The following is a 121,896-nucleotide window of genomic DNA, read 5'->3' as shown; positions in this document are numbered from 1 at the left end:
GCCTTCCCCCGTGTGTTTGCAAGATGGAACAATGTCCCAGTGATACTGGCTGACAGTGTCTTGAGCTGTTTGGACAGGGCTGAGCAAGGGCTGTCCCATCTAAGGAAATAGGGACCCAAAAAACAAAAACACCCAAGGATGAGGGGTTTACTTGTTTGTCTAGCAGATATTAACCACCTTCACCCTGGTTTAACTCGAGCAATCAGTCACAATGCTGAGTAGCAGCGCAGATGCATAGCCATGAAATAACACAACCAACCACTTCGGTTTCTACCAGCCGATCCTTATCCGCAGACCACCACCCAGGCACCTCACTTGAATTCATCTACTTTTTAACATTACAGCTTCACCGTAATTCCCCAAAGACATTCCTTCTCACAGCAACAAAGGGTGGCCCATATCCCATGCATTTATTTGGAAATGTCTATCCAATTGACCACACAGGCAACTGTCACTCTAGGAACTTCACCAGTGGCATCTGAGCCCTACCTAGCTCTACATCCTTCTTTTCCTACCACGTACAGAAACGCCAGGAGTGTATTAAAGCCAGCCACAAGAAGCAGAAGGCAGGGCTGGCTCACCAAAAGTCCTGCCATACCTGCAGTCTAATACACTTTCAAGTGTCCTTAAAAAACCCAGAGACATTCTGCAATCAAACAGCTTTTATTGAACTCTTTATATTGTACATTTGTGAACATTTGTGCAATAAATACAGCACATTGTATTGATTTTTCCCAGATCGTTAAAGCACAAGAAGTCTTCCCTTTGTCATGGTAGTGTGCTGAGACTACCCAGTAAGAAAGGCTGTTGGAAGGCAGTGGCAACGCTAGGCAACTCCTGACAGCATGCATGTTGTGTGAAATTCGTAACAGCAAGTAGTTTTCAGAAACCATTGGTGATGAGCTTGGTGGGCAGAGGAGACTGGTCTGGCTGCTTAGAGGAAGCTCAGCTAGACAAGAGTTCTGGAGTCAGCCACAGCTTGTGCAAGAAGTTGGAAATAATATTGCATGCAACAACTTCAAAATGATCTTTAAGTTATTGCCTGATAACTGCTTGCAAAATAGTATAAAGATTTTACTGGATAATTGCCTTCAGGTACAAAAATACAAGTATTTTTGCAGAGCCAACATTAAAGCAAAAGGACTGATATTCTCTTACAATAACAAACAAACAGCAGTTGATATAAATATCCATGTGCAAAATAGTTTTCAGGCTTAGTCAGCACTTGTATAAACAGTGCAGGTGAATAGAAAAGGCAGGCACCCATTTCAGGAAAAACACAGTCCTGTTCAAGTTCTGGACTTAAACTTCAGGCTAAAAGACCAAACAAACCGCAGTATCATTCTTGGTCCTCACGGTATTTGAAACAGAGAGACAAGTTGAACATTAATACAGCCCTACCTGTACTAACCATTCTCACACACACAAAAAAGCTCACAAGCTTTTTCATCAGAGGAACTCCAACCCTGCAGGATTCCCTGTCCTCTTCTTTTTACCTTCATCCCTACTGGAGGAGAGAGCTCTGCAAAGTCATTCAGCAACTCCATCCATTTCCCCATTCCTCTGGTCAAACAAGGTTGCTATTATGAATAAGAGTGGTTGGTGGCCACCTTTTCCTCCTTGTGCCAGAACAGAACAGGAAACAGCTCCTACTCTTAAACCACACAGGCAGAGTGGCACAGGAGGATTTCTCTAGATCCTTTAGCTTCCACTTGGATTGCTTTAGACACACAGCCCCTCCTCCCTGCCAGCTCTAACCATTCCTTTCTTAGTTGGCAATACTACTTGTTTTCATGATGCTACAAACATATGGATAGTAAACTTAAAAAAAAACCCACATTAAAATCTTCACACTTTTCTCTGTGTCACAGGTAAAGTTAACCGTTAATCTGCTGCTGCCCCAACTCTTTGTACTGCTGCTGTGAAAAGCAATTTTGTGAGCCTGCCTCTACCCTCTGCAAATTTCTTGCCAAAATTAGTTAGGCTGGGGCATGAAGGTTTTACAGGCATGAAAAGGGGAAAAACCCAACTACTTAAGCACCCTCCACCCTGCTGCTGCCAGCAAAGGGCAGAGGGAAAATGGGGGGAAAAAAAAAATTACCAAAGCAAAGTAAATTTTCAAGAGCAATAGTAATATCAAAATATAGCAGCAGCAACAGCTATGATTGCAGAAAACACCTCCATTTGTAGCATCTAGTGAAGTACATAGGTTTTTACACGTGTGGGAATCAAAGGATGCAGTGAAAACATAAGTAATCAAAGAAATAAGTCTTACAGCCTTCCCTATGAATTAAAAATAGACATGAAAATACATCAGACTTCAGTATTTGAAATACTGGGAAAGGAGTTTAGAAGCTTGGCTGAAATATTAATGTCTCAAGGAGTACGACTGACCATTCACAGACTCCCTCTACACTAAGAAACTTTTTACTTAGTAAAAAGTACTAAGAAAGAGACTGCACCTCTAACTGTGCAAAGCTACTTATGACCCCAAGAAAGTAGCTCAAAAATACAGTTTGAAAGATGAGTTATTAGGCTTTGCCAAGCAGCAGGGATGAGACAAAGCTATTCAGCCTATGAAAGCTAATACAGATTTGAAAGCAGTGCCTTTAACACACAGGTACGCATATTTGACACTCGCACTAGCTCAGCTTTCCACTAGTCAGTAGCTCGGATTGCTACTACAGTGAGAGGCAGCAGCAAGAAATGAATCGTTGCAAGGCATAAGGGTGAAAACAACTTAAAAAATCAACCATCCTTTAGAACCAATCATTATTGAAGTTGTACATATTTAGACTCTATCACAGTTTATTCAAAATCCTTGGAAAAAAGCAGTCTTAAATCTTAAAGAAGGGTATGAATTTAATGGTTAAAGCACAGTTTAAGGGAAGTACAGGTCAAGTTGCTTCAGTTATAGACCTAATCTGAAGGGATAGCCAATGTCTAAGGAAATAAACTGAGCAAGGACAGAATAAACTTAGCATTCCTCAGCACATCATTGAAGTTATGAGAAATCAGTCTGAGTTTACTTGTTATTGCAACAAAGTTATTAACATTCACAAACTTATGGGCAGAGAGAAGCAGCTAGAAAACAAACCTGGCAGTCACACTGCTGACAGGTAGACACTATCACTGGTGTCAGCTCTTTGGCTTTGAGCTCTTGCCTCCTCCCTCCAGGCCACCATCACCCACCACACAACTGCAAAGGTTCTGTTTGATGCTCTTTGCTCAGCCCCGACATGGGACAGGTCGGCTTCCACCATATTCCTCCTCAGAGCACACACTTCCAAAACATACATCAAATTCCACTGCCACAGGGAAGCCAGTAAGGTCTATATATAGGAGGTAGTAATCACGATTTTTAAATAACCCCTTTGTTTTCTTAGGTGACTCAAATCTCTTTCTAAAAAAAAAAAAACAAACAACACAACAAACAACTTTGCTATCCTACCAGCCATAAACTGGGGTTGTTCAGCCTGGAGAAGAGAAGGCTGAGGGGAGACCTTATTGCTCTCTACAACTACCTGAAAGGAGGTTGTGGAGAGGAGGGAGCTGGCCTCTTCTCCCAAGTGACAGGGGACAAGACAAGGGGGAATGGCCTCAAGCTCCACCAGGGGAGGTTCAGGCTGGATGTCAGGAAAAAATTTTTCACAGAAAGGTTCATTGGGCACTGGAACAGGCTGCCCAGGGAGGTGGTTGAGTCACCTTCCCTGGAGGTGTTTAAAGGACGTGTGGACGAGGTGCTGAGGGGCATGGTTTAGGGAGTGTTAGGAATGGTTGGATTCGATGACCCAGTGGGTCCCTTCCAACCTAGTGATTCTATGATTCTAAACAGTATTTTTTTTACTTCAGAGGAGAGACAAGCTAAAAAAAGTGTCACTCTTGCTGATCAAAAACTTTATTCTTGGCACAAGCCAGTCAGAAGACTATTAGAGCAGTCTTTCTGCAGAACAGCTACTTTTCTCCTGTAACAACAGGGTGTTTCCACTAATTACCACTAAGAGCCGTGGATAGCCTAAGCACAGCAGCATAGGGGCGGGGCTTCTAGTGCCCAGCTGTGCCACAGTCACACAAGCCAAACATTACAGAACAATCCAGATTTACAGAAGCAGTGAAACAGCATAGCTGCACATACCAAGTGCCCATTGTACCCAACAGTACCAGCCCAGACTGTGTTTGCCGATTACTCCCAAGGCTTGGCTATAGTCAATTCAATTAATAGTGGAGTTTTTTCTTCTGGAATAAGGCAATACAGCAGAGCAGCACTTGAACAGGGCTTGAAAGAGGTTACAGCTCTTGACAGATAACCCTTAGCTCTTCTAAAACAGGCATAAAAAGGAGCACTTTAAGATAAAAAACAACATAAGGAAGCGAGGGGAAGGTACCAGACAAAACAGCGTGATTTTCAAAAACCTTCAGGCAAGAGGCTTGATTTTACCTTTTTTCCTTCTTTTTCACCTTTTTTTTTTTTTACTCTTTTCACTTGTGCTTAGTTATCAGGGTACAATCAGAAAAAAAGAAAGGTCTGTCTCCACAGTAAAAGCTAGTGTACCATAGTCACCAGTTTCTTACTTCACTGTCAGGCTTCCACTCAAGTAAGGTTTTCCTCAGAGACGAAACAAGCCTTAACTCCAGCCCTCAGGATTTCCTCTTGTTTTGCACTGTCACCAAAAGGGAAAACCCCTTTTCTTCCCTCCACGCTCCAGTCCCATTTTTGTTTCCACACAGGTATTACCTAACCACTCTTGCACAAAAAAAAAAAAAAAAATCCAAAACTTCCCAGAGCTCTTGGGCCTCTGCTTCAGTAACTCTTTATTTCAGCACATTTTATGAATCTGAGACAATGTTTTGTAAGGCTAGACTTTAGACATTACAAGTAAGGAATATACCAGTTAATTTAGGCAATATTTTTACATATATATATATAGGTAAAAAAATAAAATGGTCTTGATAAGAAAAATTGTGTAGACTGATTAAGAAACAATTCCCCAGAAGCTGTGCAACAGAGCAAAATGCACCGGCTGAATAACTGACACTAGGATAGCTAACTGCTTATTCTGAGAATTTGAAAAAAAAACCAAACAACAAACACCCCAAGAACAGATCATTCTGTATAAGAAATAAACCTGATTCTTTGTTGGAGATTGCAAAATGTTTTTGAAGAGGCTCCGCATCACTACGGTACTTCAGTTGGACTTTCTTTCCCTTTCTCTTGCAGTCACAAAGTTAAGGAGGTCAATGGCCGTAACGATGCCAAACACCATTTGCCGCTTGCTGGAGGAACCGTCAGAATGATCTACACAGAAATAAAGAAGGCATTCTGTCTTTAGGAAGCACAAAAATCATACCATCCCACTTGGTTTTAATGGCACGGTTTGCAAAGGCAAGTGCCAAACCAGCCCAGCTCCACGTGTCAGGGCCCATTAGTGGAGCTGGTTATCACGGATGACCCCTGTACATTGAGGAGGAACCCAAATAGCATCTTGACTAACAGTCATGCAGGAAGAGGCAAGGATTTTCATTTTCTCAACAAAAGGGATATAAGAACTGAAACATTATGGAAGGAAGGATAAAAGTACTTCAGAGGTTTTCTTGACATGAAAATTCAGACCAAATCCTCAGTTATATAGCGTTTTCCTCGTACATTATTTTCTGTGGCTCTACCTGAAACCACTACAAAGTGATATTATCCTGTTTGAACCAGGGGCCACTAGAGGAGGAGATGCAACAATACCATTGTCCTACATCCCTGCCAAATACAGAATTAGTACAAAAATCACAATACAACATTTTCCCATTTATATCGAAAAAAAACCCTTAGCCACCATCTAATGATTGCTGCATTGAGAGCACAAGTTCAGGTGATTTTTCATTGTAAGCATAAGCCTTTGACCTGGGAACCAAGTGGCCAAGTGACCTATAGCCCTCTATCTATGGGCTTATTCCTAAAGTCTGCCTCTATTGAGATGTTTAGGCTATTTATATATTCAGTTTGTTCAGCCAGCTGGATTGTCCTGGACTTCTGATTTACTCAATCTTTGTTCCACTGCAAGCTTCCAGTGAGATTCTAGGTTTATAAACAGTCAGCACTGAGTCAAGAGCACATCCTTATGGTGATTATCAGGAATCAGCCCAAATTTGATGACCATTCTTCATTTACAGTTATAATTGAGAGAGATGTCAGATAAATTTATCTGGTGAGTCTTAATATTATTTTTAGCTTAATTTCTCAGTGTTTGTAATTTTGTGAGTAACATGCTATAAGGAATATATATGTAAGTTCATAAAAAAAGGCAGTGTAAAGAGTTTTGAGAAGACAAAGAGCAGTAGTTTGGAGGAAAAACATCAAGTGAAGGGAAGTAAGCTAGTTTAAACAAAACAAACAGTAGAAAGAAATATTAAGCTGTCTTGAGACAGTGATGCCAGTGTTGACATCTCCATCTTACTGATCTTTATGAAGTTGCAATAAAGGTTTGCTTTAGAAAGGCAAAAAAGTGCAGTAACATGGAATGCTCACTGCGATGGAACTGCAAGAAGTTGTATAACAGAAGTAGGAAGAAGCCCATGATCACTTGCACTGCTGGGGCTTATTCACTGGCTCAGTGCTACTAACAAAGCCACTGCACCGTGGCCTAGGCTCAGGCTCTTAGTTCTGAGCAGTAACTTGCTCCAAAAGGAGATACTTTACAGTATGTGAAGTTATTAATGGATTTAACATTGACTCCACAAGAATTAGTGCCAGTGTCCAAGTGTTAGTAGCATATAGTTACAGGCACAGAAAGAGGATACAGCTTCTTCAGAACTTGTTTACACACTCACACTTGTATTTGCTTCTTGTTACCACTCAAAGATTACACCTTACAAGGCACATCATACTCACACTGAATTTGTTCGTGAACCACTAGAGCAAAGTGGTCTATTTCCAGGATATGAGAGAGTTTCCCCAAGTTGTCTTTCAGGTTAATCTGAGGAGAGAGTTACAAAACTTAAAATGCGTAGTGATTGATAATCCCCATATACTTTGTGCAGTATCAAAAACAACACATCAGCATTCATATACTGCTCCCATGTGAAGTATTGTAAAATGCTAACAATCAAGGCCAACTTAAAAGATCAGTTTTGTTTCCAATTTCCAAGAAAACAGAACAAAAAATTGAAGCACGACATGAAGTTATCCATTCTGATTCTGAAAACATAATGTATATATGGAACATAATGAGTATTTGAAAAACATTAAAGATGGAAGAAGGTCAAGTGTTCCACGTGTCTAACAGAAGAAGTTATCATAAAACTTATCATACTGGTGATTTTACTCTAGCAAGACTGGGAAGAAGTGAATAAATCAGGCTGCAAATCATTCCGGAAGTGAAGACAATCTACAAATGCAGTAGGGGAAGAACAAAGCCCAAACAAGCCAAAAACAAAACCAAGGGTGAAGATTGCTCAGCTAATGCTGTATTCCGGTGCAAATCAAGGAACTGAGAATTAAGAATTCATTTTAGTGAAGTTCACCTTTGCTAGGACTAAACAAGAAAGCACTCTGTTGACTCTGCAGAAATATAGATACTTCTGAAGCACCTAACTAATAACCAACTAGAATCATTGGCAAGAATGCATGAAACTGTTCTTCCTAAACCCATTTAAAAAAATTGAGCAGCAGCAACAGGTCTGTTATCCAGGTGACTCTCCTTGGGTAACAGCAGCAGCCATCATCTGACATACTTTCATTAAAGGGAATTAAAGGAATTCACAGCAAAGTAAAGTCTCGCACTGCAGATTTAAAAAGCCTTTATCCTGCAGCGAGCTCAGCTTGTGACGGAAGAACAAATGCCACAGCATGAACAGTTGGGCTGCACTGGAACGCAGAGCTCTGGTCTCCATGCTGTGAGTTTGAAGACATCAAAAGGATTCCCAGCAGCCCTTGTTTAAGGGACCAGCAGGCTATCGTGGCTACTGAAGCATCAATTCTCAAGCTTGTGGGTCAAGCAACAGGCAGGAGAAATCTGGCCCTACTGCCACATAGTCAACTATCAGTCAGCACACCAGTGACAAGCACTTCTGTGCAAATGTGTGTCCAAAAACTCACTTTTGAACTTAAGCTTCAGTGAGCTTTGTAGGGTAGAGCCTCTTGCCAACTTTCAGGGACCGGCTGGGCTAAAGATAACCAGGACAAGCAGTCCATAGGCAGCACTAGGAGAACCATGAAGACATAAACGTGTTCTGGAATGCTTAATGGGAATGTAACAGAATTATAGTTTTCACCTGTCTCACTACTCTCATTCAAGTTTCCTAAAAATTTTGCCCATTAGTTTTCCTGCATTTAGGCATTTTTTTTTTAAACCTACTAATTCTTTAAGGCAATTAGCCTACGCACATACTATGACACTACAGCACTGGGACTGCTTGTTTGGCTCTAAACACAAGTGACACAGCACTGCTCTTGGCCTTACAACTCAATTCTCTCCTTCCCCAGAAGTAGGCTCTGGTCCACTGGGGATGCTGGGGACACCAGGCCTTGCGTTGTTTAGCAAAGTGCTAAATAGTTTAGGACACTAACTAAAAATTACACCAGGGAAGAGGCTAAACAACAGTAGGAATAGTAACAGGAAAGTGCCAGAGACCAGACCATGCCCCACCTCTATTTTCTAGGAAAGGCAGACAAGAGTTCTGCTAAATGCATGTCTGCACTATGCCTAACAGATTATAGCGGTTGATGCAAAGATCTTTGGGGAAAAAAGGGGGAAAAGGGATCCCAAACCACTGGATCTAGCATTTGACTCCACCAGAATGGTCCTCCTCTCCACTAACACGCAGCGCTTGTTTGGATTGGCAAGTTGTCCTGTGACTACTGTTTCAAAGCCCTAGAGTGCTATCCTACTCGCAACTTATAAAAAAGCTATAACCATTACTCTTTCATTCCAAGAGATCACCACAAAATAATTGTTATGATCATATCAAAGAAAGATTCCTGCGTTGCCAAAAAAAAGCTTTGCCTTGGTAGTCACAGGCTGCCGTTTATTGATGCATGCTGTGGTACGCACCTTAACTGTAGAATATTCTAAGTCATTTCAGTGACACAGATGATTTATTTTCCCAATTTCACCAGTAAACTAACTAAATAAGCTTGACTAAAGTGGCAAGAAATCAAAATCCACAATAGTTCTGAGGTTATGTGCATTTAACCATGTTTCTCCATCAATTAAAATGTAAAATAATCAATGAATGATGCTTTTAGTAAGTGTGCTAGCAATACCACCACTTGTCTTGCTCCCCTTCTATCCTTCACCATGAAGAAAGTCAGAACTAAAGAGAAAAGAAACGGTCAAGCTGTTCCTCATTGAAGAAGCACAAGAAACTCCAAGCTGCCCATGGAAAAAAGCCACAACCTCAGAAGCACAGAGAATTCACTACTACAGCTAACACCAGTGTAGCTACAGAAATGATTGCACACCACCAGCCCCAGAAACTCTTAAGGTGTTCAAGTGAGGGAAAACATGAACCAAGTAGTTTTTTTACGCACCACACCTCCACCTGATGCTTGATTATCTGTCTGGGAAGGAAAAAATATATTTACATTTGTCTATAAAAAATTAGCATCCTTTCTCAACCTCAAGGACTTGGTAGTCTATAGGTTGCATGGAAGCATTACACATACTTCTGGAATACGGCACCTCATCTCCCACGAGACAGTGCTGAAATTAACAGAATGATGAAAGCTAAGTCAAGTATTCTACGTTAAAAACAAAATACTTCTTCTGCAAGTGAAGCAAAGCAACAGCAACAACTCATTTTAGAAGAGCACCCATACAGCTGGGAAGATGTGGTACCTTGGCACACCACATCGGATGGACAGGTGAAACTGGCCAACGTTAAAATTCACCTATCTTGGCAATATCAGCTTTCAGCAACTATCTCCCTGTTTCAGGAAGGCATCTGATACAAAAGGCAAACAGTTGCTTGTTTCCAGCCAAGGCAGAAATTTAGAAGAGCTGTTTCAACATCTCCTCTCTTCCCTGGAGAGCCACAGTGCTCAAGTTTGTGCTTGGGTTTTGGAGAAGGATAAAAAGAAAAAATGGTAGAAAAAAGCTTGTTGAAGTAATGGAACAGCACAATACAGAGCTACAAAACAAACCTGGGTGCTACTGAGTGACCCAAGACAGAATTTAGGGGAAGCCGTATGAGGAGCAGCTAATGTCACTTCAGCCTGAAGGAGACTGAAGGGAGACCTCATAGTCTACAGCTTCCTTGCAACAGGAGCAGAAGGAGCAGGCACTGATCTCTTCTCTCTGGTAAGGAATGATACGACTTGAGGGAACAGCAGGAAGATGTGCCAGGGGAGGTTTAGGTTGGGTATTAGAAAAAGGTTCTTCCCCGAGAGGGTGGTGGAGCACTGGAACAGCTCCCTAGGGAAGCAGTCAGTGCCAAACCTGCCAATATTCCAGAAGCATTTGGACAACACCCTCAGACACACAGCATCCTACGCAGGGACAGAAGTTGGACTCAATGATCCTTGTGGAGCTCTTCCAGCTCATGACATTCTACGATTCTATGTTCCCTGTTCAACAGCTGCTGCTCTTCATGGTCCCAGGTAAACCTCACCCAGCCTGATGCCATGCAGCGTTAGGATACCTACGGTAGTACTTTAAACCAGAAAATTAGGAATTGTAGATTATACCTGCTTACCTGTTTAAATTGTTTGTAGATTACTTTCCTGACCTCATCAGAAGGCTGAACTTTTCCAGCAAGCAGTGAAGAAAGCATGTTACCCAGGGTAACCATTCCCAAAATCACCCTGGGGAAGAAAGGAGAGAAGATAGGACTAAACAACACAGAACCCTCAGACGTTCTTTTAGACAAAGGCAGCCACTCTCAGCCAGCGGTTCAACTGCTTCATGGAATAAAGCATCATTGATGGTATACTTGGATTCTCTATCTCTGCAAGAACCCAGTCCTCAAATTCTGTAGACTCACACAGAATCAGCAGGTGCTGTGAGTGCCTGGCCCTTTTGAGCATCATGCTCTTGGTATCTCTAGTTCTTGCAACTGGAGAACTTCTCTGAATCTCAGTGAGCTTTTAAAAAGCACACCTGCATTAGTTTTTGCCCTCATCTCTCCTTCCGAAAGATGTGACGGGGCCAGAGACATGCTTGCCTCACTCCTCTTCTCCCTGCAAGGATGTTGCAAGGACCTGCAACAATTGATCCCTTGAGTCAACAATAACTGGAGAGTAACTGAACAACTCTCCAGCCTGTCCTACAGGAGACCTACAAGGACATATCACATACCAGCTTGTTGCTGACACCCTAGTTTATAGAGGTCACTACAACATTGCACTACAACGCAGTATTCTGAAAAAAGTGGGTGAAAGCAATGGCAGAGATGGTTAGGTTTGGGGTTTTTTATTTTAAATTTTTGCTTTAAGTTAAATAGCCATTATTAAAAAAAATATTCAGCAGAGACACAGAATAATCATTAGAAGCTTGTTATGCAAAGGGCAGGGCAGTCCTGGCATAACAACAGATTAAGTCAAGCATGGCTGTGTTTAAGATAACATTCCTGAACTGTGTTACTATAATGGAAGAATGATGAGCAAGAAGATATTATACTTCTAAAAAGCATTTAAAAGACATCCCTTGAGATCTGGTGAAGGCAGTGATACATTTGGATGAATAGTGATATATGTGGACATACCCAGATTCATCAACAACTGGTACCTGGTCGAATCCCTTCTCCCGGAGAATTTCAACAGTCTTTGCACAGGTAACAGATGGAAGCACAGTCAGAGGGGCAGAGAGGCTTAGTTCCTGAACACTGATGTTCCACCACCTAGGGATGAAAAAAAACCAAGTCCATGCAGGTTTCACAGAAAGAATGAAAACAGTTGCTAATGTACAATGGCCTTCAACACTATGGGAATAACAAAAGGCTGCAGGATGAGTCAGGATTCAGTCCAGAATCAGTAAAGCTCCAAGGCTTTCAAGTTCTCTCCCCAACAGCAGAAAGTCACTGAAGTGTGAGAAGGCTTTAAGAATGAAACCCTATTCCTCATTTACTTTCCAGGATCACAGACGGTTAGTGAAGACTACTCATCTCCCTAGTTTTATTATTTATATCTTAGAGAACTTTGTGCTCCAACTCAAAGAGCCAGCCATTAAAGGCAGCAATTTAAGGAAGAGTCCCCTCCACTTATGCAGACATGCAGTGCTTTGCACTTAAGAACTGATTTCAGAAGAATTCTCTGTATACTACTTTTTAATTTCATAATCCTTCTAATTTAAAAAAAAAAAAAAAAAAAAGTCGTAGAATCATAGAATCACCATGTTGGAAAAGACCTCTTGGATGACAGAGTCCAACCATTCGTATCTGCCACTAAACCATGTCCCTGAGCACGTCTACCCGTCTTTTAAATACCTCCAGGGATGGTGACTCCACTACCATCCCTCATTACCAAGCTTTCTTCTGCTGCTATTCCACTCAAAGGAAGTTAACTCATGTAATCAAATTTGATTTATAACTGCAGCTATTAATCACCACAATAGCATGAAAGATTAGCTAAATCAAAGGAAGCAATGTAAATTGAAGTGACCTTTAAATTAACAACTGCCATAAAGTCAATTGAATAGTCTCGTGAAAATCCAAATGGATCTGACATGCTTACCAAGGTTTTTTGACAAGGTATTCTTCTTTCATGAACCCTTTCTGAATCATCCATTTGTCACTCAAGAACTTGGACCTGGAAAGCATCAGGAAGTGGTAACCTCATTAGCAGGCTGAACATCTGACTGCAAGCCTAACAGCACATAGAAGCAACTGTTTCCAGCTTACTACCACTAACAACTAAAGTTTAATTGAAAATACACTCCCATTTGCCACCCAAGCTTACCAGCCACAGACACTGAGAAGAAAAATAAACATCATAGGAAACAATTTTAATTACATCAGTACCGTGCAACACAATAGAGACAGTCTGGAATGGAGAAATGCCAACTTGTACTCAGACAAGTTCTGTCTGCAGTTTCTAGTCGTCCTGTAGTGTGTTGAATGCAACAGAAGTCAGGAAACACGGCTAAAATCATCATGTTTTGGGATATATTTCAATGCGGTACAAGACAAACTTCTCAGCACAGCCCAAAGCCCTCACAATTCTATCTGTAAGCTCACCTGAACACTGGCTGCTGTTACAGTAGTGCTGTGTTCTGCTGTGGACCCTTCCAGGAATGGGATAATACCAATGGTTCCAAATAAATAAATCAATGAAAGCAAGTCTTTTGCTGTGAAAGATGCTAACTAGCAACGGTTATACACTGAAGTCAGACACAGGAGGCGCTCAGCTTTCAAAAGGCTAAGTTCCTTCCTACTCCGTGTCAGACCCTTTCTAGATACCTCTGAAGTTGTGCCCCAAACACATTCCTTGCTTTGATAAGTGAGTGCTATAAGAAACACCTATTCAACTTGCCACTGCTGTAAGGAGGTCTGAGGGACTGCCTCACCCATCTCCCTGAAAGCAAACAAGCAGGTTCTTACATGTAGTTCCTGACAGAGTCAGGGAGGATAACAACACAGCGCTGACCTTCCTTCAGCTCTTTGGCTGCCTTCACAGCTACAGACATGGCACTGCCAGAGCTGCCACCTGCCGAAACACAGGTAAGAGGCAAAACTGTCAAACTAAGTGAAATGAGAGAGAGCAAAAGGGAAGAAACAGTAGAGAAGGCGAGGGTGAGGAAAATAGTTTCGGAAGTGGAAGGAGGTCTTCCTGACCTGCACAGGGCTTCAGCCTCCCATATGCTATTCAGAGAAAGCCAAAGGATTTGTACATGCTCTTACCACACAGCAGTCCTTCCTCTCGGATCAGCATACGTGCTAAAGCAAATGAGTCCTCATCATTGCTCTTGTACCACTGGTCCACTGTCTGGGAAGGGGCAGGAAGACAGAAACAAGGGTGTATTTAAATGAGGAGGGCTAGGAGAGCTACACAACTAGTGTGAATTCAACCCGTGCTTAGAGGTAACAGATGCCCTACTGAGCTGTGTGCCTGTGTTTACACCCTCCAAATGCCAAGTGCGTGGGTTTTTTTGGTTAAAGCAAGACCATCATATTAGCACAACAGGCTTGTTATTGAAACCTCAGTGTAACAACCGCCTGTTGTGAGACAGCCACAGAGAGCACACGGTTCCCTCGCCTCTTGGAGGGCTTTGCAGTGAGACACGGGCTCTGCTCAGGACACAGCCTGGGCTGGGGTTTCGTGGTTTTTTCTTTTTATTTGCTGCTTGGTGGTTTGGTTTTTTTTTTAATTAAATAAAAAAGCAAGTGTCGTGTTTTAGTAAAATGTTATCTGTTCACACCATTCCACCTAGCTTTGTAAAAGCTGCCCAGGGAGGTGGTCGAGTTGCCTTCCCTGGAGGTGTTTAAGGAACGGGTGGATGAAGTGCTTAGGGACAAGGTTTAAGGGAGTGTTAGGAATGGTTGGACTCGATGATTCAGTGGGTCCTTTCCAACCTGGTGATTCTGTGTGGTCAGTGCAGAAGCCTTCCAAGGACTGCTTCTGCTGGTGCAAAGAACAAGAATAGTCCTGTCTGCTAGCCCCCCCCTTTTAGCTCAAATAAATATTCCCACAAGTTTTTTTCCTCCACCTTTCACCTCATTTCTGTATCCCAACAGAGGGCAAAGGGCAGTAAACCAAGAAGCATGACTTACAGATCTATCCAACACTGTGGGGACAAAATCATAACCAATTCCTTCCACTTCATACATTGTCTTTTCAGTCTTGTTTAGTTCTTCTGGTGTAGCAAGGATGGAGCCTTCAGGATCAACGCCTATAATCTGGAAAAGCAGTTTCCACTTTGACTACCATGACACATTGCTTTTGAGAACACAGCTTTTACTCACGAGCGTGAGTAAAATGAGTGGCCTCATTACTGCTGTTGGTGTCAGACCAACTAACTAACAGCCCAGTCTCCTAGTCATTTCTTCCTGGCAACATTCGTCTCGCCTGTGAGCAAAATGTTTTACTACTTCTAGCCCCTTGGTAATGGATCCTGTCTCCTCAGTCTGTGGACACTAAGTAAAGGGGTACCACTTGTTCTACATGGGTTTTGTTTGCTTTAAATAGATGACAGGGTTTCCCCAAGACAAGCTTGTCCTCGTTCACATGTCAGGCATCAATATAGCCAATATCTGCTTACACTTGGCACAAAATGTAAGTTACTGTTTACCACTCCCCACATATATAGGAAAATATTCAGTATTCAAACACGATACCAACTTCCATGAGGAAGTTAACACAGCACACAGGCAGACACACAAGTTAGTGTGCGCAGAGAAAACTTCACATAGTTAAACCTCAGTAGCTCCAAATAAGTTAGTGAAGGCACACTCGGAGAGGAAACAGAAGGCTGCAGTACAGAGAAGGAAGTTTCTCAAACATCCGATGAATGGAATATAGGGCCAGTTTTCATCTCCTGAGCCAAACTAGAACTCTGGTTACCAGTGAGACCAGAGCACAATGATTTCATATCATCTGAACACTTTTTTTGCTGCTCAGAACTACCTTCTAACTGAGAGTATCCCAGCACTTTCCATAAAGACCCAGGGCAGACTTGCAAGGAATGGGATATACCATGTGGAGCAGTTTGAGGTTCACTCCACTAAGGAGAAATGCTTTAGACTTGCCACTTACTTTGCAGCCTGGACACTTCTCCTTTAGCTTTCTGGAGATGCCAGTGATAGTACCTCCTGTGCCAGCCGTAGCCACCAGCATGTCTATTTTTCCTGTTTAAAGGTGAGAGAGAGAAGGCAGTTGTGAACTCTCCACCAGAATGATGGATTAAAAACACATTTAAGTACGAAATTTCTTTAATAAAATGTCAGCAAGATAAGGCTCTTTGTTTCTCAAGAGCTGTGTTACAAGACCTACCTTGAGACTACCTTGCTCAACCCCCATTTGCTTCAACAACGGTTTTGAAATGTCCATCCAGTGGCCTGGCAAGGAACCAGTTTGTGATACTTTGGACAGAGCTGGAGGTGGCCCATGCAGCTGACACCTGTAGTTCTCCTGTTACTGTATTTGCTGATGTAGATAATACATTCTTTAACTTCGAATGAGCTGCCCGTTAATTTGCTGAATGAGTGCTAAAAGCATAGGCTAGATACCCACTGAGACAACTGTCAACACAAGTACTCTTATTTTCATATGAAAAATACTATTTTGGTCATAAGCACTCAGTGAGGGCAGATACAATAGATCATCCCTCTGCCGCTCCCTACAGTTTCCATGGTGCATCCGATAGCTTTGTTAATAAATAATACACACACCACAATGTGTAATGACACAAAACCCAAATGCTTACCATCATAAGATTAATAACCTGCCAAGCAGGGGTATATGCTCAGTAATAACTGAACAGTGACTGGACTAGGAGGAAAAGTTAATACAAAACAAAGTCTAAAGCTAGAACTCATCTAGAGTCAGTTTCTAGGATGGCAGTTGGCTAAAGTATACTCATTTTAACTCAAAGCTTGTGACAGAAAGACAAGCCAAATCCTCTGAACAGCTAGAGTTGCTTTAGAGAGATGGGGAGGAAGAACCTCCCACATAGTCCTCACTTTAGGAAGAAGAAATTTAATAGCCAATTTTCTTAAAGCATCCCACCAGAAATTGTACTGTTTTATCAGGCAGATCAGTAGCAAGCTGTAAGACTCCAAGTGCCTATATAGTCAGCTGCAGCATCACACTGAACGCCTCCAACAGCTCTCAAACCAATTCCTCCACTGGGCAAGTTAGCTCTGCTAAAGCTCTCTGCTACCACAGCTCAGTTACTTCTGGCACTCAAATGTGGCTGCCTAGGGCTAGCACAAGAGCAACCCCTGCAGAGTAAACAGGTCATAGTGGTGACAACAGCAATACAGAGCACTTTGTACTCCTGAGGACTCTTAAGTGAAGAAGCTTTCAGTGTAATGGAGTATTTGGTCTGAGCATGTAAAAGATATTTAAGTGTCAGGTCTTGCACCTGGGTCACAACAACCCCATGCAATGCCACAGGCTTGGGGAAGAGTGGCTGAAAAGTTGCCTGTTGAAAAAGGGCCTGGACATGCTGGTAAACAGCCAGCTGAACATCAGCCAGCAGCGCAGCCCAGGTGGCCAAGAAGGCCAACAGCGTCCTGGTTTGTGTCAGAAACAGTGCGGCCAGCAGGAACAGGGAAGACTGTCCCCCTGTACTCTATGATGGTGAGGCCACACTTCAAATACTGCATTCTGTTTTGGGCCCCTCACTAAAAGACAGACATTGAGCTATTGGAGCATGTCCAGAGAAGAGCAACAAAGCTGGTGAAGAGTCTAAAGACCAAGTGTAAGGAGAATCAACTGAGGGAACTGGGGTTAAGCGTGGAGAAAAGGAGGCTGAGGGGAGACCTTACCTCTCTCAACAACTACTTGAAAGGAGGTTATAGAGAGGTGAGTGTTGGTAACTTACTTACTCCCAAGTAAGAAGTGATAGGATGAAAGAAAATAACCCCAAGCTGCATCAGGGGAGGTTTAAGCTAAGTATTAGGAAAAATTACTTCACTGAAATGGTTGTCCAGCACTGGCACAGGCTGCCCAGGGAAACAGTAAGTCATCATCCCCCCGAGGCATTTAAAAACATGCATAGAGAAGGTGCTAAGTGACATGGCCTAGCGGAACTTGGCAGTATTAGGTTTGCAGTCAGACTCTATGATCTTAAAGATCTTTTCCAACATAAATGACATTGTGATTATAGGATTCTGTATTTGTAAGAAAGCAACTCTGTTCTTTCATGCCACTCTAGCTATGCCTTTTCTAAAAAAAGAAAGATAACTTAAGCACCAGTGCTTTCTCCACCTGGTCACAAGCAGAAAAATCTAAAAACTAAAGCACCCTCTTTAATGAGGAAAAAAAAATACTACTATGACTATTGAAATAAAGTAATTCTCTAATAATGCACAACATATGGGATTTGCTATAACAAAACTCCATGCATTTCTCAACCATCTCAGTTTCCATTCTTCAAGTACATAACAATAAGAGAATATTAAGGATTCACTGAAGAGGTGGTTAATAGGAAAGCATACATACCATCACACTGCTGCAGGATCTCTTCAGCTGTGGTGTCATAGTGTGTTAGGGGGTTGCTGGCATTGCGGTACTGTATTGAAAGACAGAAAAGCCATTAAGTAGGCTAGAAAGACAACAAAATTCACACTGTGAGACATTTAAAGAACATAAGAAACATTCTCCCAAGCTCCACAACAGCTACATGTACTCTTTCTAGCTGTTTCCTTATATCTGTACCTAGGCAGAATGCCTAAGGGAAGGCAGAATCTTCCTAAATGACCTAATTTAAGAGTAGTTCTATGGTGACAGCACCCCCCAGTGTCCAGATCTGTCCTGTTCGTGGAACAGTTTCTTTTAAGATCACGACCCTTGCACCTATTCTTCTATCCAGGGCTGACAATTTCAGTGGAAAGCCACCCACTTTTTGCAGTTTCTGCAAATATATGGTCGTTGCTGCCCTCTAGTGACTATAAAAGCTTGCTATCGTACAGGGTGGTGACAGTTTAGCCACAGGTCCAGACCCGGGACATCTTTTCCTCCAGAGACACAACAGCCTAGGCTGTTGAACAGTCAACCAAGGAAACTAAGGACAAAAGCTGCAATACCTCCTCCCACACTATGTCTGCACCTCTGACACTTTGTTACTTACCTGGTCTAATATATGCGCATTGGGGATTTCATTTTTCAGTCTCCACGCCACTCCCACATGAGATTCAGGAGAATCAAATCTGGCAGTAGTTGGGGTCCTCACAATCTCAGCACCCAGAGCTCTCAGAACATCCACCTGTAACAAATAAAGGTGATCGAAAAGCCCAAACCCACTCTCCCAGCACAAAGACTTGCAGGGGAAAGAATTTACTTGGTCTGCAATAGCTTCCTTACGAGTTCTCCTACACCCCAGCTGCACAGCATCACTAAGCCACAGGTCCATATTCTCAATGTAATCTGGTCTCAACCAAGACTCACTTGGAGAGCTAGATGTCAATCAAATTCCTGTCTCTACTCCAGGCCTTCAGCACTTTAGGGACTATTGCAACATGGAGAAGCTCATTCAGGCAAAACAGCATCTTCTCTCATGCCAGTCACATATACTCCACACTCCTAGTGCTACAGTCCAGTATTTTATGTTAAAGTGCAAATTATGTATATTTTCCTCCTTCTTGGACGCAGGCAGCAAAGGAGATTCTCCAGGGCCCTATGTACCACTCTACTATGAGGACAAGAAAGTTTGACACTGCCTTAAAGCCAAACCTGGCTTCAGAGGGGAGGCCCTTGGTGCTGCACGGCACATGGCAAAGGCCATATCATACCTGTTCTTCCAGAGCAGCTAAGAGCAAGTAATGTGTATAGGCCCTGAGGGGACTTTGTTATTTGTGCCACTGTTTTTCAGCTGGAATGCCAGAATTGCTGCCTCAACTGTGAGACACAGAGCATCTCTTTTCTCTTGGCTGCAGGTGCAGCACAGCCCTAGTGGAACACAGGGCAAGGTTTGCTCTGTAAGTTGGACATTTCATGCTTTCCACAGTGAATGTAAAGGGACATTACTCAATTGACTTTTCCTTCCCCTAGATGCTTGTCAGCACCTGCCAGTGTAACCTGAGGAGTTCAGCAGGCTCCCTCATGGCCTTGCTCAGCTTAGCGCAGAACAGAATATTCAAAGCTTCAGTATTGCCTTACTTCATCCTCCCTTACTCAGTGAGGAACAGTGAACTCAGGGGCAGGTAGTTATTTCAATATGCTAGATAAATCTCAAGTTCCCTTGATGTTTGTATTTAAAACAGTTATTACAGTTTTTTGAAGTGACAATGCTGTGGGGAAAACACGGTTCTGCCCAGGCTACCCAGCCTGCATTTCTCTTGGCACCGGAAACTGGCTCCTAGCATCGTTCTGCCTGGTCAATGACTTGGCGGTCAAGAGCCTACACCTTCATTGCTAAAGGCACAACACCCATCTGCATCAGGAACTCTGCAAGTGCAAACGTGCTTATTTTTTGATCCTTGAAAATAAAAGGAGATCCAACCTTCTCCATACTCATTTTCTCAGGCATCACAATGATACAGCGGTAACCCTTCACTGCTGCAGCCAAGGCCAGCCCAATTCCTGGAAACAAGCAAAGACACGCAGAGCGTACAGTGAGGAGTAACAAAGAACAAAGCCCTCAATGCTAGCTTTAGCATGCCCTGGTTTTAATCAGATTTTCACTGCAGTCTTGACTACAGTATTTCTGGAGGGCAAAGGGAACATCTCCGGCCACTGGGGAGAACTGGATTTACAGATGCTGCCAGTTCTTTGAGAATCACAGCCAACAGAAAGTTGAGCCAAGGGTGGAAAAACTTGACATGTGCAAAGTGCTAGCTTTACCACATGCACATCACCTTTCTCCTGCCTCACCCACTTCATTTTTACAGAGGTAATTTGGGAAAGGAATGAGCTTTAAGCCAAAGACTCCAGCAATTATTTTGATACTGTCAGAGGAGCATTAGAGCATCTGACTATCTTCTGCACTAGATCCTTAGTTTGCAATGTGTTGAAACTAAGTCCTTTCTAAAAAGACATGATTAAAAGCTGTTTGCTACTGAGGTTCTAATGCACTATTGTCAGCTTGCTACAGCAGCGAAGTACCTTGACTGTTAGAGACAGACACATCATTTCTACTTCAAAAACCTGCATCTTCACCTGATCTGTCTTCCAGCTTGTCATCGTCTGCCTATTTGAAGAGCTAAGCTCTTCCCTGTAGAAAAGAAGCTCACATCTGTTATCAAATTACCTCTCTGTTGGATAAGCTAAACAGATCAAGTTAGTTGATGTGTGTTTAAGGTCAGGCTTTGCAGCACCTCTCTTGCTGTTTTGGGTACCAAGCACAGTACCAACACAAGCCCACTACAATGTCTCACAGGCAGTTTAATCTACATAGACTTGCTTGTTCAAAGCTGGCTCTGTTTCAACATTGTGCTGCAGTGAGTATGGGTGGAAAAAAAAAATCTTTAATTGTTCCTGTAAGAGAAGCATAACTCACACCTCAGGTAATTCAAATAATGTTTAAGTGTTTGGCCAGGGGCAGAAACTATTCCCAGTATATTACAAATATGGATGCCCAAGCAAAAAAAGTAGTAAGACAGCTAATGTCTCACTAAGGCCAAAGACTGAAGAGAAGCCATCCAGTGTTCTCCTTTGTGGTCTGTGACGAAGAATGCATTTTGAGATCTGAACTCTACTATTTGTACTTTCTGCTAATGACCTGGAAATGCAGCAGAAAAGAGGATTTTGGCCAAGGGAGCAATGAGATACAGAGAGGACAAAAACAACACACATTAGCTCTCGCATTTAACATACTCAGTAGCTCTAAGCAGTATCCTAGAGCAAAAGCCAAATCACTCAAGTTACTGTCTGCCCAATCTTTGCTTTTACATGAAAAGAGACAGCTTTCTAAAGTAACTGTCCTGCATCTCCTTCAGTTCTGCCTTCTATCTTTTGGATTCTGTGGCAAGGAGAATCATTTATCAAGTACTGACCCACAAAGCAGGATGTTGTAGTATGACCTCAGATAGCAAAGAAATGCAATACATATGGATATTTTCCACTACCTGCCAAGCACTATAGGCAAGAGGTATAGCCACAGTTGCAAGAGCTTCAGTTCTTCAGTTGCACTGCACTTCCCACAGAGCAGCTGCTAAGCAAAGAGCAACAGATATCATTTCCCAGTTTTCTGGTAAAGGCAGGGGAACTGTTCACAGATCAGCTTATCATCCCAGTTCCTCCATTAACAAAGGCTGGACTGGATCAAAAGAACAAAAGAAAGATCTGCCTGGTCTGTGTCTGTAAGAAGACGACTGTGGGTGCCCAGGAAAAAGTTTAAGAATGGGACAAGACACCTTCCAGAACACATCAGGCAGAAGAGTATCTTGTATCTCAGCTCAGGAACCTCCTTAGTGGAGGCAGTACATTTTATATTTAACTAGCTCACAGGGGAGCATTCCAGGCACATTTACTCCACACCAGTAGAGTGGCTTAACAAAAGTACACCAGCACTGACGCAGGAGCCCAGAGTTAACTCCAGTTTGCCCTGATCATCAGATGCCCTGCCCTAGCCCAAGAAGTAGGAGTGTCCCTTCCTCCAGCCCTCCAACGAACAGATGCTGACTCAAGTGGAATCTGTTGAAAATCGAGATATGAAAGGACTATGTCAGCAGACAGTGGTGTGGAGATGCAGGTCATCCCTCATCTAAACTGCACCCAAATAGAAATGGCTGTATCACAAACCAGGTCCACCTCACCCAACAGGGAGATCATGGGACTCATGAGAAGATCCAGATTCATACCAGCATTTTAGTGCCTTTTTTTCCCCCCGTAATTTCAGTTAGACTAATAGCTGAATAGGATCTAAAGACCCTATGGAATCTCCCCTAAGACCTTTACCTTTTAAAGCAAATGGCCTCTGCAAATTTTACAGACCTCCTTCCCGTCTGTTACAGTCAGCATGGGATGTACAGAATTGTTCCTTGTGTGAGATGGAAAAGGCAATAGTTCCTACACCATGCAGGTAGAAAAGCATTCCCTTTCTTCCTTGCATATGCAGCCTCCATGCTCTGATCTCACGTCTATCTCTTCCAGGAAAACCACCACAGCATCTGTCCATCACCTACCTGTGTTTCCAGAGGTTGGCTCTATGATTGTGTCCCCAGGCTTCAAAATCCCAGCTTTTTCAGCATCTTCTACCATCCTCAGGCTGATGCGGTCCTTCACACTGCCCCCAGCATTGAAGAACTCGCATTTTGCCACTGAAAACAAAGAAACCAGAGTTCTTAAACAGCAGTCATTTGCTAAACAGGCTGTTGATCCCCAACACACCTGCAAGAGCAGTGTTGTTAACAGTGCTGCCCAACAGACCTCCCTACTTTACAACATCAGAGATGGTGATTCAGTTCACAGCATCTCTGCTGTTATGGGTCACAACAAAGCAAGTTTGGTACTTGATGCCAGCCACAGAAGCCATGAATCCACACCCTGTCACTCTCACTCAAAATATGACCTCTTTCACCTTTCCCCTTTACTACAGCCCAGACATTAGGATGAAACCCCCAGGGCTCTTCCACTGCAATTGCACAGAACTCTATAAACATGCCTTGTATCTTCCCTGCTACATTGTCCAGCCACGAATTTTTGGTCAAACTGGAAGTTTCTCCCTTTGTTCAGCCTACATTTTCACTTCACTAGTACCAGCATTAACCCCTTCAATGGCATTAAACACCACCTTTCAAGTCTCTGATCAGAGCCTCTGGATATCTCTGGTATGGCTGGGGTAATAAAAAAAAAAAAAAAACAAACCCAAACCCAAGAACAATCGCATCCACTTTACAATTTTCAACTATCTTTAACAGTAATTGCAAATCTGCATTTTACACATATTGATGAATACTCTAAATATGAGAAGCAGTCAAAAACTTTCAACTTTTTCAAACTGAAAACATTATTTTCTACAAAAACGTTTTACTTTTTCTACAAAAATGGAAGAGCTGCAAGAAATATCCTCATGAAGTACAAATTAAAAGATGGTTTCAATGACCAAATCCTAACAACCTGCTAAAGGAAGACAGGAATTTCTCTGACCATTTTCCTCTGCAGGTTACCTGTACTCCTCCTATGCTCAGGTTGCACAATACTATTAACCAGAACTACCCAAGTTTCTGAAACAGTGTTTCTTATATTGATTTTCTGCCTGTAGCAGTACTCACAGAGTTCACACTTGAGCCCATACTGCTTCCCAATCTTGTTGATCCGCACCAAGGGTGTATTGCCAACTTTATTCAGGATGCTTGGCAGGATTTTCAGAGGCTCTGGCCTGGTATACATACAAACAAGAGTCAGTGTATTCACAGGCAGAGCCACAGGTCGGTCACACAAAAGCAACACAGCATTTCCAATGCTTTTTATTTCAACCACCTTTCTCCCTCCCCTTTACCAGGCTAGTTATTTTAGACATTTTTGTATCCAGTGGATATCCTTTTAAACTAATTCACAGAAGGTCGAGTCCTGGATCCAAAACAAGGATTAGTCAGACACCAAGCCAAGAGCTGAGGCAACAATGAAGCACTCTGCGCTTCCTCCTGGCATGAAGTAGCTTACCACTGCTCGGAGTCAGCTATTTTACAAGCAAAAGACATTAAAAGTGCAATCTTTCATCTAGCCAGGGTACTGCTTGCCAGATTACTTAAAATAAGTTAGTTCCAGCCCATGTAGTTTCTCATCTTTAGTGCAAGGCCCCTTGTACGCTTTAATCTGGGTTGTTAGCTTTGCTTACGCATGGAAATTAAAAAAGCACCAGCACATCTACATGCTAAACGTCATCAATTTAAATCAGTCATCTTATGTTAAATCCACACGGCTCTGAGGGGATCTGGATTAGTGCTATACTGAAAATTGGCAAATGAAAGTAAAACTTACAGAGTGGTATGACGATGAGGGGAGGCAGAGATGGGTTTCCCAAGCTTCCATGTGCATTTACTAGGTGTATCAGGGCGGATCCATTCCCTTTCCTTCTCATTAGGCTTGCAGTTCTCATTGTCCATCCCACCAGGGAGAAAGTATTTGCCAGATGCATGAGGGCATGAATTCATATTTGGCTTCTCCTGGGAAGGAAGTGTAGGCATTTCATCCTTTGGGCAGAGAGAAGAAAAAAAAAAAAAGGAAAATAAAGGAGGAAAAAAAAAAAAGAAATGAGAGTAATTCATATGTTCTGCTGTAACAAAGTCAGAGTGCCTTTTGAATTAAAGTCCTGCATCATGGGAAACTACCCACTCATCATTGCCCCCCCCCAAAATAGCTAAAAATGATATTACTAATAAGCCCTTATTCTTGCCCCTGCTCCTTCACCAACACGTGTATTTCCAGTTTAGTGTTTCAGCATGCAGATTTTCCAAGGGAAGCCTGAAAAGGAGCTACCCAGGCAGCAATTTTCGGAAAGCAGTATTGCCTATACGCTAAAAGGGGCAAAGGCAACAAGTAGCTCTTAACATCCAAGAACAGGTTCTGCCATTGACTAACGAGAGATCCTGTCATAGTACCTAAGACCAGGTACTAGGGAAGAAAGTATGAATAATACATCATATCTAAATGAATCCCATCCTAAAGTGTCCCAGTATTGCTTTTCCCCCATATATAAAAAAGGCCACAACAAATAGGTACTTTAATAGTTAATTGGTGTTTCCATAGTACTGTGAAGATGGATATGCATTTCAGTATAATTTTGATTTGCCCAATCCTTATGACCATAACAAGAACCTTGCACTGCAACGCTGAGTGCAGAAGCTCAATATAGTTAAGTGAAGATAAAACACGTTGACGCATGTGCTTGCTGTAACTAGACTCCATAAATATAAAGAAAACAGGCTTAATCTCATGGGAGGTAACCCTCCTACACCAAAAAATAGCTCTCTGAAATAAAACCTTTCCATTCCAAGCAGTGAGGACAAGAGTAAGACCTCTTGGTGACCAATTAGAAAATGGTGCCAAATGAATCCACATTGCTGCTTGTGGTCACGAAAGAGAACTCTCCCAGAAAGGCCACTTGTTTCAATACACTTATTGCCACAGCATTCCAGAAAAACAACTAGATATGCCTCAGATCAGGCTTCCCCAGATTCTGATGACATAAAGACAGGCAAACAGTATCCCCCAAAGACCAATGAGTACCTTAGACAAAGAAACACGCTCTTCCGATACCAACTTCTCCATTTTCTTTGGTGGAGGTGATGGCACAGTACACTGGACTTCCTTCAGGATACCAAGTACTGTGGGTCACGTGACTGGAATCCTCTTAAAAGCTGCAGAGCATGCAAGTTAGGAAAAAAGGTATCAGGAAAAAGTCTCTCTTAGGTACTAGACATGCCTCGGGCTCATAAGGGGAAAGAAAAAGCTGCAAAACAAAGCAAAGATGACTTGTCTAAATGAGATAAAATAAATTATGCAGCAGAGATATTCTGCAATACCAACTGAGGGTCTCTTAATCCTGTTCTTCCCACAAAATTAGTTAAATTTCTTTAATTAATTACTTAATTTTTCCTCTGCCCTGGCCTCCACAGCTCAGACCCAGTAAAGTAAGCTGGAAACATCTCCACTGGACTTCCCACAATTCCGTAAGCCTGACAGCCATACAAGAGTAATAGGAAATACTCCAGCTGACAGGATATATACACTTCTAGAGACTCCAAGGGTGAAAGGGCTTCTTCATGGGGCCACCACCAAAAACCCTCTTCTATAACAGAACCCTTGCAGAAGCCTCTCTGCCCTTGAAAGCACATAAATCTCACTAGTTCCTCCCCAGACTGAATTGATGTTAAACGAACTACAGCAATGCTGGATATAATACATAAAAATACTTCAACCACAAGCCTTCCAGCAGGCTTTTTGTTTCAGAAATTAGTAAACAAACAGGAGTAGCAAGTTAATTTCTTCTACTTCAGCCAGTTGTTCAGAACCTGCCTGCTCCTACAGCTGGCTTCCTTTTTTTCCATTGAAGGCAAAAATCTAGCTGAAGTATTGGAAAACACAAGGTTCTTTCCTAATATTTGCTTTTCTCAACACCATCTGGCAGCAGGATTCATGGCTCTTTCCATTACTGAATTATGGTAGGCCTGGAATCCCTTCCAGGCCTCCTCCTGACAAATACACACAAAACAGATACAGCTTGGATCAGGCAGAGCTGATGATCTGGTGGCATATTGGAAAATAATCTGAATCACAAGATCAGTGAACTTTAGCATTTGATCCTGCAACTCAACATGCACCTCTAACCACTACTGTCTTATGCACATAAACTCCTTTCTTGCATACTGATTTGAAGAAAATGACTAAGGTATTTAAACTGCACTTTAAGGCAAAAAGCCTCTGAAAGTGCCAGCTTTCCAGATTAAGGCTTGAAATAATTCTCCTTCTGGATGTAAAGGCTTCCATGACACCAAAGTGATGCCATTATCTTTTATTAAGGTTAATTCATGCCCAAGGGCCAAGATGGGAGGCATCCTGCCCTAGACTACCAACTAGGACTATAATGAAACACACCGGTCCAAGAAAGCCAATATCCCATACATATACACAATCTAACAAAAAGCTTACTTCTAGTTCCACAGCGAAACTCAGCCTTCATCTATATTTCTAGAAGGTGCCCGGTTCACAGTACAGAATACTGACACTTTCTTTAATAAAGAAAACTTTAATAAAGGATAACTTTCAAGTCTTTGAGTCATATTCACATGCTCCTTCAGACAGTTGGCAAGCAGTACTGGAAACAGACTAACACAAACAATATTGATAAAGTCCACCTAATAAGGGTACCTTGCTGCCAAAGGATCAAGCCATTGCAACATGCAGGAATAAAGCAGCAAGTTATTATAGACAAGAAACAGCAGGTTTTGCTCATGTCCTAAGTTTTAACAAACTAGAAGTCCAAAACTTTTAAAAAAAAACTTTTAAACTTTTTTCAAACTTTTAAAAAAGTTTTAAATCTACCCTTAGTGTCCTTCAAGAGGGTCTAAAAATTGAGGAGAAAGGGAGAGAAAGCTGTTGCAGATATTCAAGAAGTAAGTATTCTTCCTATTGATGGCAGGAAGGAAAGGAATGTGGCTATCCAAGAACTCCCTCTTGGAGCATTCCCTCAGAACTGGGCAAGACAAGTTCTTGATTCCCCAAGAACTGGGCATCTCATTTCCTCTACTGTAAGACAAAAAATCCACAACCCACTAACACCAACAGCCATTGCCTCTTGAATTAGAAACAGTAGAAACTCAGGAAAAGCTGTATTTACTGCCTTCAATCAAGCTCTGGTATTCTCTCACATGTTTAGAGGAATCACAATGCTTTGATAATCAAACCTTCAATAATGAGGCTAGAACTTTGAACAAAGATGAGGAGAGAGAGATAAAGCTAACCACAAGCAATAGCAACAAAAAGCCTGTCAAATACTAAGCTTAAGCAACATCATTCATTGGAAGGAACACAAGCTCCTGCTCAATAAATCCTTTCCAATCATTTTATTTAGCATTATTTTAAGTAACTCTGCACCCACCCAGCCCAAAGTAGTCAGGTATGCATACACACAGTTATAAAGTGGAATTCTATCCATGCCGGTAGAGAATCAGTCCTGGCTATATTCATCTAATACCTTATGGTTTTGAAGAAGTACAAAGTCCCAGGACACACTTGGTTGTTCTACAAGAGGAATTCTTATTATAGCACTCAGTGGAGATGTAAAAGCATTTGCAATGGCTTACAGTTATACCTAAGAAACAGATCAAGAGCCCACAAGTGTCTTGTCATGTTCAGAATCAATAGAAAGACCTCAGAACCTCGAGCTCATTCAGTGGTACTGATGAGCTTCCTGACACACCACTAGAAACATCCAACTGGAGCTCTCAGCCCTAGATGATGCCACTTCAGCAAAATAAGAGCAGAGGTGGTCAGTCTGGGACACTCAAATTCCCCCCAAAATCCCAACCACAGGATCAAATCAGGCTGGATCATCTTTCTGCTGGGGAAATCTTCAGGGAAACAAAGAAGAGGGAGTGATCAGAAATCACCAAAACCGAGGATGACAGCAACTCCTTCACTAGCCTGACCCTCTTCTCAGTGGTTCTTCTGGGAATCCAGACTGAAGAGATCAGACAGGAAAACAGCAATTTGGCTTCTCTACCTGCAACTGAACACTGTTCAGGAGAGTCCAATGCAATAAGCTGCAGGAAGAGTTACCCATCTTCAGGAAAGAGATTCCATGAGCCTACATTTAACTTTGCTGTAAAAGGAAACATTCCCATAACTGGCTGGGGATGTGGGCAGTCTAACTAGAAAAGCATCTATCTGCACAGTACAAGGCAGAAAAATCAAAAGACAATTTAAAAATTCACTTAAACCTAAGTCACAAAAAGGATTGGGACATAAAGGTATGAGACCCAGAAAGCCACACGGACAATGCTCACACCTCTGGATCCATTTCCACCAGGAACCCAAGACCTAAACTATTCCTCAAGTCCTACAGAACAAGATTTAAGGCCAGCAAATGAAATTCATCCTCAGACAGCTGCACTCACTTCATAGATATGTTAGGAGCTACAGTTTCTAAGGCTGTTTACAGTATATGATGTCAGCACTAATGCAGACATTTAAAGGGTATCATGTATGTGAGAACCTAATTAACTTGAGTCTTGTCTGAAGCAGAAATTAATCTGCCCAAAAGGCAGGTGTGAGAGATAGATCAGAGAGAGATGCCTCAGGGGCTAACTACTTCAGCAAGAGAAGAGATACAGGATTCCATTATGCTGTGGCCAGAGACTGGGAAACTTGAGACGTTAAGTAGGTACTTTACCTTGTGAACAAGTAAACCACTACAAACCTTTTGTTCTGCTCACCGAGTATTACAGGTTCTTAGAGAGCTTTAGAATCGTTACAGGTTAACAGATGTAGCAGTACCTATCCAGCCTTTGGAAGCTGTTCAAAAACACCACAGCTATAAGTGATACAGGAGATAGTCAGCCATCTGTTTTTCTGTTCCTCTAATTGTTGGGTTAGGTATTTTCTCCTCCACTGCTCTGCCACTTCTTCAGGAGCAGGCAGCCATTTCTTCTGTGTCAGGAGACAAAGTGACCTGAAGCAACTGGGATATGAATTAACAACACTGTGGCTCTACGAGGAACTACTTTGATTATCAAATCTTATCTGTCTTCCTCTACAGGGAGCACATGAGCACACGTGTCCTTTCAATGATCATTTTTCCTTTCAGGGCTGGACTGGCATACACATAAGCCTCTGGATATGAAATGAGTTCTCCAGTGCCTCTGCTAACATTGCAAAGATTTTAAACTTCAGCAGTAAAGCAACTTCCATTGCTACAACAATTGTTATGCTAGAGATCAGCCAGTGAAAACACAGAAGTGTTCAGTCTGCTTTCCCCACACAGAAGGGAAGCTGTGCATGCAACTGTAATGCAGGTATCTTCTAAAAGCCATATCCTGAGTTTACTCCAATCTTGTCTGGACTCGCCTGACAGGCTTTCTGAATGAAGACTGATGTCTTAAGGAGCACAACAACGTTAGAGAAAAGACTAGAGAATGCCTTATCTGCATTTTTATCCTGGTGCAAACAGAAACTTTTATTTCTTTCCCTGCTTCTAGTTCTCTCTCCCAAGTCAGCACACAGAGACAAAAGAACACTATAGCCTGAGCTCTGCCCTTGATCTGCCATACTCACCAGGTACAAGGAGGGAAGCATTATAGGCAGGGTAAGAGGTACAGAGACTAAGCAAGCTGCCCAACATGACAAAACAGGGAGTTGGAGCTTTGCTCTCAATTTCTGACCAGGTCTATAAAACAAGTGGAAACATAGTTCCCCTTCCCCCGTATTACCGAGCGCTGCCCCAAGGCACCACATCTTTTGTTAGCACAGAGACCTCTGATAAAGGCTGGCACCACTGGTCACCACTGCTTGGGCTAGAAGCCAGCTTTTTGGTCGATGCATGTTTTGTGGGAAAGACCAGCTGCCACCCACGCTGGCTACTTCTGTAGAGCTTTCGGCAGGCAACCACAGTGGAATCATGAAAACGGCACACACTGCTGCCTGCCTAGATCCTATGGATCTCACATGCAGACAGCAGGCACCTGCCAACAGCCAGCAGCCAGCCCATCCCAGCTATCCTGGCAGTCTGCTATGCTGCCAGCGCCAGATGAGTGACGTACCTGAGCCAGTATTCATGCTCCAGGACAGGGGCCTCCCATGACCTTGGCTATCAATCACAATTTTCAGAACTGCAGCAGCTTCAGGAAAGCAGGCTGGTTAACTGACATGCAGAGAGTCATGACAGGATACTAAAGAGCCCCCAACTAATATAAAAAAGAATGACCTGCACAAATGCCTCAAGTACCCCATATTTTCCCTATCTCTATGCCCTGTGATTTCCCTCCTTTCTGCAGCACAACTTTTGCAGAATGTGGAGCTCCCATGCCTCAACTCAGCAGAGACTTGTTTAAACCCTAAACACTCTGAGCAACTTCGCTGAAATTGGGCCCAGCACTCCAAAGCCTCTCTAGCCAAAGGCTTTGGAATTAAAAAACAACTGCACTGAAGACTAGATATTTAAACAGGAATAGGAGCTAAAGCTCTTGTCTTCGAAGTAATGCTTGGTTTGGTAATATGGTAGCAGCACGCTGCTATTGGAGGAGGTCTCAGCCAAGTTTAGGCCCTTTCTAAGAGGGAAAGGGCAATGCATAAGTAAAGTTCAACTGAAGAACCTTCTTAGTCTATCGTATTACTCAAAAAACATCGACCCTGTACCCACAAGAACAACGGATGAGAGCAGCTCAAGAGCCGATACCCTCGCCAGAGAGGAAAAAAGCAGCATGTCATCTTGCAAGCCTGCATACGAAGCACAAAGGAGGAGCTGGGAGGGTATGGATGCAGAAGGATGGGGGGGTTAAGGATGATGGGGGATGGGGAGGGTTAAGGACGTAGAGGGGTGGGGAGGGGTTAAGGATGGAGGGGAGCGGAGGGGGTTAAGGATGCAGGGGGTGGGAGGGGGGGCTAAGGATGCGGCGGGGCGGAGGGGGGGCTAAGGATGCGGGGGGGCGGAGGGGGGGTAAGGATGCGGAGGGGCGGGGGGGGTAAGGATGCGGAGGGGCGGAGGGGGGGGGTAAGGATGCGGAGGGGCGGAGGGAGGGGTAAGGATGCGGAGGGGCGGAGGGGGGGGGGTAAGGATGCGGAGGGGCGGAGGGGGGGGGTAAGGATGCGGAGGGGCGGAGGGGGGGGGTAAGGATGCGGAGGGGCGGGGGGGGGGTAAGGATGCGGAGGGGCGGGGGGGGGGGTAAGGATGCGGAGGGGCGGGGGGGGGGGGGTAAGGATGCAGCAGCAGCAGCAGCCGTCGCCACCACCTCACCCAGGCGCTCGCCAGGACTCCGCCACGGCACACGAGGCGAGGAGGAGGCGGAGGCGGAGGAGATGGGGGTGGACCCAGCGCAAGGCGAAAGCTGAGCGGTCAAAACTCACCCGCAAGCGCCGCGGCCCCGCCCCTGCCTGACCCCGCCCACCGAGGGGAGGGGGCTGCGTCGCACTCGGCGATTGGCCGAGGCGGGGGCGGGGCCGGAGCGGCAGCCAATGGGGGCGCGGGGGGCGCCTGCAGCCGCGGGGGGGGAGGCGGGGCGGAATGGCGGGGTCTCTGGAGGACCCGGTGTTGTGCCCAAGCCCCGGGCAGCGAAGGAGGCGTTTGGTCATAGAATTAGTCATAGAGTAGGTTGGGAAAAAGCTTTGGGGTCATCGAGCCCAAGCGTACTTGTCCCCTGCTAATCCACATCCCTGAGCACCTCATCTCCCCGGCCTTTAAACACCTCCAGGGATGGGGACTGCACTGCCCCCCGGGGAGCTGTGCCAGCGACTGAGAACGGTTTCCGTGAAGGCATTTTTCCTGTTCAATCTAACCCTCTCCCACCGCAGCTTGGGGCTATTCCCTCTTGTCCTATCACCTGTGAGAAGAGACCAGCACCCACCTCTCTGCAACCTCCTTTCAGGCAGTTGTAGAGAGCAATAAGGTCTCCCCTCAGCCTCCTTAAGGCTAAACAACCCCAGTTCCCTCAGCCACTCCCTGTAAGACTTGTTCTCCAGCCCCTTCACCGGCTTCGTTGCTCTTCTCTGGGCATGCTTCAGGACCTCAATGTCTTTCTCATAGCAAGGGGCCCAGAACTGAAAACAATGTTCAAGATGTGGTCTCGCCAGTGCTAGGTACAGGGATCACCTCCCTGGACCTGCTGGTCACGTCATTTCTGATACAAGCCAAGATGCCCTTGGCCTTCTTGGCCACCTGGGCATACTGCTGGCTCACATTCAGCTGCTGCCAACCAACACCCCCAGGTCCTTCACCATGCAGCCTTCCAGCCACTCTTCCCCAAGCCTGTAGCACTGCATGGGATTGTTGTGTCCCAAGTGCAGGACCCGGCATTTGGCTTTGTTAAACCTCTTTTTCATGGTCTCAGCCCACCAATCCAGCCTGTTCAAATCCCTTTGTAGAACCTCCCTGCCCTCAAGCAGATCTGCACTTCATAGAATCATAGAATGCTTTGGATTGGAAGGGACCTTAAAGATCATCCAGTTCCAAACCCCTGCAGCAGGCAGGGACACCTCCCACTAGACCAGGTTGCCCAAGGCCCCATCCAGCCTGGCCTTGAACGCCTCCACATGGGGCATCCACACCTTCCCTGGGCAACCTGTGCCAGTGCCTCACTTTCTCCCAGTTTAGTGTTAGCTGTGAACTTCCTAAGAGTACCCTCAATCCCTTCATCCAGACAGTTGGTAAAGATATCGAACAGAACTGGACCCAGCACTGAGCCCCGGGGGAACACCAACTGCAGGCACTGGCTGTAGGATGACACAGATGCAGGGGCTGCTTGTAACTCCCAGCATGGCCCAGTTACTGGCTGCTTGGCTGGTTTGGAAAATAAAATACCCAGCTGCATCAGAGGGAGCTGCTGCAAGGGAACTTTTACAGCTGTGCCCGCAGCTGGATGCTCCCCCTGCCACCTGAACCCCTGAAAGGTCTCCAGCCTCAGGGAACCTGGTCCCCATCTCAGCTTGCCCGGATACGGCATCATGGGAGAGAGGGGGTCCAGGCATCTCTGGGTCTCATGTCAAAGTCTGGAAATACCAAGCCCAAGGCAGGGAGGAGCTGGTGAAACACTCAGCCTGGGGGGAGGGAAGGAAATGGTGCTGCAGAAAGTTAAGTGTGAATGTCTCACTGAAATCTCAGCACAAGAAGGACATAGAGCAGCTGGAGCATGTCCAGGGGAGACAGACAAAAATGATCTGAGGGCTGGAGCACCTCTCATATGAGGAGAGGGTGAGACAGGTGGTTCAGCCTGGAGAAGAATTCGAGGGGGCTACAGGAGAGCTGGGGAGGGACTTCTTAGCAAGGCCTGTTGTGACAGGACAAAGAGTAATAGTTTTAGGCTCAGGGAGGCCAGATTTAGGCTGGATATAAGGAAGAAAATATTCACAATGAGGATGGTGAAACAGTGGCACAGTTGCCCTGGGTGGCAGTGGAGGCCCCATCCCTGGAGGCATTCAAGGTCAGGTTGGATGAGGCTCTAAGCAACCTGATATGATTAAAGATGTCCCTGCTCCTGCAGGGGAGTTAGACTAGATGACCTGTGAAAGTCCCTTCTAACCCAAAGCATTCCATGATTCTAAATAAACCCACAGTGGTTGTTTCACTAACAGTAGTTGTGCCACACACCACATATAATCCAGGAAACGGATTTATCCCAAAAGCTGCCAAGCCCTAAGTGAGACTGGAATCAAACACTTGAATGCTTCCTGTGTTTGAAGCTGCCGTGTTACCTATAATTTGGCACCTGGTTGCTGGTGTGCTTGCTGGTACAGAGACAAGCTGCATGCTGTCCAGGAAGAAGGAGAGGCCACCTTGATCCTTGTGGGCGGCTGTGTCCTGGCTGCGTTGGCTTCTTCTCCCTCTCTTCATCAGTCCTTGTGGTCCCGATGCAATGGATAGTTATTATGCTCTGATGTAACCATTACAGTTCTGGTGGTTTCTGAGAATGCGATAATGAGGTATTGACCAGGAAAGCTGCTCAGGGTCACAGTGGCTGCATCCACATTGTCATAAACAGAGCTTTACAGTGTTGATATAACCTGGGGTGCCAGTGAATTTAAGCCACTAGGTGCAAATTGTCTCCAAGTACTTCTTGACAACCACAAGGTGCTCTAGATTATGCAGGAAGTTAAAAAATCAGACCAGATATCCTTGCATGAATGCATGAGATACTAAAAAAGCCTACCAGAGTGAAACATCTTAAGAACATAACTTGTTGATATAGGAAGTCCAAGCAACATTTTCTGCTGTATCTATAAAAAAACACCTATAACAAGAAAAGCAATTCAAGGTAGCTTTATTTTAGAGCACAATTCATCCTGAAGTGTTCCACGTGTTTTAGGTAATTGAGGGAGTGGATTCAACTATATGTCTCCATCTGTACATATAGATACTACATGGGATAACTATTTGGAGAGTATTGCATGCAATAAGGAAATAGATGTTGTAATCAAGTGGTAAAAGTGACAGAAGAGATTTTACAACAGGATGCAACTGATACAAAGCCGAATGACCAGTCTTCAGGTTACAAAGTTGAGGATCTGTGGTAAGAAAATGGTCTGTGACTAGAATGTGGGGTGACATTTGTGAAAAAAAAAAAAAAAAAAAAAAAAAGACAGGAACAACACTGAGCAATTAAAAACAACTCAAGAGAAAAGCCAGGTATTTTATATCAGCCACCAAGGCAGCAACTCTAAGACAGCTGTTCCATTGCATGTACTAAAAATCCACACTCAAATTACACAGAAAAATCCATGTTAGTGACAAATTACATTCCTTTTTCTCTGCCCCTTTCTGGATCAAATTAGATGTAAACCTACTTTGCATTCCATGTTGTTATTCTCATTTTCCTGAAGAAAGATTTACTAAAATATACTGCTCCTGAAAAGGATAATTATTTACATCAAATCACGGTTTGCTTGGCTAATTATGTCTGAAATATGCATATAAAATGTGGCTCGCAGAAGTAACGATTAGCCTCACTGGAAAAGCATGTGGGAGTAGATTCTGGCTTGCATTTGGTACAGCTAAATTACAGAATAACACGAGATGGTGGTTATGAATGCCTGGCCCTCAAAAGAGGTGTCAGACAACCCAGGAATTTACAGACACCAGGGCACATGTGAGGCCCAGACACAAGGTGCATGCAAGAAAAAATCCATGAATATTTGGAAGAGAATGGGCACAGGTGTTAGAAAACTGCAGTCATACCTGCAAGAGGGTAGCAAGGCGGGGATAACCATGCCTTTTACACCATTTAGGAGGGACTGAGGGAAGAGACACCGAGTCAGCTGTTCTGTCTGAATAAGTGCCAGCCTCATAGCAACTGCTGCAAATTCAAGCGGACAGGTGTCAAGATACAAAACCGGCAGCACAGATGGATTTGCCAGATCCTGTAAGATGTAGAACAGGTACCTCCAAGGAGACTTGTGAACTTGGGCTTGTTTACACAACACCAGGTCTGCTGGCGACACATAGGGTACTCCCGTCTCAAAGAGGAAAAAGAATCGTTGCACAGGACTTAGCAGGGTTCATTGAAAGAGCTTTAAAGCAGATTTGAAGGTGGAAGGGAATAAAACCAGTCTCACTAGAAACAAGCCTGAGTGTGGCACATCAATATTGTAGGGCTGGTGTGCTAGTGAGGTCCTTCAGCCTGCCGTCTCAGTGGAGGTAGGGAAAGGAAATCCGTACAGCAGCAAAGACACAAAGGTTGTTCTTGGGTTAGAAATCACAGAAGCACAACAGAATGGTAACATAGGGTTCCCCTCCTCTCTGAAAAGGTGGCAGGATCAACAGCCTAACTGATACCAGTGCATGCAGCATGGGCAACAAATAGGAGAAGTCGGAAGCCATTGTACAGCTGGAAAACTATGATGTGGTTGCTATCATGGAGAAACATGGTGAGATGGTTGGCACAACCGGAATGCTGCAATGGGTATAAGCACTTCAGAGGGGATAGGCAAGGAAAAAGAGTCAGTGGGGTAGCTTTGTATGGTAGAGGGTGTTTGAATTGTCTGGAGCTTGACAATGGTGATAAAAGGTTTAGTGATTATGTCTAAGAATCAGGGAGAAGGTCAACAAGGCAGATATCCTGCTGGAAGTCTGTTATAGACCACCCAACCTGGATGAAGAGATAGATGAAATATTCTATAAGCAGCTGGGAGAATTCTCACGATTGCTAGCCCTAGTTCTCTTGGTGGACTTCAACTTACCAGATGTCTGCTGGAAATATAATACAGCAGAAAGGAAACAATCTAGGAAGTTCCTGGAGTGTGTGGCAGATAACTTCCTTTCACAGCTGGTGAGTGAGCCAACTGGGGAAGGCATTCGACTGGACCTGTTGTTTGCAAACAGAGAGGACTTGTGGGTGATGTGATGACTGCAGGCCATCTTGGGCACAGTGATCATGAAATGATAGAGTTTTTAATTCTCAGAGAAGTAAGGAGAGAGGTTACCAGAACTGCCATCTTGGACTTCCGGATGGCAGACTTTGGGCTGTTTAGGAGCCTTGTCGACAGAGTCCCTTGGGAGGCAGTCCTGAAGGGCCAAAGTGTCCAGGAAGGCTGGACATTCTTCAGGAAGGAAATCTTAAAGGTGCAGGAGCAGGCCATCTCCATGTGTGGAAAGACAAGCTGGCAGGGAAGAAGACTGGCCTGTCTGAATGGAAAGCTCTGGGTGGAATTCAAGATGAAAAGAAGAGCTAATGACCTCTAGAAGAAGAGGCACGCAACTCAGGAGGACTACAATGATGTTGTGAGGTTATACAGAGAGAAAATTAGAAGGGGCAAAGCCCAACTAGAACTTAATCTGACTACTGCCATAAAGGGCAATAAAGATGTTTCTATAAATACATAAGCAGCAAAAGGAGGGCTATGGAGAATCTCCATCCTTTATTGGGTGGGAAGGGAAACTTAGTGACCAAGGATAAAGAAAAGGCCCAGGTACTTAATGCCGCCTTTACCTCTACCTTTAATAGTAAGACCACTTGTTCTTGAGATACCCAGCTCCCTAAGCTGGAAGACAGGAATGGGGAGCAGAATGAAGCCCCCAGAATCCAAGGGTATATGGTTAGCAACCTGCTACACCACGTAGACACACAGAAGTCTATGGGGCTGGGTGGGATCCAGCCAAGGATACTTAGAGAGCTCGTGGAAGCACTCACCAAGCCACTTTCCATCACTTATCATCAGTCCTGGCTAACTGGGGGGGTACAAGTTGATTGGAGGTCAGCGAGTGTGATGCCCATCTGTGAGAAGGGCCAGAAGAGGGATCCAGGGAACTACAGGCCTGCCAGCCTGACCTCAGTGCAGGGGAAGGTTATTGAGCAGATCATCTTGAGCGCTATCAAGCAGCACATACAGAACAACCAAGTCCAGTCAGCATGAATTTAGGAAAGGCAGGTCATACTTGACCAACCCGATCTCCTTCTATGACAGGGTGACCCACATAGTGGATGAGGGAAAGGCTGTGGAAATTATTTACCTGAATTTAAGTAAAGCCTTTGACACCGTTTCCCACAGCATTCTCCTTGAGAAACTGGCTGTTCATGGCTAAGGACAGGTTTACTCTTTGCTAGGTAAAAAACTGACTGGATGGCCAAGCCCAGAGAGTTGTGGTGGCTGGAGTTAAATCCAGTTGGCAGCTGGTCACAAGTGCCATTCCGTAGGGCTCAGTGTTGGGGCTGGTTCTGTTTAATATCTTTATCAATGATAAAGGGATTGAGTACACCCTCAGTAAGTTTGCACTCAGCACCAAGTTGGGTTAGTGTTGATCTTCCTGAGGGAAGGAAGGCTTTACAGAGGGATATGGACAGGCTGGATTGATGAGGCAAGGCCAGCTGTGTGGGGTTCAACAAGGCTAAGTGATGGGTCCTGCACCTGGGCTGCCACAACAACCCCATGCTACAGGCTTGGGGATAAATGGCTGGAAAGCTGCCTGGTGGTGAAGGACCTGGGGGTGCAGGTCAACAGCCAACAGTGTGCCCAGGTGGCGAGGACTGTGGAAGTGATTGTCCTCTTGTGCTTGGCACTGGTGAGACTGCACCTCGAATACTGTGTTCAGTTTTGGGCCTCTCACTACAAGTAAGACATTGAGCTGCTGGAGTGTGGCCAGAGAAAGGCAACAAAGCTGGTGAAGGGGCTGGAGCACAAGTCTTATAAGGAGCAGCAGAGACATCTGGGGTTGTTTAATCTGGAGAAAAGGAGGTTGAGGGAACATCTTATTGCTCTCTACAACTGCCTGAAAGGAGCTTCTAGTGAGGTGGGGTTCACCTCTTCTCCCAGGTAAGAAGTAATAGGATGAGAGGGAATGGCCTCAAGTTGCATCAGGGGAGGTTTAGATTGGATATTAGGAAAAGTTCTTGACTGAAAGAGTCATCAAGCATTAGAACAGGTTGCCCAGGAAAGTGGTTCAGTCACCGTCCCTAGAGGTATTTAGAAGATGTGTAGATGTGGTGCTTAGGGACATGGTTTAGTGGTGAACTTTGTGCTAGGTTAATAGTCAGACTTGATGTTAAAGGTTATTTCCAACTTAAATGATTCTGTGCTTCTATGATTCTGTAAAGTAAGCTTTTTTAGGAACAGTGAGCAGAGAATGTTGTTTCTTGTATCTTGTCTTGAGCAGACATGCTGAAGACTGAAAGATTAGGGAGAGACATCCCTTGGATAAGTGAAATCGATCAATGATAGGAGGGGGAAAAAGGTGAATGCTGCTGTAGTAGGAATACTGAAGGAAGAAGATCAGGTGAAGCAGTCTTTTTGTGAGTGACTAATAAAGTCACCCAAAAAACCAATAGTGCGTGGGTGGTACCCAGAGCCCTTTTGGCAAGGGCACAAGGCTATCACACAAGCTCAAGGAAATGCTTTTATACTATGGGAGGAACAAGCAGTCTAAGAAAAGCCACTCCATATTTTAACTACATGGGAGAGGCTGCAATTTTGAGGACAGAATCATAGTTCAAAATTATCTTTGACAGAGTGGAGAAAGGAGATGAGGAAATAAAATAGGAAGTTGACCAATAAGGACAAATGCAAAATTTTACAGCCAGGCAGGAGCAATCATCTGCTTGAGTAGCCAATGTCTAGACAGCAACCATGCAGAGTGGAAGTTATGACTTAGGGACACGGTTTAGTGGTGGATTTGGCAGTGTTAGGTTTATAATTGGACTTAACTATCCTAAAGGTCTTTTCCAACCTAAATAATTCTGTGATTCTGTGACTATAGTGCCACGCAAACTCAGTGTGAGTCAACAAAGCCTTGCTGTTGTGAAAAAACCAAACATCATACAGGGTTATGCAAACAGAAATATAGTCTGCAGGACACATGGCACTCTCAGCACTAGTTCGCTTTGTTGAGATACTATGTCCTATATGGAATGCTGCATTTAAAAAACGGTAAGTCCCGTGTGGGACATGGTGTGAGGAACACAACAAGAAGGTGTAGAGAGAAACATGGCCCAGGAGTAAAGACTGAAAGAAGTGGAGTTCTTCAGAGAAGAGAAAACTGAAAGAAAGGCAGAACTGCCTTCAGTTAGCTAAAGGGCAATGAGGAAAGTGATAAACTATTTTTCATGTCCCTTCAGAGTAGGAGAAAGTGGAAAAGGTCAAAATTACAGGAGCGAGGATTTAGGCTATCAGAACCACAGCATTGCTCAGGCTGGAAGAGACCTTGGGACATCTTCAGTCCAGCCCTCTGCTGAAAGCAGGGTCTGTCTAGAGATCAACCCAGGTTGCTTAGACCTTGTCCAGTCAGGTCTTGAAGGCCCCCCAGAACAGACACTGCACAGCCAGTCCAGTGCCTGACTATTCTCATGGGAAAAATGTTTTCCCTATGCCCAGCTGGAACCTTCCTTCTTTTAATTTTATGACTTCAGTAAAGATCTTGACTTTTCCTTTTGTTGACCTCCCTGTAGACACCCTCCAGTCAGCCCTATCCTGGGCTAAGCAAGCCCTTCTCCCCTGCCTGGAACTCACTTCAGCTTACCAATGTCTTTTCCATAATGGGTCCCAAACAACAGTCTTGAATGTGGTCTGATGGATACTGAGTAGAGGGGGATAATAATTTCCCTCAGTTGGTTGGCTGTCCCCATTCATCCCATCAGAGATGCAGTTGTCCCTCTCTGCTCTCCAGACACACAGTGGATTCACGTCTAGCTTGCTGCTCACTGTGACCCCCAGGGCCCTACCTGCAGAGCTGCTCATCAGTCAAGCAGTCCCCAGCCTATGCCCTGACAGGGGCTGGTGTGCCCAAGGGGTAGGACTTTGTCCTTGCTGAATTCCAAGCGGTTCTTGCTGGTCCCTCCCTCCAGCCTGGCCAGGTCCTTGTGGATGACAGCCTAGCCCTCTTGTGCGTCAGGTACACCACACCAGTTTGGTGTATTCCACAGACCTGAGGAGGACAAGTTAGTTTTCTCCTCTAAGTCACTGATAAAAGTATTTAAGTATTTAAACAGGACAGACACCAGCACAGACCCACGTGGAAGTTGTAACTGGTCTCCAGGGAGGGTATGAACCATTAATGAGTGCCCTCTAAGCCAAATCACCCAGACAGTTTTTGTCTGGCAAGCTACCTATGCAGACTGCAATAACCTAGGTTGGATACCGGGGTGGAAGGAGAACTGTCAGAATGCCTGCTCAGCTTGCCTACTAGCACTACAAAGAGGACATAATCTACTGCCTTTGCTGAAGATAGTCTTTCTGTAGTGTTACAGCTGCCACCATGTGTGTTTAAGAATCACACGGTGGTCCTAAAGACCAAAGGCTTGCCTCCTTGGAGGCTGAGCAAGAAGGGCAATTAAATGTCTCTTTGATGCAGTTAACGCGTTCACATGAAAGGGTTACGAAGGAGTCAAACCCCTCCAGAATGAAATGACTGGCCCAGACATTAATGAGACTATTACTTGGTCAGATTCTGGCCTGTCTTAGACTTCCCTTGCCCATCCCCAGTCCAGCAATACAATGATTGCGTGTGATCTCAATGTCAGTAAGACTGGCTGCTCACTTTCCACTTGTGCTTTGTCCAGAAGTCAGTTCTTCATGTCCTGCCACAGAGCCCATTTCTAATCTCCTCCTGCAGCTCCAAGACTTTATTCTCCACCAGCACAAAAAAAGGCAAAGAGAAAGCATGTTCTGTGTTCACTAGAGCACTCTCTCATCTTTCTCTCAGACATAAGCAGAACTGGCTCTCAAGGGAATTGGTTGGGTATAAAAGGGAGGAGCAGTTGCTTCCCCTGGCTCTTCCCACAGCTCCCAGACCCAGGAGGCAGGCTGCTGTGCAGGCAGCTGTGGGAGCAGCTTCCTCTCTCCCTCCTTCCCCCTCTCTCTCCTTCTGCCTGGCCGGAATCCCAGATAGCTCAAGAGGAAAGTGAAAATGACCTGGGACACCTCCAATATTCAGCTGCCTAGGTAGCAAGATTTGAAACCGAGCCAGATGCTGGCAAAAGCACAGCAGGCCTAAGCCTGGTAGACTAAAGGCTTTTCTGTGGAAAACAAAGAGGCAGGGAGAGCGGCTTGATTGCGATCTGCTGCTTTTCTTCCTGCTTCGTCTTGTGGCTCACTGAAACCAGAACAAAAAGGATGTTTTCCCCCCTCCAGACCTAACTAAACACGCAGTTTTGGAAACCAAGAGCTGGAATTGGCCTACAGCGCACCAATGTCACAATACTCAGGAAAACAATGCCCTGCAAACCTTTGTCAAAAATGCTTGGGTTTGTCACAAAGGAATACCCAAATCATACCAATTTTCTCTTCCTAATTGGAACAGCTTGCAGTGCTCTGGATACTTTCAAGGAACTTGGGTCAAAGGGGCACAGATACTCGCATAAGCTACCCACAGGGCTCAAGCTCGCCTGAGAAGTTGCTCACTCACTTCCCACCACGACATCAGAAATTATCACCTTTTTGCTCTGCTGATATATAAATGCATAGAATTTGCCATTGGTCCTGTCAAAATAATCTAGTTAGAAAGCAAACACAAAATCTGAACTCATTAAGGAGTACTGAACCTGATGACCATCGGAGCACTTGCTAAGAATGAAACATTTGCATCTTAACAGTTAGAGATGAGATAAGCATGCCCTCTCCCTTGAAATGAAGGCCATGGCTGCCAGAGGTAGTCTGCTGGCAGCAGATCTGGTTTCTTAGCTTCCACTATCCAACTCGATTCCACAAATCCAATTTATAGTCTAAATCAATTTTAGATCAATCTCTATCTTTTTTTGGCAGTAACCTCCAGCAGGAAAATAGGGGCATTTAAAGTGGTTCTGCCACTGCTGAAGACTGTGGTATAGGACAGCCACATCCTTTCACTGGTGGTTCTTCTTGCTGAAGGTTAGTCTTCTAAGAAATAAAACGTGACATGCATTAACAGGAGATGAGATGTTTACAGCTGATGAGCACATTGCTGACAAGGATTGTCCACGTAGTTCAGGAGACATCACTCCATTTTTCGTATGTGTCAATTCAACAAAATTAATATTGCAGAAAGAAAAATTATTTGGAGACACTTGTAAGAAAGTCACAGTGCTGATGGGATGAATTCAGAGACACTTGTGCATGGTTTTAGAATGCATCCTGCATCAATTCAACCTGAGAATATTTTGATTTATTCTACATTTGGCTGCAACTGTGGCTTTTTTGTTTTCAAATCTGAAATTCATGCATTCCAAGTTAAAACTGTGCTCAGCTTCATGTTTGCAATAAACGGCAAATACTAAAAGCTACAACTATTCTCACATAGGACAGCCTTACCAGTGAGGCATTAGTTCCTTACCAGCTGCAATGAGTGCACACCAACTTGGTTCCATGTTTTAGTTCTGGCTTTTCCTAAACAGGACTGGCGTTTGGGGCAGCAATCAGTGCAGCAGCAGCAACAGTTATAAGCTTCTAGAGAATGGAGTGAGGAACACTTCACCCCCAAGTGCTATGAAAGCAGTTTAATTTCTAATGTATTCAAGAAGGTAAATGCATTTTAAGGTGCTGTTGTTGAACAGTGGCGACAGTTGTCAACACCCATATTTCTGCAGTTTGAGCAATGCAACACTAGGAATAAACAACTTTAAAAAGCCATTACCCTTTTTCAGTTACTTATTTCTTCAACTGAAGATGCTCCTTCTGTTGAATGCGAGCCTTCTTGTTCTCTACTGACCACAACAAAAACTTGGAGGATCTCTCAATCAGAACCCTTCCCAATTAAAAAAAAGCCAAAACAAACAACAAACCAAAACCCCAACTCCTAACCCCAAGTCACTCTTTTATCAAGTAAATATGAAGAAGCTGGGTTTTTTTTAGTTGAAGACATGCTCCGCCAGCTCTAAAAAAAAAACAAAACAGAAGGCAAAAGAATCACTCAAAAAATAGCTCAAGACAAGAGCAAGGAATTTGAAACCTGTAGTCTATGTCCACCATTCATTTACGAAGCAGCATCCCATCTAAAGGAAAGGGATAATTTTTGTCAGATTATTATTAAAAAAAGGCTTTATTTTGAACAAGTTTTCTCCATTTGGCTTTACAGTCTTAACATACATGAAATCCAAGCAGCATTTTCACAAAGTAAGAGCCAAATACAAAGAAGAGGAAGCCACTTGGGATTAACAGTTTGAACTAATTGACTCAGACTTCAGAAAATCTGTATGCTGTCACTTATCCGAGGTAAAGAAGTTCCGTAAATTAAGATCCACTGTTTTAATCAAAGAGTCAACAATGAAATATTTGTGAGAAGTAGGTACCTTTGGGGAGAAAGAGGAAAACCAAAAAAATCACCCTATGACATTATAAGCAACAACAGGAAGGGGAGGCAGGATTTCAACTTGGTTTGTATTGGTAAACCAATATAGGTTGGACCGCTGTGTGTGTTTAACCAAGTACATGCAGTTTAAATTTCAAGTCTGTTGACTTTCACTGGTCGTAATAGTCTTAATAGGTGAACCTAACTGAAGATATGCCTTGAGCTTAGTTTATATGCTGAATGCTGTAATTAGGTAATCATTACACAATCAGGTAATGATCAGTGCACGAGTTTTTTTCCATTAAGTATCCAGTAAAATCCATTACTTTCAGTGCCCATTATGACATATTGCAGTTACATCGTTAATTTTTGGGTAGCTGTGCAATCAGACCATGATATGATGCATTTGGTGGAATTCACCTTTCCTCAGAAAGACTGTATGAGAAATCAACCTGCTATCTGCTCACGCAAAAGCACAGCTGCAGTTTAACAGGGTTTATCTAAACAGATGAAAGCTGTTATAGGGACATATTTATACTAGTTTAAAATTAACTTGCTTATAGAGCAAATCAGATTCTGCCATTCATCCGTGTGAATATGATCTTAAACCTTTTTAAATAGTATCCACGTAACACTATAGATAATAGTTAAAAAAAAACAAGCAGAAAGGCTACCCACACCTTTTTGAGCTTGAGGTTTAAATTAGCTCACTATTCATCCCACATCTCACTGAAGAGGAAACAGAATTGGATTAATATCCTGTTAACTGCAATAACTAAATTATCAACATTAAATTTCTAATATCCAGGAGAAACACCACAAGCTTCAGTTCAGCCATCTAATGCCAGGCACTGCATATTTTCCAGTGAAATTAAAGTGTAACTTGTAATTAAACACAAGCAGCGAAGCCATCTTCACATCGATACATTTCTTGAAAACATTACCGGCAAAATAAGTTCCACAATCTGGTTGGCCAATGATCCAGTGCGAACAAAATAAATTCAAATTGAATTGGTGCAAGAATTTAGTTGCAAGGGGCAAAGCAGATTCATTTAGAAAAGCTAATTTTTCAATATTATTTTGTTTTCCAGCTCCGAGTTCGAGTGAGCAAAATGGTTTCTCACTTATTTAGGAGGCAGAGAGAAGCTGGGTTGTTAATCTGACTTTGCAATGCTTCCATACCCTTGCTATTTCTTTCCCTTTATAATAGTGATCAAGGAACAGATTTATAATTTAGCAAGCTATCAGACTGAGAACTAAAAAAGCACTAATAAATTCTCCCTGCAATGGCAAGCTATGTTGTATTATGTAGATTCCTGTACATAAAAGTTTCATCTTGCAGAGATATAACCACAGACCAAGATCTGTTACTACACTACACTTGGAAAAAAGCAGACATGAATGGAGTTAAACCACAAGTCAGCCAACGCACAAACTGTCACCTAAGATGTTCCAGCAACACTTCATCAGAGCTTTAACTCCTTAAGAGATACACAGTCTATGATACACGGCTAGTATGCAATTCAACTAAAAAGAAAGATGTCTATGAAGAAACTGCCATGTACCTATTAGCTTTAATCATACTTCAGAGTGTCAGGAAGTGAGCAAAGGTGAGAAAAAGATTTATTTTCCACTAGCTTCCAATTAGTTTCCTAGGACCCTGAAAATGAAATGCTTTTCATTAAGTGACAGCTAAGAGAACACAGTGAAAAAAACTCAATCTGTTAAGAAATTTGGTCCTTGTATTTAGGACCTTGCATTTCCTCCAACAGATCCTGTGTGTCACTTTGCCTGGCGCATGAGTTTCTTGTTTTTAAAAAAACTCACCTGCCTATTATGGAATCATTGCAATAAAAATATTAGTTTCCCCCCACATACACTGCATTAGGTAACTTTCTTTCCAGCCAAAGAAAAGGAATTTAGTCAGGAATCATACAAAAACCTGAACTATGTGTTCTGGCACAGCCAGGAGTAGCAACTCAACTACTCCACAGTGCTTAGAAAATAGGCTTTAGATGTTACACCAAGAAATTGGATTTATTGTAAATGCCACAGTCACATTGATAGACAGAGCACAGACTTCTGGTAACAAACAAACATACATTTTTGTAACTAAGCGTTTCTACTTGGTAAATAAATGCATTTCGCACAGCCTTCCTTTTAAATGTGCCTAAACTAACCCTAAATAAGCAGACAGCACAGCAGAAAAGGGACACTTATGTGAGTAACTGTTTCTTAAGCAGTATATTATTTTTATTATGTATATAATATTTTATATTATATACACACATCATTTTCATCAACAGTTCAAATTATACCCGAATTAAAAAAAACAAAACCCCAAACCAAAACAAAACTGGCGCTCATCCAATGCATTTACCACCTTTCCCTCAGGCATAGTTAATCCAGGTATTTGTCAAGATAGAGGAATGACAGTTAAAAAGACTCCCCCCCACAAGAAACAAGTTACACAAAGAATACTGTATCACTACAAATTTTTTATTCAGAAGCCCATCTTTAAAAAAAATCTCATTATGAACTTGTTTGGTCAAACTACAACACTTTCTAGCAGACATACAGTAAAAATGGCATGGCTCAGAATCGACCAGATCTTTCACGATCTCTTGACCGCCTCCTGTCACGTTCGCGTCCTCCTCCACCACCACCTCCACGACCACGATCTCTGGATCTAGACCGACGTTCACGGGACCTTGACCTGGATCTATGCCTTCAAAGAAAGTTTGAACGTTTTATTGTTTCAGCAATTTACTTGGAAGTATCACACAGTGGAACATTTAAGGATGCAAGTAATGAGAGAGAAAAAAGACAACATGGCATTAGAAGGACTGGTAAATTCACAATCAGGATGCAAAACCAAGTATTTACAAACTGAACGAACTTCATACTGAAAAGCCAACACATGCCATCTTTTAAAAGACTTAAAATGTTGACTGCCAGTCACCCATTACAACAGATGTGCAAAACTTAAAAGAAAGGCATGTAAAGGAACCAAATGCACGGTTACACAGCTGTTAATCAGAGAAGCGGGAAAAGGGGATTGCAGTTAGGAACAGCTCTTAACACTGAGAACAAGCCTACAGCTGTTTGTAAATTCACTCCAACTAAAAAAACCGCATTAATTCACAAATGCAACTCAGTTCTCTTATTTGGTGTTTCTCCCTTTCTTTTTTCCCCTCTGCCCTCTCTTCCAGAAGCCATCAGCATTTGCAAACAATTTCCCCTGCCTCTGAGGTCAAGGGTTTAAATTTAGGAAGAAAGCTGAAACCACCCAGAGTGTATTGCTAACACAGCTACTACACATTTATAGCCTGCATGGCACTCGTCAAGGAAAATACTAGCGTAGATGTTTAAGCACTTTACAGAAGTCTATTGTATAAAATAGGTGAACAGTACAGTTTAAAATGGTTGTAGAAACTGCAGCAGAACTAAAAAGCTCAGGAAAACAAATGCTGCAAGTGTTATGTTTGTAAAATATCGTCCCACGGTGAGACGTTTTGGGATGGGAGTTTGTGGTGACAAATTGTATTATGACAGAGACAGACAACTCTTGCATATTACCGAGTGTTCCAGAATTACTAAATTAACCTAAACTGAACTAAATTCAAAAGTTCTGGTTTACCCCTTTTTTTCTACTAAAAAACCTCACATGTATTTCATTCTGTGTAGAACTACTTTCAAGTCAGTCTAGTTTACACAATTTACTTGTGAAACCCCACTGACATGAGAACTGGTTCTTTTTAATAATCAACCCTCACTGCTAATAACCTGTGACAGCTTTAGCTGCACAAAGAATTTAAACTGGGCAAATAAAGACAAAACTGGATGGGGGATTCAGCTATTTTGTTTTACCACAGACTGAAATTGGGCTATAGGTAAAACAATCATATTCCAGAGCCAAACATACAAGCCTAATCTTTTCTTGCAATAAAAGGCGATATTGCTTAATTAGCCTTACTAAGTTCAATAGATCCAGATTCAGATTGAAAGGAGTGACCAAAAGCCTAATACAAGAGCATGCTTTGTCATTTTCATAAATCATCCAGACATCTGAAAAGCTTATATTTAAGATCAAATGAAAATTAATTGGGATATTTTAGGAAAGTATTTAGGCACAAATACAGGTGTCTAAGCACAATCTACATTTTCCAAAGCCAAATTCTTCTTCACAAATTCTAAGATGCTGCCAATTACAGACATTTATAAGAAAAACACCTTCATAATTCCAGGCTCCTTCTGTGATTGAAAGAAACCAACAAAATTTGCTCTATACAAAAGGAAGCTTGCAACTGTATATGCCTGTATTAAATATCATGGTCCTAAAAGGAAGCACATCAAATCCAGCTCAAAGTGAACAAACCACAAGACAGGCATCATAGTAACAGCAGTGGTATAAAAGCCTTCCTATGAGGTGCCTTAATAAATATTTTATTATATATTTATATTAAATAAAATTAAACTTATTTATCACAATCTTTTTTTGCCATTAAGCAAAATTACTGTTCCTTTGCCCTCCTGAGAATTCCTGTTAAGAAGGGTCAAGTTGTGAGGCTAGCATAGTAAAAATTGAGCTCAAAACAGGAACTGCTCATTGCTAACACTAAGGACTGAATACAAGATAGAAAAGTTTGCCATTAACTGTTAAAAAAAAAAATAAAATAAATAGGCTGAGCCCATAATATAATCTATAGATATGCCTGGTAGTGCATAATGGTGAAAGCGGCTAATCTGATCCTGTCAAAATACCCATTAGTTGAGTAGCCTGCTTCTAAGAGAGGCCACAAGCAAATACATTTAGAAGAGAATAGAGAAAAAGCATAAAGCAATACTTCTACCAAGTAATGCTTACCTGTTACAGTTTGCAGTCTGGAGATTTGGGCCACAGGCAGGTCCTACATACTTGACTCAATCAATGTTCTTCTCTTTGAACCTTGCCTTCTCTTAAAGCCACATCCCTCAGCCTCCACAGCACCACATAGCAAGAACCACTGAAACATTGTTTCTGTTTATTTTGTTCCTTTGTTTTTTTTAGACAAAAACCTACTCCTTTGCTCTAAGCTGGTGGCTTGCTAGCTTTACTTGATGCCCTTTCATTGGACTTGATGCCTTTTCATTGGTGCATGTCAGAACAGCATTAGAAAGAGAAAGAGAGGACTTAAGCTTAAAGATTTGGCTTCAGAATTTTTTGAAACTGATCCTTAATTTCCATTTGATTTACACGTTTAAAAGAAAACTTACTTTTTACGACGACGCCCATACAACTCGCGTCTTAACTCTCGAGAAATGGGCTTCAAATGCATAAAGTTGCAGAAACCTCCTCGTGTACACTCTCTGAAACAGAATCCAAGAGACAGTGAAAATACCCAGGTGTACCCTGTCTCTGTCTGCCTACTGGACTCCTAGCCATCTAAAAGTTGGTAACCTTTAACATTAAATCGAGTAAATTGCAAGCATCATTTACTGGCATTGACTCACTCCTAGATCAAAACCCTAAAAGATGGCAAAAGTCAAGATGTTGACTGCAGGTCCTCCACAGGAACATTACATGAAGTGGTTTTCTTCCTCCACTAAGCTACACATAAAACCCACACCCAAGCAACCACCCTTCCTGTGCAAGCATTTCAAAGATACTGTCATAGGCAAACAGGAAGTAACTTTTTACCCCATTTCATATTGACGGCAACAGGCCTCTCTGAAGTCAGTCACAGGTGAGAGCTCAGCATGAATGGGCTGCCCATTAAACCAGCGATTGTTCAGGTCAATCACAGCCTTTTCTGCATCTTCTTCACGGCGAAACTAGAAGCAAAATTAACATTTTCTCATGTTACAGAGGTGCAACAGAAGATCAAAGATTTCTATCAAATCAGTTGTGCTAAATCTGAGGCTTAGGACTAGTAATCACAGTAGAAGCTACTTCTCAGTAGCTTCCTGGGACAAAATCCTCCATGAAATCAAGGGGCAAAGATGCTAGCTTTTAATTAATCATGACTCAGAGCTAATCACAACACTGATATTTTCTCTGAATTATGTTCTATTTGGTCTTTCAAGATTCATGGCTTGTATTAAAATATGACAGAAAACACTGTGTTTTCTTAGTACAACTTTAAACGAAGGGAACACTTAAAGAGTACTTCCCAGAACACTAATGCTCTAAATGTAATGGATTTTTTCTTTATGTTTCAGAGAAATCTGCATGGGAACTGAAGCTCTCATTCATTTAAATTAGAATTTACAAAAGTCTGATCCTCTTTTACAACGAATATAAAACTTGAAATTCCTTCTCACTGTTGTTTTAAAAAATTTAAAATTTAAAAATACCTTATATTTGATTATGACCTACACAGCTGAGAGTTTTAGGCCTGAAAATACTTTCCAGGTAAGTACAGTAAGAAAGTACAATAAAAATATTCTCACACACCCCCATGTACACACAATAAAATTTCTGTGAGTGACAACTTTGTTCTCATTGATACCAATGATTTTTAAGAGCTAAACCTAAGGGCCCCAGTCTGCACCTTTAACCACTCAGCTACTGCCAAATGTAACTTGGGTACAAGATGTTTTGTTTAACTGGGAAGTTAGAAAATAAATGCACCTGTTGAAAATAAACACACCTGTTGCGAATAAACCTCTGCTCATAATGAAGTGCTTAAAAGGCAGTGTGGTGGGAAGACAGACCCCAAATTAATCTTGGCAAACTAAACAGTCCAGCAGTGGTGACTGTGTTTGTAACAATGTAAAGAAAAAAAAAAAGCATTAATCTTTATGAAAATGACACAGATTTTGACTATCAAGAAAGCGTCTCATAATATCTTAAAATTTATTTCAAATTCCATTCACATTTTCACTCTTTCTACTTTATATTGCGAAGTTGGAGGAGCTTATAACCCGAAGAGCAACTCTCACAAAATCCACAGGCATACACTAGCTTTTAAAATCATAAATCAATATATACCACCCCTACTGATTACATAAAAACATTTCTACCCTACCTTTACATATACATTTCCAACTAGATGATCTCCAAGGTTATCACAAACGTTCATCTCCTCGACTTCACCATATTTTTCTTCCATTTCTGTGAAGACCTCCTAAATACAAAGAAACCATTAAAAGTTTGCAGCACGTTAGCTGTAAGTACAGAAGTACTTCATTTAGCTGTCATTAAGTACAAAAGCAAACAAATTTGATTTTTATGTTTCCGATTTTTGAATTAGTACTTGCTTGGCTTGTACTGTGTCCACCTGTAAGTACAGCGCTAACAGGATACAAGAAAGAGCTACGGAAAACATTAATTATACAGTATCTACAGAACACGTAAGATGCACTGAAAACACTACATATAAGCCTTGATGCTGTAATTTTACTTAATTTACTTCTACACAAGTAATTAAGCTAATTTTAAGTTTACAGGAAAGAAGGAGATTATGGAATCAAAATGCTATATTGCTTAAGTTGCTGTTAATTAAACAAAGCCTATTACAAACAGTAAAGTTAAAGCCTAACTATCCAAGGGTTATACCAGTAAATATTCATCATTCTAAACTTTATAGGAACATGTAAAGAAATAAGCGCTTTTCTCCAAATCTATGTAACTCACTTGGGTCAAGAAATCCACAAACACTTGCATTTTTACATCTTTAACATACCTCAAAGAATTCATCGTAATGTTCCTGCATCTCAACATCGCTCACGGCACCTGTAAAAGGAAGAGTCATATTGATTAGAGCCTACAAATAAGGAAGAGGAGATCTTGATCATACTACAAAACAATCTAGAGAGGCCGTCTGGAGCATAAAAGACACCATATAGCAAGGAGCTAACTAATAGGAATATTAAAAATAAGTACGTGTGACGACTTTTGACTCCCAAAATAGTATGTCAAAACATTACACTGATATGATCAAATCAAAACAAGTTTTAAGAAGAACCAAACTTGTATGCCACAAGTTTAAAGGGGGGAAAGGAATTAGTTTGAAATGTCACTTAAATTTAATGTACAGTCCTATCCTCAACCTACCAACAATTTTACCTAAACAGAAGGCAAGTGCTTTGTCACATCTGCATATTTTAAAGCATAACAATTTAGCATTCCTCATCCTAAAGGCAGAATTTCATTTTAGCACGTCCACCTCTCCAGCATATACACTAGAATTTCAGAGCTCACGATGTAAAAGAGCCCAGATTTTTTTTTAAATTTGCTCAAAATAGTTACCAAAATGACACACTTTTCTCAGTGCCCTCAAAAGGTACCATAATGCTTTGCAATAGAGAGCCACTTTCTAATTTATCTTTCAATATTGCCTAATTTTTCTGTAGTGCTGCAGAACTCCCCTTGTAGCACAAGACAAGCGAGCCCATATATTCAGGTTAGAGTAGCTCCAAGCTGAACTTTACAAAGGAGCGCTCCTTGCTTGCTGCTATAAAAGCCAACATAAGTTTGGCTGATTTTTCAAAGCTTTAAAAATATAAAAATGATTTTCATTTATTTCTTCCAATTCACAGCATTTTAAACTACATTAAGCTGCATACATTAAAGACTAATGTATTAGCTCTTCAGCAGTTAATTCATTTATTAAGATGAAGTGAAGCAGTTTTTAAATGAACCCTACATTTTATGCTATAAAAATATTCTAGCCTTTAAATTACAAACACCACTGTTCTAGTTCACAGAGTGTGAAAGACAAGAAACTGAGCCAACAAAGCTGAGTTTGTCCACTTTAGGCTGCTATGAAAAAAAAAGAGATGCATTGAGCTCAGTCATTTTTGGCTGTTATTACCATTGGGACAAACTTTACATTGTTCTTCAAAGGCTCTAATAGTAACCAGCCACACTCTCTCTGGAACTGGAATTACTTTTCTCCTGCCCAGCTTACCTCCTGAAGGCAGCTCAGGGGCATCTGTAATACAGTTGAGGCTAACAATACTTCTGCTTTGGAAGCATATTAAGAACTTTTAACTTTCTTATTCCCCATTGCTCCCCCACAGTTATATAGAAAATTAAGGAAATATCAAACATTAAACCAGTATTTCTTAGACAGTTTAATACTTAACTCTATTCCCAAGGTTCTGCCAACAGCACTGATAACAGCTCACTAACACCTAAGGATTTTTTTTTTTTTTAAAGGTGACAGGGGCTCTGTGAGCCACACCAGGAATAACTACTTTTTAGCAGATGGACAAGTGCTAAAAACTTACATGGAGATTCCATTGTTAAATTAGGAGACCTTAAGTAACAGTTAGATAATGACTACTTGAATGTCCTTCTAAAGTGGGAAGCATACATATGCACAGCCTTTACAAACATTCATATTCCAGGGCTACTGGTATCTGAACCTTGAGAAGCCCAATTACTAATTAAAATACTCAGGAAAACTATTGCTGTTCAAAACTAAGGTTAATCTTCTACGACGGCAATAGAAAGGAAGACAGTTAAGCAACAACAACAAAAGCATTAAATAGCTACCCAAGTTATCCATTTAAATTACATGCAGTACTTAAGTAGGGACAAATAGATTAAAAAAAAACCAAAAAAAACAGGGAGCCAGGAGTTTCAGCAAACCTACTGACAACAGAGCTCCAGCTCTACCACAGAAAGTACAGTTAGGCTCCGTAATGTATCTACCTGCTTGTCAAGACAAACTAAAGTTGGATACCAGCATTTAGAACGCTAGAGAATCTGTTCAAGACTCTTGCAGCTGTACAATCTAAACAGCTCCACAGACCAAACGGCTGTAACTATGTGCAAATTAGTTACCAGCACATTAAGAATTAAGGGACAGAGTGCAGATACCCAATGGTACATGTTTTTTTTGTTTACTGAAACAGCACTAATTATTAAGCATCTGCAACAAGAAAGCCTACAAACCAATGGAACTGTTTAGGCATCTAGAGAAACTTACAGGACCCATTATGTATCTAGCTTGATTGTGTGACAAAAAACTCAAATTACTTAATTGGGCCACTACTGCTTTTAGAAGCAGAAGTGACAGTGTTGACTTTCAAGTCAGTGTCTGCTTTCACAAAGCACAGCTAATCAAATGCTGGTAACTAATCTGGACTAGTCTATAATACAACAGGTAAAAAAAGGAATAGCCAAACAAAGCTTTATTACCACACAGTAAATATTCACTTCAACACGAAATATTAGTTAGAAAATAACACCGATCCTTTTTGGTCCTAAAAGTTTTATTTTTTTTAATATGTATCTCTTATTATAATATTGATGATTCAATCACAGTGATATAGGAGTAATCGCAGATCAACAATCGTGGTCATTTAACTTCTGCCAGTCTCAGAGTAGGTGTGTTTTCTTATGTCCATTCCTACCTCATGAGGAGTCATTAAATTAAATTCATGACCATACCCAAATGCCTTCTCCTCCTCAAAAGTACTTTTAAAAATATATTTTCCTAAATAAATATGCAACTTTGTTTTGGAATTTGAATTTTCAAAGCATGGAAAGAATTTTAAGCATGCACCTATCCAAAAAGGACAGCTGCCAGAAGGGAAGAGTTTGTCAGTCAAAGTGTATTCTTCCAAAGCAAACTCTAAATGGAAGCTGCATTAACCTAGGACCAATTTCTGCATGCAGTCTGAAAAGTTTCAAATTCCAGTTCTCTTAACTTTGACAAAGCAGGAAATCTGTTCTGGATGAAGTCAATGTGTCTTTGTCCTGCTCTTTTAGACAGTGCAATCTAATGGATAGCACGAAACATACAGAAAAGCATTCCTAGGATGCAGGCAACTGGCAGGGAGTAAGGTGGAGGGAAGAAAGCAGTGCAACCAAGACTGCTTTACAGGGGAAGTACAATTTTTGATTTAATAGATAGTATTCAGATTCTCCTCATAGTTTTGGAGTAGGGAGGAAGGTGAGCAGGACAAAAAAAAATGGTTTTTTTTCTGTTTCGGTTATATTTTTTGGAGTGTTTGTTTCAGACACATTTAAAGAAACGTGGTCAGTTTGATCTGTTAAACTACAATGGTAGACCAGCTTAAGTCGACACTGAGCTCTGACAATCAAGCCCAGGGAACCAGTGAAGGAACTTGTATGAACTTACAGCGCAAACCGTCAGCAGACTGGGAAGAGTTTTGAGGGTTACGGTAAATGTTCAAGAGGGCAATGGTCTGAAATACAAAACGCAACAACTTTATATTATGGAAAATAATTTTAACAAGAAACTGGTTTCCTTTAGGGTCGCTTTAGCCGAGTCTGTGCTGAAAGAGAGGTGGGTTATTCTCTCCCAAGAAGGAGAACTTTCACTTAGCTGGTGACCTTTCTGAATCAACCTAACACTGTAAAGTAATAGAGATCTCATGATACTCCATTATTGTATTTTTTTTGTTTGTTTCATTCACTGATATTAATACCGAGGGGTTTTGAATGATTTCAGGCAGGTATGTAATATGTAAAAAATCTAGACATAGTATTCGAATTACAAGCATAGTAATTTTTTGGAATTTGGTTTTACTGAACGGTTGCTAGTAGCAAAACCCCATGAATGCAAGCAATACAATAATTACAGCATAACATGAAATCTCCATTTTCCTAAAAAAGTTATAAGATGAAGGAAAACCCACAGTTTTGGGAAACTTACCGTACATCCCGTATAAACCTATTTTTTTTGTTTGTTTTGTTAAATCAAGAATTTGAGAAATGTCTGCAGGTGAATCCTTAAAAAAGAATGCAGTGTTACTAAGAAATCAAGTTTTACTTTGCAGTGCAAAAGATCTGCATTAAGTCCAATCTATGCAGCCAATTCTGCATTCTGAATTGCACACATTTAACAAGCTCTTGATCTATGCGCAAGAAGAGTTCCGTCACTTGTCCTGTTTGCAACAGCTTTATGTCAGCAGCTCAGAAGCCAACATTATTTTCTCATAATTAGGAGTGGGCTCTTTAACACCATTCTTTAAAAAAATTTCTCCAACTGTGGGACTTACAGTGTGAGCCGTCAGCCGTCTGTGCACTGTTTTGGGGGTTACGATAGATGTTTTGAATCAAGATGGTCTGCGGGGAAAAAAAATAAAAAGGGGAATTCTACTGGCTGCTGTGCATATAATAGACAATTGCAAAGAGACAACTTGTTTGCAAACAGCTAAAAGTAATATTTTATTTTCAAGACTTCCTTTTGTATTTGCAGAATATCTTCCAAAATTGCATCCAGACCATCATATTATGAAAACAGTTTTAATTAACCACCAAGAAAGAGCTGCATTTGTCTCAACAGCTACCCTCAAAATGGGAATTGTGAGGCACAGTAACCTAACGAGATTATGGAGATGCCTAGCTTTCAAGATCAGATTCATTACTGTAAGCCTAGCGGGGGGAAAAATAGTGTTATGTGCACAGCATATAATACACAATGCCAGTGTCTCTAAAATGTTACACCTGACAGTAAGGTTTTTAGGCAAGAGCTACATCTCATTTTGTGCATGGGGAATTTCTTGGTGGAATTTCTGTTTAAATAATATAATAGCATCATCAGTTCACATGTTTCCGATCCTTCAAATAAGGACAATATCCTTCTAGCCCTTCTGCTTTTTACTTGAAGAATTAGCCCAGGCAGACTTGAAACCTTACATTTGTACCGTTCTTCTTAAAATCAAGTTTTCTGAAAAAACAAACCATGTTTAAGTTAGTAAACTAATATTACAAAAAAAAAAAAAAAAATCCAAATGTCCATATCACTGTAAGTAGCTCAAAAATTGAAAATTGATTACTTAAAATACAACCTCAATGTTAGTTAGTACAAACCACAATCCCCAAATAATTTTATCTTACACATTACTATTAGTCACATTACAAATTCAGAGTTTAAAGAAGTCAGAGGACCGACAATGTCATACCTACACATGCTGCCCACTTAACAGGTAGAAAAATATCTGTAACATTGCATTAAAAAAAAAATCACACACTTGTTTTATAATGGCTATGACTATACCAACCAAAGCTTTGTGCTTCCTTGGCCTAGGTTTAAAATAACTATGTTTTAGCCTACAACTGGAGAGAGACAGAAACATGCATGCGGTTACAGTGTTTCTGCTGATTGGTGGTAATTTGATGACCCAGGACTGCAAGACCTTTCCTAAGACAGCTCTTCTATAGAATAGCTGCACCAGCAATAGCAACACAAGATAAAAATATTGTGCCAGTAATTTCCCATTAGTAAGGTATCTGTTCTTCTATCACAGATGATTATCAATTCGCATACAAATAGAGATTTCTATAGCAAACCCTACAAATCTGTCAGATATGTCTGAGACATTTCAATACAGAATGTCTGTCAAGTGCAATGCTTTAGTGGTCTCAGACATCACTGGATAAATCTGATGTGGCCTGATGACCCACTTCAGCTGGCACTCCTAACTGCAGTTTCTAAAGCAAAGCTGAAGACTGCACTGACAGATGAAACCGTTATTGCACATGAATAGGGTTTTTTTTTGGAAAAGAAAAAATATGTAGGTGGGTTTTTTTTGCTATTTTTGCTGTGGAAGTTGTCTAATTTTGAAATATTTTCTAGTAGCCAATGACCTAAATTCAAGTCTCTAAATAAGCAGCCACATTTCAGCGTGCTCTCCATGCAGGTCAGCAACATGGAGTAGGTTTGAAAATGGACAATGATCTTTTTGAGATACAATACTTACACTGAAAAATTATTAAATTCCTGTAAGTGGAAAACTGGTTTTGTAGACAAAAAAACAGCAGTGGTCTTTATTGAGCAGTAACCCAGGCAGCCCCCTCTAGAACTCTCCTTGCCACTCACGAAGTTTCATTTCATGAGCACCACCCCTCTGTTGTCCAGTCACATGGGCAGTGCTTGCCACCTTAATTCTCCTCAAACCAACACCAGCCCACCATCCTCATGAATTCTGCTCCAAGCAAGTTAAAGAGAACTTGCAGAAGACTCCACTGCTGTGTAAAATTTACCTCTGTGGGTAAAACTGCTGATAATGCAAAACTTTCATAGGCACTACTTAGCATACACCATATTTATGAAGAAATCTGTTTACCTGTATACCTTGACAATCAACAGTGATAGAAAGAAGTACACCATACAGTTCTCCTGGAATGTAATTTCTGAAAACTATTGAGCTCATAAAAACCTATCAGCCACTGCACTTTTTATTTTTTGGCAGACATGCAGTCACACATTATGTCTCTATCAATATCCGCATAGCCAAAGACTAAAGAATTTGTCAATCAGCTGAAATATATACCCTCAGCAACCAGGCAAGTTATTTTCGAGAAGGAATTACTCACATTCAAAGGAAATACATAAGTTACTCTCGAAACCTAAGAGCCTGGGTCAGAGAATAAATTTAACAATAGATGAGTCGCTTTTATTTATTAATTAGTTTTCTTCTATTGTATGCATAAAAGAGTTAAGCTCACACCTTGGAGACAGGTGGAACATGCTGACACTGTTTGTGGCTACAAAAAAAAATGGGGATGGTTTCAGTGCCTAAACATCATTGAGAAGGCACACTCACCTGAAAGTTAGCACTGGTTGGACTCTACTACAGGCAAGCTTACAACAGCATCGCTTCCTGCAGCCATTAAGGGTGACAGGAGATAATTAGAAATGCTGGGAGAAGTAAATGGAAGACCGCAAAAAAGCAAAAATCCATATAAACTGGGGCCAAAGAGAACTAGTTAATTTGGAGCTTGGTAATTATTCACTTGTATCTAAGAATCTACATTTTAAAGAAGAATATACTTCCACAAAAAAAAAAAAGCAAACAAAAAGGAAAACAAACCTGGCTAAATGTTGGTTTGTTGTGCAACCGAGAACATCTGTCTCCATGACGACAAGCTCCAATTTTGAAATAAAATGAACAGTTGACTCTGCAAGTAAAATAACCGAAGTAGTTACGTATTAGAATAGAAAGCACTAATAAGAAACTCCTGTAAAACATAAGCCCTAAATGCCTTTATCTTGATGTGGGAAAGTAACATATAAAAAAAAAAAATAATCAAAACAGTATACAGAAGCATTACAGCAAATTTGTTCATATTTATTCTTCTTTACCCCAAATTTACAGCCAGTCGCTTAATCAATTTTACCCGCTACTCAAACCCAAAGCGTGTACATGACACCACGGACAGAAGCGATTAGTACTGTTTTACCCTTCTGGTTCTCCATTCTTGCCTTTGTATCAGTTTCACTGGGTGATGGGATGGGAAAAAATGTGAAAAACAGTTTGAAAAGTTAACACTACAAGCTACATGGTTGTGTCTTAGTTCATGCAACTTTCTAGTCTAGACAATGTAACCTGCTTTAAAGCAAATATAGTTGCACCTACCTAATGTATTATAACTACCTGTTTAAAGTTAAGCTCTAAGGGTAACTCACAAGTGTTGCCAACACAAGATTTGAAATAAACTCAGGAGAAAAATCACATTACAGAGAGAATACACATAGGCAAAATAAGTTCATTAAATTAAGTCATTTCCATTAATGTAGTTAATAATTTTAAAAGGAAGTATTTAGTATTTTTGTTAAACCACAAGCTTTTCTTGAATTAACTATCATCTCATGACACCTTCAAAACTACACTGGTTTAGGAATTCCAGTAAAACTCTTGCACATTAAGTGTAACTGACATGGAATGATGGAAGAAAACCATAAGGAGTTCAGTTACCTTGACTGGGAAAACGGAATGTAAAATGCTGAAGGGCAAGAAAACTATTATCGGCTATATATGGTTAAGTGAAATATAAGAATTCTCCTGGAAGAATAGTTATTATTCTTATAGTTGACACCATTTCTCTCTACAATCCTACATAACCAACATCAACTCATGAAGAGAAAAAACACTGAAGTACTAAATCATATCTGATCTCTAGCAAAACATTCTACTATAAAATGGTTTGCTATTCATTACGTTTTTTAAAATATATACTTAGTATTACAATATACTTACTGTCTTTTCTGAACTCTATCCTGAAAAAAAAAAAAGCCCTAACTATAACATTTTCAATAGTGTCTTCAACGTAAGACACCTCTGGAGAGTTCTGATTCTTTTCTGCATGGAAAATAAGACCAGGAGAGGAATTTCATGCCTGCTATAATGGCATATTCTAATACTGTAAAACTGTAATGCATGATATCAATAAGGACGCTACAGCGACAAGAGCTCAGGAGAGGCTGCCGATATTGGTTTTCTGACAAGACGAATGGGTTGGAACTGGCGTGTAGCACTACAAAGTAGAAGGAAAACAGAAGCCTCACGGCCAGGGGCTGACAATAATTTAGTCCTGCAGCACATCGATGCCCCGTTTCATTTTTACGAGTGAAAAACACGTTGGTTTGGTCAGGCTGACGGTGACCAAATTTTCGTTAGGAGGGTTTTGTAAGTACGCTTCCAACAACCAGAGAAACTAGAGGCGTTCCCGACGCGTGGAAGGCTGCAGGCAGAAGCCTGAGGATCAGGATGCAGCAGTCGGGGAAATCCTCCGCACCCTGGGGAGGGGGGAGAAATAACCAGTCGCTGTCCTTGCAGCAGAGCGGCAGCTCTCGGGCTGCTGCGAGGCGCAGAGACGCGAACAAAAGGGGAAGCGAGGGGCGGCCCTTTCTGGCAGAAGGCGGCAGGAAGCTCGGCACCCAGCGGCCCCGACCACTCCCGCCCGCCACCAGAAAGGCGCAGCCGCCGGGAAAGGGGGGAGGTGGGAAGGGAAAAGGGGAGGACGGAGGGGAGGGCGGCAAGGCGCCACGAGGTGCGGCGCGCACACCCGCATGGCGGCCGCCAGGGAGGGGAGCGAGGAGAAGGAAGTCCCCGACGAGAAGACAGACCCGGCCCGGCATGGGGAGAAAAGGAAGCGCATGGGGCGGGGCCGGCGGCGCGGGCACGCGCAGGCCCCCACGCAGCGGGAGGCGCGCGCGCGCGCGCCCTCCTCCCTCCCTTCCCCCGCCCTCCCCGGCGGCGCGCGCGCACGCGCGCTCCAGCGGCGACGGGGGGGGGGGGGGGGGGGAGGGGAGGGGGGAAGGGAGGGGGGAATGCGGGAGGCGCGCGCCCGTCCCGCTTCCTCTTCTCCCCAGCCCCCCCCCCCCATTCCTCCCGCGGTCGCGCGCCGCCACGTTCCATCGCTGGGGGTGTGGGGGACGGGGGGACGGGAGTGGGGGAGGGCAGGACTCCTGGGGGGCGCGCCGCGGTCCTTGTGGCGGGAGCGGTGAGTGGAGAAGGGGGATGGGTAAGGGAGGAAGGGCTGACCGCCACGATGGGAACAGGCCGCCCAGGCGGGGAGCCGCGCGCGCTCCGCCGAACTCCCCTCCCCCTCCCCGCCACCACAGCCCCCGGCCTCCCTCGTCTTCCCCCCACCACCACCGCACCCCCGCGTGGCGCCGAAAACCGCAGGGAGCGGCGATGGGCCACTCACTTGTCCTTCTCAGTTCCGAAGATGGAGGCTAGATACTCCGCCATCTCCCACCACCCGCCCGCCCGCCGGACAGCCCGGCGCCCAACGCAGACGTCACAGCCGCCGCGCCGGAAGCGCCTGTTCCGAGTCCCCGCCGGGCAAGCGGGGGGGCCTCTGTGCGCATGCGCGCGGCTCAGCCCGCCCCCTCATTGAGGGGAGCGGCGCGCCTCGCCTCTTCCCGTGGGGTGGGGCGGGACCCGCGGGAGCCAAGTGGTGCCGCAGCCGCGCATGCGCAGGGTCGGATTGGGGGTGCAAGGTCCCCGACAGCGAGAAGAACCCCAAATCATCTCAATGGGGGTCGGTTTGGAGCTTTAGGAAGCGACTATCGGGGCAGGGCAATGCGAGGGAGCGATCCCCATCGGTCCTGGGCAGCGAGACAAGAGCTCGGACAGCGTGTATTGCCCACGCACACGGAAAAATCCTCCCAGAGATCTTGTGCCCGTTTTGTGACTTCCGAGGGCTCATTTTAATGGGATGATGAGCTTCACAGCAGTCAAAGCTCCTGCTGGTTTGGAGCTTTGGAGCCAGCTCTGACCCTGCCTTGGGGATGGGGAGAGGCACTGGCACAGGTTGCCCAGGGAAGCGGTGGATGCCCCAAACCTGGAGGTGTTCAAGGCCAGGTTGGATGGGGCCTTTGAGCAGCCTGATCTAGAGGGACGTGATTTCTCAGTCATATAGTGAACTGAATTGGTTCACTGCGCAGTTCAATGAGTGCCAGAGCTAGCATGAGGGAAAAACAGGACTGCTGCCACTGTAGGTTGGAGTGAGGGTGATAAAATTTTGAGTGGGACAGCCCCTTTCAATAGCAGCATGCTGCTAGATCAGCCATCTTCTGGTGGGAACCTAGCCCAAGCCATCAGGGGAACTACAACTGCAGTAGCCTGCCATGAGCTCTGACAAATTTGAAGTGCCAAATGATTTTCGTTCGCCACTGAAAGCAGTCTGTGATGTGTGCTCACGGGGTATATGCTTTACATAATAAGCAGAACCAAAATGCACTGATGTTTGCTTTAATGTTTTTATTAAAGACTTTGGCTAAAATATATCAATATATGTTTTTCCTGAGGAGTTAAAATCTGTTTTCACTATCTGTAATGCATTGAGTTACCACTCCTTATCTTGTAAGGATGCCATCAACTTTAGATTACCCTTTGCTTTAGCTCATGTGGTGTACTGCTGAGAGCAAGAAACATTTTCCAGAGTGTGGTTTTAACATTTTTAACATAGACGCTTTTTAAGTCAGTTGTTAAGCTGAAGTCTGCTGACCCTGGGATCCATGTTTCACAGACAAGTAACTTGACCTGGAGATGCTATTAGAAAACAAATCAAAAAAACTGCTCCCATGTTGGAAATATGCCTTTGTACATGACAAGCAGAAATCTTATGGTGCCTCCAGCAAAAGTAGATGCCGAAAAGAACTCATTAGGAGTGCAAGGTGAAAGAGAAAATTGCATGGAGTTCTTTCTGGCATGTAGAATCGCTGTGGCACTGGTAGTGATTGGCAGGGTGGAGAGTGTTTGACTGTAATCTCTTTTTCTCAGTTTTGTAAGACCGTGGTCCTAGAGTAAACCTTACAGGTCATGGAACTATTGAATAATAAACCCACTTATATATTGCTCTTCATTTTCTCAGCAGTCCTCTGTACCAGGGTTGCCCCTTACAATGGGGACAGCAGACTCCATCCCCACCAGAACTTTATAATCCTCAGCCTCTCTCTGCACCCTTTACCTCCTGTGCTTGCAGCTCCACAGTACTGGTGGTGTGTCAGCAGGAGGGATCTCTATGGTTTGCATAGTAATAGCAGTCAGTCTTTTCACATGTTTCTTCTACAGTTATCTCAGAATTAATTGAAAAATGAAACAAAATGTCTTTTTGTGTGTGAGCCAATGAGGGGTAGATGATCTTGTAATTAATGCAGTGACAGAGCCACCCACATTAGAGGTGTTAGCAGTGTTGCAACTGATTATCTGGAGAGTGGGATATCTTCCCCTTGTGTCAATGGAGCCGAACCACCCTTGGAAGAAAGAGATGCTGCAGTGCGTCTGCCTAATGGAAGGGCAGTGGTGTGGACAGAGCCTGTGGACGCTGGATGCAACATCTCATGGACACATCACAATAAGGATAAGAAGCTCCTTCTCAGCTTCCTTGAATGACTTCACCTTGTGTACAGGGCCACACTTAGAAGAAATAAGGGGACCTGGAACAGGAACTAGGGAGCGTGAGGATGAAGGGAAGAAGAACCTTTGAAGTAAATGTTGACAGGACAGCTAGAAAGGTGTAGAGGTGAGACAGGAGCCAGCAAAGTAAAGGAAATATGAGGGAAGGGGTCTTCAGAGAAAAGCAAGAATCAAAGGCAGAAGTCTGTGTAACTACTCATTATTGCATATTTTATTTTGACCAAATCTAAATGAGGACATTTGTAGGACTGAAGAGAGGAAAGCACAGCTTGGATATATTCCCTGGTGTTACACGTACTTTCTACTGCTACAGGGTTGTTCAGGTTAGTGACTTAGTGCAGGTTACTGCCCTGACCCAACTTGATTAGATCTGTTGGGTTAAATGATGCTGCAAACCCTCCTCTGTTTTGGTCTGCCTTCTTAAGCAGACCCCTGGTTACCAACAAAATGAGGAGAAAATGGTGCCACCCAGATTTGGTTTGGAGATAGGTGATTATAAAAGTAACTTAGTAGGAAAGCAGCTGGTTTTAAGAGAGGCAGAGGAAAGAGGAAGGAAAAGTGGTTTGAAACAAAAGATGGCAATACTTGGATATAGAAAAAAGAGGTTAAAACAAACACAGAAGCACAACCTACAGTACATACAGTACTTAATGTATTCACTGGAAAATAGCACCTTCCTCTTGCCAGACTACAGAAGTCTATGTTAATTAAGGAAGTACCTGGAATTCCAGGCCAGTGCACAGGACTTGATTTCTCAGGTTAAAAGGATTTCACTAACAGTTAGTGTGTAGGGATAATTAGTAACCCACAGCCAGCAAGCCCTTTGAACAGTTTTACCAGTTCTTTGCTTGACACCTCTTGGAACAAGGCATGACCATGAGAAGAAAGAATCAATTTAAGATGTAATGTCAAAAAATTAATCAGAGAAGGCAACTCGTGTACATTAGAACAGAGCTGTAGCTAGTAATCTCATCTAATCTACTTCCATGCCTATACTTCAGTAATCACCATGGTTATATTAAGCAGATCCTTAATTATAGCAGCCCCAGTGACTGCTACACAGCACAGCAGAGAGAAGGGCGAGATCTTCATAGCCACAGTCGCCGTAAGGATCTGGAGGAGGAATGTAATCTGCTGCAAAATGACTGTGTCTTGTTTCATGTGTTGGAGAAACATGCACAAGCATGAAGGACTGTGCCACTGAGTGCTTGGGGACAGACCCTCTGACCTCTAGGTCACACACAGTTGAACACTAATCACCATTGATATAAGGGCACTGTTGTGATGCTGTGTGTGAAGGTAAATTTAACTAGTCTGGTATGAGGGCAGTTGGTGGGGTAGCATGAATGGCAAGGAAGGGGAGAAGAAACACTGAGTCAGGGAGCGGTATCAGGGCAACAACAATGCAGAGCATGGATGAAAGATTTGAGTCTCTTATGGAAACTTTTTCTTGGAGAGTTTGTGAGATCCAGCCCCTGATTGGAGCACTGCTGATTTGTTAACTGTTGCTCTCAGAGCGTGCCTTACAATTGAAAACCAGGAAAATTAATAAAGCTGCATGACTTTTTTAAGTTCAACACATTATTTGATGTTGTGTTTAGTACTTTGGTCTGGCAAGCTGCTGTGCAGCCTGGGGTTAAGACCCTTGTTATGCTGATTCCTTTATATAAAGGGCCCTCTCTCCCTGCCCAGAGGAGCTTAAAAGCTAGACAAAAATGACACACCCCTTTAGAGAGGAAGCATAGAAATCAGATTATTTCCCCAACAGCAAGATAGTCAGGAGATTCTTTGAGTCAGAATAAGGATTTAGAAATAGCCGTGGTGGTTCAGATGGAGGGTTCACCAAGCCTAAGCGCACTAGGGAGTAGGTCTTGCATCCAGCCTCTCTACCTCCAAACAGTGCTGTGAAGACACCATTTCATACTCCCGCTGCACTCACTTTAACCTCCTTGATCACACACAAAGTGGCAGGACCTCTTAGCTGGTAGTGAGTGTTAAGCACCCCAGCAAGGAGTGCTGGGTGGCAGAAGCAAAAATGTTCTGCACACAGCAGTGAGCACAGTGGTGTATTTGTGGCCTTCCCTCATTCATGCCAAGAGGGAGACCTCAGTGCACAAATACATTCAGTGCCTGGGACTACAGCTTCACTTCTCTCATCTTCAGAACCCCTCTTTAAGGCTCATTTTTTTGCATCCCATTGTTTACACTCTCTTTATCCAGGGAGCAGATAATTTGATTTCTCCCTGTTTTCTTTCCCCATAGCCCTCTAGCTGCCCATGCTAGGCTGGGTGTCAATTTTTATCTAGGGCTTGTGCTAGCCAGACTCTGAAGAGAAATCAGTAGACATAGTACTGGTATTGACCTGACAGGGGACCTCTAAGACCAGGAAGGTGGTTTTCCCAAGGTGAGCCTCATCCCTTGCCTTCTGGCTGTGCTTTCTCCAGATGTGGGCAGCTCAGCAGCATCACCGTGCTGTAGCTGCAGGGGCACAGCATCCCTGTTGTTTCCTAAAAAAGAAGGAGAAAACTCTTTTTTTTTTCTTCTACTTTCAGTGCCTGCCCCTGTGAGTGTAATCCCAGCTCTTCTGTCTCAGACCTCCTTTCCCAGCCTTGTGAAGTATTGCCCCACGGCTATCCCTGATCCACCTTGCCTCTGTCACACTGACTGGCAAGTAATCGAAGTCCATCTGAGAAGCAAGTCCTGCTGCTCCTTTGAGGGAAGTTCCTCTGTGCTGTCTTGGGCAGTTTTGGTACGGTATTTTGTGGGAGAAGTTGATCTCTTTGAACAGTTCTGACTACTTTTGGAAAATTCTCCAGGTATTGCTTGCTCGCTTCCTGTCCCCAGGTACTTTGCAGCAGTCAGAGGACTGGGAAGGCAAGAAGGCAGCAAAAGCAGAGTTTGGTGGAAATTTTGGCAAATTTGGAGGGGGTCCTGCCACACTGCTGTCTTCTGTGGTGGAGAGTCCATCACAATGCCTGATCTGGCCGTGGCCTGAGCACTGGGGGCCCTCCCAGCTGCCTGGCTTTTGGAAGCAGTCTCTTGGGGTGAGATACTGAGTGTGCAGCAGGAGCTTGCGGATAAAACTACAGGGACTGATTCATACATATTCACAGGGTGCTTCCAGCTCAGTATGGGTGACTGTGCATGCAGAGGTGCCAGCAGCAGTGGTGAAACATCTGCAGGTTGGTTCTCCTGCCAGCAGCTGTTGCAGTGTGGCAGTGGAGTACAGGCTGGTGCAGGGTCTTACTATGGCTGTGTGGTTATCAGGAGGGATGTGTCAGTCTGTACTGAAAATGCTGAGAATTCCTCCCTGTCTGGAGGAGCACACCCCGCCTTCTGGCAGAAGGCGGCAGATTGCTAGTGGGTGTGTGTACCTCTCAAAGAATAAGACATGACCCCAAGAGAGAGGAGGGGCAGGGTATGTATGCATGAGCTGCCCTGTTTCCAGGAGCATGTTCCCAGTCTCCTACTTTTATTAAGTTCAGGGGACCTCCTGAGCCTTTAGCGGTTCATCAGTTTAGTACTCCTTATTACATCTCGCCTCCAAGGACTTGTCTAGTGTCGCTTGAGCCCATACAAACTCTTTGTGTATGCTGCGCTCCAGAGAGGACCTTGCAGATTTGCTATCCCCTTTGCATCACTGTGTTTGTTTTCAGTCTGGGTCCAGATGGCTTCTTTTGGTTATGGTTTCCTGTTACAGCAGAAGCCTAGCTAATATTAGCTCAGCCAAGGTGTAAAGGGGCAGGTTTCCCTCCACCCCTCCCAGGGTTTTTTTTTTCCCCCTCTCTCAGACTTGCCTGACTGCATGGTGAGCAGACTGAACTTGCTAAAATGGCTGGGTTAATAAGCTGAATCATTTTATCATGCAGTTAGAATTCTGAAGGGAAATGAGGCTGCACAGCACAGATGGAAGCAAGGTGGAAGGGAGGGAAAGCAGGAAGGACAGGGTAAAAGGAGGAAAACAGAGTGTAAGGCTTCTTACTTTCTGTGGCAGCAAATTTGTTCAGCTCAAGCTTATCACAGGACTGTACACTCACAGTAAGCTTTGTTATCAGCAAATATAAGACCTACAAATAGCAAGTGTTTCTGCCAGTAAATCATAGAATCATGGAATAGTTAGGGTTAGAAGGGACCTTAAGGATCATCTAGTTTCAACCTCCATGTCATGGGCAGGGACGTCCCACTAGATCAGTCTGCCCAAGGCCCCATCCAGCCTGGCCTTGAACACCTCCAGGGATGGGGCATCCACAACCTCCCTGGGCAACCTGTTCCAGTGTCTCACCACTCTCATGGGGAAGAAATTCTTCCTAATGTCTAGTCTAAATCTGCCCCTCTCCAGTTTATACCCATTCCGCCTGGTTCTATCCCCACAAGCCTTTATGAATAGCCCCTCTCCAGCTTTTCTGTAGTCCCTTCAGGTACTGGAAGGTCGCTGTAAGATCTCCTCTGAGCCTTCTCTTCTCCAGGCTGAACAAGCCCAACTGTCTCAGCCTGTCCTCAGACGGAAGGTGCTCCAGCCCTCCAACTATCTTTGTAGCCCTCCTCTGGACCCGTTCCAACAGTTATATATTTTTCTTAGGTTGAGGATTCCAGAACTGGACGCAATATTCCAGATGAGGTCTCACAAGAGAGGAATAGAGGGGCAGAATCACTTCCCTCGACCTGCTGGCCATGCTTCTTTTGGTGCAGCCCAGGATACGGTTGGCCTTCTGGGCTGCGAGCGCACGTTGGAGCAAATTGGAGCAGGAATGTCAGAGCAAGCTCTTGTAGGTGGGGCAGAACCTCCTGCACATTCCCTTTGCTGTCTGCAGCTGAACTCTGCTCACAGCTCCACATTCACAAAACCAGGAGCGTGCCAGATTGATCCTGAAATACATTGACAGAAGAAGTTCTGTTTAGCCAAAGAGGCCAATAGTAGTAGCCTGCAGAAAGGCAAGGTACAATACACATACAATAAGCTTTTTGCTGCTTCCCTTTGTCAGACAAATTTCCCACCAAATCTGGTGGGAATTCTCCTGGGCCGGATGCAAGGAGCGCAGGTGACCAGGCTGTTCCCACTACCCTTTGGCACACCTACTCCATGGCGGGCTGTAGAGATTTTCTGCGTGGCCATGCCCTGTGGTCTGCTAAAGCAGCAGATTGATGGGCAGTGATGGACACCTCCTGACAGCAGAGGTGCTTTCTATGCCCTCCTCCATAAAAATAATCCCCTGACTCCAAAGGGGTTGGAGATGACCTGGTGAAAGCCGCTGCTGGAAATGATGGATGCAAACGCTCCCGTGAGCTTTCATTTGTTTTGCTGGGGCTCCCTCCTGTGGCCTTCAGCTGGAAAAGCTCACCGAACGCAGCATTACAAATCCATGGTAGAAATTGAGACCATGAAAATGATCCGGGGGCTGGAGCACCTCTGCTATGAGGACAGCTTGAGAGTTGGGGATGTTCAGTCTGGAGAAGAGAAGGCTCTGAAGAGACCTTAGAGCAGCTTCCAGTACTTAAAGGGAACTACAAGAAAGCTGAGAGGGGCTCTTCATCAGGGAGTGCAGTGGTAGGATGAGGGGTAATGGCTTTAAACTAAGAAAGGATAGATTTAGACTAGATGTGAGGAAGCAATTTTTTACAGTGAGAGTAGTGAAAGAGTGGAGGCTCCATCCCTAGAAATATTAAAGGTCAGTCTGGATGGGGCTTTGAGCAACTTAATCTAGTTGAAGATGTCCCTGCTTCTGCAGGGGGGTTGGATTAGATGGCCAGTAAAGTCCCTTCCAACCCAAAACATTTTATGATTCTGTGATTCTATGAAGCTGACCTGGACATAATCCAGAGCAGCGTTTCCCACGATGACCCTGCTGACAGCATGAGGTGCTCGGAATGGGCATCGAGGGGATGGCAGAGCATGTTGCATGGCCCAGTGCAGGATGCCAAGTGACTCCTGTGCTCCAGAAGCAGGAGAATCGCTTCAATGAGATGGTGGGTGCCAGCAGCCTGGGCAGGAGACAGGGATTGCACCAGTATTTGCACGTTAAGTATGCAATTCACTCTGCAGTGTGGCCTCCCCATGCGACTGAAAGGTGAGCATTGCTGCCCTGTCCTCCCCTGGGACCTTATTTGAGCAGCAGGCAGTCACCATCAATGCATGGCACAGGAGGACCTTGTGCTCCCAGATCTCTACTGGTGTGTGAAACAAGGCGCCAAGGACTGAGCTGCCTGTGTTCACCTTAGTACACAGATGCTGGGTGATGCCGCGGAAGCCTGATGTACCATTTGTGGAGGTCTTAGATGGGTGCAGAAGATGCCTTTGAGGGAACTTGAATGTGAAGTTCACTTCTGGAGAGAGAGGGATAACTTGGGAGAGGCTGCCTGGACCTGTACTGGCATGGGACCACTTAGAAGATTGTTACCAAACCAGCTCCGGTTGTGAGTTGACATCTCTGGGGAGACTCCCGGTGCAGAGAGAGGAGCAAGATAGTTGAAGGGAGGCCCTGACAGGGGATGGGAATGTGACACGTCAGGAGCTCACGGGAGGAAAACAGAAGCCCATTGCTTTGTGCAGTGCACTGGGCCGAAAGAGGATGTGGCATGTGAGATCTACTTTCCCAGCTCCCTGCAGAATCCTGTGGCATCAGTAAGCCCCTCTGAATACAAGCAAGCTACGATGAAGCCTACTTGCCACCCTTCTCATCTCCCCATGGGGCCAGAGCTGGGCAAAGGAGGCTGAGGTTCTGCTGTGGGGTTTTGCTCAGCTTCCAGGGATTTGCTCTGCCCGACGCAGCTGCACTGTCTGGGTATCCATGTTGTGGTGTGTTCAGCATGCTATCACAAAAATAGTACCCCAGCATGGGCAAAAGATGGGGGCCAGCTCCAGTCAGGCTGTCTCCACACAGTCTGAATATACAGGTATGTAACATGGACAGCAGAGAAGTCTGCATGTGGGGCTGTATTCATTACCTTTGTCAGAGAGCCTTAGTCCCCACAGGTAAAGAGGCAGAGGAGGAGATTCACTCTGCAAAAGCAGTTGCAGAAGAAACCTGCCTGAGGTGAAGCCCAAGCTCAAGCTATCGTTTCTCCGCTGCCAGCATTGCCCTTCCGAGGCTAGGTAGGTTGCCACGGGTCTGATGACCTATGCTGAAATTGAGCTCTGCTCTCTGCATCACATAGGTGCCTTGGAAAATTTTACCCAAAGCCAAGCTGCTTATTTTCAAAGCAGGAAGCTCTAATCCTGTGAAAATATTATTTTCCAATTATGACTTACAGAATGGCTGATGCAGATCTAATCGATCTGTTTAGTCAGTCCTGTGAAAGCACAAGCATCAAAGCCAGCTTTGATGCAGCTGAAGAGCTGTGTCGCTCCGTGTGAATTCTTCTTGTTGTTGTTTTAGCCCGTAATTTCAGGGCAGTAACTGCAACAACAGACCTCTTTGCTACCACCTGACTAAGGAATTGATGAGGCTTAAAATAGAAAAGGTCAGTATTGTTAATGCTAAGTTATTTGCTATGTAAAAGCATTTCGCTGGACCTTAGCAAGAAATGTTCACAACATCCAGCAGAACTTTTGTTTTCAGAGCAGGGACCAAGATCAATAGTATTTACAGTGCTAGTTTTAGCACTCTAAAGTAGCTCTAGCGAAATAACACAAGTTCAGTAAGTAACACTGGGAGTGTAAATCTGTTGCAGGAAACCTCCTCAAAGCTGGATAGATATTGAACTGTCCTTTGGATGTAGCACAACAAGGGTCCTGGAAAGGACCTACCTGCCTCATCTGGATAAGCAAAAGATAAAGGGATTTTCCCAGGAAACCAGTTTTACAGTTAGTTTTCAGAGCTGATCAGTACTGAATGCTGAAGTAATACTGGACAACTGTTTTCCTCCAAGGTTAAAATCTATTTAAAACAACCACAGAAAGAGCACTAGTTTCTGCTGACTTTGTTGGTACAAGGTAGTGGGAGAGCTGGAAGGTGACAGAGTCTTTAAGAGGGAACCTGAACTCTGCTAGGTCAGAACATCTGAAGCCACAGCATACCTCAGAAACTTGGCAACTAGCATAAGGGTACTGGGGCATTTAGCTGATCCTAAATTAAAGAGACCCCTCTGTCCCTTCACTGATGCTGCTGAAAGTTTTTTTTTACCATTACACCTCCTGTCACCTGGAACAGCTTTCCCAAGCCCCTAGCACTCATAAGGCTCAGATGTATGCTGCAGTTCTTTAGCCCCTTTTGCCTCTTTTTGTATTGAATGGCTGTCAACCCAGTGGAAGAACCTGCGCAGCTGCACGCAGTGGGCTGACTGGGACCTGAGGGTCCGTCGTCTCAGCCACTCATGCCTTGCTTCCTCACAGCTCCCAGTCTGCAGACGGCCTCCAGCCTTATCTCATACAGACTGCAAGGGTGGGCCAGGAGCACTCTTTACAGGAAACTTTACAGCCGTGATGTGAAAGTCTCAATTGTTGTCCAAAATGTGGATCCTTTACCCAGTGTGTAATGAGCCAATAAATACATCACCTAGAGAGACATAGTTTATTCAGATGTGTGCAAATCCCAGGTGCTTGGGGGGTTCCCACAAATCAAGCACAACTCAAGGGGTTCATCGCCTTCATTTACACACGAAGTGACACAAAGCCATACATTATTTATCACGCATGTGATTACATACTTAAGTGCAGTTATAATAAATGCCAAGTCATTCCTTGCACCTTCTGTGCATGCTCTAAGGGCGGTCTTTAGGGATGCCTGGTGGTCATAACACCAAAAATTACCTGCCAAGTTCACCCATTAGTCAACTCCTCCCATTCTCTTCCCAGTTATTGGCAGTATCTCTAAACTGCTGGCTTGGAGTCTCTTAATTAGATTAAGTGTCCAATACCTCATTCAAAAGTCACTCTGATAAATTGCACTGTTATCTAACCATACAGCTGGACAACCTTTAATCCCTTACCACAACAATTACTGAAGATAATCATTAACTAGGACCCACCATGTGTAAGTTTACTGTCTGTCTGATGATCCTAAGATATTTTTTAAGATATTTAGAATATCATGTATTTTTTACCAACACAATGAGCTGGTCTCACAGGTCCGAATAATTTTCTGTGTCTCATGTATTAAAAAAAAAGAAGTCTGAATTGTATTCCTTTACTCTCCTTCAAAAAACAAGGATGAAATTACTGTTCATACTTGAAAATCCACTTAGATTGGAGGTAACCTGCAGCAAGGGGCTCCTAGGCTCCATCTGACTCCTTGGCTCTGCCTGGGTCCCCTCCATGGGCCTGACACAACTCTAGGGAAGAGGTCATTATCCAGAGGTTGAAAGTGGCTGAAAGTCCCAACCTGACATGGGACATTTGAAGTTATTCAGAAATGGCTGAATTATTGGCTCAAAAATTGCACACACTTGCTACAGCTTTTGAAAATACGGTGTGAAAATAGTTCTTTTGAAGCAAGTGGCTGTTGTAGTGTATAATCATGGCATTCACCACCTTGGAATGGATGCTGAGGGAGGCATCTTCACCAAGTGAAGAGGGATTGCTGGTGTACCTTTGTTACATTAAAATGGACTACTTTCATATTTGCAATGGCTGAATGACAGCAGATACCGATCCAAGCCCTTTTCTATGCAATTTTGCACGCATGCTCTCTCTGGCCTTTGTCTCTCTCAACAAATCAGCAGCTACAGTGAGCACCCTAAGGCAAGATACATGACACTTTAGTCAGTATGCCAATGCCTACAAAAGAGCCTGCTTGTTTTTTACCTCATATAAACTGCTTTCCTAAGCATTTGTCTTCACTGGAATGTCATGGGAGTTTTGCTGTACTGTGTTTCTAGACCAGAAGTGGTTTTAAAGTCACAGCTGCCAAAAATATCCTGTTAGCATGCTCTTAGGCAGGTATATTGATACAGGCTCATTAACAGCTGCTGCTGACTTACACTTTCTACTAAACAGCTGGATTAACAAGGTTAAATCACACAATTGTCATTCTTCACTCTGTTTTGATGTGGTAGATACTGTGTGTCTGGTCCTGAGCATTTCTACAGTCCAGCTAAAGGCTGGGGAAGAAAAAGAAATTTCTGCTCCATTCATCTTCCCAGGTGATTCCCCATCCTCAGCCTATGGCTAACTGCAGCCAGTTGAGAACAGAGTGCAATCTCCAGCATGTATCGCTGGGTGGGAATGGAGGAGACCTGCAGATATGGCTCTCATTAGAGGTCTAATGGTGTGCCAGTCCCTCTCCCAGCACCAGGAGATGCCACATGCAGGAGAACAGGAGCCTCCCTGGCTGTGGATGCAGCAGCCCTGCCTAGAGAGCTGGGGAAAGCTGAAGCTACACATTTCAGCTCTGGATTTTGTACAATGTAGGGCCTTTAAACTGAGGGTCACATAATGTAACTTTGTCCTGGACCTGAGCTTCCCTTTTGCGGTTGGAAGGGATTAGTTTTGGCTGTTTGGGCCACGGGCAAGTTAAAACCAGTGCTTAGCTTCAAAGACCACTGTTGTGTAGAAGATAGTAAGGTAAAGGGGTGTGAAACTGGGCAGTAGCACCTGTGAAAACTAAGCTCTTTCCTTTGCACCTTCTTTTATTTGGCCGGTAACATCACTTCCCACCTTTTGCCTGTCTCTGCCCTAAGCCAGATATTAGTAGAATATGGCACATTGCCTGGAGACTTCTTGGGAAAATCCTAGATGTGGCCCAGAATGAACTGGAAGATGAGCACGTTCAAAATCAGATCCTGGTTTAAGGGTGAAAATGAAAGCTAAGTGCATTAGAAAATAAGCATCTGAATCTGTCTCTTATGTAAAGAATGTTGATAGAGTAACCTGATAAGATGGATGAAATTCCTGACAAACTCAGGTTGTTTTGTAGGTAGTTTGGGTGTTGGTGCTTTTCAGAAGTTCAAAAAATACTTTTACATGTGACTGGAAATGGACTGACAACCCTGCTCAAGTCCTTCCAGAGTTGTGCACATTTTCAGAACCCAGAGCATGTTGTTGCCTGAGAGCTTTGTGAAAGAAAAACAACTCTACAGTGTGGCAACCTATGGGAATAGATGCTAAATGGATGTAGAGTGTATTGTGATCACAACCGAAGACTGCACATTGCTTCTGATATGCTGTGAACATACTAGAAAAATTGTGCTACAGTTTATGGAGATAAAAAGCACTTGCCAACTGCAGGGAGCCATGGAAAGGCCATATCAAACCCCTTGCAATAACGTGCACTGAAGAAGGGCAGTTTTCTTTCAAGGCAATGTCTCTTCTGCTTCTTTTCTGCTTTGTATAAAGTTATTTATTACATGGTGTTACAAGGGCTACACTTACATGGGCTGAGATCCTAATGCTCTGGGAATCCCAAAGGGAGAGGAGCAGTTTTCAAGAGGGCTGTCCTCACTTTCTTAAAGATATATGCCAATCTTTTTTGATGCTTTTATTGATTACAGCAGGTCTTTTCTTTGCTGATGGTTTACTTCTTCAACCAAGCTAGATCCTTGCAGATCAAGATAACCCAGCCCCTTGGATCAAGGCAAAGGGTAAAATGAAGTGGCACAGCTGCAGCACTGCACAGTGGCTGAAGGGACTGTCCTGTTGACAGTTGCAGCCTCTTGAAGCTCTTATCTTCTGAAAAAAGAAACCCTCAAATTCCAGAAGAGGGTAGTGCAAGAGAGAAGGAGCAGAGCACACAGAGACTGGTGTGATAGCTAGTTGTAGCAGTGTGGGTTGGAAAAGCAAGGGAAAAAGTGCTGTGTGCCAAACTGAGTTCTGAGGCTCTTAGGAATGTTTCTCCCATCAGGAAACATCCCTTTGGCCTCTGTGGGTGCTTTCTTTACACCAGTTCTTGGGGAAGCACAGTGAGCAGTAAGCAGGTCCAGTACTGTAGCCAACACTGTTGTGCTTGGTTTGCCTTTTCCCCTTCCAGGGTAATAAGTACCGATGTCTGAATGTCTCCGTGCAGGTGAGACCTTCCCAGCTGGGAAGTACAGCCAATCCAAGAGAAGAGCAGGGCTAATGGAGCCCCTAGGACCACATTTTGTTATCACAGGGAAGATTTAGAGTCTGCCCTCTTTCTCCCACCCTCTTATCCTCAGGTCATCACTGGGATGGGAGCCAGCTTCCAACATAGACTGGGACACTGAAAAAGAATTGCCACAACAGCGCTATAAAAGCAATCAAAACTTCATGCCCTTCAGAGGATGACGACGTGCTTTTTGCTGGGGTGTTGTGAAAAGCGAGCAGCTATTTGGAAATAACAACATTTTTAGGTACCGTGGGACAGGACCGTAAACCAACAGAGGCCCAGAGAAAGACTGAACAGCATTTACAGAAGGTTTTAATCACTCCGCAGCACAGAAATACACAGAAGTATAAAACTGAGTGAATAAAACTGAGGAGTCAGATGAGAGAGCCATAGAAGTGTTTGAAAGGAGAAAGGAAGGATGAACACACTCAGTTAGTGGCAAAACAGAACGTAGCACTAGAAGATGACCACTTCTCGGGTAGCTCAGGGAAGCTGTAGAGCATCCTTCTTCTCTTGCAGTAGGTGAGAAAGAACACTGAATGCTGGGAAACATTACGTAGTGCAAATTTTTATTTGCTCTTATGCCTGAATGCTGTCAGAAGTGTCCAGAATTGCTGTTCTACCTCCACAGCGACTCATAAAGTGCATTACTTAAACGTTTATAATGAGAGTATCCACAGTGGGTCACTGAAAAGCTCCTCTGTGATCTGCAAGTCGTTGTGTCACCTTTGCAAGTGTAAAAAGTTCTGCAAGGGCTTTTGTGTTTACATGATGTGAGTTTTGATTTGGGGCCTTGCATTTAAAAATGATTGCTCTAAATTTCGCTTCTATTATTGCACCCATAGCTGCAATTCTCCTCCTCTGCACTGCTTTTCCCAGCTCTTACATACAAAATTCCTCTATTTCTTTTACTCAACAGTTGCAGTAAGAATTTTTTTATTTGCATGTTTTTCCTCTCTGTATTTGGTCCCCTGGCTTTGACCTTTTGACAAAACGCATAAAGCATCTGGGGAGAAAAAAAAGGAAAGGGAAGAGAGGAGAGGTTGTTTTAGGCTAGAGATGCTGTGACAATCTTTATCATTTAACTTTAATTTTACACAGCAGAGCCATGGTCATTGTTGTTGCATCAACTATTTGAAATCTTATCCCATCTGCTGTGCCTGAGGCTAGCACTTTCATATGGGTTAAAGTCTGGGATATGAGAAGCTCTTGGCTTTGATTATCCCTTAGTTTGCAGTCTTCTCCCCAGGACTATGCTCCAGTCCCCAGCCTGTGTGCTCTAGTTACTTCACAAGATCATAAGAGACATCAAGGGGGTCACTCTTTCCCCTCTCGCAGTGATGCAAAGCAGCCATAAACCTGCAGTGCGTAGCAGCACAGAGGAACTGAGGAGAGTGAGTCTCGGCGTTGTCAGTACGCGCACAGAGTGACGCATGCAGAGCCAGTCTCAGCATTTTGTTCACCAGCCTATCACGCTAATCTCTTTGCCACTAACCTCCACCACCCTCATACTAATGCTCATCCTCACATGAGTGCACATAAACCCAGCAAGAGGATTTGGAAGCAGCTTAGACAAATGGTTCATTAGGGTCTTTCTCTGCCAAATGGTGTTTTTTTCTACAGTTCCCATCACTGAGCTACTGTAAAAATAAATTCTCCAAGTCACCAGACAGCTGCCACCATAACAGACTCATCTGGCATCCGGGCATAAGGGACAGGGATCGTTATCCCACGAAGAGTTAGCTTTTTTGCTTTTGGTTAGGTGGCTGGATGGACAGAGTGGATTCCTTTGAGGTAGATAAAAGCTGAGATTATTTTGTGTTTCTCCTCAGCATGGGGAGATTTGTAGGTCCTATGGTGCTGCACAGGTACTTCTGAACCCTGCAGAGGTTCAGAAAGGTTCACCTCCATGCTTGCACTTAAAGGAAGTGCTCTCTGCAGTAGAATCTGGATGCTGTTTGTATTGTACAATCACAATACATTACCTGGTTTGGCTTTAAATAACCTGATTATACAGGTAACCTGTGTACACACAGTACCTATTAGAATCGTGATGGTTTCAGCCTCTGTAATGCCAACAGGTCTCTCAATGCCTTTTACCCTCTAACCTAAATCAATAATACAACTTGCCTGCCCAAACCCCCTTTCATCACTCTCTCTTTTAGATATGATACTGCTTTTTTGCTCTCTGTGTCCACCTTCTGTCTTCTCTGTGAGCTGATCTCCACCATCCCTTTAGCAGCAACAAAGGGCTCAGTTCCCAGTGCCGGTTTACAGCCGAGCACTAAATAACTAATGCAGCATCACCTGCAATCAGACAATTTTTGGAGCTTTCCTAGGTGGTTTAACAATTCATGCAGTGACATTTACCTTCAGTGTCCAGTGTATTCTCTCCAAGCCTTGCTTGGACAGTGAAAGGCAGACTCAGATCAGGACTGTGTGGTTCACTGCAGGAATACCAGGTGGCTTCAGGGTTTGCAGAACTCCTTTACAGAGCTGCTTGTCCTGCACAGACCGCTGTCCTTCCATGATAACCTCTTTTCTCTTCCAGTCTTCTTCCAGTGCTCCTGCAAACCTCCTCCTCCTGCCTCTCCTCCCTACTTTATCAGCCTTCTTTCCCTGGATCAGCAGATAAAGCCAATTTTCTTCCTGGTTATTTCCTCCTGCAATCTCTTTCCCCCCTATCCAGATGCTGCCCTTAGTTTCATCTGCTTCCCAAGCCTTCCATGGTGTGTATTTATTTATTTACTATCCATGGTAGAGCATTCCCTGTGATACCCCTGCTAGTCCCTGTATGCCATACCTTCCCAGTGCAAAGGCTGAGTATCGGTCCTTTGGAGAAAAAAAAATGTATAGGATCGCTCTGTAGGATGATCTGCTCAATGCAGCAATGCTCATGTTAATCATGACTCAGATAACTCACATCTAAACTGTCAAGAGCACTGAAAGAAAAAAAGTTTTCATAAAATCAAAGGACGATATGGCAAGTTTTGATATTCTTTTTCTTTTTTTTCTCCAAAAAGAGGTCGCAGCCTGAAGATACATTTTATTTATTTATTTATTTACTTATTTACTTACTTACTTACTTATTTGGTAGAGGTTCATACAAAAAAAAAAAAATCCAATGGACATAATTTCTCCTTTCCTCTAAAAAAATAGTCAAGGTTTTAATTCCTCAAACTGTTATGTCACTTAACATAATTATTTGCTTTAGATTAGTAAACAACCTTGCACTCTCATAATCTCTCACCCGAAAAATATGGGTATAATTTCCAGAGCAAAGGGAATGTTTTATACTGTAGGAAGAGGGGCCGTGGAAAGTTCACAGAGATGAGCTCTGGTTACAAGGAAGAGGGACTCTCGGCAGCAAGCTCTGTGGAGTTGCGAGAGAGGTGGTTTTATTCACAGAAAAGGCTAGGGGAATGAAAAGGACTAAATTGTACCTCTGCCTTTCTGGGTGAGAAGTAATTTACTTATTGTTCCCAGTCGTCATGATGATACTTACCTCCTCTGGAAAGTGCTCTGAGATCTACAGATGGGGAGAAGCATCATTGCTTAGCAACTGTGAATTTCCAAACCTGCTCTTGTCCCAGTTCTTCGGCTCTCTGGGTGTGCTAGATGCTCTCTTCACATCTGCCACGCTCTGGGTGTGCTGCTGTAGACTAGGAAGCAAAGAGCATCCCTCATTCCCTATGCAAATCCATTGATGAAAACATAAAATGCATTGTACTGCTAAAACTTGCTGAGCTTGTTTGAATAAATGCCAAGGATTAACAGCACGTAAATTCACCATTGATTTGACAACAATGATGTTATGTGCCCTAAACACTGATGGGATTTGTTCAGTGTTTAGGATGTGGGCTCTGAGGTGGAAAAAAGGGATTGCTAGTAATTTTTTAAGCCTCTTTGGCTGCACCAAGGCAGACTGTTGGTATTATATAAATCTTTAGATAAAATAAATATGAGTCTTTGTATGAGGAGAGTAGATATTTAACTTTTCCAGTATAGACCTGAATAGTAAATCTGGCTGTGGATTGCTATAAGCCAGGAAAAAAAAATTGCCTCATCCGGGTAAAATAGGGAGGAAGGAGATGCTGGAGTGGAAAAAGAATCTTAAGGCCCAGCAATAAACCAGATGATTTTGCCTTAAAAGCAATGGGACAGAGATTTCTTTTTAGGTAGAAAAGTAGGAATGTAACCTCCACACCTTGTGCTCTCTGTGATCACGTGCTCCCTGGCCCAGTGTTGCAAGCTTGCAACCGTGGTCCTTGTGGGACGAAAACTGTTGTAAGAGAGAGTGGGGACAACCTGGGACAAAGCTGTGGTACAGGTGTTCATCAAGCAAGAGATGCAGAGATGGGGGAAGGAAGAACTGTGACAACTTAGACCAGGACAGGCTTAGCCCCCGGCCCTTAAAGCCAAGGTGCTGGAGTGCAGGGGGTTGCTCACCTGCTCCCAGCTGGGCAGCTGATGGCAATTTGGGAGGCATGGGAATTTGCAGAGTTCTCTAGGGACATGCTGATCTCTCTTTAAAAGAAAACCAAGCCAAGGGTTGTGTATTTGTGGTTTGTGGGTTTTTTTTTTCCTCACTTGCTGAAAGTTAGGCTTCTGGATCTATATTTAAACTTCTTAATACACGGACTTATCTTCAAAGGTGCTCAGCACGTAGCAACCCTCCCACCAACTGGCTTCTTTCTTTCTATGAACTATCCTCAAAGAAGAATTTTCAAGTGTTCTCTTTGCTTTTAGCAAGAAACACTTATTCGCCTAATAGGAAAAGAATGTAATATCTACCTTCTCTCATGTCAGCGCCCCCATTGCGTTAGCCCTGCAGACCCAACCATGATTAAGTGTGGTGAGCAATTTGCACTGATAACATGGCCTCACCTCCTCCCATCCATTGTAAACTTTAGCAAGATATCAGTAGCATTCACAGCTTGGCAGAAATCACTGCCTGAGTGCTTTCCATGGTATTCGATGTGGGGTTGAGAGGGAAATGGGTTTAGCTGCAGTTATAATCAGTTGATCCTTCATCCATCAGCATCCCAGGTCAGATATGGTAGAAAGGTTTGGAGCTCCTGACCGTGGCACCGCCCTGGGTAGCATACATGTGTTTGAGAAGCAGGAAATTAATCTTCTAAAAAGAGGACTCTTCCCTTAAAATGAAGGAAATAAATGCTCTGTGTTCATTTCTAGGGAGAGCTTTTAATAAGTGTTTAGCAGCTTACAAGCCAAGACTGGTAGCGCTGACTTCCTAGCAAGCCTGCCCTCTTAGCTTGACTGCTGGCATACTGACTTCTATGGACTTCTTTTCTTGCATCCTTTCCAGAGTTAGGCCTATGCAAGATTAAGAAAAGCATGGTCATTTTTTCCCACTCATGGCTCCCTCACACACATTATGTAGTATTTTCCACCACAGGAAGAGTGGTAAGAAGAAAACAAAACCACATTACCTGCCCTAGCTTGCTTGGCTGTCATGAACTCCTTCTCGTACTCATAGAAATAGGCCTCCACATGGAAAACTTAGTTGGATTAGCATGCTGCAACAATTTTATCATTAAATATGGACAAAGATTATTGACTCCCTTATATTGTCACTAAACAGCTTACATCTACATGCAAAGGACAATCTAAATGAGTACAGGTACACCTTTTTGCATTGATAGGTCAATTCAAAAGAAAAAGAACTCATTCCTGTTTTCTGTAAGAACTATCTGAAGAGTTGCATCCTCTTCAGGTCAACAGAGACCACTTAACTCAAGAGGATATTCAGATCAGACAAGTTGCCTTTCTTTGCTCTCCTGGGGCTGCAACATGCCAGTTGGAAAGAATAATTTGGCATACCAGAAAGTTGGGAAGGGACTTTCTGTAAACGCGTGTAGTGACAGGATGAGGGGCAATGGCTTTAAATTGGGGAAGGGAAGATTTAGGCTAGACGTAAGGAGGAATTTCTTCACAGTGAGGGTGGTGAGACACTGGCACAGGTTGCCCAGGGAAGCTGTGGATGCCCCATCCCTGGAGGTGTTCAAGGTCAAGTTGGATGGGACCTTGGGCAGCCTGATCTGGTGGGAGGTGTCCCTGCCCATGGCAGGGTTTTGGAACTGGATGATCTTTAAGGCCCCTTCCAAGTCAAACCTTTCTATGAATAATTCAAGTTATATTAGCATTTCAGAATTGCATACAAACCTCCATGGTAACACCTGACCGGTCACACTTACTCTTAAATATTTGCTTTTCTCTTCATATTGGGCTTGTACAGAGCTTTGCACAGGGTTTGGAAACAGTGCTAGTCTCAGCACTTGATGGGTGAAAATCAGTCACACAAAATAATAGCAGCTAAATGAGACCTCACCTAGAGTGCTGTTTACTTCTGGAGTCCTCAGCACAGCAGGGACATGAATCTGTTAGAGCAAGTCCAGGAGGGCCATGAAGATAATCAGAAGGCTGGAGCAGATCCCATATGAGGACAGGCTGAGAGAGTTGGGCTTGTTCAGCCTGGAGAAGAGAAGGCTCCAAGGAGACCTTATAGCGACCTTCCAGTACCTGAAGGGACTACAGGAAAGCTGGGGAGGGACTTTTTACAAGGGCACGTAGTGATAGGACAAGGCGGTGTGCCTTTAAATTGCAAGAGGGAAGACTTAGATTAGACATTAGAAAGAAATTCTTCATTATTAGGGTGGTGAGGCACTGGCACAGGTTGCCCAGGGAAGCTGTATCTGCCCCATCCCTGGAGGTGTTCAAGGCCAAGCTGGATGGGGCCTTGGGCAGCCTGATCTAGTGGGAGGTGTCCCTGCCCACAGGGGGTGTTGGAACTGGTGATCTTTGAGGTCTTTTCCAACCCAAACCATTCTATGAGCCCATAAATACAAGCAAGGGCTGTGCTTGATCACTGGTGCCTGCTTTACTCAGAAATATGACCTAGGATTTCTGCAGTTTGTCTTGGGCAGCATCCTTTACTAAATGTCTCTTGTGCTGGCAATCACACAGTAGTTTAGGTTGGGATTTTTTTGAAGGTAAGCTAGACAGCAGCTCCTTCTGGAAGACCATTTGAGTTGGACTCAGATTCCAAATTTGCAATGAGGCTTTGGGAAAACCTGCCTTTGATGCATTGCTTTTGAGGTGGACATTGCATCCCATGGGAAGTCTGGTCCCCTGAACTGGTACAGAGTGATTGCTTTCTCCTCAAGTTCTTTATTTAATACAATGCCAGTGGGATTCATGACTGCCATTTTTCTCTTGGTGTTCCTGGGTGTAGTTTTGTTGTGTGAGGAGGCACAAATGACACTGGATTTGGTTCATCTCACTGGTTCTGCTTGTCCAGAAGGAGGTTTGCATTAGAATTGCCTTTGCTAAGCCAGCTGTCCAGTCTCCCTTCCTAGTCAGTCAAGATGTAGGCACTGCTTAAAGGTGTCCCATTTCACCTTTCCTGGCTACTTACATTATCATGTGAACCATCTGGAGGCATATGTCCGCCTCCACTGACTGGACAAGGAGCCTGGACTGCTAATTTGTACTGAACACCTAAATTTTTAGACTTGGAAATTAGACGTGATGACTCTCAGGAGACGGCTTAATGCCCAGAGGCATGCAGTGAGAAGTCTGTATCAAAAAAACCTTTTGTAAATGACTTTTACATTTCAGTGAAATATTTTGCCAATAAAAGGCAATGGGACAATAAGACTGCATGGAGGTTAGGTCTGTCTGTTTTGTTTTTTACTCAATGTCTTTACCAGAGATTAGCTCCCTTTGGCACCTGTTTTTAGAAAAGCATTCATGCCTGAGAGCTATGGCCAGACCACAGGGCCTTTTCTTGCTGGAACTAGGTGAGGTTGAACCTAAACTTTTGTCAGTCTTCCCAGCAGTCTACTGCATTTTGGGGTGTTTTTTTCTGCTCAACTTTTTGCTTTCCCCAAAGGAAAGTGTCTGTAATGGGATCTTCTGGTTCTCACTTTTCCTGTCTGTCTGACCTGTGCTGAGCGCCTGGATCTCAGCCGCCCTCAGTTTCTTTAGTCCCCGGCACCATGTGAGAATGATTCAGCATCCCAGCTCAATGAATTTGGAGGTGCATTCTGTTCTGTCCCACTCCCTCTTTGCTGACGTATAAGACTTCTGTAGTTGCTTCTGCTGTCGAGAAGACTCCTGGGATGTGGTCCCTACATCACTGACTCCAGTGGAGATGGAGCTTTGGCTGTTGCCGCAGCACTGGGCTGAGCCTTGCTGTGGAGCCAGGCAGCCTTGCAGCCCTTTTGCCGCCCAGCTGCCTCAGCTCTCTGGCAGAGCTTGCTGTTCCCACAGTGGATTGTCCATATGCTCCTTCCACAGCCCATCCACAGTGTAAGGCAGCCCCTCAAGGGCAGCTTTAAGAGAAATAGAAATGCAAAACAGCTGTAACTAAAAATACATGTTAAGCAGCATCTGTGTTGTGCTACCCAGGAGATAAACCCTTCTAAATCAAAACAAGGACACTCTCAAGAGCAGCTTTGGATCTGCCATTATGGTCCATGACCCAACTTAGTTTTCCATCCTTCTCTTGGCAAAGTATTAGTTTGTTAAAAGCTTCTGTCTCGTCAAATCTGTGTTCATGCTTTGCATCATGCACTAGTCCTGCTTCTCTGCCAGCCCCACCAGGATCCCCATGCCAGGGGGGGCAGGCTCCTCTCAAGTGATGAACACACTTTTATAATATGTCACCGAAAAAAAAGTTTCCGTTTCTTTGACCTGAATTAAACCCTTTTTTATTGCTTGAAAGAAAGCTATTCCATTTATTTGGAAGAGACTTTGTGTCTTTGTTACAAGGAGAGGCAGAAACAGAAGCTAATTAAAGAGGAGCCAAGGGTGGGTTACAAAGACCCACAGAGCCGACCTCCTCCACAAGTATCCTTGAGACACCCACCGGGGTGTCCTGTTTAACCTGTTTGACTCTGTAAAGGACCTGCCAGTACCCGTGGGCACTCCATATCTCATAGCCTGCTGCCTGGCATCATCCCTCCAGGACATCTGGCACCGATTCCAATCAGACTGTCATTTCCAGGTCAGTCTCCGCATTTCTGCTGACCATGTTGCCTCCATCATGAGATCATGTCTTTCCAGAGAAATCCCACTAATGCCTTCATTCTGCAAGACCGGTATATATAGGGGGAGCTTCCCTGGGGCTGCACTGCGCAATCCAGCCAAGGCATCGCTGTATCCCCAGCGACTGCACTGCCCCCACCACTCTCCCCTTGCAGCCACATTTCGCAGCAGCAGCAAGCATGGACATTACCATCCAGCACCCCTGGTTCAAGCGTGCTCTGGGACCCCTCATTCCAAGCCGTTTGTTCGACCAGTTTTTCGGAGAAGGTCTCCTTGAGTATGATCTCCTGCCTTTGTTCTCTTCCACTATCAGCCCTTACTACAGGCAGTCCCTGTTCCGCAGTGTGCTAGAGTCGGGCATTTCAGAGGTAAGGGCCCTTCGGCTTCCTCTTATTCTCCTTCCTCTCCCTCCTTACACCTCTGCCTGCTCCTCCCCACCCATGGGCTCGCTGGCTGGGGCTGGTGGCTTTAGCCCCATGCTGGGGTATGAGGGGGTAAGGAGGACCCTCAGCCCACTGCCAAGCACAGTTTGCCCACCTCTTCTCGGGCACGGAGGGAAACCCTCACTAAGGAGGCTTCCCTTCAAGAAATGGAAACTGTTTTGGCTCCTGACAGTTGTTTCTGACACATAAAATGCTTCCTTTGCTGTCCTCATGCCTGCTAGCTGTATGGTGATGGAAAAGCTAGGCTGCTTCTGGAGTGAGCACCCACAAGGGCAGCTTGGCATGGGAGAGGAACCCATTGAGTGGGAGCTTCCTCTGGCCTCCTCCTCAGGAGCTTGGTGGTTTTTGCAAGACAGCAGTGGAGGACCCGGGAGCAATTGTTTATGGGGAATGTGTAACTGTTGGGGCTGTGGTCTGAAGCGCAGGAACTGGTGCTTTCTTTAGCCTTCTCTTACTGATTTCCTTGCAAAGATAAGACCACAAAGAAACGATGCATCACTGAAGGGATGAAACGTGTGCTATTAGAGAATATTACACTGGTTTCCATCCCTTCTCACTGCTGAGCACAAATGCCTGGTGTATCTGGCAGATCTCTGGGTGGAAAGGGTCCTTGGAACAAGAATTGAGATGAGAAGTAACGCCACTCCCCAGTGAAGTAGCAATGGCTCAGATGCCAAACCACCAATCTCTGGCTTTTAAGCTGCTGTGATGCTGGCACTGTCTCTGCACTCAGAGCTTGGGTCTTACTGTTTAACAATGTTTATTTCAGGTGAGGTCTGACCGGGACAAGTTTACAATCATGCTGGATGTAAAACACTTTTCTCCTGAAGACCTGAGTGTGAAGATTATTGATGACTTTGTGGAAATCCATGGCAAGCACAGTGAAAGACAGGTAAGTGGAAATGATAAGGACAGAGCAGAAACTGGGGAGTCAGGCTCCATTTTCTTTCTTTCCAGTGGTCCTCAGCTAAAGGGAAAAAAAAGAGCATATCAGAAGGAGTTATTTATCAGTTGTCATTTTTGGCATGGCCCGTTCCCACAGAGCCCCAAACCTGATATCTGACAATAACAAGCTAATCCACTCCTCTTTTGTCTATTTTCAATCATCATCTCCCATAACCGTCAGATGACGATGTCCATTGTTCACTAAAAACACTGGACCAGACAAAGAACATCATCTGGCGCTGCTGAAGCGTGGCTGAGTTTTCATAAGCCAAAATCATTAGTGAAAACAGAATTCTCATATGCTGATCTGGGAGAGAAAAGCAAGAGCAAACAAACCAAAAGAAAAACAACTGAGTGGCTCAGGCTTGGAAACTTCTAACGCTTACGTCATGGAAATATCTGTGAGGGTCAAAAAGTGAGTTATACCAGCAGGGGTTTAATTCTCACACTTTTTTGGCCAGACAAAGCTCTAGCCTGGAAACAGTATGTATTTTTTAATATAGTTTTTTTCCCAGAGGAGAAAAACAGCCATTTTCATGGCTGAATTAAAAAAAAAAATTGCATTTCTCATTCTTTTTGCCAAAAAAATAGGAGGCCAGGGTCATGTACTTTGGCTGATACAGCATTGCTGCCCAGTGAGAAAATGCATAGGTGCTCACATGCTCATTGCTCTTACCTCTGCAGAATCCCAAACTTTTGCTCCAAACTTCCTTTGAAATTGGAGGCCATGGCAGGCCCCCCACCCAAGTCAGATCCCAGCCTATTTTAGCCTACGGCCAAAATCACACACTGCTGCTGCTCATCTCTTGTAGCTTCAGGGGAATCATGGGAGGACACCTGTTCCTACAAACCTGTAAAATAGAATAAAATCAGAGATGTACCTGGCGATACCAGCAGTCCAGTGTCAAGATAAGTCTGGGTGAATGTTGACCCCCTTCTGATGGAGCCAGAGTGTTGGGTGGAGGGAGTGATAGGTTGGTGTCAGAGGGTTTCTGACAACCTTTTGCCCCCTTTTTCCACTGCCTCTCAGGATGACCATGGCTACATCTCCCGTGAATTTCATCGCCGGTACCGCCTGCCTGCCAATGTGGACCAGGCTGCCATCACCTGCTCCCTGTCCAATGATGGCATGCTGACCTTCTCGGGCCCCAAGGTTCCCTCCAACATGGACACCAGCCACGTTGAGAGGCCCATCCCCGTGTCCCGGGAGGAGAAGCCCACCTCCGCGCCTTCCTCCTAAGCCCACCTGCCGCTGCAGTATGCAGACTGCCACCGCCTGCAGGTCTCATTCCCAGAGCCATTGCATAGATATCAGTGAATATCTAGAGGGGTTTATTTTGTTGGTTTCCTTCCCTACCTCCTTTGTTTCTTTTTTTTCCCCTTTCCCTTGGATGGGACGAGGGGCTGGGTGACTGGCTGGTGGACTTCGAAGCTTAAACCTGCGAGCTGTGCTGTGGGGATGGCATGGATGGCAAATGCTGCCACTGTTGTACTTGCTGAAAGGGTCTTAGTCCGGTGCTGTAGTCGGTTACCACCATTAGGTAGGAGGGAGTGCACAAGTAACATTGGCTCCTGATGAACCAAATCTTGAAGCAAGGCTTGGAGCAGGGGAAAAGCCCTGCAGACTAGCTCTGCCTCATGCAGAGTTAAACAGGTTGATCTTAAAAAAGCAACAGAGCCAAGCCCCACACCTAAGATCCACCATGTGTGTGATGGACATGCCAGGAGTTCCTTGCAAACACAGAAGACATATTAACGTCTTACCTTCAGGGGTTGCAATGTATATTTTTTTCATCAAAGTTTTTAAGTGTATTTGTTCACACCACTACCCTGTCGTTGCCCTTAGGGACAACTGACATGAGGACACGCACGTCTTTCCACTGTCTTAGTAGGCCCTTGGGTGAGAGAAGGGGATTCACCGCTGTGCAGAGGCTTCACATCCCCAGCCAGCTCTCCCCAGCCTGTGCGTCACACACCATCTCCTTTACTCTCGCTGTAATTCTAGGGTAGCTCCACCTCTTCCACTGGTATCTGGCAGTCAACCTGAGAATGCGGTCAGTGGCAGTCAATAAAGAGATATAGGAAACGCAATTGGCTTTGAAGGTTTCATTTGTTCCTTTCTAAGACTTTGAAGTTGAAAGTTTAGCATGGTGTCTAGTGCCGCTTGGAGGATGTGCTTTCCACCACTGGAAGTACATTTCATGATGACAACTTGCCCTTTCTTTCATGTTCCTGTTATCCTTCATGCAAAAAAACCAAAAGGATCAAAAAAAAGAACTAAATTCAACAGCCCAGCAACTGCACAATTTCATCAGTTCATTGCATCAGTAAAGACAGCAACGCAGACCTCATACGTGTGATACAAGGATTCTGTCTGAAATGAATGATTAAAGCTGTCTGATGGCAGGAGCAGTAGGGCGTAGGTACTTGCTCTCCCTGCAATTGCCACGCATGAGATTGATGGCTTCCAAGCCTGCACAAATGTGAGTGTTCCAGACTGAAGGTTTCAGCACTCATACTTGACTCAAATAGCTTTCTACATGAATGGAAATCTGGAGTGGTCAGGAAAAGAATAGCATCACTGATAACCCCACATCCCCATAATTAACCTCATAGGTAAAATCAGTTTGGTCAGTGTTGTCCCTGAGATTGGCCGCCACGCCGCATGAGCGGCAACAGGTCAGTGAGTGCTTTTTATCTTGTTAGACATCTTTACGTCCAAGACCTGCAATCTGAGTTGAAGACTCTGAGGTCCACCTTGGCTCCTAAGTAGAGGTCATTGCTTCCTCAGGAGCAGACAGAAGTTTGTATCAATCGGCACGTCTCTGAGGGGCTTCTTGATCATGCCTACAAAATAAGCATGTACTTCCCAGGAAAGAACACAGGTCCATACCCTTGGAGGAAAGTGAGGACAGCTATGGAAGAGTGTTTGCTCTGCCAAAAAGATGAGGCCACCAATGTCCTTCCCTTGACTGTGGATTAGCTCTGAAAAAAAGAGAAAACTCATGCAGGTTTCTTTCTCTCACGGCATGGGTTTCAACACTACCTGAAAGGAGGTTGTAGAGAGGAGGGAGCTGGCCTCTTGCCTCAAGTGACAGGGGACAGGACAAGGGAGAATGGCCTTAAGCTTCACCAGGGCAGGTTCAGACTGGATATCAGGAAAAAAATTTTCACAGCAAGGGTCACCAGGCACTGGCAGAGGCTGCCCAGGGAGGTGGTGGAGTCACCATCCCTGGAGGTATTTAAAAGACAGGTAGATGAGGTGCTCAAGGGCATGGTTTAGTGGCAGATAGGAATGGTTGGGCTGGGTGATCTACGAGGTCTTTTCCAACCTAGTGATTCTACGATTCTGTGGTTCTATAACATTAATATGAGCCATAAACACAAAAGGTCTGAGCCTATTTAAAATTTAAAAGCACTTTGTTCTGCAGCTTCTAGGCCAAACCCAAGGAGGATTGGGACTCAGGATCAAGGACATTGCCCCTTATCTGGAGAAACTGAGTGCACCCCAGGGCTCAGCCCTGTCTCCTACCTGAAACCTCCGAGGCTGGGTGTGCAGGGAGTATTAATGGGACCAGTGGCACTGCTTTGTGCTAGTGGGGAGCCCATTCCTCTCCTCCCACACCATCTGTGTCCAGAGACTACTGGGGATGAGGCAGCTGGGGGGAGCCAGGGAGAGGGGCAAGGCTGCAGGAATGGGAAGCACTGCAGAAACAGGGATGAGAGAGAAAGGAGGGAGATTCCTGTCTGGTGATTAATAAGCAAAGAATCCCTGTGGCATCTAACACTATTTTAAGCTAACTTTTCCCCATGATTAATTATTGGGCAATTCCAAAGCCCTCTACCAAAAAACCTCCATGCAGCCTGTTGCGTTTTTGTCTCCAGGGTAAAGGTGTGAATGAGTATATTTAGGGAAAGGGCAATTTCATAGTAGGAGGGAGCTGTTACCACTGGCAAGGAAAGGGCATTTTAACTGAAGTCGCCTCTTGCTGATTTGCCTGGTACAAGCAGACCCCTGTCCTCTGTTCCTTTCCCTTTGGAGGCATCTCCCTGCCTGAGTCTCAGAACCTCCCTACTGTGTGCTGACACCTCTCTCTCCTTCCTGACACAAACTGAGCAAAGCCAGGAGGAAAAACCCCCAATCCAGCCTCAAATATTTAACCCTCATTCAAACTTCTGAGGGACACAGAAATAGGGAAACATATTTTGAGTGTGATCTGTGTGAAGTGGTTACCTGCAGGTGTCTGAGCAGTGTGTGTGTGTGTACCTGTCCCGTGAAATGACTTTTGAAGCAATTTTGGGCTACTTTTTCTGTCTAGATGGCAGAAAGTGAAAGTTTGGAGGGCCAGAAATCAGAGCGGGTTTGAGTCAAGCTGGGTGCCATGCAGAGGAAGCAGTGTCTCTTGCAGTGGCTCTGGTGCTACAGTGCAGTGGGTGCCAAAAGACCTGTGCAGTCCCTCACCTTTGGGATAAATCCTGGGGGCACCAGACCTCAACTGTTTTACTACTCTGAAAAGGGCTGATTTTAAAGTCTTTTGCAATCCATCAGCTAATTAAAAGCATGTTGCTAAAAGCCTCTGTGTGACAACATGGGTGGCTGTACAGCAGTGGGGACGGTGCTGCTGAAGGCTCCCCGACCATCCTCAGCCCCAAGGGGTTCGCCCACCTGCGGAAGAGCTTGAACAAGGGCAATAACACGCCCCTGCTTACTAGTGTTTATGTGTCACTCAAAATATTTCACATTTGTCACCCTGAAGTCTCTCTAGTCATGTCACTCTGCAATACTCTTCCTCCTCTTCTGTGCACTTGGCTCTGCAAAAGTGGGATTGGATTAATCTTGCCTTTGCTGGGGTTAATTTTCATTTAATGAAACTTTGGTCATTCAAAGCCTATGATCACAGTTTCAAAAGTTATCTCTTCACCACAGCTTTCTACACAAATTCACCTGTTAATAAGACGTTGCTAACACTCTTCAAGAATTAACAAAATTTCTTGGAAGTGGTTTTGGTTAGAAACTTAGTTGATGATTTTATCATGGTGAGAAAGGCAGTGAGGGGCCCTATGGCACCTTCCGGTGTCTGAACAGTTTGGTGTAGGGTGACCTGTGATCAGGGGTTTCTTCTCAGTACGACTTTTCATCCTTATTGCACTATGGTTGCTGACTGTTTCCACTGAGAATGCTAACCTTGCTTGCCAAAAACAAAACAGAAATGTCTTCAGCTTTCCCTCTAGAGAAATTGTTAAAGTGTTAACCCAAGGATCCTGAGGTGTGATGCATCAAACAGGGAACGGGCACAGCAGGAAGCACGGCTCATTTGTGTCAGGATCTCAAAGAGCTCCTGTGCTAAAGTCCTTGTCCTCTCCTTGCCCAGCTAAGGAGGTATATCTCTAGCTGTTCACTCTATGCACACTGGAGGTGGCAACCACCCTGAAAGATGTGATAGAAATCTGTAGGTGGTGGCTGACAGCTATCGCAGTGGTCCTGAGCATCCTCCTTGGAGCGATTCTTTCTTCTCCCCCAGGCCTTGATGACACAGTGATGATGTCAGTGATGCAGTGCAGAGCAGCAGGTCGTGGTGCTGCTGTACCTATGCCCTCCCCTCCTTGGCACCACAGTGTTTGGGCAGGGAACATATCTCTGCTAGGATCCTGTTTCCTCCAAAAAAAGCTGGGAGACAGGGCTGGCAGGATCTGGACCGGCAGGCCACCAGCTGGGAAGTCGTCCCTTAGCATCTGGAACCAGGCCTCTCCCATTGTCACCAGGGTGATAAGGAGGACCTTCCACATCCTTGCTGGGAGGAGGCACGCAAAGTTCACACAGTCCCCTCTGCAAAGGTTCTGGCAGTCAGCAGATGGCACATTCCTACCACTCTAACCTCGGGTTCATCTATTTGCTTTGGACTTTAGCTCCCTGGTTTTTGGCAGAAGGACAGCCCAGGAGAGAGGGAGGGAGATTTCCCAGCAAAGGCTTATCTTCACAGGATGGCAGCCTTTCCTGTGCTCTGGCACACCGGGGGGCTCCCTTTGCCCCCTCATCCTGTATTTCTGCATCTCCCAAGGTGCACAAAACCCTGGGCTCAAGGCTAGCAGACACATGGACCCAACGTGCATTGCACAACTCTGGCATTGCTTGATTTCAGATTGATTTGCAACTTAACCAGCATTGCATAAAGATCAGAATGGAGTTGTTCGAAAGTTATCGGCATTTTTCACTTTTTTTTTTTTTTTCCCCCCCTCTAAGCAAATACTGTCACACGAGAGCATTGTAACCCCTTGTCTCCTTCACATCATCATCACGATTTGGGATCTACGATGCAGGTCTCTACCATCCAAGCTTAAAAAAGCAGTTACCGCCTTCACCAGCAACAAAAGAGTCTCCAAACTCATCCCGAAACCCCAGTATTCTCTCAAAAGCATACAAGACTGACACATTGGGCACACCTCTGCAGTTTATTGCTGCTGTGTCAGGCATATAGGTTTAGGAGACACAGCCAGAGGAGACTGTGATGATGTGGGCTCTACACCCTCAATCCAGACTTTGTCCCGCTGGTGCAACCTCTTATGAAGACTGGCTTGGAAAGCCACCAGCTCACATGAGAAGAACAGGTTACTCCTGAATCCCTCATTTCCCAGTCCTTGATCTGCGTGTGGGACATTGCCCCCCTATACAGCCCATTCAGAAGGGCTGGAACTGGGTGCAGTTCTCTCCCAGCCTGGGTTGTGTGGCTGGCACTTGGCTGGCGATTAACTGTCAGTTAAATGGAAAAAATGTGAGGTTGGGACATGGTGGGAGATGTTTGGGACATACCTTAGAGTGCAGCACAAGCAGGGTAAAAATGAAACCACAGTCAGAGAGGCTGAGGCAAGATTTTGGAATCAAAACTTGGGAGAATTGTCCCTGTTTCAAAAGCCATCCTCCGGCTCTCTTGCAGAGACCTACCACAAACCATGAGGACCCTGAACCCTTCAGCAAATAGTCCTTCTGCTCAGGAAGGGTGGGCTCAGCCCAGCCTTGAGGAGCTAGCCTGCCTCAGCAGAGATGCTGACAGCTGGGCAGGGACTCTGCAAAACACAGTGTTGCTGGGGAAATCCCTTTCATAGCCCATGTTTGCCCAGATTGCTATCGGGATGGGGCACCAGTGGGTACTGCCACCACCACCATGCTGGAGGAGCTGTAAATTGGGGGAATCCACTGAGTGAGAGGGAAGGGTGGGGGACACACAACATCCACCAGCTCAGGGCCAACGTGATAGCTGTCAGCCACCACCTACAGAATTCTATCACATCTTTCAGGGTGGTTGCCACCTCCAGTGTGCATAGAGTGCACAGCTAGAGGTGTACCTCCTTGGCTGGACAAGAAGATGACAAGGACTTTAGCACAGGAGCTCTTTGAGATCCTGACACAAATGAACAGTGCCTCCTGCTGTGCCCATTCCCCGCTCTCAAACCACAGCCTGCCAAGAGGTGGTCTATAGAGACTACAGTGACAGTAATCAGGAAGTCCAAGAGATGCCAGGCTAGGTCAAGGTGCTTCTTTGGGGTGCGGGGAGAGACACAGCCAACCCGGGGGTATAGGCAGATGCTGACTCTCCTCTTTAAAGCACAGATTGCTTCTAGGGTGTGCTGTCATTTCTTGCTGTAGCTATTTTGGGATTGTTACTCAGTATGTGCAAGGGTCTGGAGGTGGGGAAGCCCTACATGGCATAGGTCCAGCAGGCAATGTCTGGACAGGCTCATAGACAGTGTGCCATTGTGTGGGGTGGACCAGTATGTCCTGAGGGAACCAATGACACAGCTGGCAGTCAGGTCCCTGTTGGGAAAAAGGGAATTTCCATGCTTTGCTTGCCATGCTTTCTCTGTGAAGATTTCACAGTTGGTCGATCACTTCATTAGCCTCCAGCCAGGGGAAAAGGCACGCAGCTTGACTCAGAGTCTCTGCTCTGCCTGTAAGGACATTGGATTAGTAAAGATCTGAGTAGATATGAATTTCTCTGCACACAAAACTTTCCATATCCAACATATCACTTGCACACAGAGGTTTGTTTCCTTGATGCCTTCACTGCTGTGCTCAGCGATGTCATACCAAAGCATTTTGGGGGTGCTGGTCAATGAGAAGCTCAATATGAGCCAGCAATGTGTGCCCACAGCCCAGAAGGCCAACTGTATCCCGGGCTGCATCAAAAGAAGTGTGGCCAGCAGGACAAAAGAAGTGATTCTGCCACTCTATTCCTCTCTCGTGAGACCTCATCTGGAGTACTGTGTCCAGTTCTGGAATCTTCAACATAGGAAGGATATGGAACTGTTGGAACGGGTCCAGAGGAGGGCTACAACAATGATCAGAGGGCTGGAGCACCTTCCATATGAGGACAGGCTGAGAGAGTTGGGCTTGTTCAGCCTGGAGAAGAGAAGGCTCCAAGGAAACCTGAAAGAGGCCTACAAGAAAGCTGGGGAGGGACTGTCTGCAAAGACTTGTAGTGCCAGGATGAGGGCAATGGCTATGAACTGGAGAGGGGCAGATTTAGACCAGACATAAGGAAGAATTTCTTCATCATGAGAGTGGTGAAGCACTGGCACAGGTTGCCCAGGGAAGCTGTGGATGCCCCATCCCTGGAGGTGTTCAAGGCCACGTTGGATGGGGCCTTGCGCAGCCTGACCTAGTGGGAGGTGTCCCTGCCCATGGCAGGGGGGCTGGAACTGGATGATCTTTAAGGTCCCTTCCAACCCAAACCATTCTATGATTCTATATTTTTTTACATATTCATCCAACCCTTCCTGCTTTCGTTCAAAAGAAACGGCGCTGGCCTTGCACCCCGCTCCTTTCCCGTCGGGATGAAGCTTCCCTTGTTCTGGGATGCCCGAGCGCATCTCTGAGACCCCGCGAGTGCCGGGAGGTGGCAGCATCCCCTCGTCCTCGGGACCGAGCTGGTACTGCCTTGAAGGGAACACCCATCTGAAAGGTCACGCTCGGCATTTTTCTAAGCATCTCCTACATGTTCCTCCAGAGACTGATTTGGGTTTGGATTTTCTTCTTCTTTTTCTCCCCCCTCCTCCCCCCCAAGCAGTAATTATTTCAGTTTTCTTTTTCCTTTTTTCTTTTTTTCCTTTGACAATGTGCTCAAAAGGAAGCAGAGCAGCACCATTGTCCGCGCTGTCTCAGTTTTCCACCCACTCAGGCTGATGTCAGCCCCTCGCCACAGGACTTAATGCACTGCTGTCTGCCCTCCACATTGCTAATTGCAATGCTGGTTTGGGGTTCTTTTTTTTTTCCAGTGGAGAAGTCATTTAGAGCTGAAGCCTCATTCCCACCTTCAAAAGCCTGTTGAGCTTTTTTAGCCCTTTGAGCCCTTCCCGTGCTATGCCACGCTGAGCTGTGCCAGCACCTGAAGGATGGGACGTACATAATTATCCTGCCACTTAGCCACCAAAGTGCAAAATATAGGAAGCTGAGGGGATGACCCCCCCCGAACTGTTTCGCTGGTTAATGTCACAGAATCATAGAATCATAGAATAGTTGGGATTGGAAGGGACCTTAAAGATCATCTAGTTCCAGCCCCCCTGCCATGGGCAGAGACACCTCCCCCTAGGTCAGACTGCGCAACACCCCATCCAGCCTGGCCTTGAACACCTCCAGGGATGGGGCATCCACAGCTTCCCTGGGCAACCTGTGCCAGTGCCTCACCACCCTCATGATGAAGAAATTCTTCCTTATATCTGGTCTAAATCTGCCCCTCTCCAGTTTATACCCATTGCTTCTTGTCCTATCACTACAAGCCTTTGTGAATAGTCCCTCCCCAGCTTTCCTGCAGCCCCTTCAGGTACTGGAAGGTCGCTATAAGATCTCCTTGGAGCCTTCTCTTCTCCAGGCTGAACAAGCCCAACTGTCTCAGCCTGTCCTCGTATAGGAGGTGCTCCAGCCATGCAGGAGGCTCGAGTCAAAGCAGTCATTTTTCATCCTCCCTTGTATGAGCCCAGGACACCTGGCTGTGGTCTCACACCAGAGCGGCATTTGGCTCCAATGGTGTTTATATTGAGATTACTCACCAGGCGTCTGTTGCTCTGAGCTCAGAGGTGAGCTATAAAGACCTTCGAAAGAAACCTGCTTCATAATTTTCAGTGCTGACTAAAGAAGGTCTAGAATTTAATTTCCTGCTTTTTTTTTTTTTTTGTTTTTGTTGTTTGTTTTTACTTAAGGAGAAATATTTGGGATATCTAGCCTTGTCTCTGTTGGTTCTCCTGGAAGGCTCCTTGGACTTTTCGGAGGATTTATATATTGAACTCTCTTGCACTGTAAGCGAAGTTGTCAAATCCTTCCCAGAGATGCTGATTTTCCAAAGCACTCATTAAGAACCTGACCTTTCTTCTCCACTAATTTATGAACTTCTTCCAGTACACAAAACAGTAATGCAAAATGCCTAACTTATTTATGTACTTCCGCAGGCCATAGGAGTAAGAAAAGCTATATGTAGCTTTGTTTAAGTCTTTGGATATGTCATTATTTCCCTTGTGAGGTTCACAACTCCAGAATATATGACCTTATCTGTGGGACTGAAACCAGGGAGCCCAACAGGCTCATTCAGCCATTATGGCGTTTTGTCTTCCCCTGAAGATTTCTGCTTCTCATTGATTTTCAACATGTAAGCTCAAAGTCTCACCTGAATTTAATGCAAAACAAACACCCTATCTCATCAACACAGACAAAATGGAATACAATGGACTTAATTAGCAATGGCAGGGTGATTCAGTAGCATCTAGGAAAAGATTTTGTAAAGAGAAGCAATTGTTCACCATTTTTTGCTAGGCAGTAGTTTCTCTCACAGTACACACCAGAGGTGCCTTGAAGGCGTGCCAGGCTGGCTCTTCTTTTCCAGGCACTACTAATGCCGTAGTATTTTAACTTATTAAGAGAGGGAGCATAGAGCAAAAGAGATACAGACTGGGATGCATGGGAGACCCAAACAAGAAATGGTGCCAATAGGTGAACTGGTGAAGTTGGCTATAACAAAGATTTCCATCTTCCATGGGAGAAATAGCCCAGCCACACTCTGCCTTCTCCTCTGGGGAGCAGACAGATAACTCAAAGACAAAGTCTCCATCTTAATTAGTAAGGATAGAGCAACTCATTTGCGGTTCAATAACACAGACTTAAAAAAATAACCCACAACAGAGGCATTTTTGTCTGGTTCTTCCTTTGATAAGATAAAGTGCAGGAGCCACTGTAGCATCTGAAATGCTTGTAAATGTTCCCCAGCAGAGTATAGCAAAAATCAGCATGCAGTTGTCATGCACATGGGCCATACTGCTCTCCCTTCGTGCTGCTGATGCTTGGTGTCTGCTGCTGATGGGGACTTAACTGTCATTTAAGTTTCTCACTCAGATTTGTCCCAGGCAAATTGCAGAAGGTAGCCTCACCGTGTGATTTGCTCATGTAGGTCATTAGCCAGGCAGCTGAAAATGCATTAATTTAACCGAGAAGTTAAAAAAACAAACCAAAACAAAAAGCCAAGACAGCATACTCTGACAGCATTTTACTTCTAAATTTTGGAGTCAGATAGCATGAATTGAAGGAGAAACATATATCCATAGCATTTGTGGTTTCACTTGCATGGGCCTTTCATTGCTAGCTGTCACAGGATGAGTTTGTATGGAAGGATGCTTTGACAGGAGGGAGTCAATCTGAAGTGAGCAGTTACTGTGGTGAAAACTCCTCTCACTGTGACCCCCACAGCTCTCAGAGCACAGAGGATTTACTCACAGCGTGATTGCACCACAGAATAAAGTCCCCCAATAAATCAAATGTGAGCTCACGTTTCTCAAGTATCTGAGGTGAAATATTCTCTTTACCTTGGAAGGGAACCAGGCATGGATGCTTCCAACATATTTTGCTGTAGCTGCAATGTCTCAGGACACAGCCAGGTCAAAGGTTTGTGGACAGAGGAAATATTTTTCATTAGATCCACTAACAGATCTGAAAAAATTACAGGAGGTTTTGGGCACCGAAGCCAATCTCCAAGTCAGTGAGGGCTTTGAGACATCAGCTTTGACTGTGGTTGTTATGGTGGGTTAGACGTTATCCCCTTCCACTGCTGTAACCCCCAGCCTGCAGCGCTTGCCTCTGCAGAGGGCAGGGTTGAGCATGGGGTGCCAGCAGCAGCAGCAGCAAGATTTGCCAGACTATCTATCTGCCAAAATTTTCCTGTGCAATGCCTACATTGCAGCAGTTCCATGGGTTCACAGGTACTGTCAGCGCTCGAGGGCTCCTGCCAGTAAATGAGACCACAACGAGGAGACCATGCAATGGCAGTAAAAATCTGGTTTATTCTCTAGCCTCCTTCTCTGATAAATCTTAGGGAAAGAAAAGATGGAAGTCTGGAGAATACAGAGAGGAAAAAAAGACTAGCAAGACACAATTAAACCCCATTACTTCTGATTATAAGTATGAAAATAAAGCATAATTTTTTATATTCAAAAGTGCTTTGTAGGTGTGCAGTATACAGGTGCTACAGAGAAAACCCTCCCTGTAAGTGGGGTTGCTTTAAGCTGGAAGCACTGTGTACAGAAATTGCACAAAGCCCTGCGGTTCAGGGGGTTCTACGCAGAGAGATTACAGGAGCTCAGGCAGCTGCACAAGCCCTGTGCAAGCAGAGTTCAGCCAGAGAGAGGGAGTTATTGAGCCCCTTGACAAAGCTTAAGCATGATGGGGTTTGACAAGCCAGTGAAGAAGCAGAAGAGGAATTGCATGAGCAAATGCATGGGCAGGAAGGGGGTTCCTGGCACCTGCATTTACCTTTATAGGACAAAACTGCAAGTTAGCTCTTGCCAAGGGCACTTGGTGCCCGGGAATGTACCAGGCATGAGAGACAGCCATTTGGTTGCCAGCATCCAGAAGGGCATTAAGGAAAAAGATCATCTGAGCTGAAGTTCCTCCACTAGCTTCATTAGCATCAGTGGGGCACCGACACTGCCAGCAGGTGATGCTCACAGCGGCAGCTGTGCTCATGTGAGCCAGGCATCTTTGTGCCTGGAGGATGGCTTTCATGGTGTTTTGGACTTGGTTAGGTGGGTGCCATGGGAAAAAGTGTGGGTGTTGTTACTGTCATTATAGTCGGCTTTATGGTAGCATCTGCTCACACATGGTGGACAAAACATCAGACAAGTCCTGGTGGGGAGAAAAAGCTCCTGGGGAAAGACAATTCAGACAATCTCTGGGAAAGCCCCAAACTATCTCCAGCATAAAGCAGTGCAGAAGAGGTCTCAAAGGAGAAGATAAAGTTGTGTGTAGGTAGAAATGCTCCTGTCCACCCCAAGGGAAGGGCTTGGGGCCTGACTTTGGGCTGGGTTTGTAGGTGAGGATACAGGGATGCTACCTGGGGCATCTCCAAGGCATTACCTGGGTCTCTGCAGAGAGAGCACAAAGAGAGGGAAGCAACAGACACCTTTTTCTTATTGTTACACACTATGTGCTCTCTAGCAAAGCACAACTTTCCCTGCTCCAGAGAAGCTCAGGGGTTTCTTTATTGGGTTGCATTTGAATCTTCCTTCTAGCCAGCATCTTTTCATTAAAATCCATGCCATTTCGATCCACTTGCCAGTTCCCAGTACTGCCCTGCATCCAAAGTGGCGCAGCATTTCTGACTCCAGCTCTCTGTTTCCACGTCTCCTACCTTCTGCAGCCAGCTCCCAGTTGCCCTCCAGCACTGTGCTCCTACTCACCTGCTGGTATTAATTCCTGATATTGCACCCTTGGGCCAACTGCTCAACAGGATGAGTTTGGCAGCAGTGTTTTCCAAGGGCTAGAGCCTTTCTTTCTGAGCTGGGAAAGAAAGATGGCAAGTAATGAATGGATATGTCTGGTGTGCATAATGGAAGGTACCTAGAGATGCCCCAGGTAGCATTGCTGTACCCTCACCTACAAACACAGCCCAAAGCCAGACCAAAGGCCAAAGGAGGATAGTAAATAGCAACTGGCATCATGTTAACCCCAAGTGATGACTAAAGGCAAGAAAATAGTCTGGCAGACTGTCTGGTTTATTAAGGCATCTAGTATAGAAGAAAAATGTTCAGGTTGCAACTGGAAACCAAGAAACATGTCCCTTATAGGAAGAAGAGACTGATCCGGAGGTCTTTTAGAGGGCCATTTTGATGTGCCTGCCAGACTGAAGTGATACTCGCCGCTGAACGTTATCTGTACAATTCATCAGTCTCTTCCTTTTCCTTGCATCTGACAGACAGCATCTCTATTTTAAAACAACAAATAGTTCCCCCCCACGCCATTTCTTTCCCCTCACCAAGTCACTGGCTTCAACTGATCCTTGTTGACTGCTGAAGAGCAACAAAGCCATATCGTTTTTCAGCTGAGGAAAGAGCAAAGACTGCACCTTCACCAGTGCTGGACTGCTGACATTAATCAAAATATCACTTTACCCTTGTTCCTGTGGACACAGTGACACCACTGTGCTGGGAGGACTGTAGGAACCAGCTGGCACGAACAATTTAGCTAAGCCTTGCAAAATGCCGGGGCCTCTATTCAGAGCTTCCCCTTTTCAGATAAAATTCACTGCTGAAAATAACCCTCCCTTCCAAAGGATGGCCCTGCTTGAGTACTTATTGTGCTCACAGTGCACGACAAGGGGGTTATTTATTGCCGCTATGCCGAGAACAGGATTTTATGGGGAGAAGGAGGGCGGCAAAGCCAATTCTGGAGCAAGCTGGGACTTTTTAACACCTGTTACTGAGGTAACAATTGCGCACACTTGCACCAGAGATGTCTGGAGTCATCAAGGTCTTCTGTAACACTTCCAAGCAACGTCCTTCCCAAGTCCGCAAACTTACTGGCTGCCACTGACAGGCTGTCTGGCATTCAGCACTCCACTTGGACCCTGGTTGTACATTTACTCTGCTCTTGCTTGGCAACAAAACTCCCCTTCGCTTAGAGAAAGCCAGGAGCAACATGAGATTTCCATTGCTTATCCTTCAAGAATCAAAGCCAGAGGCAAAAAATCAGAAGGTAGTTGCACGTCAATAGGGCAGGTTAATGAGGTTGCTAAGATGCTGACCTGTCCTACCAGTGCACTTAAGAATGTTGGTGGGGAACTGACCACCTGGGTCACCCCATCCAGTTCCCTGCTGTTATGAGCAACCACATAAAAGCCTGTCTTGCCCAGCAGGATTCCCAGAACATTTTCTTCCCATGCCTTAATGCACCGTAGACCACAAAGCACTTCCCGACTATCCGTGAGCCAGCTTAGATCGATAGGGCAAAAGATCAAAAGCCACAAACTGCTTCTCTAGAGGGGAATGGCAGATGAGCTCAAAGGGCCTTGCCAGCATCCCAGCAGTTTGGCAGGAGAAGGATGCTTGTGAGATGAAAATGCAGGGAGAAGTCTGCAGAGGAAGAATCCTGGGAAACCTGCTTTCAAATTGTTCACAGTATAGGAAATTTGTAGGAAGCACGGGGGAGGTCAAACAACAACTGTGTGCAGCACCCATTTGAGAAAGGGCTTGAGCCCCACCAACCACTCTTGTTGTTTCTCTTCTCTGGTGGGCTAAAGGGATAGAATCCAGCTTGCCTAAATTCGGAAGTCTACAGAGTAGACATCAGTCTGAGCTCACTCGTCTTCCTGGGTAGACAATGGAAAGAAATAGCCACTCTGTGTGCACACTACATCTAACCCATCTTATCCATCTCCGTCAGGTAGATGAGTTATTGCTTCCAGCATGGACTATGCCCTTTGGCTAGGGAGAAAGCTCAGAACAAGATATTTATTTACAAATGCCTACATCTGAGCAGAGGAATCTTGTCCAAAACTCCCACCTTGTGCTCAAGAAGAACTGAGTCCAGCTTGCTGGAGAATTGTACTGAAGAATACTTCGCTTCTCATCTGAGACTCTTGAAGCCTTCCTGTGGCTTGAATGAGAGCTGGTTGCTGGGCTCTCTTTCTTTGTAGCATCCTGGAGCTCAGCTGAAGGGTGTGCCCCAGCACGGTCTCACGTGAAGACCATGTGGTAGTAAACAAAGTTGTGATGGAATCATGAAGATTGCTATGAAAGGAGAATGAATGGGAGTATTGGTATGCAAAACACCAAAAGGCAGGAGGGGGACAGAAGGGATGGCAGCTTGTTGGTGGCACCTGGATTAGCAGGTCTTTGAGAAGTACATCAAGGGGCAGCTTTTCAGAACACTCAGCTCAGCAGATGAAGGACTCAGGACTCAGGACTCAAAATCCTGATGGTTCACAAAGAAGTGTGGCAGGGTGGAGAGACTCACCACTGTCAGCTCTCAGTGGGTAAAAAGTAGCATATCTTGACCTGGACAGTGTCACTCAAGAGACTTGGTGAGGACTGTAGCCAGCATTCCTGGCCCTCTACACCAGCATGAGGATCAGGAGGATACACACTTCTCAGTGCTTAAGGTTATGTGAGTATGATAGTATGAGGGAGACACATTCATTTTGCTTTAAGATAAATCACTCTTCCCCTCTTATCAGGCCTGTGAGTGAACTTTGTTGCATTTTTATTCATATTGCAGTATTATTTCCTACAGCAGAGAAACAAGTCTGGATTTGGAAATGGGGTTGGACACATTATTGTGGTCTTGAAACATTCCCAAAGCAGTCTGGTGGATTTGGAATTATAACCCCTCTGTGTTGTTAACTCTATCAGAGTCTAAGGTTACCCTGCACTTTCCAGGTGAAAGGTATTGGCTCAAGTTTGCTTGCCTTGGCTTGACTGAAAGATCTGTGAACCTCCACAAACCTTAAGTTTTGGCTCACTCATTTCGTAGGCTTATGTATGCCAGTGCAACATTTATAACCATGGATCTCAAATGCTTGGGTCGTTGTGGAAGTATTGCGCAGCCCATTTGCCTGTGATTCCCAGCCTTAGGGAAAGCCTAGCTCTTGGTTTCCAGTTTTCACTTGAAATTCTTTTTCCTTGAAAGTTTAAAGTACAGATTTCCAGAAGAAAGGCACCTTCCTTCTTTGGTCTGAGGGTAGCTTGTCATTTTTTGAGTGACGACGTGGACAAACCCCCACGATTTCCCAAAGTAGACAAGAGAGGGAAACTGTTGGAAATAGGATTACACTGACCACAGTCCTATTCAAGGAAGCAAACAGCATATAGGAAAGTGAGAATGATGCAGCTGAACACATGACTGGGGCCCTTTGTCCTTGGAGGGTTTTGTCTAAGGGAGGATGGTAAACATTTATGCTGCTGAAGGGAGATCTGGGTCCTGCTCAGAGTATCTCCTGGGTTTGCAGCCAATGCCAGGACACAGGGATTAATTGCTTGCTGGGGCCTACACTTCACCAGCATGTCCTTGACCAGCAGTGCTTGTTTTTGAAGTCCTGCTGAAGGGCATCCTGCAATGGTTTCAGATGCTTCTGCCTTCTTGATAGATTGCCAGGGTCTTTGCATTCTGGGATAAACCAGCCAGTGTAATGTATGCTCGGTATGCATGCCACGGCTGAAGTATCTGTTTCTGTGGTCTGTTAAAATCCTGCCCTCTTCAGCCGCACACCTTTGTCACTAACAGTGTTGCCAGAGTCTTCAAAGAAAAGAGGCTGGATGCCATCCCTACAGGGCTGCATTTCAAATGGTGAGCAGCCCAGATGTGGATAGGAATCAACAGAAAAATGGGGGAGAGTTATGCAAGTTAGACTGGTTTAGAAGAGACCAAAGGCACAATCTGGGCTTAGGTTTGTTTGTACACACATGGGAAGAATCTATATAGCTGTTAAAATAGGAATTGCTGCTCTGTGAAGACAGTATTACACTGGCTCTGGAGAAGTGAGGCTGTATACTGTAACAGGCTTGGAATGATTATTCCGTGGCTTGAAGATGAGGGACTATTGACAAAACCTCGAATTAGTACCTCTTTTAGAAAATTGCCGTTATGAGAAGACTCATTAGAGATAATATTCTCATTTCCTTTCTGGCAGCAAGCCTGCCAGCTAAAACAAACAGTAGGATGCTTTTCATTGATGAGAAAAGAGATATTCCTGTATTGTAATCTAAACAGATAAAATGTATTCATTTTTCAAAGCAGCACAGGTCATTCATCTGCATTGTATCTCTAGCACAGGTGAGATTTTTTGCACTCTGTTTCTACAGTGCAGCCTTCTGTCTGCATGGGACTCTTCTACTGGACAGGCTGAAGTTTTCTTTTGAACTGTGCTCTGCAAGAGTCCCTAAGTTTCAGGTCTAGTTACTAAACCTGGAGTCCTTTTGCCTTACCATAGAATTGGTAAAGGTTAAACAAGCCTGAGGTGAGAATCATATGAGTCTGGGCCAAGTTTGAGAAAATTCTTTGATTCTTAGGAAAGAAATACTACCTTGGGACAAGCCAGGCAAAAGGTCTATAACTGTTTCTGACTGAGAAAAATTGAAAAGTGAGGCATGCAGGCCAAATCCCAATTGCCCATTTCCTGTGTTTAGCACAGGTTTGGTCACTGCAGTTCATCATAACATGAGGAAACTTATCTCTCAATAGAATAATTCAACTTTGCAGATGGGGTTTTGGATAGGCTTTAGAGTGGACTGAAGCTTCTTCTTTGGCCAGCAATCACTTCTGCCTGTCCTTGGCCCAGGACAACTCTTTTCTTGTCCCAGAAAATTGCCTTGCCCTGAGGGTAGAGATGTTTTCATTGCTTTCCTCACACTGTGGTGCTCTGAGAGCACACATAATGAAATAATATCATGCTCATATTAAAAAAATGCCTCTAACTCCTGGTACTGCAAACCTGTGACAACTCATCAGCCAGTGTGTTCTCTTTGGATAAGAAAAACAGTGCTGACTCTAGCTCAGGAGCAGGAGCCCAGATCTTGTCACCAATCTTTGCAAGCTGGGAACACCTAGCGCTTCATGAGCCTCCCATGCAGGGAGGACCTGGATCCCCTGGTGGGGATGCCCCAGCAGTTATTTCTGCCTTGGGATGACCAGATTTGATACTGTTGAAGTCTGCTACAGGTGGTTGCCTGTTGAATACCACCTTCTTTTGGCTTGGGAAGGGCCGCAGCGTGTGGCCATGAGTGAGTGCTGAGCAAACCACGTTGCTGTTGTTTTGCGTTTGACAAGGGTCATTTAATCCAGGTGTTTATGGGCACAAAGATCATGTGGGAGAGCCTGGAGATTCCTTTGCCTCAAGGTCATGGGCAAAGTCAGTTCAGTTAAGGTCAGTGTGTTTAACTACATCAGAAGCAGGGCTTGTCTTTTCTCTGAAGAAGGGCAGAAGTTATGGTGAGAAAATTTCCAGACAAACGAGGCAGACTTTGCTTTCTGTGCTCTCTCTCCCATCAAGATGAGTGACAGTATGTCTGGCTGAAGCAACTGGTAAAAAATATTTCCAGTTTAAGAACTTAGAAATATTCAGGTCCCTTATTCCCTACCAAAATCAAGGGAATGCCCTCAAGCTGCGCCAGGGAAAGTTCAGACTGGATACAAGGAAAAAATTTTTCCCAGAAAGGGTCATTGGGCACTGGCAGAGGCTGCCCAGGGAGGCTATGGAGTCACCATCCCTGGAGGTGTTTAAAAGATGGGTAGATGAGGTTCTCAGAGACACGGCTTAGTGGCAGATAGGAATGGTTGGACTCGATGATCCAAGAGGTCTTTTCCAGCCTACCGATTCTGTGATTCTATGAAATAGGCGCATTTGGGGCTTCCCAAACAAAATGTTGGGAACCTCACCCCATCCTCAGCATGTGCAAGCGGAGGCTGGTGGCACCCAGTCAAAACCCAGTTCCCTGTAGGAAGCCAGGAATGGGCCCCTCTCCGATCTCCTATGTGGCTGTTGAGTCAGATTGTGTTGCCAGCACGCTGCTGGAGTAGGGCCAGAGACCAAGACCCAGTCTTCTGCCAGGTCTTCTGCCTACCCCTTGTTCAGGTAAGCTTGTCAGGATAATGCAGGGAAGAAGACAGAGGTAGAAGTCCTCAGGATTTGGCTTTCTTTAGAGAGAGAGAGAGATGTTCTTTTTAATTGTTTGCCTACCCAGGATCCTCTGAGTTGTTTAAAGAAGGTGTTTGAAACAAATGGAGGTTCCTGCTCTGCCTCAACTGTCTGATACATCTCAACCTCTCTCATCCTCTCCAGGGAACTGTGCTGGCCCTCCTGCAGAGAGTTGGGCTCTGTCCTCCTTTCCAGCCATGTTTTTAACTGAGGCCACAACTTTCTGGAGCCTTTATAAGGATTCTCATAAAGAATAAATCAAAACAACAGAATCAGGCTGAAAATTAATTGCTTTTCCTTCTGTTGAAAGTTTAAAAAAAATCCCACCACCCCCTTTCATTAATCAGTCTATTTTCTAACTGCTTTTGACCCTCACCTGGTTTATTTAAAAATAAAATACAGGCAAGTGTTTTATCTATTGTTGAGAAACCATTAATTCAAGGAAATGTTTGCAATGGAAGGAAATATAAGTGAAGTAAGATTTAATCTTGGAGCTGTGCTGGAAGCAGTGGGAGCATCTGCAGAGCTGGCAGTGTGGCATACAAGGGATGTGGCACTCTCGCTGTCTCTGGGGTGAGCTTCACTGTGGTCCAGCATGGTGTGGGACATGACAGGAAAGGAAGGAGTTATCCATGGAATACTCAGTTATCCCTCCTTGCCAGCAAGACAGAAATGCATGGAAAAAGGTCCCCTTCTAGACAATCTGGGGTCTTTGCTCTGGTCCAAAAGAGAATAGAGAGACAAGAGTGAGAGTGTCCCCCAGCTCCACACTTTTATACAGAGTGGGAGCATTTTCTGATTTGCAAAAGGGTTTTGACATGAGCTGTGTTTTACCAGTGGGTGTCTGAATGCAACTATTTCCTCAGATTTTCTCTGCTGTTGCCTGATTGCTGTTGCCTGATAGATCATGTATCCAAACAAGTGCAAGGCAGGATCAGAGTTTGGGGTTTTGGTCCACCTCATCAGTAATATAATGACAGAGGTCATTTAGGTAACTCAGCCCTTATTCAGATGCCACCACCATCAGTTTTTAAGGCTATTCAGATCCATAACACCATCTTCAAAACTCATTTCCATGTCCTGAGATACATTGCTCCATCACAAAATCCAGAACTGTAGCTCTGTAGTGCCTGGAGTGACAAAAGCAGGCAGAAGTTTTCCTCAAAAACTTTTTCAACTCATATCCCAGCATGGATGGAATAAAATGGTAAGAGTAGTAGTATAAATAATGATATAAAAGCCAGCAAAATAACAATACTGGTTGAGTTGAGGGGGAAAATCGATCTCTTTAGCCTAAGAAATGTGTTTTCTACCTAGAGCAATCTGATGTCTTGCTGATGGAAGACTTCCACAAAGTATCTGTTAGTTTAAGTCCTCCAAAGCCAACAAGAACTGAGTGAGAAAAGCAAGCAGGTGAGCAAGGCAGAGTAGGAGCTGATGTGACAGCAAAGATTGAAGTGACTTTAATTTACCTAGACAGCCCTGACATCCCTGTCTATCCAAAGGATGCTATTACTAATGAGTTGTGATGGGGAGAATGAGTTGGGGACTAGGAGGGACTGGATGCTCCCAGCTGGAGGAAGCTGAGAAGCAGTGCTGTGCCTAGGTGACGAATGAGGGCCGAGCCTTGTTCAAACTCATCACACTGACTGCCAGAGCAGAGCAGGACTGGCTGTTGGTCTCCCTGTCTTTACATGCCAGGAACTCCTGCAAGGCCTATATGGAGTGGGTTAAGGTTTTAATGAGGTAAATAGCAATGTCTGTGGGGGCCATAAGAAACACAAATCTACAGGACTGCAGGTGCCAAAACCCCCAGGTAACTTTCCCTGCTCCTTCCATCACTGGCACTAATTATTTGTGTGCTTTGCTCAGCACTGAAGGAGGAGGCAGCAAGGACCCACACACCTCCTTTTCCCGTGAAGATGCCTTTCCTCCTAAGCACATCCCTGGAGGAGATGTTCAGGCTGAGCGGAGGCATCGGTATCATCTATTCAAAGGCTCTCAGAAAAAACAAATGCCGCAGCCTTCCTACCAGCCCATTTTACTCGTTTAGGTTCCTTCCTTCCTCCTCTCCCAGCTATAATTAGCACTGAGCGCAAACCTAGAAATACACTCCAAACAAATTCTTGTGCAATCCATAAATCTCTACCTGGGCTGATTGCTCAAGTTGCCTTATTAGCATCACACCTGCTTTAAGCACCGACACTGCCAAATTAGATGGAAAAACATGCAAATGCCATGTAGCTTTCTGGCAAATTATCATGCTTCTTGCACAAAGGTGACGATTACTTGGAGAAAGAAGTGCTAAACTTGTTTGACTAATTATTGAAGCAAGAAAATTAGGAGGAAAGATGACTAAAAAAATGCAAAAATACTAATCCAGTTTTATAGACTAACTGCTGTAAGGATGGAACAAAAAGCAGCTCTTCTGTATGGCCATTGGTATCAGTGAGGGGGCTGCTTACCTCCAGCTGGCTAACGAGACCATAACTGCATATCATAAACATTAAAAAATGGGGAAAAATCGTAGGTACTCATAGAATCAAGTCAGTTTCATAAAGTGTACATAGGAGGAGGTTGTGTAGGCAGCCTCCACCCTGCCTGTCTCTAGAGTGTTTATTTTTACAATCTAAACAACATTTTTTTTTTGTCATTATTTGACTGAAAATTCCTAAGATTTCTGTTACTCTATTATTTTCCTTAAGGTGAAGTTACAGTTCGTTAGAAGGAGCAAAGAAACAGTGACTTTTGAACAGCTAGCATCTCAGCAGAACCAAACAAACATCACAGCCACTTGCTGCAGTGCCTGGGATCTCCGACCCCTCTTTCGCAAATGAATGGCACACTCAGCCCTGTTGGCTTTTTGGGTGTCCCATCTCTCGAGGACCAGAAGCCTTCAGCTCTCCTGTCTCCAAGGCATCTCTGCTGTCCCCCGTGGCATCATATGCTCCCTAAATGCATGGGGACACGTTTTCTCCACATGCCCCATCTTCAAAGGAGGCTCCCATCTGAAAGCTCCAATATCCTTCTTCTCTGAAAGTCACAGCTGATTACCTTCAAACCACCTGATTTCTTTTGGTAAATAAATGCAGATGTTTGGTTCTGCTGAAACTGAATATTGGAGGGTCCTGGCAGTTTCCTCTGTTATCTTTTGGGGGTGTCCTGACAGGCTGCTGCTTGGGGTACAGCTACACGGCTACCCTCTGTGTCCTCCTCATAGCTCCTGCCTCATGCCCTCTGCTGAGACCACCAGAAATGGGAGAGCCAGCGTGCAAAGAGGAACTAGCACTGTTCCTTAAAGGAAGTGCTCCCTAGGACTGATTATATGGGTTGTACGAAATCCATGTGCCCAACTCTCAGGGACAAACGTATGGATCTCCTTCTCCCTTCAAGCAGAATTTAGAAGTGAAGAACATGGGCCAAAAGAGCTGCCCGATATAATTATTTATAAATGATGACCCATCTTCTGCCTTTGTTCAGGATGAAACTGCCTGACTTTTATCACAGAGTAATATTACAGTTAGCTGGCTGAAAAGGCTCCCCTTTCCTTGGGATGGCTTCAATTTTCATGCCTGCTTGCCAGAGCCTCAAATGCTTCTTTTCTGTTGTTTATGCTTGCAGAGTGCAATTAGCACTTTGTGCACATTTGATCAGGTGTTAATTTAACTTAGGGGAAGATGTACCTTCCTAAACTTGTGCTAATAGTTTTCTTCAAGAAGAAAAGAAAACGAAAAAGGAGGAAGGGCACAGGGCTGGACAAGAGGACTGAGTGAAAGCACTGGACAGAATATTTTTATCTGGATGAAAATAATGACATTTATTTTCCTTCTCATCCCTGGCTGACTCATGCAAGTCATCCTGAATGGGAGGATGTGCAGCAAGGACAGCAACAAGCAACTCAGAGAGGGCAGGGCTGGAGGAGCACTCAGGGCTCTGGGATCTGCACCTCCCAAACCCTGAGACTGAGCACTCCATGGCTTGGCCACAACAGGGACTCGTGGGACGGGTGTCACACTGCATCACCTAACCCCAAAATTCTCCGAAAGACATTTATACACGTTTCTTTTAACCCAGATTATTCAACGAACGTGCAAACTAATGCACTGGGGCAGCTGAGAGGTCAATAATATATCATCAGCATAATGTTATCTCTTACCTCAGCCTTGTCAGGGAGGTAGTGTAACTAGTACTACAGCCTCATCTTTTTCTTAATGACTTTTAAAAAAAAAATTGATTCACCAAGGCTTGGCAATTAGTTGTTGAAAGTTTGGTTCAACCAATATCTAGTGCACAGAGGGCCTTGTTTCTCACAGGTGGTGCTCAGTATTGCTTGGGTAAATAAAATCAGGGCTCTTGGAAGGACGGTCCCCAAAATCCGAGGTGTGTGAACATTACTAGTCACATTCAAAAGCTTTTGACAATATTGCAGCTTATATTGCCTGGTACAGTGGAGTCCCTGGTGAGCTCTGGATTTATAGAAACTCTATAAAAATAGAGTCAAGGACTTTTTCTCTATCCTCATTTTGTATGACTTAGGCTATAGCAATTCCATCACTGCCTTAGATTGTTACTCAACAAGTAAAAAAATTTCCCTGCCAGAGATATTTCCCAATCTAATAACATATTTCACATTGACTTTTGTTTTCTGCCAATGTAAAAAAAGAAAAGGTTTATGAGCATGGAGACTGAACCTAGCAGACCCCCTCCCGTTTTTCTTTCTGTGATGCTACTCTTCACAAAATCTCCTTGAGAGTAATTAACCAATTTACTCTGGGAGGTGTAATAAAAACTGCGAGATTATCACTGTAATGAGGAGAAAAAGAGCATCAGGATCTCCATAACTCTCCTGACTACAGCAAAAATGTTTTCATTCATGTGATCCAGAGGCCATGTAGAATGATAGTGATGAAGGAATCCAGACCCAGGTTAAAGCTACAGACAATAACAACATAAAAAATGTGGCCCAAAGTACAAGTAGTAATAGTGTAGTGGGAACTTGGCAAACAAAAAGAGGATTTGTAACATTATGCAGGTGCTTGAGGATCTCTGCAAAGCTGGGATAAATTATAACTTTTTAATAAAGAAGGTAATTAATTTTACGTTAGCTTAAACAATAAGACTAGAATGGAGTTGAGAAGATTTTTGCCCGTAACTAGCCTTACAGCATTTAAATACTAAAAATCACAGCTATAGGAGGAGATCTTAGATGTAAATAAGACACCTCCTGCTTATTGAATACCTAAGTAGCAGGTAGGCATGCACTTAGGGATCATTACTATGAAATCCTAATGAACCAATAAGAAAAGTGATTGCATCTTAGTTCTTTGTTTAAATGTCTATAAATACCCTGTAACCAGACTGACAAGGTGGGTCGGCTGTGTTAAACCTTGTGGTGATAGGATGAGGGGAACAGGTATAAACTGGAGAGGGGCAGATTTAGACTAGACATTAGGAAGAATTTCTTCACTGTGAGAGTGGTGAGGCACTGGCACAGGTTGCCCAGGGAAACTGTGGTTGCCTCTTCTCTGGAGGTGTTCAAGGCCGGGCTGGATAGGGCTTCGGGCAGCCTGATCTAGTGGGAGGTGTGTCCCCCCCGCCATGACAGGGAGGTTGGAAATAGGTGATCTTTAAGGTCCCTTCCAACCCTATCTATTCTATGATTCTATATGGGATACGAGGAAGCCTCTCCTTTGAGTTTAAATCGGTGTGCTACCTGCAGGCAGGAGGGACGCTGGAAAGGTGAATGTTTCTGCAGGGAAGATAGAGAAGGGCAAAATCATTCAGGATTTGCTATCTTTCTCGTGCGTTTTATCATCTTTGCACAGGTACCTCTATCAGCAAGCTCCTCTGTCCCTGGATATATCGGTACACAGTTTTCAACCTGAAAACTCAGTCTATATACAGACTTGGAAAAACAAGCCACTGAAAGAGAAATGGAGGAGATCCTACATCATTCTGCTGAGCATCTATACAGCCATGAAAGTGAAAGGGATTCCATTGCTGGATTCACTACATGCAAGCAAAACTTGCTCCTCCACCAAACCAGCTGCCTTAACTGGACCTTTAAAGGCTCTGTCACTGCATTATCATGTCATAAAAGGAAGAATCATACGTTTTCTATTCTTTTTTATGATGTAGGACCAACTACGCTTTTTCAAAAATGAGATTGATTGGAGAATGTGTGGGAAAAATCTGTCTGGAAAAGCTGCAGACAATTCCTCTTTGTTTAGCTGGACTGATCTCAGTCAAAGAGGTTTTCACCTCTTGTTTAATTAAACCAACACCCCCACATCTTCAAAAAAAACCCTACACAATACTAGGGGATTTTAGATCTAATATGACACACAGACACCTGCACTTTTGAGGAAAGGCCACCAAATTGAAGGACAAAGGAATGCTTGGAGTTATGGTAAAATGAATGTTCCCAAGAGGAAGCTGTGTGCAGTTTACAAGTTGCACCCTGCCTGTAAAGTGTGAAAATCTATCTTGTTTTGAATCCCTCCTTAAGGTGTAATAAAACAGAGTCTATGATTTATGCATGGGCACACACTAAACTTCCTCTAAGATGATTCCTCCTTTGCAGAAAACAAGCTTACCTCTGTATTCCAGCTAATGAAAAAGGAGAATCCTATTCAATAGGACATCAGTCAGACCTACTCCCAGGTAAGAAGGATCTCCAGGTAAAAGAAAATATAACTAGATGAGTAAAAAGGCAAGCACATGCCTTAGTACCTGATTGTGAGTACCTTTGTAGAGCCTGAGTGAAGTGGGGGCTGCAGCAGTCTTACCCCCAGGGACAGGAGTAGCCATGAATTATCACACCAAAAAAGAATAGCATCTGGATTAATAAAAAATACAAGCTACACCTCCCAAGCTTAGGTGGCCCTCGGTCAAGAAATGACCCAGATAAGAGAGGCTACCCTAGAAAATAGGTCAGCAATCAATTATCTGCTTTTGAGGCCCAATCATCGTTGTGAAGAGTTCAAAGAGATATGTTGTTTTAATTTAACTGATAATTCCCCAACAGGAGAGAAAAATACAAAAATTAAAAGATTTGGCCTCAAATGCAAAGAATGCAAAGGATTAGATTTTCCCTGGTTGACCTATTGGATGACCAACATGTATTGGCTAAAGCAGCTGCGCTTATGATAATGGTTTTGTTATAGAGCTGCTGTGTGATTCAAGTTTTGCCTTTACGTAAGCAGGCTTTAAGAAGAAAAAAACACCAGCAAATTATACTAGTTAAAAATGAGGAAAATCCATTTCATAAGAAAATTGAAGAAGAGGAATCAGAAGAGGACTTCTTTTGGAAAGTGTCAGAGAAACTAAAAGAAACCAAAATTTGACACCTAACTGATATGTAAAAAAATATCCATAAGTCTCAGAAGAAGCAATATGATGAAGAAATTCAGGCCCAGGTTAAAGGTACCAAGCGTAACAAGATAAAAAACAGGGCAAAAAGTACAAATAGTAATAGGGTAGTGGGAACTTGGCAAACAAAAAGAGAATTTGTAACGTTATGCAGGTGCTTGAGGATCTTTTTAATAAAGAAGGTAGTTAATCTTATGTTTACTTAAACAATAGGACTGGAATTAAGTTGAGAAGGTTTGTGTCCGTAACTAGCCTTAGGGCATTTAAATACTAAAAATCACAGCTATAGGAGGAGATCTTAGATGTAAACAAGACACCTCCTGTTTACTGAATACTGAAGTAGAAGGTAGGCATGCGCATAGGGGTCATTTACTATGAAATACTAATGAACCAGTAAGAAAAGTGATTGCATCTTAGTTCCTTGTTTAAATGTCTATAAATACCCTATAACCAGACTGACAAGGTGGGCTGGCTGTGTTAAACACCTGGCACTGCTTCTGCAGAATTGTAATAAATACAAATATCTTGACTGTGTGTGTTGATTTGGTGTATGCACACTGGGAGAAGAACTCTGCTTTTGAGACAACATCAACACTTACATGCTCCTGCACTTAATGTTAGCAAATGAAATAGAAAGTGTTATGACCCCGTCTTGAAGCTATGATGTTGTTTCTTTCATTCACTAACATTACAATTAATTTCGTCAAGGTTGCCAATAGGTCTGAATTTCCACTGAGCTGTGGGCTGGGAAGACAGGCTCAAGGCTAGTAGATTTTATGTTTATTTTTCCTTCCTGTAATTTTAATTTGATATAGCTCAAGCGTTGGTGACTTCATAATTTCCTTGAAAAAATGTGGTCTTCTGGCCAAGGCAGATCTATTTGGGGGTATGTGACAGGGGCATTTCCAACACTATGGAGTTAAGAAAATGAAGACTCATGCCTGCAGGCATGAGGTCCCAGGAACTGCAGGCAGGAAGATGCCATGGCAGTGCCAGGAGCATCCTGGGATGCATCGGTAATGATGAGTTCCTCCAGAGAGCAAGAGGTGTGGCAGAGGCGTGTCACCTCTCAGTAGGTAGCAACATCCTTTTGAGGCTGCGGTGCTGTGCTCAGGTTGGAGTAGCTGTGCAATTGCCATCTCAGCAGTGGAAAAGCAAGTGTGTTTTCTTTTCCCAGAACTTCTATCCATTCCATAATTGTATTTATTTACATACTTTATATAGCTTTCCTTCCCCAAACTATTTCCACATGTTTTCCTGACTCTGTTCAAATTGCTTTTACACCGTGTCTAATACCCCACAGGTCCCTTCAATTCACAGTTGCTGTTATTTAGTGAAATGTTTTCCCTAGGTCAACAAACTTTCATTTCAGGGTAGATAATCTTCAGTATATCCCCTGTGGGAGGTAAAGCTCTGCTCTGCAACTGAGAGACTCTTTGTCAGGGTAATAAACTGAAAGCAGGCTTTAGAAGAAATTACCTACAAATTGAGTCTTTTGCTACAGCTTTTTATTCCTCCTTCAAGTCATGTTTTCCTAAGGGCTCTTAAAAAATAAGGATCAAGAGTATCTATTATCTTTGCAGAATGAAACAAAGGCAGAAGATAGATGAGACTGCCAGGCATGAAGGAGGGTTGGTAGAGAACAGCATACATACAAAGGCCACTACAAAGACAAAAAATGCTCTTCCTGTAAGTAAAGGTGGAAGAGTCGTTTGGAGTTTGTCTTTCACATGAAAATGTGCACTTGAAAGCATCGTTTATTTGTCTGTTTTGTTTTTTTTTTTTTTATAATTCTTACATGACTTTCCCAGAAAAATGAAGTTCTCTACTATCCCCAGCAAAATACTATGCTTTGTCTTGCTGAGCTTATGACAGCAATGGATTTGAGTTTGGATGTCTTTCTTAAGAGGCCTTTCTTGGCTTAGTAGCACTGACCTCTAGTTTTCTTGTTGCTCTCTTATTTCAAAGAAAGACAAGCATTTTAAGCAGTGACAAGATGCCTGTTTTCCATCTTCCCCATTTACATGCTCTCTTTGAAAAGCGATGTAGTTTTCCTGGTTTCTCTTTCCCCTCTACACCTTTATGGCATTTGCTAGAGTCTGACTATCTCTTGCAAAGAGAGCAAACCCAGTTCTTAGACAAAATATAACCACCGAGAAAGGTCATTTCTGTTCATAAAAATATCTATGAATCAAGGAAGCTCTTCCTTGACAGTCAGTCCAGAAATGCTGAGGCCCTGCAAAAATGTATGACCTTTGACTCTTACAGGTTTTGCTGCCTTCTGTTGACTAAGCCCAGAACACAATCTCTTTCTGAAACCCTCATCAGTGCAGAGCTTTTAAGACCCCACATTGTGTCCACTAAGCAGAATTCATTAATGGGTTAACAGAAGTATTTTTACAAGCTCTGAGGTCCCATCATGATTTTGTGTGTCAGAGGCACATACAAAGCACAGAGCTGAAAGCAGCTCCTGGGTCACTAAATTTGTTTCCTGCTGTGGCAGATAGCCAAGTCACATAAACCTATACCTACATTTAGCAGATTGCAGGCTATGGATAGTGTGTGGCGTGTCCTAGCGGTCATCTTGCTGCCTCTCTTGCACTTTGGAAAATGTTCTAGAACCTTCCTGGTCTTCAAAACTAACTTCTAGTCTACATGTGTTTTTGATTATCTTAACTTACTCACTTTAAAAAATAAGGCTGTTAGGGAAAGAAAGTCACTTCATCCCTTGCATTTAGTGTGAAGACGTAGAAAAAGGCATGAACTTGGGTCTTTCAGTCTCCTCCTGTAAGGAGATTGCTGTAAGCATTTGTTGTGTGCCACTGCCAGAGTCAAATCTCTTCACTGGAAGACCTGCAGCGTGCCCTGTATGTTCCTGTTGACTCTCAGAAGTGACTGGAAGAACAATATTGACTGTTTCTTCTTCCTTTAATGGAAATGTCATTTTAGGATTGACCTAAAAGCATTTCAAGCTCAGTCAATTCTGTGAGAGATAGAAGTTAGCTTGATCCTGTGGATGACTTTCAGCTAACCTAATTACCTTCCTTCTTTACTACCACGCTTGTAATTATTTTTCCTCAAAACAATTACCCTGAGCCCATGTGTGATTGAGATCAGTTTAATGCACCTGTAATTTCCATGTTATTGTCCCCGTCTTTACTATACAAACTATTCTCCAGTCATATGATGCTGGACTTTAGTGAAGAGTATCCCTTGCCTGGTGGATTTCAGTTCTTCTTTGCTGGGGTGCCTACGTGTTACTTTGGTATAGAGAGGCAAACACGACACTGTGCTCTTGACATGCCACAGTTAACACATATACTCACTGGCTGCTGTGTTTTTTCAAGGCAATGTACAATTTCCCAGAAGTCAGGCAACACAAGCTGAAATAAATATTTAACAATATTTGTGGTTCATGCCCACTGTCTGATTTGTCTTCCTGTCAGCTGTGCTTCTGCCAACATCGTTGGAAGATAATTTTCCATTTTGGTGAGAAACTAATCTGTGAAAAGGGAGGGAGAAAGAGACCAGGAGAACTGGGGTCTATTGACAGAAGAGCTGTCTCAGTGAAAACACAGGCAGTGATTTCTTATCTGTTATTATAACGAGAAAATGAAAGTCAATACAAAGGAGGGGAAAGACAAATGTTGTGAGACTGCTTGTGTGTTTCTCAGTCAACAGCCGAACCTTTCACCTCTGATGTTTCACCCAATGCTCTAGCTGTTTGCACGCTGCCTGCCCGCCTGCTCTGTGCCTGGGCGTGAGTCAGACCTGATGGGTGCCAAGGTGTGGGTTTGGCAAAGTGGCAGGAGTGAAGAGGCAGTGGAAGAGCCACCTCACACTCTACTGAGCCCACTGCTCCCATGAACGATTATATAAAAGGAACATTGTCATCTACAAAAGAGATCATGTGAGAAAGAGTCTGCTACTGAAATACGATTAATCAAACCGAAATCAAATCCTTTCTTGTCTTGACTAAGAAAAGAGTTCAAGAAAACTCATAGGAAGGTCAAGAATATTGTGGTTAACCAGCCTGAGCACAGACTTCTGCCTTCTGATAGCCACCTCACTACCCTTGGTTGGTTAAACTGGGGACGGGAGTAGCTAGAGGCCCCCTTAGACTTTGTGGTATGTGTCACAGCCCTCTCCACCTACAGGCTAGTGGTATCATAAACCCCACAAGCAGAACTAGGAGCTGCATTCAGCTTTCATGGAGGTGGCCACATGACCAACTCTCTTGTGCAGAGATGTCACCAAAAACCAGCTTGTGGCCTCCTCCACAGCTCCCAAAGAGTTTCTGTGACTTAAGTGCCTCTTGTGAAAGCCCAGAACAATATTGGCCTCATCTAGATCAACCCTTCAGGAGTTTCCCTGCTTTATTTGTGAAGCTGGACCAGAACCGAGAGTGGCAACAGTTTTCACAACCAGGTCTAGGGTTCATTTAGATGCTGGTTGTTCCCATTGTTCACTGTCGTGTGCACAATTCCTGTGTTCCTCTGGCTGAGACTTTTTAATCAAAATATGGGTGTTTTCATCCACCTTTTTGCACAAGCAAGTCTCAGATAGGAGGTCATTTCTTACTTCATAGATTCAGTGATCTTCCTAGCTGGCAAGGGAGCAAGGGGAATGAACAAGACTGGTAGTGTCACTGGTGTCACTGGGGAGGGCAGTCCATATGGGATGTCATGCCAGGGGCCTGTAAGGAACAGGTGTAAACCCTGACAGGTCTCAGCTGCACCTGATCCATTAAACTTCTTATTCTAATGATGCTGATGTTCATTTTTCTCTGGGAACCACTTTAGCTCTTGAGTAATCTGTCTTCAGATTGCTGTCAAAAAAACAATTTTTAGAGGAAATTTTCCGTGCTCAAGACCTCCACTGGTCAGAGGCCTCTAAAAATAAAACCAATGCAATTCAAGGTATGGTATGTGGCCAACCTGGCAGAAGCAAACATATGTGGGGGAGTAGGGGTAGAAGTGCTTTGTTCCCTGCTCTCCCTGGGTACTTCTGCTAAGTTCCTCAACAAATATTCCTCCAGGGGCAAGACACTGATCTGGAGAGAAAGGCTAGAGCAGGTCAGGTAGGGAGATGTCACAAGTGGATTGGATTTTCTTAGTGTTCATATTGTCCTTCTTGCCATGCTGCCACCAAGACCCTCAACACTGGGCTAAGGTGACCACCTCTTTCAGGCTACTGCAAAACCATATGTCCAGGCACCGTGAGGATGCATATGCCCCCAATCCAAATACGCAGGGCTCACTGGGAGACAGCAGCAGTCATATGAGTGCTATAAAGTGAATTACACTCTACAGCCGCCTCTGACATCTTTGGTCCTCCTGATGCTGGAATCAGTGCTAAAATTCTGGCAGATCATGGTGCAGACCTAAATTATACCTTGGAGTTTCATTTATCCCTGCTGTTTATCTTATGGGACTTGCGCTTTTGCATATGCTTATGCACAGATCCAGATGTGAACACACACAACATAAAACAGAGCTATTTTAATGCTTGTTTGTTTATTTATAACAAAAAAAGTCTGACTCCAGATCAATAATCCTTTATTTTCAAGTTCCCAGCTATTTTTGCTGGGGTGTGACTTTCCTTGTCTTTCACCAGAAATGCTGATCCAGAAGTTATTACTAATAGTTCAGATAATAGATTATAGGCAGAAATGTTTCCTTTACTCTCAGTCTGATAAATAAGGAGAGAGAAACTGCATGTCCGTGACCAGAACGTGAATGGATGGGCAATTTTTCTCATGTTTTCACTTCATTCACCTTAGATGTGGCTCTAAAAAAAATAGGGGTGTGAATGTGGTGAACAGGGTGCTGTGGCCAGAGGTGCACCTGTCCTGCCAGGAGCCACAACTCACCCACATTTCTGCTGCCTCTGAGACCCCAGCACTGCAGATGGGCATGAGGCACCCAGTCCTTTGCCTGAACACTCACAAGTTAAAGGTCTGCCTTAAAATTCCTCCTGACCCTCAGCCACTTTGCACAGAGCATGCTGAGAGCACGCAAACAGCTTTCAAACAGCTGCTTGCAGCCAGCAGTAATGACCCACTGGTATCAACATCCAAGCATTGATCACGTGCGGCTGTCCTTGCAGGGGCACAGGACTGAAGGTATTAATGCTGCAGCAAAGGCATTCCAACAGATAGTTTCACATGGGCTTTATAACCCCGTTTTTGCTTGTCATCAAAGAAGCAGTTCTCATTTTATGCCCAACTGCTGCAAGTCCCCAGAGGATAACACCATCCCAGCCAGTTAGAGAAAAGCCTTGACACATGCCCAGCCCTTGGAGGAAAGCCTGGGTGGGCAGCAAGCAAGTGGAGGTCAAGTTAGACCTTCAAGTTTGAGAAACCTGTGAGGAGACTGCTATCTCAAGTGGAAGATGTGGGATGCAAAGCTTGGAAGGACTTCTTTTAGATCGGTTTTCTTCTGCGTAATGATATCATGAGATAAATCAGAATGGAGCACCTCATACTTGAATCATTGTGGAGCCCACCTGTGACATGACTCATGGCCTTGATGACTTAGTTAGGATGACTGAACCTCATGAGAGCCCTGTGATTAAGCAGCCACCACCGCTCATGAAGTGCCCTGGCTTGTCAGGGCCCCAAATATAGAAGGGTTCGGTTGAACCCTGGGAAAGTTCTGATGAATAAAGATTTCCATAGGAGCCCACGTTTGCCAACAGTGGGAAGAATAGTGATTTTTTTTCAGGGATGCTTCCAGCCCAGACTGGGCCCTAGTTTAGCTAAGAAGGAAGATAATCTAAGTGCTTTCAGCATGAGTTTGAATGTAAACACCCTCACCATCTGTTTTATTTGCACACACACACATTCAATTTATAAAATGCCAATAGTCCCCTGTTGTTTTTGCAAGATGTGCATCCTGCTGCATTGGGAGAAGCAGAGCAAACTGAGATCTGACTATGCCAAGCAGCTGTCCCAGCCCAGGTCCAACCACAGGTGTGCTGTGCCCACGCACAGCTGCCCTGCCCTGTGCAGCCCTGCAGCAGCACATGGCATCCACTGCTCTCTGCTTTTCCTGGGGAAACTATGATTTTGTGAGCTGGAGTGCAAGGCAGAGCTGGCACACACCCCCATCATCCTTGCCCAGACTTCTGAGAGGGTAGAGAGCTCTGCTCTCTGCCCTGGCAATCAGGGTTGACCTGTGGGGAGGCAGCACGCAGGAAACACTCCCGGGTAGCTCTGGCTGTTCCTGCAGTGCTGGATCCCAGCGCAACCTGGAATCAAACCAGCATGCCCGGGCCCCAAGCTCTGCTTTGGTAGAGGGAAGGGCTGGAGCTGCCCCTGTTAGTCCACATGCTGGAGGGATTAAGACGTGCTTCACATGCATTTCAGCATGACTGCAGAAAGTGATGTCCTTTAGCAAATGGTAAATAATTGACACTTTGCTCTGCTGGCAGCCAGCACCCCCAGCACCCAGCAGCTGGGTTTGTCATTTTATGTCCCCTTGGTGTCTTTAATTTTAAACTTACAGTAACATATACCCAGAGAGCTGCCTTCCTTCTCCCAGCATCATGGATGTGTATTCCCTGCTGCGCTGCACTATGCTGGGAGAGGAGTGAATGACATGTCTGCTTTTGCCACAGGTCTTCTCTTGAACTCCTGTGGTGGGAGAACAGAATCTTTTTCTTCCTTTCCCTTTGTGTTTTTTTTTCTTGTTTTTAAATTTTATTATGATTACTTAGACTGGGCAGCTGGGGATCGGGGTGTTTCCAGCATGCTTATTTATCTGCATGACTCCCATTAATGTAAATGACAGTTGCACAGCAAAAACTGTGCAGATCCGGTTGAAGATTTACCCCTGCGGTTCTCATTTTACAGAGATTTCACACACACAAACCTTGCATAGACTTTGCCACAATCATTGTGTGGAGAAAAAATTGGAAGTCTCTGCACAAGAGGAACAAGCAACTCACTTAGGAAATGAAAGTTTGCATCAGGCAGGTGTTATGGAAGGAAAGATGGTGTGAGGAGGGAGGAGTTTCCCCCTCCAGTCTCACTGAATTTCCCCCTCCAGTCTCACTGTGCCATCCCAAGGCAAGTGACATTTGCTGAGCT

The 121,896-nt window shown here is 44.1% G+C and overlaps 3 protein-coding genes across 10 annotated transcripts; 1 reads left to right on the top strand and 2 right to left on the bottom strand.

Annotated features, from left to right (window-relative positions):
- Positions 1 to 657: 657 nt before the first annotated feature.
- Positions 658 to 32,106, bottom strand: LOC104059241 (cystathionine beta-synthase-like protein). Of its 4 annotated transcripts, none has more exons than XM_054076135.1 (18): positions 31,980 to 32,106; positions 25,757 to 25,887; positions 24,509 to 24,720; positions 23,800 to 23,906; positions 22,711 to 22,845; positions 20,088 to 20,167; positions 18,717 to 18,851; positions 18,089 to 18,158; positions 15,677 to 15,768; positions 14,695 to 14,820; positions 13,825 to 13,909; positions 13,525 to 13,630; positions 12,659 to 12,733; positions 11,692 to 11,826; positions 10,684 to 10,792; positions 9,521 to 9,550; positions 6,881 to 6,965; positions 658 to 5,296 (listed from the first exon to the last, which is right to left on the bottom strand). In XM_054076135.1, exons 2-18 carry the CDS (start codon positions 25,796 to 25,798, stop codon positions 5,187 to 5,189), a joined length of 1,734 nt encoding a protein of 577 aa, XP_053932110.1. In that variant the 5' UTR covers positions 25,799 to 25,887; positions 31,980 to 32,106; the 3' UTR covers positions 658 to 5,186. The 4 variants fall into 4 exon arrangements, with proteins under 4 accessions (XP_053932110.1, XP_053932121.1, XP_053932115.1 ...); XM_054076146.1 differs by having other exon boundaries at positions 31,975 to 31,996; XM_054076140.1 differs by lacking the exon at positions 31,980 to 32,106 and adding an exon at positions 30,787 to 30,864.
- Positions 32,107 to 44,163: 12,057 nt separating this feature from the next.
- U2AF1 (U2 small nuclear RNA auxiliary factor 1) lies at positions 44,164 to 61,959 on the bottom strand. 5 transcript variants are annotated; one of them, XM_054069110.1, is made up of 11 exons: positions 61,819 to 61,945; positions 60,366 to 60,904; positions 59,199 to 59,286; positions 58,932 to 58,988; positions 57,022 to 57,052; positions 56,382 to 56,448; positions 52,088 to 52,137; positions 51,431 to 51,529; positions 50,101 to 50,234; positions 49,677 to 49,769; positions 44,164 to 47,148 (listed from the first exon to the last, which is right to left on the bottom strand). In XM_054069110.1, exons 3-11 carry the CDS (start codon positions 59,243 to 59,245, stop codon positions 47,016 to 47,018), a joined length of 711 nt encoding a protein of 236 aa, XP_053925085.1. In that variant the 5' UTR covers positions 59,246 to 59,286; positions 60,366 to 60,904; positions 61,819 to 61,945; the 3' UTR covers positions 44,164 to 47,015. The 5 variants fall into 5 exon arrangements, with proteins under 5 accessions (XP_053925085.1, XP_053925079.1, XP_053925071.1 ...); XM_054069104.1 differs by lacking the exons at positions 57,022 to 57,052; positions 58,932 to 58,988 and adding an exon at positions 55,499 to 55,565; XM_054069096.1 differs by lacking the exons at positions 56,382 to 56,448; positions 57,022 to 57,052; positions 58,932 to 58,988 and adding an exon at positions 55,499 to 55,565.
- Positions 61,960 to 85,202: 23,243 nt separating this feature from the next.
- On the top strand, positions 85,203 to 88,572 carry CRYAA (crystallin alpha A). The gene is made up of 3 exons (XM_009560890.2): positions 85,203 to 85,473; positions 86,318 to 86,440; positions 87,524 to 88,572. The coding sequence occupies exons 1-3, from the start codon at positions 85,285 to 85,287 to the stop codon at positions 87,731 to 87,733; spliced, it is 522 nt and encodes a 173-aa protein (XP_009559185.1). The 5' UTR covers positions 85,203 to 85,284; the 3' UTR covers positions 87,734 to 88,572.
- Positions 88,573 to 121,896: the final 33,324 nt, after the last annotated feature.

This window comes from Cuculus canorus, chromosome 1 (genome assembly GCF_017976375.1).
Source record: "Cuculus canorus isolate bCucCan1 chromosome 1, bCucCan1.pri, whole genome shotgun sequence".
In the NCBI taxonomy this organism is placed as follows: domain Eukaryota; kingdom Metazoa; phylum Chordata; class Aves; order Cuculiformes; family Cuculidae; genus Cuculus; species Cuculus canorus.
Note: the sequence above shows the minus strand (reverse complement) of the source record. Positions and strands in the feature narration are given on the sequence as shown.

Excerpts from the sequence above, each read along its gene's own strand:
- LOC104059241 (XM_054076135.1), bottom strand. The coding sequence starts at position 25,798 with ATGGAGAAGTTGGTATCGGAAGAGCGTGTTTCTTTGTCTAAG. Across the intron at positions 20,168-22,710 it reads GCCAACCTCTGGAAACACAG|GAATTGGGCTGGCCTTGGCT; the intron begins GTAGGTGATGGA and ends GCTTGTTTCCAG. Across the intron at positions 12,734-13,524 it reads GACTCTGTCAGGAACTACAT|GTCCAAGTTCTTGAGTGACA; the intron begins GTAAGAACCTGC and ends GATGCTTTCCAG.
- CRYAA (XM_009560890.2), top strand. The coding sequence starts at position 85,285 with ATGGACATTACCATCCAGCACCCCTGGTTCAAGCGTGCTCTGGGACCC. Across the intron at positions 85,474-86,317 it reads TAGAGTCGGGCATTTCAGAG|GTGAGGTCTGACCGGGACAA; the intron begins GTAAGGGCCCTT and ends TGTTTATTTCAG. Across the intron at positions 86,441-87,523 it reads GCAAGCACAGTGAAAGACAG|GATGACCATGGCTACATCTC; the intron begins GTAAGTGGAAAT and ends ACTGCCTCTCAG.
- U2AF1 (XM_054069110.1), bottom strand. The coding sequence starts at position 59,245 with ATGGAGACAGATGTTCTCGGTTGCACAACAAACCAACATTTAGCCAG. Across the intron at positions 58,989-59,198 it reads ACAAACCAACATTTAGCCAG|GAAGCGATGCTGTTGTAAGC; the intron begins GTTTGTTTTCCT and ends TAATGGCTGCAG. Across the intron at positions 52,138-56,381 it reads GACGGCTGACGGCTCACACT|GTGCCGTGAGCGATGTTGAG; the intron begins GTAAGTCCCACA and ends TTCCTTTTACAG.